The sequence below is a fragment of the Cryptomeria japonica genome, chromosome 3 (assembly GCF_030272615.1).
Source record: "Cryptomeria japonica chromosome 3, Sugi_1.0, whole genome shotgun sequence".
NCBI classification, from domain to species: Eukaryota; Viridiplantae; Streptophyta; class Pinopsida; order Cupressales; family Cupressaceae; genus Cryptomeria; species Cryptomeria japonica.
Window position 1 is genome coordinate 518,575,336 of NC_081407.1, and position 144,179 is coordinate 518,719,514.

General features: G+C 35.3%; 2 protein-coding genes across 4 annotated transcripts in view; one reads left to right on the plus strand and one right to left on the minus strand.

The window, feature by feature from the left end:
* LOC131060206 (uncharacterized) overlaps positions 1-1,602 on the plus strand; it is a 2,098-nt gene extending 496 nt beyond the window's left edge. The window contains exons 1-2 of the mRNA XM_057993360.2: positions 1-153; positions 1,239-1,602. The exon at positions 1-153 is cut by the window's left edge and continues 496 nt beyond it. Of these exons, the coding sequence (XP_057849343.1) occupies positions 1-153; positions 1,239-1,286 (201 nt within the window). The 3' untranslated portion in view covers positions 1,287-1,602. The remainder of the gene's footprint in view (positions 154-1,238) is intronic.
* Positions 1,603-30,649: 29,047 nt separating this feature from the next.
* Positions 30,650-105,816, minus strand: LOC131060207 (serine/threonine-protein phosphatase 5). Of its 3 annotated transcripts, none has more exons than XM_057993364.2 (14): positions 105,602-105,816; positions 105,228-105,345; positions 104,384-104,649; positions 103,825-103,994; positions 103,660-103,731; positions 103,099-103,249; positions 85,077-85,185; positions 84,848-84,965; positions 62,871-63,018; positions 46,351-46,599; positions 37,331-37,456; positions 37,108-37,208; positions 31,561-31,635; positions 30,650-31,299 (listed from the first exon to the last, which is right to left on the minus strand). In XM_057993364.2, the coding sequence occupies exons 3-14, from the start codon at positions 104,463-104,465 to the stop codon at positions 31,240-31,242; spliced, it is 1,461 nt and encodes a 486-aa protein (XP_057849347.1). In that variant the 5' UTR covers positions 104,466-104,649; positions 105,228-105,345; positions 105,602-105,816; the 3' UTR covers positions 30,650-31,239. The 3 variants fall into 3 exon arrangements, with proteins under 3 accessions (XP_057849347.1, XP_057849345.1, XP_057849344.1); XM_057993362.2 differs by having other exon boundaries at positions 105,228-105,355; XM_057993361.2 differs by lacking the exon at positions 105,228-105,345.
* Between the last annotated feature and the right edge of the window lie 38,363 nt (positions 105,817-144,179).

The following is a 144,179-nucleotide window of genomic DNA, read 5'->3' on the forward strand; positions in this document are numbered from 1 at the left end:
CCTCCTCCTCCTCCCCTCTGCATCATCCACCATTGGCCTCCCACTACTGAGGAATTGCTCGCAAAACCTTGCTCACTTTCTTATTCCAGTCCGAGTCCCACCCTCGGGAAAAAAGGGATCTTGATTAGAATGAAAAGGACTTCTGCATTATTTGTATGTACTCTGTTCCTCTGTTTTTTTCTTCTTTCTTGCAATTATGAAAACAAATGATATAGTTAGACCAGAAAATTACATACCCACTTTGAGTTTCAATTTTAACCGTAGACCAACAAATTCGGCCACCAGTGGAGTAGCTTTGTACCCACAATAAATTTGGAAGTAGGGAAGGCTAGTTGCAGTAATATCAATTTGAACAGCCGTCACAGTAGTCCCTGTATATGTCACAAGACATGGGTCAAAATTGTGTTATACGCCTGCCCTGCCTGTTTTGGATACAGATTATGCTGTTTGCAATTGAGGTTTGTGTGAGCTTCTTCACCTACAGAAATCAATATTCTCTCACCTGCTTAACTCCAAGTCATCAATGTGTAGGTTTTGTTCCATCAGTACCATTATATTGAGCAGGCTTATCGAGTTCGATCCTGCCCATTCTAAAATTAATTAGTAATTGGGATTCAAGGCTTGTGTGCAAATCAAATTTTCATCTATGATGCCATAGTAGCATATCTTACTGCTTATGAAATTATTATGAATGTAAATTATAGTGGTGGTGACCACCCTTCCCTGTTGCCATTGACATTAGTAATACTTAACAAGAAATGCATGACCGTAGACCTATAATTTTTACAGTTCTAGTGAGAATTGTTTTTGAATTTTATTTTATAAAGTTTTTTAACAATCTATGATCAGAAAGCTATGATCAGAAAGTAAAAGTAAGAGTAAGAGTAAGAATAAGAATATCAGAAAGCTATGATCAGAAAGTAAAAGTAAGAGTAAGAGTAAGAATAAGAAAAAGAGAATAAATTGTAGATCATGGAGTTTCATGTAAAATAGGGGGAAAAAAGTTCACACAGGGATCAAACTCCATAATCAATGAGTTTTTATTTTTGGGGGATCACTAGATCTATCAAGAAAAATAGAACTCATCATTTGATAGATCATAAAATTTGATTACCTAAATCATCCAAAATGTTAAAAAAAAAAATAATGTGACTAGAGAATCAATTCATACTAGACCATCCTTTTTAGAATTGAAGAACATTTGCAGTGATTTCTTGATTCTTTTTATGTTGTTGCAGGCAGCAATCTTGAATAGAATAAGGATATCGCTGAAGAAAGGAAGATAGGCAATGTTTGAACGAGGGGAAGCTTGGCTTACCCAGTACCCAGTCACTATCTTTTGGCCATGGTTGGCATTTGTCTTTGTTGTATTTATCTGGCATCTGGAAAGGCCATTCGCACATTAATAGAATTTTCTGGCACTCTTCAAATAGCATCCAACCGGTGGATTTCTTAATTTTTGTGCGATATCAAATGCTTAATTTGAGTAAATTTGAAGAACACGAGGTGATCATTTTAATAATAGAACTACAAGCACTGCTATACATATCTCACTAGGAGGTGCAAGCCATGAATGCAGTTCACTCTTTGTTTCTTCCTTCACCTCTGTGTTGCTTGTAAAATTCAATTAGGTAGAAGATAAATTTCATAATAAAAGTACTTTTGTTGATATCAATATTTATGAATTATAAGTGTGATATGAAATTTTAAGAATTTTTCATGACCATTCTCATAGATTGTATTAAAATCTCATGTTCAACTTTAGTTATGTGTAAAACAACATTGAAATGTTGTTGTTCAATTTCATGTACATAATAAAATAGTCAACTTTAATTATGTGTAAAACAACATTAAAATGTCATTGCTCAAATGATGCAGCTATCCCTTGTATTAGTTGGCAGCATACAAAATAATAGTAAGCCTATCAATGTGGGAGTTATCCACATTATTCCTGGGGCAACCTTTGGGTTAGAAAGGCGGACTCCTTGTAAATATATAATAGCTCTATTATATAACCCGGTAAAGCAAATAGGGAAGGGAGAGAATGCATACAAAGTTAATCTTATGAGAATACATACAAAGTTAATCTTATGTTAAGAGAAGTGATGCATTATGTGAATCATTTATCAATAAAAATACGATATAAACGCACTTAAGAAAACAAAAAATAGATAAATGTTCATTCCTATAATGCAACATAGAACTAGACTAATATTGTCATATTAAAGTTCCTAAAGATGCACAATCCTACATAACAAAGGAGGTTGGAATGTTCCTACATGTGAGGTAAGGTTGGATGGTCTAGAATCAACAATAAAAAAAAGAGAAATTCTATTAAGGTTTCTTATATACAAGGCTTAGTTATGTGTACAAATGTACAAAGATCCATCTTGAGCCTCAAGTACGTGACTCTCATTTATAGAAAACCAAGGGAATCTAAAGGACAAAAGGAAGGTAGGAATAGGCAAATTCCTAAGGATGAATGCATTAATATCCATCTGAACAAGGATATGTGCAAATCTCAAAGAAGTTAAGTAGATCTTTTGTCAAAATCCCTATATACTCTTCCCAAGTTTGGTGCCACCTAAAATTGCCAATAAAGAGGTTAATTGTTCTAGTTCTACATTAAAATGAGGTCACATGTTAAGTCATTGCAAGAAGATGGAGCTACAAGTTTAATTTGAAGTAGTTGGGTCCTTGTATCCTAAAATTAAATTATATCATGTTCACTACTTGGAGAAGAAAACATGCCATAAATTTCGGTAGAGATGTACATGAGATCACATTTGGTCAACCTTATCTCAGATTTTCCCTTGGGATAGACCTCATAGACCTATAGTATAATTGTCATTGATATGTTCATTTAGTAGGTAAGTGATCTTGTCTACCTCGGGGCTACATCTATGAAGTATATTTGTTAGCAATAGGCAAAATTCTTAGATTCAAATTTGCATCTCCTCAACCCCTAGTGACAAATCACAATAGCATGTCATATGGTGTCTTACTAAATGCTATAGCCACATATTTATTAGGCTAGGCCTCACCTTGGTAGGATGGACCAATAGCAAGGGCAAGGAGCTTCTAGGGTGGAGCTACATGTAACTCCATGTTACCTATTAGATGAAGAGATAAATGACTAGTAGAAATCTAATACACAAAAAAGAACTCATTGTCATGGGGGCCTCGTCATGATATTAATAGGTAGAGGTAGAAGACATGAATAAAAGTAGGTCACAAGTACTCATTTTCCTTAGATACAAGCATTTATATGTATATCTTTGCAGGAGGTAGAAGACATGAATATAATTCACTCTTTGTTTCTTCCTTTACTTCTGTGTTGCACATAAAATTCAACTAGGTAGAAGATATTTCATAATAAAATCATTTTTGTTGATATCAACATTTATGAATTATGAACCTAATATGATTATTAATATAAATAAATCTGATATAAAATTGATATGAATTGGAATGGATGGTCGGGTAAAGACCACTTGATTATAGGACAAGTTGAGGGAGTCCAGGATAAAATGAAAGTGGGTGTGGATTAGGATTGAGGAGAAAGGTGATATTTTATGCCTTGATCTAGGGGACTATCATCTTCAAAAATAAAATGTTTATCAAGAAAGGAACTTTGGGTGAAGGAGATAGTATGAAGGACTAACAAGATGTGGGGAAATGATGCTTGGGAAAAAAAAGTGGGGATGGTGAATCTAAAAAGAGAGAGGATGGTTCAAGTAGAAGAAAGAGGATAAAGAGGGGGAGACATGATACCTAACATCACCTCTATTTGCGCCACATTGGAGTTACTTCAGCTCTTTTTTGTACTTTTCTATGATGACCCTTCTCGCCTTTTCATTGATATAATGTGAGCATTGGAGATGAGCTATTCTATCTTGTTATTCCCCTTTTGATGAGATCTTATTTTAGGTGGTGGGTAGTAGCAAGCATTTATATGGGACCATCTAGTGCTAGGATAAATGTTTCACCTCTCATTCTTAGGGCTTCACCATTAACTTAGAGGTTGACACTTGTTAGATAATCAATATGATATATTTCTACAACTAGTAATACTTGTTTCTTCCTTTATTAGTGGTTTTGGAATCGGACCAATGTTGATTTAAAGGTCCTTCAAATGGTATGAAGACGTTTTTTATTATGAGATGACCTTGTAGCCACCTATTGCACCAAGGTCCTTTGATATTATATAACTTGGCTCTGGTGAGCCTTTCAATAGTTCATGGTCATATAACTAGACCCACTTTACATCTAGGCTATAATTGAAGGGCAAGGTTTTGGATTGGCCAGTTCAAATGTAGAATCTCCATCAAACCTATATTTTCTTTCCATCCCATAATTTTACCAATAGAGGATCCTAGTAGAAGATAGAGAAAAAAAATCATTTTAAATTATGTGGTACTATCCACTATTGATAAAAGGATTCATAAGGCACAATTACTTCCATATCCATCTCTAGTTCCTTTCCTTGGATCCCACTTGGTTCAATGTACTTGTTGAATTCATATTCTTTAGGTCTCATAGCCTCAATCTTAGATATAATTTTTATGGATAAATATTTTTCTTCAAACCTCCCAGCAATTTTTTGTGTAGGGTTTTTTAGAATAAGGTGACATTAACCTTTCAAGCCTAAGTTGTTCATATGTCTCCATGTTCCTTGGAAATTGTGCCTTAGGACATGAGAGAAAAATATTAAATATTTGTACTTTATGGCTATTTGTAATTGCATTTTCAAGAGGTGAACATGAAGAGGTGATAAAGATAAATCAAAATGGACAAAATACACTATTTCCCACATCCATATTGAGACATGAAGGGTCATGCATGAGGAGACCAAGTTAGGGAGGAGAAAAGGTGTCCATTTGGGGATATGCACAATCACTGAGAGTTATGAAACACTTGAAATGTCTAAAGTTTGTTTCTTTAGGTTTGGCACCCAAAGAGGAGTCACTTGAAGAGTTTTATTATTTTAAACCCAAAAACCTGAAGTTCTAGAACCAAAGCAAACAAAACAAGACAGCAAGGAAAAACCAAAAATCTAAGACCCCTGGGTTCTGAAGCTGGAAACTTCAAACCATGGGAACCCAAAATCCCAAAATAGAACAAAAGAAACAAGGAAAACAAAGGGAAAACAAGGGAAAACAATAGAAAGCAAGGACAAAAGGGGGACCCATGTTTTACTAAGTAAAAATGGAGGGGACGAATATGCAGGGTGTAACAAATAGCGACTCTATAGGAAAAATGACTCTAGGCATTTTAGAACTTCGGAATCCAGAGATAACTAGACCCCCAAGGCTACTATCATTCAAGACAACTTATAATAGGAAAATTTTGATCAAGCGGAAGGCAAATGAAAAGTGCAGAACTTATACTCGAGCAACTTGTAGGTGTGTGCTTTGAATAATTACCCCATCATATCGACTTTAAAGATGGACAAAAGAATTCATGTTCAGGGTATGTGAGTGAAATTAATTTTGAATTTTCTGCAATGTCATCCTGGGCATAGCTCTTCTGCCAATCAAATGTCCATAGTCCTAATAGAGTTACCTCTAGCCCCCATTAAATATTGTTCCATTGTCAACTAGGCATCAATAGCTTTGATGGAGATACTTGAAAGACCCTAGTAGACTAAGACATATAATTGAAGTTTGAATATAATGTCAAAAATTTCATTATGGAGTACACAAGAAGTGATTATGAGTTGATTGGTATATGTGCCACAATATTTTGGGTGTATGTATAGTGGGAGGATTAGATTATTACAGGTGAGGAAAGGTGGAAAATGCTCTATCCAATATGGTGCAGTTATTAGATGGGTTGTGGGTTGTATGCTATGTTTGGTTGGTCCTTGGATTTTAATATATGGATGTGTAACGTTAAAAAATTGTTACACCTAACATTTTCATGCTATGCTTTCCACCTAGTTTGGCATTTAGGATTTGCATATGAAAATATGCATGTCTCGAGACTCAATTGGAAATTTTGATAACATCATATAGTGTTTGGCCCTGTTGGCATTCTACACTCTAATGAGAATAGTTGATGTTGTCATTGATGGCAACCAACTGGCAACCAACCGGCAACAGGTTTCTACACATGCACCGGCATCACAGACATCATACACTAGCAGGCACCGACACTGGCAGGCACTTTCATCGGCATCCATATTGCACCAAAAATGAAGTATACCAGCACTCAGGCCGACATGGGATAAATTTTTGCTTATATGAATTGTATTGTAAATATAATTAATTATTTGTAAGCCGACTTGGTATATTGTAAAAGACTCATATATGTATGAGATCTTGAAGATCATTTTTCGAATATGATGAATGGAATGTAATGTAATGGATAGGAAAATAGGAATGGAATTGTAAGGAAGAAGGACATAATATTATTGTTGGACAGCGAAAGGTTTTTTGGTTATGGTACATGACTGAGCTTAAACCGGTACTGAACCAGGCATTAGAGATGCTATTTTGAGCAGTTGATTGTATTGGATTTAATTATCCATATTGTAGTTAGTGAGACTCTTTTGAGTAGTGCGCTCTAGGCAGTTGGCCTTCCTGCATGTGCAGGCCCTTATTGTAAGTAATATTTATTCATATTGGCTAGTGAGTAAATATTGTGGGTCACAAATCCCACCGAGGTTTTTCCCACACCGGGTTTCCTCGTTAAAATATTCTATGTTAAGGTGTGCATTTATGTTGTCTCTATTATTTATCTTTACTGCATTATTTCTTGTTTACCAATACACTGTTTTGGGTTGCAAAGATATAAATAAGTTTAAATATTCCACTAACCGGTTAGACACTAATTCACCCCCCCCCCCTCTCAGTGTCTTCGGGACTGTCATTGAATCTAACAATTGGTATCAGAGCCTGGTCCTCTATTTTCAAAAGTCTAACAGCTTGAGGAAGATTCTGAAACCGGTACCGATGGAGAATTTAAGAAAACAGTTGGAGGGAGCTCTTGAAGATTTTGATGCTGAAAAATTGAAGAATATCAAACTTGAAGATGATCTGAGGACTGCTAAGGAATTCATTAAAGGACTTCAGGAAAACCTGGTTATAGCACAAAACAAGAGGAAAGAACTTCATGAGAAAATGCAGAAACATGATGATGAAAAGAAACTCTTAGTGATATTGCAGATAAGTTAGGACAAGAGAACAATAATATGAGGAATGAAATGCAAGATATGGCTATGAGACTATGTAAGGATATTGAAGACAGAAAGAAGAATGAAGAAGATTTAACTAGAAGACTTAATGATGGAGGTAATGAAAATCTGAGACTTTGTCATGAAATTGATATGCTAAATACAAATCTGATTCACATGCAACATGATAAAGAAGAGCTTATGAGACAAGTTGGAAATCTTGAAAATGAGTTGATCACTACAAATGAACACAAAGACAAATTCAAGAAAAGTTCAAAAAGACTTGATGACATGTTGAAAAGACAAAAACCTGATGGAGATACAATTGGACTTGGATTTGAACATGGAGAAAGTTTTAGGACTGCAAACAATCAAGATCACAGTAAACCTGTAAGACAACCTAATGCTTATAAATTTAATGGGAAATGTTTCAATTGCAACAAATTTGGTCATAGAGAAAATCAGTGCAGATTTAGAAATAATCAGAATACAAATTTACCCATCGGTCAATGTTCCAAATGCAATAAAGTTGGTCACAATTCAGAAAATTGTAGAATGAATGTGAAATGCTATGTTTGTGGTAGATTTGGTAATTTATCTAATCAATGCAGATCACAAACCGGTCAAGGATATGGAAAAGCTATTCAGAGAAATAATGTAACTTGTTATGCATGTAACAAGATTGGGCATATTGCAAAATTTTGTAGAAGCAAGACTATACTGGCGAACAATAAAGGATCTAATGAGAAGGGAAAAGAAAAGGTAAATGAAATAAAGCAAGAATTTTCAAAACAATGGATTAACAAGGGAGATCAGAAAGTTGATGAATCTGCCTCTGCATCGGTTGAAAAGAGTAACCCTCCATTGGTAGGAGATTCTTCATCTAACTAAGGAATAATCCTTAGGGGGTATGGCAGCAAATTGAAAATAATGCATTCTACCCTCGGTTGATGGGAAGAAGATACATTTCTTCTTTACCGGCAGATGTGTTAAGATTTCACTTAACCGGTAAGCATTTAATACGGTAGTTTGAAAGCATTTTTGGCTATAAAGCACCGGAAAACCCTCATTTTCTTCCACCAAGCATTCAAGCATTCAGAGAGTGCGAAATTGAGCAAAGGCATTCTAAAGGCGAGCTGCGAAGTGTTTTTCAGGCATCCAAGGATTTCAAGCAAGAGGTATCTATCTTTCGAAATGGCATCTTCATCTTTTGTACCTGAGTTTATTGCAAACCCTACTATGGTAGAAAATGTTAAGTGCCCTAGGCCCGTGTTTAAAATCATCCCTGAAATTGCCAAGCAAGATGATTCTATCGAAGCTTTTTCAAAAATTCCAAAGGGAGTCATTTTTGCCAAAGACCCTAGAATCTACATTCACTGCAACATAGAAATTCTAGGAACCAATAATTTGGAGAACATGTACAGTGGTGTCATTACTGATGAACAAGGTTTAATTAAACCGGAGCATAAGATAGTCGAAGACTTTGGATTCATTAAGATACTGAACATACCTAAATTTCCTAAGGAGGTAGTTTGTCTTGTTCTGAGTAGAGTTCATGGAGAGTTCATGTGGCTTGACTGTGTTTTTAAAATCTCTAAGGAAGCAATCAAGGCAGTTACTAGTTTACCCTCAACCGATAGTAGGCCTGACAAAACCAAGAAGATACCTAACAAGGGAGTTATGGAGTTAATCGGAGCTACATCTGACAACAGATCTCTTAGGGTTAATGACATTACTGATGCTAATGTGAGATATGTAAGTATGGTACTTGGATATAGAGTAACTCATGCAAACAGATTGAATTTAGTTTCCAGCTTATGTATTCATAGTGCATATGAAATGGTAAAGAACAATGCTAGGATTGATATTTGTGAATGGCTTAAAGATGAATTAATAGACAACCTGAAAAAAATTAAGGGTGACAAGAAAGGGACATTTCGTTTTGGCAACCTACTTGTGTGACTGATGCTTTACTTCACCAAAGAGATACCCGACATTAGTCATAAGGACTTTGGATATGACATCCCGGTAGGCAAACAAATCAAGGAAGCTATCACTCGTATGGACAATAACAGTGACAACATTATAACAGATTACTTCAAGAACTTTCAGACTAAGATGAGAGCTAGAGAAAGGTTACCCCAGAGCATAGTAGATAAGTATGATAAGCAAATCTACTTTGTAATCAAACGTGATGAGACATGGATGGAAGCAGTTAGCCCTAGAACTATATGGGTTACTGAAATGGGTTATGAAGTTGATTTACCCATTCTTGAAAAAAATGCTATAACACTACTTGATACACCTAAGGAACCATCTGAGAAATTATTTGGTAGTGTTGAAACCATTGAGAGTGATGTCTCAATGCAGGAGACAAGAAAAAGAAGAGAAAAGTTTATCAGAGATGCATCCAAGATGGAAAAGGAAATTAAGGAAAATGTAATGAACATAAGTGGTATATCTGCCAGTGAACTAGAAGGATTCAAACCAGAAGCTCATGTTTCACCGGTTGTTGCTTCTTCGGATACAGATAGTGGGAGAGCACCAGAGTTCAAAAGAGTTGAAAGAAAGAAGAGGAAACCCTCATCGGTACCCTCTCCTTCTCCCAAAAGGACCAAAACACTAAGGAAGAAACATCAGGCAGTTAGGGAACCTAAAAAGAAGCTTACACCAAAGAAGAAACAGACTAAGACACTGGATACCCTAATACCGGAGGAACTGGTAAATGAGATAACACAGGATGGCAATATTTGCAATGTAAATAAATACTATCACTCTTACAAAGATTCAGACAAGGAAACAATAGAGGCTAGTATAATTTTGCATTTAGATATCTATAAAAAGGTTTTGATCGAAGTTGTAGAGGATCTACCAAATGACTTATACCTAAGACTAGAGTCTAAAAGAATGTCAGTGATGGAATTAGACAAAAAGCTAAAAGTTGAAGCATTATTGGCAGTGCACCCTGTAAACTCTAGAGAGGGAAATGATGAGCTAATTTTTGAAGCAAACCAATCAGTTTTTATCAGTAGACACCGGCAGGTTAGCCTAATGGTTGGTAGAGTGAAAGAGATTGTTGATGAGACTGCAGACAAATGGGATATATTTTTTGTTGAAAAGGAAAAGTTAGAGAAACTTGAGAAAGAGAAAGAAAGGATATGGTTAAAGGCCCGGGAACTCAAAATTAAACTTGGTCCAAGATTGGACAGTCTCATCACTCAGCGGGTTGAGCTATCAAAGGCAACAATTCAAGGAGAACGGACACCGAAGCAACAAAAATTATCTAACCGACATGATCCAGCAGACTGAGACCATTCTCTCCGACAGCAACAAATTCATGCAGAGCCTAAATCTAATTTTGGCAAACATTTTTCAAATTGTAACCAACCGGTTATAGGCGATGAGGTAGCATTTTTGTATTCTTTGATTCTTTTTGACATCCTTTGTCATTGATGTCAAAGGGGGAATAGTATGGAGAAAAATAAGGACTAGTATGAAGAAAATGCACAGAGGAGATCACTTGCTCAGGGGGAGCACACTTCTTTTTGGATTTCATTTTTGGATAGTAGTTTTGGATTTTTCTCACGAGTGTTGCCATCAATGCCAAAGGGGGAGATTGTTAGAATTCTACACTCTAATGAGAATAGTTGATGTTGTCATTGATGGCAACCAACTGGAAACCAACCGGCAACAAGTTTCTACACATGCACCGGCATCATAGACATCATACACCGGTAGGCACCGACATCGGCAGGCACTTTCACCAGCATCCAGATTACACCGGAAATGAAGTATATCGGCACTCAGGCAGACAAGGGATAAAGTTTTTCTTATATGAATTGTATTGTAAATATAATTAATTATTTGTAAGACAACTTGGTATATTGTAAAAGACTCATATATGTATGAGATCTTGTAGATCATTTTTGGAATATGATGAATGGAATGTAATGTAATGGGTAGGAAAATAGGAATGGAATTGTAAGGAAGAAGGACAGAATATTATTGTTGGACAGCGAAAAGTTTTTTGGTTATGGTACATGATTGAGCTTAAACCGGTACTGAACCAGACATTAGAGATGCTATTTTGAGCAGTACATTGTATTGGATTTAATTATCCATATTGTAGTCAGTGAGACTCTTTTGAGCAGTGCGCTCCAGGCAGTTGGCCTTCCTGCATGTGCAGGCCCTTATTGTAAGTAATATTTATTCATATTGGCCAGTGAGTAAATATTGTGGGTCACAAATCCCACCGAGGTTTTTCCCAAACTGGGTTTCCTCATTAAAATATTTTTGTTATGGTGTGCATTTATGTTGTCTCTATTATCTCTCTTTACTGCATTATTTCTTGTTTACCGATACACTAGTTTGGGTTGCAAAGATATAAATAAGTTCAAATATTCCACTAACCGGTTAGACACTGATTCATCCCCCCCTCTCAGTGTCTTCGGGATAGACATTGAATCTAACAGGCCATTTGAAATGTCAAATTCAGTTGGGCACTCGAACTAGGCACTAGTTCCCTCTCAATTTGGACCCTTGAATCACCAAAAGGGCCTAGAGACTAACACCTTGTGCCAATGTCTTCAAAATTTGGCCCCAATTTCAAAAGTTTTGATGTTGACTTCAATCCGTTAACATATATAAGCTTATGTTGACCTCTCCAAAAAATGTTTCTTGTGAAAAGTTGTTAGTTGCATATAAAAGCAACTCCCTCTATCATTTTCAACACCTTCTAAGAATCTCTCTCTTTCCAATCTTAAGCAATCAAGTTCAATCAAGTGAATAATTTTGAGGGTATTATCAAGCATATAGCAATCTACTATCAAGTATCATTTATTAATTATAATTCATCATTATTATCATGTTGTACTAAGCTTTTATATGACTTCATGAGAGCAAGTCAACATCACCTTACACAAAGCAAATTTTCTTGTATGATGGCTCTCAGAAATTATGTGTACACAAAGCAAATTTGAAAGCATGATGTGATTACAATGAGAAGATATTGAAGGTGTGGTTATTAAAAATGAGGATTTGATTTGCAGTTTATAGAGATTTTAGATTTTGATCAATGGCTAAAATTGTTTTTTATTTCGGAAAATGAATTAATAGGATTGATTGAGAGGATCAATTAAATGGATAGAAAATGAATTAATTGAAAATAAATAAATAAAGTATTTATTTTCATCAAAATCTACCTTTTTGAAAGTGGAAGAATGAAGAGTCAAATGGAAAAGAAAATAAAAAATAGAAGAGTTAAGTTAGAGGGAAATTAGCAAGTGGAAGAGATAAGTGGAAATGGAAAGTGGAAAGTGGAAGAGATAAGTGGAAGGAGATGGAAGAGTTAAAGGGAGAGAAATTAGAAAGTGGAAGAGTTAAGTGGGGTCATAAATAAATAAATAAAATTTATTTATTTCACCACATGGTAATCAAATAAATTAAAAATTTATTATAGTAGACGAATTTGGAGAAAGGGATTAAATAACTAAAATAATTATTTAATCATGGAAAAATGCTTAGTTTAGAATAAAAGGATTAAATAATTAAATAATTGAATAGAAGATGAATAGTTAGGATTAGGCGATTAAGATCAAGATTAATTGATTAGAAAAAGATAATGATGAAAATTAATTAAATAATGAAGATTATTTAATTAATGGTTTAGAAGAACAATAATTAAATAATGAAGAATTATTTAATTATAAGAAATTAGAAGAAGAATACTAGCACTAATTAAATATTAAAATCATTTAATCAGTTTAGACAAAAAGTTAATGAAAAGTGTCGTCGAAGACCTAGGACAATTTTTAGTGTCTACAGTAGTTTTAAATTTGGGGGACTTTTGAAAAGTAGATTCATACAAAAACCTCAATTAAGATGAACCTATTACATAGAAAATTGGCACAAAAAGAGAGAAAAAGTGATGAATAAAAGGAACATATGACATGTAATAATAAGAAGACAAATTTTCCAAATACAATGATAAAAATATTTTAAAAAGATGTTATTTTGATTTTTCAAATTCGTAATGATAAAAATGTAAAACTACTAAATACAATGATAAAAATATTTTTAAAAGGTAGTTTTTTGAGTTTTCAAACTCGTAATGATAAAAAATGTAAAACTACTAAATACAATGATAAAAGAATACAAAAAAGTGTATTTTTTATTTATGTATTTGTTTAAATGAGAAGAATCAAAACCAATCTTTATATAACTACTACTTCAATCTATTCATAATAAATAAAAAATACCAGACAAATTTGTTTTTTGTTTTTTTAAAATAATAGTCATATACTTGTTGTTTCAATATGCTCATAGTAAATAAAACATATCAACAATAAAAAAAATCTTATTTTATTTAAAAAACAAGACAAACTAGAACCAATCTCCCTACATCCTCTTGTTTTGATATGTTCCTACTAAATAAAATATATAAAAAAATTATTGTTTGGTTTAAAAAAATGAAGTGAACCAAAATCAATCTCCCTATGCCTATTGCAGCAATTGATTTACAATAGCTAAAAAATAACACGTTTTAAGACTAGATTCTTGATCTTGAGACAAGTTTTTCACAACCTTTTAAAAGGACAAGATCAAACTTATTTTCAAGAACGGGGGAACATAATGTTTTGACAAGACAAAAATATTATTTTCTAAATGATACAAGCTAAATATAATCTTCCTATAACTATAACATCAAATTTATTCATAATAAATAAAAACTAGATCTAAAAATGTAGGTTCAATTAAGATTACTAAACTTATAGATAACATTTATCTTTGTCAATCAGGCTCAACTGAAAAATTCTCAACTGGTGTTTGATATTTTTCACTACCTTTTATACCCGCGTGTAATTCATCTTAGGCAAGCAACTAGTATAAATTAATTATTGGTATGAAACTTCACATTGTTTGAATTGAAGAATATCAAAATATTCACCATTTCTACGTCATGAAGTGCAATCTAGAGCCAATGTTGTTATCCACCTTAGTGGCACTCAATGTAGGCATTGATTGCACTAACCAAGCCAAGTTGGAGGTCATGGTTTCCTTTAGTGTGGAACCAATTGTATTATCTATGCTAACTCCTACAAAGTGAATACTTATCTCAAATATGCAACCAAAGTGGGAATAAAACTGATGAATTTTGAATCCAAGAAAGAGCTTGATAAAAAAATTATGTGCAAGGTCCACTCCAAACAGTATTGTTTCTACAAATATCTACAACATCTCAATCCCAAAAAAGTGTAGATCAATCCTAAACAATCAATCTCATGTTCACATATTTATCTTCCCTCGTGATCAAGCTTGAGTAAAAATCTATGTAAATCAATGATAAAGGTAAAATTATTCATACAACATGATCATCTAATTCATTGCCTACTTTGGATGGCCTCTAAAATACTTCATTCTAGAAATTAAAGGAGGAGCATCAAATGGAGTTTATAATATCCAACTCTCTACCTCATCATTATTACAACAATAATAATAACAAGAATAATGAATGTGATAATAACAATTAACATTATAGAAGAAAAGACAAGATAGAAAACATAATAGATGAAGGGGTTGTTCATATCAGATTCCCCAAAATGTCAAATTTGATAAATGGAAATAAAACAATAAGCATTAATTAGTTAAAACATAATTATTTTAATAAATACAAACCTCCATTTAAGCATCATATAGATGTGCTCTTGATATTAAATATTTATGGGTGCTCTCATTTTGCCACCGTAACATTAGCATTCATTGTATTTTTAGATTAATAGCATGGTATTACAAATTGGAGATTGTTGATTGAAAAGGATGGGTTTGAGGATATATTTTTAGATTTTTAGATGATCACATGGAATGCTCATATTAAATCTTGAATCAAGAGTATGATGATTGATGGATGTGATGGGAAAAGGTGAAAATCATGGAGGAGTTGAGAATTAATTTAATTTTTAATTAAAACAATGATTGTTAGTCAACTAAATTTGATGAGAGAGTTAGAAGGCAACTAATTATATAGAGATTAGATGGGTGTATTTATTGTGTGCATGAAAGATTTAAGTGATTGAAAGAAGTTGATTCAATGCATAAAAGAGTTTAATGATTATAAAAAGAAGTTAAGTAATTGTATGAAGGAGTTGACTCAGTGTACAAAGGAGTTAAGTGATTGCATATAGTTAATTAGGTGCATGAAGGAGTTAACCAATTACATTAGTGAGCTAATTAGACAAATCAGTTAACTAATTTCAATTTATTAATTACTTGAATAAGGTGGATTTTGAGAATTTTATTATTTGTTTAATGGATAATGTGAGAATATTAAATGAACTTAATTTATTTTATTTAAATATTTTATGAATAATGAAATATGATTCATTTTTATTTATTTAATTAGAGGAATCCCAGCTCAATTTAATCAAATGATAAGAAATTATCAAATAAAAATAAATTATTAATGATAATAATATGATAATTATTATTTAAGAATCATGTAAATGATAAAATAGTTCTAAAAGCAAAATTTTAGTCTATTGTTGTAATAAAGGCTTGAATCCTTCTACAAAATTAACCTTTACACAATAATTGGAACTTGTGTATAAGAAAAACTTTGTGCAACCCTACATAGTAGAGAAACTTCCACAATATTGCACTTAATTGGTTTGTGATTTTAGTACAACCACTAACATTCATACACATTTGTGAAGAGAAAATATGAAGCATCATCCACAAGAAGACCAATATAGTTGAATACTAACAAAAGGAAATGAAAAGTCTCAAATAAAAAATTGGTTGACAAAGAAAATGACCTATTCAACTTATATAGCTACTTCATGTGCCTCTAAATTCCTTGATTAAATTTATTAAAGAGGTGGCAAATAGAGTAATATTGCATAAAGTTGAATCTAAGAACATATTGTTAATTGCTACAATATGTATGTGTGAAAAGTTTCGTTTGATTTCAAGACTAGTTTAGGAGCATTTTTTTCATTTGAGATCTTTATAACCTTTCGATTTGAAGACTATAATAAGAAGTAATTTTTCATTTCTATTTTTGTATTTTCTTTCATTATTTTTAAATTGATATTATTTTTATACTAGCACTATATATGCTAACAACATGTTATTGTGTTGTGCAAACCCATTTGACTATTGGCACAAGAAATTCAAGGGTTGTGTAGTCTAAGGAATCACTTCATTGGGACCCCTAACTCTGATTGTATTATAGGACTATAGTTCATATAACCCTTTCTTTATCTTCAATGTAGTCTTCTATTCATCATATTCTCTAATTATTATTTGACGTTACCCTCTCTTCAAATATATCTTTATGAAATATAATACACCACTTAAACAATCCATCAAGTCATCCATGTGTGGTAATGGTACTTGTATTTGATGCTTCTCTTGCCATAAAATCTACATAATTATGTCATTCCTTTAGTACCCTTTTTTATATATTTTAAAATTAACTTTCCATCTTATTTTACAAGTGCAAAAAATACATTTAAAATAACGTTACATTGACCCTCTTTATAGATACACACTTTTTATTAGTAAAACATAAGTTATCTTTTTATCAATTTAACAAAAAGTTATTTAGGATAAGTAAATTTTTTTAATTATTTATGTTACTTTGCCCCAGTAGGCTATGAGAGATAACATATGGCTAAAGGACTCCCAAGGACCTAAACTTGAAAATGAGACATGATAGACTACCATTCCTATAATCACCTTCCCACAAGCAATTACAAATTTGGATGCCCCAAAATCTATCTCCTTCCCAAGTGAAATCCTTTACTAGTAGATTCTTCCAACAAATTGAGTACTTTCCAATGCTCTTGTTCCTTAATCTTAACTCCCTAGTGCCAATGTTCCTTCGTGAACCAAGATCAATTTCCCCTCATCATCCAACATGAGCAGTTTAGCCAATGGAGTAATATCCTACCAAAATACCCTCTTAAGGCACAACACATGAAACAAATTATTGATTTTATTGTGCTCTCCAACTCATCTACAACTTTTCTAATCTTCTACATGTATAGCCCATAGAAATGGGGCTTAAGATTTATCTAGTTTACTCTTAAGAGAGGATTGTCTATATAGTTGCAATCTTAAGAAAACCATATCTCTAACCTTAAAATTGTGCTTTGTATGATGTTGATCTACACATTTATGCTAATTCTAAGCATGATGGAGATTTTCTTTGAGAGTTTTCAAAGTGTCTTGGTTTTGTTTAGAAATGACTAAATCAACAAAGGTTTGAGACAAATATCCATATAAAGACATGAACAATGTCATACATATAGACATGTGATGGGTTTTATATAGCAATTATCTCCCAAATAGAGCCATTTGAGCCATGTCTTTTGTTGTCCTGCTGCATAATTTCTTAGGCATCCCTCAATCTATATATTTAAAAGCTTTGTCTACCTATTAATCTGAAAAAAAAATCTAGCCAAAAAAAACTTAGGAACCTATTATCTTGATCACATCCTATACATTTAGTCAAACAATGAAGAGTAAACACTTTGTTTAAATATTAAACAACTACCTAAGGTATTTTGTACTCAAAAGATATGGCAAAGAAGTGAGTATTTAATGGAACTAACCACCACAACATAAATTCAATCCTAACATTGCGTTTTAGGAAATCTTGTGATAAAATCCATTGAAATACTCTCATTTAATAAGAATGTGTAGGGGCTAAAATAGGTTTGCTAGAAATATTTTCTCTAGTTTTGTTGAAGAGCAAGGAACTATCTGATATGTTTAAGGACGTCATCTTTAGCTCCTTTTGATGGAAAAAAAAATCCCAATCTACTTATATATCTTAAGTATTCAAGATGGCCTACCAAAGGTGTATCATGGAGTTCCCTAGAGACTTAGTCTTCTATCTTTGAATCAACAACAAGATAAATTTTATCCTTGTAGAGGATGAGTTCATTTCTTACTCTTAACCACTAAACAAAACTATTAGCAATGGCCAATTCCTAGGAAATCATAAGTCATAAACTGAAATCAGATTCCAACACCAAATATATCAATACAACTACTAATCAAAGTCTCAAAAGAAATATATTAAAGTAATACAATGCACACTGAAGAGTTACAACCACCTTGATAGTGAATGATATCAATAAATATTGATACAATAGTCTTCATGAATGAAAAATGGTATTTCAAAAAAAATTATCTTTAATTTGATTGTATGACCACTCAAGATGAATAATATTTCAACAAATAAGATAATGTAATTCCCTTTCCAATAGTACAACGGCCAGTAAGACACAAAGTTTATGCATTTGGAATAATGTGGCCCCTTTATTAAAGGGTAAGGCAACCAAAGATATTCCTTTTTGAATGCTTTCAACTTTGGACATATACACTGGCTTCCAAAATAAATATAAATCGTTCAAAATTATATTGCATCATTTTCACAAAAATAAACAACAATGTAATACGATTGCCACAAATATGGTCAAAGTAAAATTTATAGCTAGTGCAACCACTACTAACAAGGAAATGGACAACATACCAAAATGATCATAATATAATATAATTTACCACCAAACATCAAAATATATGATATTTTAGAATCATCTAAAAACTCACTAAAATTTGCAATCACCAAATCTGATCTGAAAACTAATTGTAAACTTTCCACACAATTGTGATCTTTGAATAAATCTACCACGAAAGATTGGAGAGTTTTTGTGTTCCAATCTAAATATAAGTTTTTATCCTCAAGCAAAAAGATAAACAAAACTCATCCTCAAAGAAAATAAATAATTGATTTCATACAAATCTAAGGCCTCATCTCTCCTTTTGTATCATGATATTGCTTTATTTTAAAAATGCCAAAAAAAATTTTAAATAGCATTTACTTTGACCCTCATTTTTTAGACACATTTTCAATAAATAACAAAAAAATATATAAATATGGGAATCACTTAGGGAAATAGATGACTTTACTTTACCTCATTAGCGTGGACTCCCCATGACTTAAAACTTTGGAAAAAAGACATTACATGGTACCATAACAATGTGTACTACCTAAATGAATGGAAGATGGACTACACTCCCTTAAAACTTGTTATATAAGACATTTAAAAAATATTGGACTTTATTTGCTATCATTATATTTTTTAGAATTTGTTTGAAAAATATTACACTTTTTATTTACGAACATAATATCCTTGAAGAACCTAACCCCACTCCAAACCATCAATAAATAGATTTCTATTGTAGATAAGTTTCACAAGTCTAAGAAAAGACATTTGGAAAAAAGAAAACAAATCACCTCATGGAATTTAACTCTTCAAACCATCAACCAAAATATTATTTAGAGACCAATATCTCTTGGAGATTAAAGATTCTCATTTCCTAAGACTCTCACATCATCATGATATGAAACATGTAGATAGAAAGGGCCAAAAGAGGTATGGGAAAAGAAGGTAATGTCTTTTGCATATATGATACAGTTGAATCAAATTAAAAAACTTTAATTTGAATTGTGAAGCATAGAAAAACATCTCAATCAATTACAAAAGTAAATTAGCAGCAACTTTTCAAAATTTATTCAATAAGGAGATGACAAAAAGAATGAAAGAATTTATTATCAAATTAAAATCAACATTTCACAATACAAAAATTGAAAGATATGTTGTCCCATAAACTATCTTTAACCTCTCGAACATTACAAATCTTTAATTCTATTTTATTCCTAAAAGAAATCTTGACAGTCAAATAATAAAAAAAAACAGTTATACAATATTATATAAAAGAAATAAATTCAATTTTCTAGTATTCTAGATTTTACCCCAATGTTCCATAGAGATGGGCTCCGCATAAGATGGATGGCCCTGGGCAAGAAAACAATTAGGGCAAGGAAACACTACTTAGAAGGAAGGATTTGACAGAAATGGCCACAGGTCATATGCAACTTGGGGGGATCAATGGCCATATGGGGTTTTTCGATAGACAGTGATAGGTGGGGGTCAGGTCGTCGACAACACTCTAAAATGACTCGTGATCACCAATGGAAAGGGTTATCAAATAAGCACTTCAGATTCTCTAGACCCAACTGGAATTTCTCTCCAAGAACTCACAAGTTGGACAAAACTAAACAACCTATTTTCAACATATGTGAAAATGATCGGAATGCACAATATGAAAAGGGGGGTTTTATTCCACATCATCCTGAGAAGTATTCACCCTTTTTGTAGTGTTTTTACACTAAAAAACCCTCAGAATATTGTACATTTTTAAATAACATTCCACTCAAGAAGAATGAGTCTTCACTTAATGGAGATGGTCTGTTGTCAGGAGATGCAGAAAGATTCCTTACTTACCCCAATAACATTATGTTGGGAGCTCCCTTGAAATCAAATAAAACCCATTTTGGATCTAAAGATATAGAGGCTCAATCTCTATTTTCCTAGAATAAAGGGCCCCAAAAAAATGGGTTTCAAAGAAAGTGTTTTTGATCAATCCTGAACGGCTCTCTTTTACAAATATCGGTTGAGGAGATAACAAAGGGACCTTCAGAATTAGTTTGCCAGAGGATGGCCTATTACCACAGATCTTCATCCTTTGGGACAAAGCCCTTATAGGTAAGCTCCCTAATAAATATTTTGATGCACTGATTTTGAAAGATTGGGTTGTTCACTTCTGGTTAGGATTTAATGATATTTTTTATATAGATAAAGGGAAGGGGTTTTTTATTGCTATTTTTTCTTCTAAAGATTCAAGGGATAAAGTTCACAAAAAGAAAGACTGGTTCTGTGAAGGAGAAGGTTTGTCAACAATGTTGTGGACTCCAAATTTTAACCCTGATACACCGACAGTTCACTTTGCTCCCTTCTGGGTTTCATTACCCTCTTTACCCTTAGAATATAGAGACCCTGATCTAATAGAAACATTTGCCAACCAAATGGGCATATTTATTAGGCATGACCTAATACCTTTTGAGCAAACAGGTCTCACACTAAGCATATGTCTTTTAATTGATTTTAAAAAACCCTTCCCATAACAATTGATCATTGAGTCAAAATTTGGTGTATGGCCAGAAGCTGTTGAAAAAGACTGTCCATTTATGGTTCAAAAGCATGCTAACAATCTAAGTCATTTTACCCACCCATGTGTAAGAAGGGATCATGATGAAGTGCAGATTTGCGAAGATTTTTCCTCAGATCCAACTCTTTGTAAGAGTCCTATCATTGACAATCCTCATCAAGAAATATCTATGATGATGAATACAGGGTATAATTTTTTCAATGGTTCTACTACTTTTTTTGTGTAATTCAGAATATCAATAAGTGTGAGGACCATTCTTTTGATCCTCGACGTTTTTCAATTTCCAATCTCCAAGATCACAAAAAAGAAAAAGCCTATGATTCCTCCTTTGAAAATCATGAAGGTTGTAGCACAATGATAGTTTGCAATAATCAAAAGGGTATTCCAATAGAAGACTCAAGTCAACATGGATTTATAAGGAATAAACTCTCAGTGGCAATTAGCAAATTGGTGGTATCCATTTGCCAAAAAGATCAATATGTAATTCTGCAGGTTTAGCTCCTAGGAATTAAGGATTTTTTGATGCAACAGTCTCATGTATGCTTTCAAATGATGGATTCCAATAATTTATTGGTATGTAGCAGAACTGTTGATATAATGCATAATCTATTGTTTCATAACCATCCTATTAGCATTATGGATACTTCCAAGGCAGACACTCCTAAGATTTCATATACTCCTCATGAGCATAGAAAGTTTCCAGATCATTTAGAAAGATTAGCTGAGGAATTGCTTTACTCTATCGGTTCCCAAATGTTTGATGGAATTGTAGAGCAAATTTTACATGAAGAAGATGATGTGATGCTAAATATGACAACAACCTCAACGGGTTTACAACAGGAGAGACATAATGATAAGATGATGATTGACAAGATGTCTTTCCTACCAAATGAAGAGAAAAGCTTAGATAAAAAGGATGGAATGATGTTTGAAAATCCTCTGACAGCTTTGGAAATTTTAGATAAAATAGATGGAATGTTGTTGGAAAGTTTAGATACAATTGATGGAAAGATGTTTCCACAATCTCACTCTTCAGTGCTAATGGAAGATGACCATGACAGTATCTTAGAGGAACCTAATTTGCAATCAGAATCATTATTTGATTTCTCATACTCTATAAGTTTCTCAATCACAGACTCCAAAATCAAAAAGGTTACGAGGAAAGAAGTCTAATAAAATTAAAACTAAAGAGGAAATAGAAGCAGGAATTCAGACTACTCTTGATGGAAAGTTTTCTCTCACCAAAAGACCGAGGAGGGCGTGTCACTCTCCTCGCCCACAATGAGAATTATTTCATGGAATGTTAGAGGCATTAATGCCTCCAACTAGATAAATATGGTTAAGCAACAACGTGATTCTTCAAGGGTGGATATCATTATGTTACAAGAAACAAAAACATCTCAAGACACCTTTCAGTCAACAGTCCATAAGTGGTCTAAATGGAAATCTGCACATGTGCCAGCAGTAGGAGCATCAGGAGGTCTAATAACCTTATGAAATCCAAAGACTCTAATTGCAGAGGTAATTAGTGAAGGTAACAATTGGCAAGTGCTTGGTATTCAAAGTTTTGAACTCTCCTTCAAACTGATAAATGTTTATGGGCCAACTACTACTCAAGTGAAAAAGAAGTTATGGGGTGATTTAACAGTTATAGTTCAACAATTTGCATATCAAAATGTCATATTAGGAGGGGATTTTAATGCAATTGCCTCTCTCCAAGAGAAAAAAAGGTGGAATATACCCTCCTCCAAAGACTGTTGAGGATTTTGTATTCTTTATTTCTGATAATGACTTGACAGATGTAATTTCTGAGAAGGAGCAATTCACTTGGACAAACAGAAGAAAGAACTTTTGACAGATTGCAGAAAGGCTTGATAGGTTTCTCATTTCACATCATTGGCTACTCCAGAATATGAATTTGGAGTCTGAAATTTTGCCTCTCACATGCTCAGATCATTGTGCAATATCACTGAACATTTTGATAAGTACAACCCCACCTTTGCATCGTCCTTCTTTTAAATTTGAGAGAATGTGGTTTAGACATCCACACTTCTTACTTCTTTTGTGGCAATGGTGGGTAAGTGCACCCTCTCAAATTGGCACAAAGATGTTTCAACTTGACAGAAAATTGAAACATGTAAAGAACCAAATCAAAATGTGGAATGTCCATGTGTTTGAAAACATTTTTGTTGAAAAAGAAACAGTAGCAAAACAATTAATAGCCATTCAGGATCATATTATTCTCCATGGTTTGGATCCAAGTACATATGAAAAGCAAAAACAATTGCAAGCTACATGGGAAGAGCTTAGTAAAAGAGGAGAGATTTATTGGAGGCACAAATCTAAGGAACTTTGGCTAAGAGAATGAGATGAAAATACCAAGTACTTTCATGCTTCAGCCAAAGCCAAAAGAGCAAGAATCATCAATATTCACCATCAATGATGCTATCACTGGTAATAGGATCACAAATGCTTTAAAAATTCAAGAAGGCATAAGATTTTTCAAAAATCTCTTAGCTCCTATTATTAACCTTAATCCAATTCTTAATCATGGTGAGCGAGAAGTATTGGATGTTATTCCACAACTTATTTCTCAGCAAGATAATGAGGATCTAATCAAGCCATTCACTATGGAAAAAAGTTAAGAAAGTGGTTTTTTCACTAGCATCAAATAAAGCACCACGACCGGATGGATTTACAGCATTTTTTTTTTTTAATGTTAAAAAATGTTAGGATGTAGTAAGTTTTGATTTATTGGCAGTGCTTGAAGAGTCAAGAAGAAGTACTTCAGTTTTAAAAAAATTCAATGCTACAAACATAGCTATCCTACCAAAAGTTAAAAATCCAAAAACTTTTGCAGAATTCAGGCCTATATCTTTGTGCACTACAATATATAAGATTCTTACTAAGGCTATTTATCTAAGGTTGCAACATCTAATTCCAAAAATTGTCTCTCCACAACAAGGAGGCTTGGTACCAAGAAGGGAGACTATGGAAGGGGCACTGGTTGCCATTGAGGTACTTCATTCGGTTCATACCTCTCACTTGTCAATTATTGTCAAATTAGATATGATGAAAGCCTATGATAAGGTAAAGTGGAGTTTTTTGATAGCAGTCTTACATAAGTTCAGTTTCTCTTAAAAATGGTGTAAATTAAAATGGTGTAAATGGATTAAGGCATGTATATCAGGAGCACATTTTTCAGTAATCATAGATGGGGCACCAATAGCTACCCAAGGAGATCCACTATCTCCTTTCTTGTTTATTATTATGGCTGAAACTTTTAGTAGATTAATCAGATTTAATCATGATAGGGGTGTTTGGCGAGGTATTCATATCCCAAATACATCTATATTTGTTACACACTCTCTATTTGTAGATAATGCTTTGCTCTATGGAAAATCAACTGCTCAAGAAGCCACCCAAATGAAGATAGTGCTAGAACTCTATACATCAGTGTCAGGACAGTAGATAAACCCTCAAAATTCTAAGGTATTTATTTTGAATACTAAAGTTGTTACTAAAAGAAAGATTATTAAGATTTTGGGATTTGAGCTAGAAGAGTTACCTTGTATATACTTGGGTATACCTTTATTCATGGATAATAATAAGATATCGTATTGGAAAGATGTTATTGAACGGATAAAAAATAGAATTCCAGCGTGGAAAACTAGATGGCTATCACTTTCAAGGTGCATCCTACTTATCAAAATTGTCTTGACTGTCATTCCAAACTATTATATGTATGTACTTAAATCCCCCAAATCTATGATTCTTCAAATTGAAAAAGTCATTAGGAACTTTCTTTGGAAGCGAAATTTATCAGAAGAAAGGAAGATTCGATTAGTCTCACTGAGTAACATGTCAATTAGGAAAAGAGAGGGAGGAGTAGGTTTACATGACTTGGCTAAGTGAAATAAAGCCTTTGAAGGGAAATTAGTTTGGAAAATGTATACAAAGCAGAACTCAAAATGGTGTCAAATCATGCAAGCTAAGTATTTGGACACATTTAATCCTCTTCGAGTTCTTACTATATCTAATCCTCCAGGTGGATCAGTTATGTGGAAGTTCATGATGGCTTCTAGGGATGTGGTAACCAAATACATTTCTTGGCAAGTACATAATGGGGAATCAATACAATTTTGGTTTGATTCATGGAATGGCTATACCCCATTATCCCAGATTCATCAATTGCAACCAATAATTCCACTTTTTACTCAAAAATGGGGCTCTAAATTAATAGACTATGTGAGTGCAATCAATCTATATTCAAGGAAAGTCATTTGGAAGAATCTCATGGATATTGGGATTGATGTTGATCTAATGAAGTTGCTCCAGCAAGTTTTATCTCAGAAGATAGTTTTTTTGACAAATGCATATGACAAAATCATATGGGTGATAACTCAATGATGAGCAAATAGTACCAAACCGGTACTGAGAGGGGGGGGTGAATCAGTACAGACAAAAAATACAGTCCTAAACCGGTTTGATAGCAGACACTCCAAATGACTGGCAAACAGTGACACCGGTTTGAAACAGAGTGCAATTGGTAAAGCTAAGAACATCTAAGACGAGCATTAACCGGTTACTCACTTAGCTTTCCACTCAACTCAAGACTATACTACCATTTCACCCTTATGCATAAACAAATAATCTATCATCAGATCATAATAACAGCTAGTTCAACATGTTTTATTGACAGGCATAAAACACAGAACCATCATATGCTTGACAAACAATAGCAAAGCGTCACAAGATAAAAGCATCACACATGACACACATATTTTTCACATGGAAACCCAACTGGGAAAAACCACGTTGGGGATGAATATCCACAAGCTATTTTTGAACTCTTTAGAAGTCCGCTCTGTTAGAAGCCTTGTCCTATTAGAGACATTACAATAGGTTTTGCTAGAAACTGATCCTATTAGAGATCACCCAGTTAAGGGATGGCTACAATACCCGGTTAAGGGTTAAACCCTGTTAAAGGTTACCTTGTTAGAGGATTTCAAGAATTCAATAGCTAAAGGATTCCGAACTCAGTAGCTTTGAATTACCCTGTTAAAGGATTTTCAGCAAGCCGGTTAAAGCTACCTTGTTAAGGGATTTTCCAACTGTTGAGGTGGTTAGAGATCAACAGGTATTACAATGATCTGGTAACAGCACTCAATGTCAATGCAGATCCACTTAAGCTCCTCTTCACCTTCTGCACTTACACTCTGCAGGTATCACTTCTCTCCTTTTGGTCTGGCAAGAATCACGTATCCCTTCTCTTGGATACACACACACACACAACTTTTGCCAACAACCTCAGAAAGAGACACAACATCGACCTTATAGGAAAACAGATAGGTTGGTAGCATAAACCCTAAACCCTAAACCTGTTCGGTTAAGGAATTCAAACGATTCAATCCTGAACGTTGAGCACACTGCATTAAATGCAGCAGATCTTGATCCAAACTCAAGACATTCTCTATCGTCCATTTTCACCGATTTTATGGCGATTGATAACTCATCACACGTTATCACCGTTTTACAGACTTCGCACATTCCCGAGGTAGATAGGAACAATCTCGCTCATGCAAGATCCTTCACGCACACAGGCTTACATGGCAACACGATCTATTCTTCTTTACAATGCTAACTCATCACACAATGTCACCAGTTGAGCCACACAGGCTTGAGGCACATCAACCAGAAACCCTGAAGTTGAAACTACCAACCGGTAGTCATACAATACTTCCATATGTCGGTTCCCATAACTATATGTCGGTTCATCATGAACAAGCACACCGCTTCACTTTGGCACAAATGTCAGTTCACAATGTTATACTGGTTCTCACATATGCCGGTTCACAGTGTTATACCGGTTCTCACATATGCCGGTTCACACCTCTTCAACATATTGACATCAATGACAACATACAATGTCATTATGTCCACATACCGGTTCACATAATGCCAACAATGGGCCCCATCCAAAGATGGCATTTATTCAATGAAGCATGGATACACAGCACTGCAACACTTGATAAATCAGCAACAGGTACAAAGGGCATTTTATTTTTGTTGGAACAATGCAATTATGCCCAAAGCAGGATGTTTTGCATGGTTGGCTTTGAAGAAAAAAAATTTAACCAGTGATAAATTAGTAAAGCTGCAAATCTCACAACAATTTAAATGTGTTTTATGTGATCAAGAGTATGAAACAGCTAGTCATCTTTTTATTCAGTGTCCTTTTGCTCAACAGTGTTGGAATTTTATGATGAATAAATTAGAATTGTCTATGCCCCTTCCATAATAAAATATGGGACTTGTTCCAAAGATGGCCCATCCTCTTCAAGTCCTCTCTTTTTTCTTGCATTTGGAGAATCATTCCAACAACAACTACGTGGTATATTTGGTGGGAACGTAATAAAAGAATTTTCAAGAAAGTCTCCTTTGTTGAGAAAGTGCAATACAAAAGAGAAAAATCTCTGAATTAGAAAATGTTTGTGCAAAATCATCACACTTGAAATTCAACATTCACCTCTTGGGATGGCTCTATCATCAAGAATTGGAAGTATATATGATTATATCCCAATGGTAATTTGTCTTTGGTCTCTAAGATCTCTTATAACCTGGCAACCCCCACATCAAGACTTTGTGAAGATTAACTTTGATGGCTCCTCTCGAGGTAATCCAAGAGACTCAAGAGCAGGGGCATGTATTTGGAATTATTTGGGTGAGGTACAAGCTTTTAAATCATCTACATTGCCACAAGGCACTAATAATATGGCAAAAGCTCAGGCTCTCTTATATGAACTATCGATAGCAAAGAAATTGGGTTACTCGACGATTCATGTAGAAGGTGATTTTGCATTGATTATAAATACTTGCAAAACAAGAAAACTTTTCAATTGGCATATCAATTATGTTTTAATTCAAGCTTGGGCTCTTTTAGATTCGTTTAGTTCGTACATCTTATCACACATTCTGAGAAAGCAACAGGCTAGCGGTCAGGTTAGCTAACATGGGATGCGACAAAATGGAGGTGGATTCAATTGATGGAGGTGCAGATATAGATGTTTTTCCCCACTTATAGGATATTGTGATGGATGAAAAGCATATGATTAATAGGAATAATGACTTTTCAAGATAAGTCATTCGAGGCCATTACATATGATTTCAAGTGTTAGGACGCATATCTAATGAGCATATAATTAATGTCTTGCAGATTGGGAATGATTTCAAGTTCAGCATTACAGTTAAACACGAAGTGAACAAAGGAATTTGCAGAAGGAAGAAATTCTTTGTATGTGAGGGAATTCGCACTGGAATTTTGTTTCAAAGGTTTTGAAGTGTGCATGACTCTTGATCTAACTTCTGGGTTCTCAAATCTCCTGGCTAGGACCTCCTGAAGAAGTAAATTGGTGAGACCCCTAGACAGTCTTACCAAATATCAGTTTTATCCTCTAAGTGTACCAGGCAATTGGATCGGCGAGACTCTACCCAATTTGGGAAATGCTCTTAGAAGTTATGTTCGTGATCGTATCGGTCAAACTTTGGCCAATTTGGGAAATGCTCTTAGAAATTTTATTTGTGATCGTATCGGTCAAACTTTGGTCGATGAGTAGCAAATAATCATCATCAAGGTGACTCGTGATGTCGATAGGTGTTTCACCAACAGAACGTCTCTAGCCGATAGTGTGTGGTCGAGGTGACTCTAGCCGATGATTGGCTAGAGGGTGTTATCAAGCTGAAATTGAACCTCAACAAGAATCATACTGATGGATGATCGTCGAGGTGAGTCTTACCGACGTGAAACATCATCAAAGTGACATTGGTCTTCAAGCTGACTTGGAGAATGTTGTTTCGACAGTATTAAGTCTTGTTGATGAATTAGGTTGTGTAGCTCATCAATGAAACTATTGTCGGTAAGTTGTTGTTGATTGATTGATTCAAGGCATCGGAGAGACTTTGTTCTTCGATTTAACTTTCCTCATCTTTGCCTGACAATTGTAGTCATGTCGATGGATTTGCCCAATTGATCATCGATGGGAGTCAAGTCGACGAGTTGATTGAATGTTGAACGGGTATAGACTTTGCATATCAATATGAGATCTCAGACTTACGCCGACATCGGCTTTGTAATATGTTATTTTATTTTGTTTAGATTAAATAGGTATTTCTTATCTCGAACTATAACCGGAGGTTTTCTTTTCTAGTTTTTTCCTCCCAGTATGCCCTTTGAACCAGATTTTGTAAATTTTATTATTTTTAATATATATTAGTGGCTTGCCACTTTTGCCTTTAAAAAAATATATTATAATTTAAAAAATACATCCATTTGCATTTAATAGAAATAGAAGTCGATGACATGCCTAAAGACACATTGGTATCATAATATAATACACTACCTAAATAGGTGGAAGATAAATCGCGTTTCCTTAAAACATGTTTTTTGGAATGCTTTTGAGGAATACTACACATTATAGCAATCATGATATCCTCAACGAAATCTTTAAAGTCCAAAAAAAAAAAAAAAAATCAAACGAGACTTGGGAAATATATTGTAAAAAATACATATCCATTGACAAAATAGTATTTATGCAAGCAATACATTCTAATAATCTTAATAGTCATAATTTTTTTACCTTCTGTTATGTAAAAAATTTACCTGAATGGTACAAATCAAACAATAAACACATCAAAATCTTAGGAAAAATAAAAATTAACATAAGTGATTCAGGAAGAACTAATAATAGATTATCTATGCTATTGAATACTCAGAACGGAACTGCTATTATTCAAAAAGGCGAGCTAAAATTGCAAACACCCTACTGGGGTTTGGTATTTCACATCATAAGAATAAAATTTATGCATCTTTGTAAATGAGATACTAAGTAATATGCTCATCATCCCCGCTTGATTAACATGGCAAGGCCTAAAATTCATCAATTATGATGGCGAGTGTAGTAGTTTGTCGTTCCTCATAAGAAAAAACTCTTCACTTACGAAAAAAGACACAGAAACCTTTCTTTACGCAGCACATACAAGTGCTACGATCCATCATAATGCATGTACCATGTTAACATTTCTCACGATGAAACATTCGCAGTTTATAACATCAGGTATAAGAACAGAATAGTCATTCCTTGCATTTACAGTAAAAGATAATAGTCTCAATTAGCATACACTGGCATTACCTGATGAATCCTTGATATTCCTTTTCTCTATGGTACAATCAACAAAACAAAGAAATAAAACCAGCACATTCGGATAATTAATCCACTCTGCATGGTATTACAGAATGCTACTGTGCACACGGGTAAAAACCATCTTAGAGCCTACATTCAGACTTCCTATAGAAAACCAAATATGAATCACAATTTTACAGAACAAAATTATAAATAAGTGAAAATTCCAGCACTATCAAATTTTAATTTACAAGAAGTGCACACTTTGCCTATCACGTAAATCAAGATTCTGAATAACATCATAGCAATGTTTGGCTATTAAGTACCAGGCAAAGATCATTGGAGCTTAATTCCAGATCATCAATCTGGAACACCACAGATGCTCCTTGTTTAGAGAAAATTAAATACACAAAAAATGAGCATTTCCAAAATTAATTTACAGAAAAATGCACTCTTGCCTCAAGCCCAAACATTCTGTCAGACTTGGAATTTTGGACCTGGAAAAATGACCTTATTAGATATATATAACACAAAGCAGGTCTTTTGAAGCAAATTAGTCCTTTTGACTTTCTCCAGCATAGTTCATAAATAATATGAATAAATCAGGGAACTTAAATGCACAGAAGCCAATGAGAATAAATCTTTTAAGCAACTCGGTTCATTTCATCCTCTGATTTCACTGGAACGAGCAACCATGAAGCCTCTTAACTGCAAAATTCACAACTTGGAAGGTTTGCATGTGACACAGATATTGGATATTGACAAAATAAAAAGATCAACTTCTTGGTAGGGACCTTCTCGCAATTAAGAGAACATCCTCAAAAAATTACTTGCATATGCCATGGGCTTTATATCAGGATGTGGCTGCAAATAAAAAATGGGACAGAAAATTCATTAATATATGTTAAATTATGCATATCATAGCCAGCCACATTTTTGTGCATACTGCATAAACACTAGAATTAGTGAGCAACTTCAACTATGAAAATATGTTCAACACCGCTAATAAAAGGACAGAGAACTAAATGAGATCTTGTCAATTGTAACAAGCAGCAATTCATCTATGCCTTAAAAATCAAATACTAAATATTACAATTAATAGAATGCAAGTAAGCCTTTACTTACCACAGAAGAAAAGGAGATGATTTCTGGTTTAAGTTCTGGAGCCTTGAATCTTATGAATGCACCCTTATTGCCCATCTGAAACACTCAAATGTTTACAGTTTAATGGCATAATAAATGAAGTAAGCATTGCACAAAAGAGCCATTGCCACAAACATCGAAGAAAACATGCCACAAGTTTTATTATTTGCCTATAATGTTTAAAACATACTACACGACTTGCCTCCTCATGATTATAAAAAAATCACATCAACACTTCTCTTAAGACAAATGTTCCTGCCAACAACTAAACTGCTGATACACCTTCAAATTATTCCTAGGCTAACAACAAACAAAATTGATTATGCAGTTGATGCATAATTGCTTTCAAGCTGTGATCTGCACATATTCTTGTATCCCTTTTCAATTGTTATTACAAACTTCAGTGTAGACATGGGTAAAAAGTTTCTTCTTCAATTGGGGAATGACCATTGTATCCATACCAATATCTCTATAAACCTCATTACAACAGGAGACTTCAATGCTACATCTTCTAAGTCTAAGGAAAAGAAAGTTCCTGGCATTAATGTAAAGCCTTGCATCAGCTAACTGACAGGAAGTTATCCGTTGATGTTTTAACTTTTCCCAGGGTAAATTCACATGGCGTAATCAAGGTATGGAACCACAAGGAATTGCAGTAAAGCTAGATAGGCTCTGCTTATATCCTATAAATAGGTGACCAGCAACAGGAAATTGAGAAAGATAGTCCAAACCGTTGCCACATCTTCAAATTTAAATACATGTAGCTGAAACATCCTAATTTACCAAACAATTTTGCTAAAGTAGGACTGTAAGCCCCTGTATATATGATTGTGAAAGCTCAATCATCTGTGACAAAATAATTCAAGATTGAAACAAGTAAATTTCTGGCAAAATTGCTAGCCTATCAACCAACACAAGAAAAAATGAATTTTCTGCATGAGCAAATTGGAGAATAAGGTTTCCTGTTTCACCTAACAGCAGGCCTCCCAGGAACAGCATCTAATATAGAAATTAGCTAAATTGCAAAATGAAGAAGCATGTTATTGGCATCACTGCTCTAGAGATTTAGTGATTAGACAGGGAGTGAATATCAGATCCTACTACAAACCAGTTATAAACAAATAACACAAACTCCATACAGAAATTGATAAAGTAAATGGCTGATTTGTTCAGGATGACCATGAACTTTGAATGATGCAACAGATGTTTTACACAATTGCTTCAGGAAAACCAAAGAGGTTGGGAACATCAGCAGGTCCAAATGAAAACAATGACAAGCATCCCAAAGCTGATTATGCTGGCTGAAAACAGCATTTCAATGCAGCTGACAGCAGAGGAATAAACATAAGAGACAGTATTCTTTCAAAGTGACAACACCCCATGTCCCAATGACTTCCCAGCTCAGTATTATCGGACTTATTGAAACCTCCAAATAATCGAAAATGATTTATTGAAGGTAGGACAAATTTTGCAGGAACAAGAATATGGTAAAGGGAATCAATGCAGGGAAGGCTAATCAAACTACACATAAAAATCTTTAAACAAGTCTAGCTTGGAATTACTGTTTTGATCAATAAGAAAGGACATGATAGATTATAAGTTGCATCATCAGTCTCAGTTTTACAGTGTACATCAATGGAATGGAATGTCCCGTTCTAGAATTTCATTATTTGCTTAAAATAAATATCCCATACTACAAATTTTATTTTATAATTTTGATATATATTTCAGAAATAAAATCTACAATATTATTTTGAAAATATAAAACTTATTGTTTTGAATATCTGCTATAATCCTTCTTACAATTTGCAGCTATTCCTTTGTACACGTCTTGAAATGTTTCTGCTGAAGTTAAGGATTTTTATCCGCTAACTTAATGAAGAAATTAAGGGTTTTCATCCTTAAATTTCTGATCTATGAGGAGTTTTGTCCTCAAGATTGCTGAATCTTTAATTCATATTCCATGTAGGAAACATAAAGTTATTATATCTGCTGAGTTCCCCTCCTTCCTCTTGAGAAATCTGCTTATATACCCCTTTTCTTCAAGGGTCGTAACCCTTTGGGATGACATTTGGCTTTTGGTTAATCAATATTTATTCTTTGTTTGAGCAGCAGAAATTGATGAATACAATTTTTTAATTTGGGATATCTTAGGCAGGGGCATTACAGATGGGGGAAAGCTTTGATACCACATGGCCTATGCCTAGGGGGGCATGACATTACGATATCTCGTTATACTAACTGGAGAACCTATCACTCAATGAGGGATGCAACCTGTGAATGGAGATGAGTAACAAGCACCCCCAACTCTACTACATCCATGCTACGTCATCTCCACCATCCGATAGGGTCAGATTGTACTATTGTAGCCTATATATCTCAGCTTCTAGTTTGTTGAATTTTGGACCCCTAAGATTGACAAAAATAATTCACTACTCTCAAAGTAGAGTTTTGAATTGGCATGATCAAACTTTCAGGTCAATGTGCTCCAAAGATATTCATGATCTAGGTTTTGGAGAGGAGCAGTTTGTTGTGCCATTTATATCCTAAACAAGGTTCATGTCACTGTTGTTCAAGATATGACACAACATGAGAAGTGGTTCAGAAAGAAGCCCATTATTAGATTGCTTCCACTCACCTTCTGGGGAATAAGTAGAAGCTAAGATGCTAAAAGTCATACATGCATCATTATGGTCTATGCAAGGGATTCTAAGGCCTATCATTGTAGGATTCTCAAACTAATCAGATTATTGTTTACAGGAATGTCATCTTTGACAAGGCAACTTCATTTCATTCTTATATTTAAACTGTCAATATGGATCAAGAGACACCTAGGAGTCTAGGAGCTAATCAGAGAGGCTTCTTGCTGTCCAAATTAAATTTTTGCTGAGAAGTGACTTTGTTTTCAAAGAACCATATAAATCAAGGCTTCAATCATGAAAGATTTACGCTGATTCTAGTGGTGAGCATGGCCCTACACATGAGGATGATTCTTCACAGGGGATTCGCACATTTAGAGGGGATTCTTCACTATTACCCTTAATGAAACTGAGGAAAATAGGGGGGAGATTTTTACACCATGAAATTCTTCAGGGGATTCTTCACCATTACACTATATGAAACTGAGGAAAATAAGGAGAAGACTTTTACACCATGGAGCACACAAAATGAAAAACAAAGGGCCCATCATTTTCTAAGGGTAGTTTGGGAAGATACAGAAGCCAAAGATGTGAAGATTAGAATGAGACGTAGAAGATGTTTACATTCAGATCTGTACAAACAGATGGATCATTTTCCAGTAATTCTGAAAGATACAGAAGCCACAGATGTAGCAGATTGCACACCTTGTTGGTTTATGTTGTTAATTATAGTCATTGTTAATGTGATGGTCATTTGTTATAAAGGTTGTATGCATGTTATGTTAGTGAGGGTTCCTAAACTAGCGTCTAGACCTAAGTAATGACCCTGGTTCTAAACTTAATTTACCTATTTTAATCTATTCTGAACTTTCTTAAGTTCTTGAGAATTCGATTTTGGAGGAAAAAAGACTGAGTTGTCTCTCCTTCTGTATTAAGAAGTTAATGCATGCTCCACCACAATTCTTGGAAACATTGGCATGCTAAGGGAATTTTTTATTTTCATTGTTTATCATTTTGAGTTTGGAGAGAAAGTGGCGAGGGTTTTATGGAATAACTGGAATCATGGCAAGTTATGGAAGAGGTTCATGTAGGCTTGACAACCCATGCAACAGCCTTTCCTGCAGATTTTTGGGAATGGAATACTCAGAAAGGATTCTGAAAAGCTCGAGGTATTGGTGAGGATGTTTTTGCTGAGGTTGAACATGGGAATAAGAACAGAGAGCTTGAAAAGGGATCTTGGCTCAACCTGTTCCATCAATCTATAGAGTTCTTTGACAAAATTGAAAGGTTTATTTTTGTATGATCTAACCTTGCATTTAGATTATTGGGTTTAAATATAATAATGAATGGTTGTTTTTGTTCAATATCAAGTTGGATAAATTACATGCATAGTATTATCATGGTTACCTATTATGGTGCATGGCTGGATTTGTTTTCAATGTTATGGTTTTCTATAAAAGTGCAGAAATGAAATATGATAATACTTGGATAAGAATATATCTCATTGATACATTGACCTAAATGAGGTTGACGTTTAAGTCTACTCAAGGAAAACAAGAATGTAAATTTTGTCCTTGGTAATATTTGGTTATTACATAAAAAATTAGACATAAGTCATCTAAGAAATTCGAAGACGATAAAGTGTAAGTCTATTCAAGGAAAATTGGATGAAAATTAGGATCGTCTCTATGTAAGAGAGTCTTGTTTTTTAGTATGAAAACACCCATGAAAAAAGAAGTATATTCTTTACGCAAAATTATCAAATCTAAATGGACCAATATCTCATACATTGAAGATTAATTTGTCTTCAAAATAGGAAGTATCTTAAAATACACAAGCATTACAAAATCTAAATTCAAAGCTTTACCAATGTTCGTTTGATCTGTTTATAGAAGTGATGGCTACCATTAAAGCTTACCAGTGCATTCATTTTACCATTTATTTTACTCACTAGGCATTTTGAGATCAACACAGTTCTTAATTTGCATTCACAAACAAAATGTTGATCTACATAACATTCAACAATCTAAAACCCAGATCAGATGTGAAGCCAAAATTCATTTGCAATCACTTTAAACCTGTTTCACACTTATGGAAAACAGTCTTTTCTTTTTCTTGGAGCATATGTTATACTCGGCATTGATGGGCAATACTACTTTTATTTCCTGAGAGCATATAGGATACTTGCCATTGTATTCCTTTTGCTGCAGAAGTACCTAAGACAATTGATATGCAAAATCACTCCACTGTGAGCTCAAGCATGTTGCTAAATTTGGTTGTGGAGAGCTTTTTAGGCATGTAAGCAGATTAACATATGGAAAACCAACTTCCATGCTACCATATTTAAAATCTCAACATGTGTCAAACAATTACAAGGACTGCTCAAACATTTTGCAAGCTGAATTCAAGCAGCTTATGTATACTCTCCATTCCCTTGATCATCAACCAGGAGAACAAGTAATTTGTAATTTTAAGCAATATGAAAAAAAAGGCCCCAAAAGTTCACCTTCTACATTAACCAATATAAGGCATCTTTATTTCACTATATTTACAGGCTGAACAAAAAACACTCTGGTTTGAAAATACCATGCATCTCAAGCTTGCAGCTACAGGTCTCGGCTTCTTACTAATACCACTCACAGGAATTTCTACCACACAAAATAGGTGTATGTTTTAAATGAGATTATTGCTTATAAATCAACATCAGATGTAACTCTACACGTTACTCAATATAGCATCTCACAATAACTAATTAATACTAGTCAAATTTTACAGGAAATCAAAGTTGGGCCATGTTGTTGACTACTACTATTACTAAAACCCGTAATAGTATTCAATTGTCTCACTAACATCACTCAGCTAGAAATTATCTCAGGTAGAAGCAAATCACCTGGTCACAATAATTCGGAGCTGAGAAAACAGTTATAAGTTTTCCATCGTGCTCAATTTCATAACCTTCATCTTTTACTTCGTGGGATCTGACCACCAGTTCTGTACATAACACCAGTATGTAATTAAAATAGGTTCCTAAGAAATAAATGTATCTACTATCACTGATTATCATTTATGATTCAACATCATTCAAGACCAAAAAAAAAAGGAATGAAACTTACCCAGATTATTTTCTTGAAGAAATCTCTTTGTCACATCTTCCCCAAAGGACAGGCCTACACCTCGTTTGCTGGGCCCACGCCCTTGTCGGGGTTGGGGATCACTCCAAAGTATTTCACACATCAGCCCTGTCATGATGAATAGCATAAAATTAAATAAATTTTGTACCCTGAGAACTTTCAATTAAGCAAAACCCTAAGACATCTGTAAAGCAATTGCTCAAATATGATAACAATCTCATGCAAGGCACTCAAGTGAGCCGTCTACCATTATTAGTCAATTATTAGAATTCTGAACAATAGATACTCAAAAGACATGCTAGAATAGCATTGCTGTCAAAGTGACACATCTTAAAAGGCATTTCAAATAAACAAAGAGCAACAAGTGTATGTGGAATTTCCTAGTAGGGCATTTCATTCTAGAATGAACAACAGTTGGAACCTGTATGTAGAATTTTTTTAATAAAGAAAAATATATTTGAATGAAAAAATATTTACATAGAAAGGAGCAACGCATACAAATTTGCACTCTTCTGTATTTTACAAAATGGCTGCTTTGGAAAGCAAATAGCAATTTATACAGTAGCTGATTTTCAACTAACAAGAAGTAACATACTACAAAGACAGTGCTAGTAAGATACTTGAAAACAAAGCTTGACAACACAATCAATTACATAAGAAAGATACGAGTTAGCTATTAAGCTTGAAAGGCAGGGGAGAACTAATGGTATCCTGAACTATGATATCCATTAGAATATCAAAGACAGGCTTTCTCTAGCAGAGCTTGCCAATGGTTAAACGCCATCTGAGTTGACCAGAACCAAGAGACCAATTAGTTCCTCTAGCGCAGCAGCATTGCTGAAGCTCTCACAACAAAAGAGCTGGCATCAGGTAAGGAATGGAAGTTTTCTTAGTTTTGCTTGTTCATGAAATACTTCAAAGATTTATTATCTGCTATTTTCTGATAGCATATGGAGATGATAGCCTGCAGAATGCTTTCCTCATTCTGGATAATAGCATAGAGTTTGTTGATGTTTTTAACAGTGTTTCCAAAGGACATGTTCCTGATGGTTTTCTGATATTTCCTGGCATTTCAGGGACAGGAGAACAGATACGAAACATCCCACCCTGTCCCTATATTTTCAGAAAATTTAGGGATGTGCCAGTAATGCCCCACTGTGGAGGACAGCCCATGGAAACATCCCCTAAAAGGAGACAACAAGAAATATGCTGGCATCCCCTGCCAAAACAAAATTGAACATGAAAAAAACTCTGATCTGACTGTTCAGTTGCTTATTTCTATCAGTCTACCATTTTAAATATATGTTATTCTTCTCTTTGAATGTTGCTTCTGCTGCTCTGCTGTGAAAGATGCCTCTTTAGCATTCAGAAGACTGAAACAAACGCCTTCATTCTGCTATTTGCTCCTATAACTACCTTTATTATACTGTTAACTACTGTAAAGGGCGAATAAATGTGACATAGCAGTCATTTTACCCCATATATATAGCATATTTGCTCATAATATGATCAGGTTGGCCTTCATTCTACAGCTTTTGAAATATATATCTTTCGACAAATCACAGCATTGCAACAAATTATGTATTGAACTTGTTTTTTGACTAGTAATGTGTACTGAACTTGAATTCACCAGATATAGCCCCTTGAATTCATAAGCTGCTTGAATTCGTAAGCTGCTTGAATTCAGCTTGCAAAATGTATACAATTACATATAAACCCTTCTGGTGCCAAATTTTTAGTGAAGTCAAGAAATATGTATTAAACAAGTTAAAGTATAGCCATCCCCATCTACCCTACTGTCCCAAAAAATTATGGAAAAATATTGCCATCTCCAGAAACCCATCCCATGGCCTCCCATCCCACAAACTCTGAAAACACTGGTTTTTATTCTATTTTTCTTCCTGTTTTCTTAACACATCTCCAAAAGCAGGTTATTAGAGTGAGCTCCACTAGTGTATTTTCCCTAATCCCAAACTCCACTACTGAACTCTGAGAATTAGCATAGAGAATCTATATGAAATCAATGTAGAATTTAATTGTGGTCAATTTGGAACATGTGGAATTTGATGTGTAGATTGAATTGGAAATTGAAAAAGAGTTGTACAAACCCTGGTTTCTTTTAAACCCTACCTAAAAGAATTTGAACAAATTAAAAGATTAGGCTTTGAGAATTTAACTGTTTGATTACTGAAGAATGTTACTTGATCAAAATACAAAATACAAAATTCAAATGCATTCATTTTCTAAAAATTCAATGCCATTTGTGTTCTGCATGCATATCAAACTCATATTGCTTACTCACATCTTTCTACTAGTTGTATTTCAATTATGGATTGAACAGAGACAAATAGGAACCCCACTGAAAAGACAGCAATCAGATTTTCAAAATCTTGTCTGAAAAACACCAGCATCCAAGTATCACACTAACATCTAACTGTAGAACACCATAGCGCCTGTGTGTATGGCACTAGTGTCCTGGACATGGTCTCCAACACCCCTGTTTGATGCTAATGTCCTTATAGCAGAATTAGGAACACTATTTCTTGACTTCACTAAAAATTTGGCACCAGAAGGGTTCATATATGCCCGATTTTGAAAGATTTCCTGTGGTGGTGAACTCATAATTAATAGCTATATGAAAAAAAATATAAAATACAAGGATAATCGTAGGTCAGAGAGACAATGACGAGGTTGCTCCACTTATGTTCATGCCAATTTGAGTGACCCAGGAGAATCTGCATTTTACAGTTGCATATGTAAAGCCAAACTATATAATCTTTGGTAACAAATAGCATAATAATCGACTTTCTCAATTCCTAGATTGTGGTAACTAGAAATCCCACTCTAAATCTCAGAAGTTGGACAATAGCAATAATTTACAATTGTAGTGTTGCCGTGAGTCAGAAAAGTTTGTGATAAAGGCATCAATTGTTCATTTTCAGGAGGTGAAAGGTTATGCCCTCTTTACTCCCAAAATGTCGCAGTTTTTCCATCTTTAATTTCCATGCAAGATATTTTGTAAGAGCAAGCAGCCCTTGATAAAGTTTGCAGCACAATCCAATGCAGGTTTCCAATTGGAAGAGACAATGACATGCATTTGATATTTTTCTGTATTATGGCATACCAAACAGAGATTTCAGTATTAAAACATGGCGTCAGCGGATAGTTTGAAAATGACTCAAAAGTAGGGGTGTAGCAGAGGAAGGGCGTAGCAGACGGTGTAATGAAACATGGCGTCAGCGGATAGTTTGAAAACAACTCAAAAGTAGGGGCGTAGCAGACGGGAAGATAGAGGAAGGGCATAGCAGACGGGAGGATAGAGGAAGGGCTCAGAACGCGGTGTCCTCAGATCCAGTAAGAGGGGACCCAGCTCCACCACGCAGAGACAAAGTTTTTCAGCTTTCAACGAGTTTGTTGGGCCCAGACAGAGACAGGGAAGCCAAAATCAGTCCCCTGTTTTCTTGCATTTTCTTCCAAAATGGGATAAAACAAAACCGGTACAATCGATACAACAACAATACACACAACAATATGGGGTTCGACAGTGATGAGTCAGAGGGAAACTTAGCAATGGTATGCCAGAGTGCCAGTATGAAGGGATCCCATTTTTCAGCAGGAAACAGTTTTTTATATCATCCGGGGTAAATGGTGGAGGCAGGTTTCAATAATAGCCTTCAAGCTCAGTTGATGGGCTCAATGTTAAACTTCTTTTGCCAAGAGGGCTGGAAACATTCTGCAGCCCGACCTGAAGCACCTCAACCTATGGCAAATTTTGATGGTTTAACAGGGTCCTGGGAATCTGTCATGGCAGATTTTCTCCAGAGACAGGCATGCAACACAGACGAAAGATTGATACTGGTAAATGTGAAACAATACAAAGGTATGTTAAGGCGTAAGACAGATTCGAAAACTAAAGCAAACGCAAAAGAAACGATTTGCAATGATTTTGCCAAGAGTGAACAATTTCTCTAGTAGGACTTACCAAACCAGCGTGGAGCAATCGGGGCAGAAAGAAAACGAAAATGAACGGATACAAGAACAGGCAGAAGTTAATGAGAATCCCAAATCAAATTTGTTCCATGCATAAGTATGCACTTCAAACAAAGATGACAGCATGCAAGGTATACAAGGCAAAAAAAAAAAATTAAATCCCAACATCAACACCACTATTGTGGTCTTCTGAGTTATACATGGAGGAGCTCATGAATGTAAAAAAGAGGCTCGAGACCCTAGAAGTAAGGAATTGGGAAGAGGAGAACAAGGTGTGCGAAGCAATAAAGTATACAAGCACAATAGAGAGAGAGAGAGAGAGAGAGAGAGAGAGAGAGAGAACAAAAGTCTTAAAGAGCAAATCTCAAACATGCAGATCAAAATGGAAACAGGACAGCAAGAGTTGGAAACCATAAAACATGAACTAGAACAATGGAAATCAAATAAATATAAGGGATCTGAATTGATAAAGGGAGAGGACACAACGCAAGTAAAGGAAATTCAATTAGATTTAGCTGACTTGGAAACTAAAGAGTCTTAACTTAGGGAGCAGATAGAAGAGACTAAATTGTGGTCACAAGTTGTAAACGGATCAGCAAACAAACAAAAGGGAATCATTGAGCAGCAAATCAAAATTCAAATAAGGGAAGAACAAGACAAGTGGGGCAAGGCTGCAAATATCATTATCAAGGGTCTCAAAGACTTCGGAGAAAAAGAGAGAACCGACATTCTAGCTAGGGACTTTTTTAGAGATAAGCTAGAGTGGACAAGGGTATTCAGCAAGCAAATAGGATAGGAAAGAAGATAAACGGAGGAAGAGATAGGCATATAAGAGTTATATCCTGAGAAACATAGAGGATAAGAATATGATCCTTAGAAATAAAAGGCTAATTAGAGGTTCACAATTCTACCTAGATGAAGATCTGACTTTTGCTCAACAAGAGGAACAAAGGAAGGAATGGGAAAGTGGGTGTCGTTGAAGGATGGGAAAGTGGGCATCATTGAAGGATGGGAAACCTCAAATTAGGGAGCACTTCTCGAAGAAGAAATAGGAAATAGTTACCCCACGGGACTGCTTAAGTGTAGTGTATTGTAACTGCAGAGGCTATCCATGGAGAAGAGGTCCTGGGGTGGAACCCATAGCAGAGGGGAAAGATATTATAATTTTTGTTGAAACACATGAGCATGACGGTTGCAAGGTCCCGGATTTTGAATGTTACAAGAAATTTTCAGTATAGAAGAAAGGGAATGGGCCGGGTAAAGAAAATGGTGGAGTCATAGTGCTTATTAATGAGAAGTGGTATGGAATCGTAAAAGTTGAAAAAGAGGACTCAAATAAACAATACATTTGGCTGCAAATAACAGTGAATGAGATAATTTTCAGGTTGCCTACTTGTTACTTCGCTCCTAAAAACTTTAAGTTCTACAAGAGATGGAATTTAGACAATGAAGATCCATATGCATCTTTAAAAAAAGATATCTCCATATTCACCACCTTAAGAGAAATAATGTTAATAGGTGACTTCAATGCAAGGATAGCTAATAACCAATCTCTTCAACTGAGCAGTGGTGAAAAAAGAGAAAATAATTCTCTATGGTTGGAGGAAGGTGGGCGTCAATCTTAGTAAAGAGCTTCACAAGATAATAATGGGGATATCTCACACTTTGGGGCAGAATTATTGGGGATGCGTAGTTTGTTTGGTATGGTTATTTGCAACAGAATGAGAGGCTGGCCGACATCGGGGGATATCACTGCAAAAACTATAATGGTCAGTGTGTGGTAGATCACTTGATTTGCTCTCAAAACCTTACATTAAGAGTGCTGGAGTTTGACATTGGAGATTGCCCTATAGAAGTGAAATCCAATCATATGCCTCTTTCTGTTAAGTTGGACTTTGCCCCAAGCAGCCCACATAATAAACAAGTTCTCTACACGCAAAAGTAAACAGCTGTCAAAGGCAAAGTCCTCATAAATCATGAATACAGTGACATCTTCAATGCTGTTCTTAAACAGCAATTTCATGAAATAAATAAAACTTTGGTTGATGAAAGGGTCAATAAGAAGGATGACCATGTTCATAGTAGTTTGCTGATCCCTACATTACAAAAGGCTTTGAGTGCTTGCAAAAGGACCTATAGTAGGAAGCGGGTCGCGAATACTTTCCCGACAAACCCGTGATACGATGAAGAGTGCAAGGCAGCCAAGAGATCTTAGAAGGGGAAAAATCTGAGCAAAGAAAATAAGAAGTATGCAAAATTGATTCAAGCAAAAAAAGAAGAATATGTAAATGCAAGGAGTTAATCTCTCTTGGTAAACATAACCCCAAAGATTTTTGGAAGGAACTACAACAAAGGAGAAAACAAACTAAAAACAATATTACAGATGCCCAATGGCTAGAATATGCAAAGCTTTTTTATGAGCAGATACATGAGAAGAACTTTCCTCCCATAGCGAACACATCAGTGGAGCTATTCATGGTGGATGATATCAAACAGGGAAGAAAGAGTTTAGCAAATGGTAAGGCGAGTGATATTGATGGGCTTTAAGCTGAATTTTTGATGTGGGGAGTTGAGCTTCTCGCTCCTCACATAAGGGGAATCTTCAATAGTTTCATTCGAGATGGTTTCCCGGCGGATTGGACAACTAGTGTGTTTATTCCTCTCTTTAAAAGTGGTGATACCAATAACACATCTAACTACCGCACTATTATGGTCAACCCTCTTCTAGGCAAACTTTTTCCGAGCATGGTGGAGCATAGAATCAGAAGTTGGGTATAAGGTGAAGGAAAATGGGCCAAAGGTCAAGATGTTTTCAGACCTAGATATTCCACCATTGATCATTGCATCACTCTTCTGCATTTGATAGAGAAAATATGGGACAATCAAGGGGAACAAGCATATTGCTGTTTTGTGGACTTAAAGAAAGCCTTTGACACAATGCCTAGAGACAAGTTATGGAACAGAATGAAAGAATTGGGTATCCCTAACATTTTAGAGCGGCAGTGCATAGACTATATGAGAGAGTTAGGGCTAAAATTAGAACTAGTAAAGGAATGTCCGAGTGTTTCGATAGTGAAATTGGTGTTAAGCAGGGATGCCCTCTATCCCCCACTTTGTTTGGTCTATACATTGATAAATTAGAAACACGGTTAAACAAATCGGATGGTGAAGGGGTTCAACTTGTGGTTATGTGGTGAAATTACTTTTATACGCCGATGATCTTATCCTAATCTCTAAAATAGCTCATGGTTTAAGAGATAACTTAATAGCTCTAGAACACTTTTGTCAGGAGGTAGTGATGCAGGTGAACATTACGAAAACCAAGATCATTATTTCTCTTTAAAGAGGAAGGAAAAACAATTTACCTTCCTTTTTGAAGGCAGTCCATTGGCAATTGTGAAAGAATACAAATATCTTGGGATTGACTTCCACTATAAACTTAGTTGGGAAACTTGTAGAGCGAAGAGGATACAGAGGGGATGGAAAGCATCATATCTACTCCAAATTAGGTGCAAAAAAGCTGAACTGTGGGACTGGAAAACCAAGAAAACTCTTTTTGGTTTGCTTCTCACACCGGTTGTTCTCTATGGTTGCGAAGTTTGGGGAGGCAGCATGTCAAACTGTGGATGGAGACAGTTAGAAAGAATTCAAAAACACTTAATCACAAGCAATCTCAAAATTAGAACATCAGTACCATATGAAATCCTTTTAGCGGAAGCAAGTACTTTTCCATTGGAGGCATCAGCAATAACCCGGTTGATAAGCTATCTAAATAAGGTTGAAAACATGGATAGCCAATAGTGGCCCAAGATTGCGATGGAAGAGGGTCTTAACTGTAGGAAGAAAACCTAGATGAAACAAAACAAAAAGCAATTGAACAAGTGGAACATCAAGTTGCACGAATGTCCTAATAACAACAAGAAAATAAATAAGTTTTTCATAGAAAAGTTTCAAACTGCCATGTGGACTAACTGCACTGGACGTAAAAAGGCATATTACATCAAAGGGTTTAACCCAACTTGGGACCATGGAGAGAAAGCATATTTAGGGGCAGTTATTAAAGGAAGGCAACGCTGTTAGTGGCACAATTCAGGACTGGTTTGCATCATCTCAGGTGTTAAACGGGTAGGTGGAAAAGGCCTAAAGAGGTATGGGAAGAGAGAACTTGCTTATTCTGCAGGAGGGCTGCAATTGAGATAGAATGGTTTTTTCTCATTGAGTGCACAGCGTGTGATGATATTCGTGCTCAGTATGAGATCATCTTGAAGGCCGACAACATGCATCATTTATTTGCCGAGGACAAGATCAACCAAACTGCTAGCTTTCTAGTCAAGATACATAGCAGGAGATCAGACATGGAAAGGAATATGCAGATGATTTAGGGCTGTGATTTTCTTGGTCCCATAGACTGATCAATCTCGTGGACATCAGTAAAATCAATCGTTCATTCATTCAAACAAGATCCCTAAGACATCTCTATGATGAATTCAAGAAGCCCTAAGGAAAAAACAATCACTACAACCAAGAGAGCTTTAAACAAAAATAGTAATAACTAAATCCTAGCACTAAAATGATATTTTAGTTAACAAGTAATCTAATTGAAAAAAGGATGATAGGTGAAGTTTTCAACTAAAAAACTCAAACATGATATATTAAGTATGAACCATGACAAGTCTATCCAAACTTGCATTTATTAGCACCTCTCCTAATTCTTGTCACATAATATTTAGAAGGTTCTAGTTTTGTTATTAAATTTATTTTTCTTTCAATATGCAAGTTGATATTCACGTGCATATTTAGCCCAGCCTGAAAGAAATACATATGTTCCAAACAAACAATGCATTGCCTTTAAATGCTGCATTAATTGTAAGTCAGTCCCTCAAAAAAATCTTACTAGAAGATTAAAGATGCTCAAGTCTACTTAGGTAGTTCAAATATAAAAAAAATAATTCATTTCTCAAAATTTGTTAGAGTACACTAATTCATTGATTATAAGATCAAAAGATGATTACCCTCTTCAGGTGGCTCCCTGTATCGATCAATTGCTCTGATATCAGCAAGTTTTACACCATCAACACTAAAGAGACCACCGTGGACAACAAAGATCTTGTCATTAATAACATGAGCCAAAGGCAAGCAGCAAAAAACTTCAGCAAAAACCTGTGCCATGGTGTCATTATACTTGGACTTCACTTCACCCTCAAAACCATAAATCTTGTTCATACTCTTGCTTTCATGATTTCCTCTAGAAAGATAAAGCCCTAGGAGACAAATCAAAACTTCTTAGTTCCAATTAACAAAATCAATATAAAATTTATTTGTTCAGATTGGTTGCCAAATTCATCATTCAACTTTCTTGTAAATCAGTAATAAAGTAACAAACATCTAGAGCCGACGACATAAAGAGCAGCATAATTGAAAATATGAATGTACAAAAGCAATAGATAAAATAAGAAGCATGGCAGAAAATGAATTTCATCTACACTTTAGTAAAATCCTTAATGACAAGAAAAGCAAAATTATAATTGCCATTTTGCCTAAAACAGGACCATCTGTCCAAGAGAAAAAAGAATTTATCTTATAAACAGAAGCCATTTCACTGGGTGAAAAATCAAATTAAATTATCAAACCAATTTCCCCATATTTTATACATACTAGACAATTAAATCTGATAGGCATGGAAACAGAAACTACAAACTTCATATACAGGCCACAAATTATTTACAGAAACCATCTGATAAGGTGTAGCTTAAAAAATATATGAACATTACAGTGAAATAGATAACTGCAAAGTATCATGGTGTACTAAGGAAATACTAAAAATTGTAAAAATATGTATATCACCTCTTGATATCAAATTAAAATCTGAAGGAAAAAAAATAAGGGGAGGTGAGAAGGTTGTCATTCATCATTCCCCACTAACTGAAACCAAAAGGGAACTCGACAAGGAAGTGAATCACTAAAATTCAAAAACTTAAAAGTAAATTAACATCAAAACTAATCCATCACTCAGTATTTTTAGCTGATGAAAATGAGTGGAAATATAAGAAGGAAGACGTTCAAGCAGTCATTTTATTAGGATGTTCATCCATGATGCAGAGCTTCCATTTATGGTGAAAAGGAATTTTGTAAGAGTTTCCATGGACAATGGATGAGGACATAATGTCTGGAAACTGATGCAGATTGGAGGACAATTTCCTTTAAATAGACAATGCATGCTGAAGGGGACAAAGTTCAACAAGCATATCCATACATGGTCACAATCACAAAAAATGCTGCATGGTGGAGCACAATAAAGAATTATACAAAATGAAAAAGTTACCATCCCACAAACCATAAACTGCCACAAAGAATAAATAACTGAGATAGACACAAAATCACAACTACATTTTGTTGCTTGGCTTCTTGCTCTAGCTCTCAAATTCGGCATGCCTATGTCATAACCATGCCTAGCATAACAATACTACCAACAAGAATTTTCACACTTGAAAACAGGTTCATAGAGGAATTTATCTTGCTTCCCATACACCCTCCATCTAGTCATCCTTTTCCATAGAAGCTAAAAACTGTGTCTGGTTGAGCTAAGTTCTGAAATGATAATCTATTGATTAAATGCGTTAATTACAAAGGAGACAGAAGCTCCATAAATAAGCAATGCAAAAACGATGTTTCTAAAATGAAACAATCATTAATTGAAAGCAAAAATAGAAATATCCTAAACTATCTAATTGACTAAATACATTAAATGATTTAAATGACCATTATAAGTTAAATAATCTAATAATATTCAAATACCCTCCCATGATAGTCAATTTATTAGCTAACCACCCTACACAAGACAATCTTTCAAGTCATTCGGCCATGAACACATAGAAGGCTGACTCCTCCTCGGAATGATCTACTACATGAGCCTACTTCTGAGACTCTCCTTGGTTGGACTTCTAATCAGCCAACCGCTTTCTACAGAGCCTCTAGATATGACCAAGCTTCCCACAATAGTTAGGTGAAACTCTTCTTGGAACCATCCTCAAATGTGCATTGTCCTTTCTGCTGAGTGAACTTGCCTTTGCCTTTATCCTTTGCAGTAAACGCTTGTTCCTTACTGACCATGTCACTATTGCTACCACTCTGTTGTCTCCACCTAGCTTGCTGCAATAGCTTATTGCACAACTCATCAAACTTCAAGTCAACATTGGTGGAGGTAATATTGAGCGTCTCAATAAAGTGTTCGTAGGAGTGTGGTAGATTCTTCAGTGTAATCGCTACCACATCCTCCTCTTCCATCTTGCAACCAATGGCCACCTGTTCATCATGTATATCCTTGATCTTCATAAGATGCTCCTACAGAGACATCTTCTCATCCGTCATCATTGGAAATGGTATGTTCTTCAAAAAGAACGCTTGGCTCTTATCTGACATCCCATGGAGATCTTTCAAATGGTGTCCATATCTTCATAGTTGTCTTGCCAGATGGCACCTCTAGAAGCATCTCATCAGTGACTGATAACTTGAGCAACATAACCGCTTCACCGTGACGCTCATCATACTTGTCCTAGTCTTTACCCGCCACTATGGGACAAGTATACATACCCAAAACAACTTAGTCTAAGCAGCGATACTCAAAAATAGAAATCATCCCCTGCTTCCAAGTATTGTTGTTCTTGTTGTTGAAGTGCTGATGGCCTTCCAACATGATGTTGGTCAACGACACCATCCCTCCAGTTTTCTTATGCACAAAAAAACGAGGCAAACACAAGCTTCAAAAGAGTCTGATTTTTCTGTCAAAATTTAAGCAAAAACCTTCAGCAACAGCTAGTACAAATGTCAAAAAATCTTGTAGCACAACACCTAAGGCACAAAATGAGGAGTTGTGTAGAGTAAGAAACCCCTTGATTTTTATACAAAAAATCAATCAAAAAAACAGAACTACCCAGATCTCAGAAAACTTTCTGCTGCCAACAAAACCCTAGGTGAGGCCCTGCAAAACTCACAATCTGCTGAACACGCATTAACAGAAACACCTATCACACCAAAAACTCAAAAAAAAAAACTTTGAAAAATCGAACAAAGAAAAGATGGTGCCAAAAAAAAAAAATTTAAAAATCCGCAAAAATCCATCTTTGAAAAACCCTGATGCATTCTCTAAAACCTGCAAGCAACACAACCAAAATGCTTCCCATCGCAGGGAAAAAAAAAGACCAACAAACCCTTAAAGACGCATCAAAAAAGAGAAAACGGCAGACTGCAAAATCATGTGCCAAAAGCTGAAGGTCGCTCGCTTCTTCAAAAAACAACGCACTGCAGAAAAGAAGACCTAAACCCATCGCAGTTCGGATTTGCAGGGAAGGAAGCGACGCAAAATGCACAAAAAAACGGCCACGAAACCCTCACACGGCCCCATAAAAATCTACCAAATTGCGCACGAAAAAAAATGCAGATGAACTTGTAGAGACCAGTGAAAAAAAATCCACAAGTTTAAACTAGCTTACCGGGTTCGCCCCTAGACACCCTTGGTTCGGGTCCAGTCCGGCCTTGGTTCGACCAGGGTTCGAATTTCCCAGAGGGGGTTCGACCTGGTTCGAACTTGGGTGGACCAAGATCGAACCAGGTCGAGCCCGGGCGGACCCAGGTTGAACCCGAACGACTGGGCGGCCCAAAACGCACTTTTTTATGCAAAATTTTAGTTTTTTTTAAATCGGCCATGTAAAAAGTGAAACTTATACTGTAATGTCCCTACTAGTTAGAGATCATTAACCTGCAAAACAGATGGTTAGAACACAACAAACATATGTATATATATAAATAATCTAAATTGCAATCTAACTTTAATGCTTAATTAACATAATCATAATTTTCATCTAATTAAAAAAGGATACAATGCCATACGAAAGTATGTCCTTAGGCGACCGTGAGGCTCGCCTTCTTGGAACCCCTTGGTCCCAAGCCCTCTAGGAAATTGAAGATGAGTTCGAATCCTGACTTGGGTGTAACCTCTTACACCCAAGCCATCCAAGGAAGACCCTTGTCTATTCCTTGCCTTGGGTGATGCCTCCATCATCCAAGTCCTCAGAGGAGATCGGCTAGATCCTTCCAGTCCTGTCTTGGGTGTAACCTCTTATACCCAAGACAGCCAAGGAAGACCCTTGTCTTTTCCTTGTCTTGGGTGATGCCTCCATCATCCAAGTCCTCAAAGGGAATCAACCAGATCCTTCTCTTCTTGGTTGAGTTTTAGTCAACCAAGCCATACATTTGCATATCAGTTTTCAGTTCATAATCTATCCCTTGTGTTAACATGAATTCCTAGTGTATTCTTTAACTAATGTATATCAATATGCTTTTCCATCTTTAACATATGCATTACATTTCATTAAATACCTTTGTATTCATAATCCTTCCTAATATGTAAACTTGTGTATACAACAATTAACAAGATTATAACTTTTACCTATTTTTAATGACCAGTCAATATTATACATTAATATATGTATATATATTCACTAGACTACAATTAACATCACCTATTAATGAACCTTACCCATTACCCATTACTCATTAACTAATATTAACTAATATTAATGAACCTTACAATTAACATCACCTATTAATATTAATGAGTGTTACACATTAATTAATAATAATGGCATTACATATAATATACTTATATTGTTTAATATAAGAAAGAACCTTGTTTCTTACCTTTCTTCCACAATCCGCTCTCTCTTACCTTTCCTCCGCAGTCCGCTCTCCTCCCCCCTTTCCTTTTACCCCTGCCGTTGCTTCTTAATATAACCTGTGAGGGGTTGTGCCCCTCCACGGGCCCCTTCCGCATGAAGGGGTGCGGGGGTTACCCACGCACCCCTTCATGCGGAAGTAACCCAACTATATCGGGTTTAGTCCTACCTAATAAAGATTCATATTGTTGCCTTTTAAACATGTTAAATATTAAATATAAATCATTTAAATATATTAAACATTACATATTACTTCCCTTTTTAAATATATTAAATATTATATGACATTTCATTTAAATATATTAAATATTAAAATATCTTTCCATTAAATATGTATTAATTATTTAAATATCATTTCCTTTATTATTCATAGATTACTTAGATTATTATTGTAATTATTCATTTACAATAACCTTATTTAATTAATTAATCCATATATTAATATTATTAAGTAATTAGAACCATGAACTACTGAAGGGTGTCCGAGTAGAAGGCTACGTCGTAAATCCCCTTAGAGTGCCCGATATGTCCTTAATCATGATCGTTGACTATAGTGTTCTTAAATGGTGGTCCATGCCAAGCACCACCCTTGAACCCTCTATAATAATGTCTTCCAATTACATTCGCAATTTTGTCTCTTTTAGAGACTTTCACAAAATTGAGGAATACTAGCGATGTAATGTCCGATTAAATGTTAATGTCAATTAGTCTAGATGCTATTCTTGTTTGTTGGAGAAACCATATGATTGCTCGTATGTATTCTTTTTACCCATCCTTATCATTTAAAGAATATTATTAGTTATAACTATTAATAAATGTTAATTCAATAATAATATTTAATAATAAATAAATATTAAATATCTATTCGTTGATAATTATTATATAATTAATAATAATAACTTCTTCATTTAGGGTCTCTCTCTCTTTCTCTCCATATGTATAACAACCCAGGAGGGGAAATGACATATACCCTAAAAGTGACTTCTAAAACATTATATTCACTCATTTCACCTCATTTGTGTTGCAAACAAAAGTTTTATGAGAGCAGGTTGAAGAAAGGGTGAACAAAATTTGGCTTCCAAGATCAAATAGGAGTTGAAGACTGATTTTTGAAGCTTCAACAAGTGCTGCAGCATCATTTCCATACATTTGCAAGCTCCCATTGCCTACAAGAGGTAGATTTTCTAACATTTTTTTCCAACTATTTTTGTTCCCCAAATTTTCAAACATGAAACATTAATTGTTTTTCATTATTTTGTTTTTGTTTTTGAATATGTTTATGTTATTTCTTTCCATAGGAACTAGAATGGCATCTACCTCTTCCTTCGTTGGCAATGAACAAACAATTACAAAACAAAGAAATGATCTGAATTCTCCCTTATGGAAGTATGTTGACATTTTAAACCCACTTCCAGGAGGTGGGGTATTCCATTGGAGATGCCAAAGATGTGGTTTTGAACGTAATAGTTCATATTATCGGGTAGTAGGCCATTTGTGTGGAATAAAAGGAAGAGGCATCAAAAAATGCCCTGGAAAAGATGGTAACCCTATACCAAATGAGATAGTGATGAAATATTTTAAGGAGCATGAGGAGGCAGAAGAGAGAGAAGCCCGTTGATTGACTCAAACATCTGCAAAGAAAACAAGGGGAATGCAAGCCCCATCTCATCCCGATGTTGTAGTACAAGACCACCCCTTCTTTTCTGTTGATGCATGGTAGCTTATGCAAGATAAGATCTTCCTAACCTTCCTTGTTCTGTTATTTATCTACATGCTTCATGTCTGATTTATATTGCATATGATTATCGGATTGTACAAACATTGCTTATCATTATGCTATCGGGTTAACAACCCAATAGCATATTAATGTCAATTGTTAATTGGCATTAATATGCTATCGGGGTATTAACCTGATAGCATATTAAATGCTATAAGTTATCGGGTTAAATTCACCGATACATACTTGCTATCGGGTGCATAAACATTGGCACCGCTTAATTATATCGGGCATATTTGTTATCGGGTTTAATGAATACACCGCTTCATTTGGCATTAACATTGGTTAACAAATGCACCGGTTGGATTATATACATCGTGCACTTTGAATCATCGGTGTTTATATGAACCGATTCATTAAATTGATCAGTCATTATATTATGATATTACAATATGCTATCGGGGGTTTTTGAACCGATAATCAGCATTGCGTTAATGGTATAATTGTAAAGGCACCGATCAATGGGTGCATTTTTAGGCACGACCAGTCAATACACCAATTGACCGGTTGCCTAAATGATATATATGCCAATTGAATTCGTTTGGAGAAGACATAGAAAATATTAAATGATCTCTTTCCTTCAGACCTACAGATAAAAATCAGAATTATTAGACATTGACATAATTCCTCATATCCATATATAGCATTCATAGTTCATAACTTGTTCTTTAATTAAAATTGAAATAACTTTACATTTTCCACAAATGAACCACCCTTGACACGCAAAAGAACAAAGGGGCCTTTAGAAACCGCATTTCAAAATGAGAGTAGAGACATTGCTGACCAAGATATAGAAAGGTGCATTTGTGCAAATGGGTTGGCTTTCAATGTAGTTTGCTCCCCATATTGGAAGCAAATGATAAAAAGTGTTAATGAAGCTCCAAGAGGGTATAAGGACTCAGGTTATGAGAAGGTACATGGAACATTATTGGACAAAGAGGTGAAGAGGGTTGAAGATGCATTGAAACCCATAAGGGATTCATGGGCAGAGACAAATGTAACAATTGTTTCAGATGGGTGGAAAGATGCTAAAATGGTCCCTTGATCAATGTCATAGCGGTGTCCCCTAGAGGGGCAATGTTTTTGAAAGCTGTGGAATGTGAGGGCCAAGTAAAAGATGGCCAATTTATTGCAGAAATTCTCATCTCCGCCATTGAGTCAATGGGACCCCGCTATGTTGTTCAAGTCATAACGGACAATGCAAGAAATTGTAGAGCTGTTGGTTTGTTGGTTGAGGAATGCTATGATCACATCTTTTGGACACCTTGTGCGGTCCATTCACTCAATCTTATGATACAAAGGATTGGGACTAAAATAAAATGGATCAGAGATGTGTATGCAGAGGCTGAGGACATCCAGATGTTCATCACAAACCACCACATGTCTCAAGGGATTTTTATATCCTTTTCGAATTTGGAGCTATTGAAGGTAAGGGAAATAGTAATTTAATTTTACATTTTCTGATTTTTTTAATTTCAATGTTCATAATATCATTGTGTAAGCTATATTGTGTATTCTTCTTTAAAGTTTGGCTTTATTTTTTAATCATTTTGGCATTATTTTGTGTTATAGGTTGCTGAGACCCGTTTTGCATCAAACACAATCGTCTTAAGACGACTTGTGAAAGTTAGAGTGGCACTATACAATATGGTGATCAGCAACAATTGGACTGTATGGAAGCAGAGTAGCAGTGAGAGGGCAGAAAAAATTAGGGAGAGAATATTGAATGAGAAATGGTGGGATCTTATTACATATCTCCTAAGTATCACTGAGCCCATTATGAGTATGATTCGCTATACCGACATGGATAGGCCTTGCATTGGTGAGATTTATGATGGCATTGACTCAATGCTTGAAAAAATAAAATTCACTATAAATGCAAAAGAGAATGACCCCAAGGAGCAATTCTTCAAAGAAGTGAAAGCAATTATTGTAGAAAGGTGGAATAAGATGACCACTCATTTGCATCTTCTTGCCTATGCATTGACACCAAAGTACTATAGCAATCAATTTCTTGATAAACCAGGAAGGATTCCACCATGGAGAGATCTAGAAGTATCTGATGGGTACAAGGCAGCATTTCTTAGACTATATCTTGATGATGATTTGCGAGATATTGTTACAAATGAGTTCATAGAATTCGCAAATGGGAATGGTCTAAGTGTTGAGGCACTTCGTCATAGATCCGAGAAGGATGCTCATAGCTGGTGGTACTTCCATGGTGCATGCTTCCAACACCTACAACCCCTCGCTGTAAAAGTTTTATCACAAGTAAGTTTAATTAATTAAAATTATCACAAGTTTATTTATAGTTTACTTTGTAAGTTTGTTGCTAGTAATTTTTAATTTTAATTTTATTAATGTATAACTTTAATTGTTTACTTTGTCTTCATAGGTTGCTAGTCCATCTGCTTCAGAAAGAAATTGGAGCACATACTCTTTCATCCACTCAGTAAAACACAATAGGTTGCTATCAAAAAAAGCGAAGAATTTAGTATATGTGCATTCCAACCTACGTCTTCTTTCACACAAACAACGTGACTACACACAAGGGGAAACGAAGATGTGGGATATAGAGCCAGAGCATACTGATTTGGATGCTCCCACTTCTCAGCTTCTTGCATTGACGCTTGATGACTTGGAGGGCGAGTAAACTTATAGTTCAAGTGCAAGTGGCGTTGGCTCATCTAATGTCAATGTCAATGATGATGATGAGGAGGAGGAGGAGGAGGATGATGAATTAGCTGATCCATTTGATGATTAAACTTTATATTGTTGAAAGTTGAAACAATGATACTTGAATATTTTGTCATTTTGATATTAAACTTGATGTATATGATGCTATTATGGTATGATCATGATGTTATGATTACAAGTTTATGTTTGTTATGTTGTTTATATGATGCTATGTGGCATGCTAATCTTAATTCATGCTTACAGGCTGCACAAATATTAAAATATATATATATATATATAAAAAAAAATTACATGTTTTTGTACTAACGAACCCAAACCCCTTTTCAATTTTTTGCAGTACCAGCGTACCGGTTCTTTGAACCCGAACTGGCAAGCTAGAGTTTAAACAGAAACCCTCACACAGTTGAAATAAAATAAAAACTCTTCAAAAATAAGAACCACGTTTTTTTCATTTAAAAATAATTAAAAAAAAATTCTAGGTAAGTAGGACGAATTTTTTTTTTTAAATTCATCAAAAGATCTTTTTGCTGTGATACCATGAAATGATAATCTATTGATTGAATGTGTTAATTACAAAGGAGACGGAGGCTCCTTAAATAAGCAATACAAAGACGATGTTTCTAAAATGAAACAGTCGTTAACTAAAAGCGAAAATAGAAATTTCCTAAACTATCTAACTAACTAGATACATTAAATGACTCAAATGACAATTATAAGGTAAATAATCTAATATTATTCTAATCAGTTTAGGGGGGGCACATGTTGTTACCCATAGAGGATACATTAAATGACTCAAATGATAATTATAAGAGAAAAAAAATTACCTTAGCCATCTAGTGTCCTTTTAATCAGATTAAGGGCAACCCTAGTTGAAAAGTCCATTCCCCTTGCAATCTTTCAATGCACTTGGTACACCTCTAAAATAAGGGTTATGGTGTGCCTACACAGAAGTGTGTGACCTATCATGCACAACTCATTCTAGGTTCCAACTCTTATATTAAGCTTGCTTCACATGTGCATCTTTGCAAAAAAAAATACTCATTTCCAAGATGCTTTTCTCTCCAATGCAATTATTAAACCTACAATTACTTATCAAAACATTCTGTAAGGCCCTGGTCTAGGATTTCTCAATGAAGGCTGTCTAACACATTTCAAACTTCATCACAAGAATGTGTTCCCGGTCATTTTATATCTACATGTATCGAGGCCCCATGGTATCTCAACCTCAGGTCATGAGAGATACCCATATTCGCCCTTTGTTGTCTAGAAAAGATTGTTCCATCAACCTAACAATGTTTCTAGTAAATGGCTTTCTCCACTCAAATAAATCTGATGGTCAAGGGCATCAAATCAAATTTCTCAACTATGGTATGGAATCACTTGTCCTCACCATTGCAGATTTATTTAATGAAATTGTTTCCTTAAGCTTTTTCCTTTCTGGTCACAACACAAAGTTCATCCAATTCATAAGATAGGAATTATTTTAAACCCAAATCATCTTTATGATGAAGAAAATATACTATCCTACTATGAAGAATAAAGGGACTACCATCGCATTTACCTCAAACTGCTCAAAAAGAGAAACATGAAAACCCATGCATATGTTCACTACCTTGTTCAGCTAACACACATGATGACATGATGCTAATGAATTTACCACCACAGAAGAGCCTGCACCATGTCATATCTCAACTAACTCATGCCAACTACTTGTAACTACAATAATGACATGAAGTGACGTGCACATGAATGCAAAAAGCAAATCATCCCAGCATTTCTCCCCCGTTATAAATATTAGTGGAGACTCCAAGTTTATCTGTGAATTTATGGATATGGTTCTTTGCTAATTGGTTCGGTTAAAATATCAGCTGCCTGTTCCACTGTGTTCTTTAACGGATCATCAAAAGATGCTCCTGTTGTACCAAGCCTGTGTGTATCTCTATAAGTTCAGTCATACAATGAATAACTGTATTTTTTGGCATCGTTTATGATTGTCCATCCTGTTCTTGTGAATCATGTAGTGTTGTTTTGAGCCATACTCTGCCTCTGCTACAGAAAGTGGCATTGATGGTTACTTCTTGAGCAACCACCACAGAACACATGAATTCATTCCATGATCAATACATCCTATCTGATGCATAGATAAATTAATCAGCCTTAATAAATCTGATTGACTATATTGCAGTCTACATCCAATAGCCCACTGGAACATCTAAAGATCCTATTATCTGCCATTAATTTTGACACCAAACTAATTACAGAAGTTATAACTGTTCAATTGTGGTTAGGTAGATCGTACTTCCTATAAATTGAGTGTACAAGGTGTCATGAAGGCCTTCAGAGACATCATGTCTAGATAATATAACCAGGCCTTGACAAGCATGCATCTTACAACCATTCAGATTCAATCTCTGCAACATATCAATTGCATATTTAGCTTGTGATATAAAATTGTATCACTTTTTTGGTACCTTGTGACTAAGAAAGTAATCCAGCTGTCCCAACTCTGTCATCTGAAGGCCTGCAAACTTGGCCGCCATTGGCGTAATAATAGACTATTCATGGTGCATGCCCAATCAAAAGATAGTGCCACAACCAAAAAATAGATGAACCAACATCATAATATTAAAGCTGTGATCAAATGAGCTTTCACTAAATCCCTTATCCTTGAAATAAGGTCAATCCTGGAATGCTATGCCCTTGGTGACTGCTTTAGACTCTAGAAGACCTTCTTCAACCTTTGGACGAAATCTCCCTTTATTTCAAATTCATATCTTTTTGGTTGGTCCGTATAACCTTCCTCATCCTAAACACCAATAAAGAACATTCCCTCGAAATCTATCTGATACAGCATCCACTTATATCATGTGGCAACAGGTGTGAATGTATCATGAAAGTAAATGTCATTCTTGTTGTGAATATCTATGAGCAACAAGATAATACTTATGCTTATCAATACAAGAATATGAGCAACAAGATAATACTTATGCTTATCAATACAAGAATATGATGCTTGCTGCTACCAAAGACACATATTTTCCAAGCAGCAACACCATTAAGTCCCTAGTATTGTACTCTTCTCAGAACTCATGCCTCAACTCTTATTTAGTGACAGCTTCCTCAAAACTTTGTGTCTTATCACTCCAATTATTTGTATTGTTGATGCAAAACTAAATCCACTTTGAGATCTAGTGTTCCTTCTCTAAAAGTTTGTGTCCAGCTTTACTTGTGGGTCATGATTCTTCAAAACACACTAGGAAACCTTGCTCTCAATTTCATATAATTTAGGCAAATTTGTCTCACTTGTGCTAGTTTCTTTAGCACTCACTATTGTGCCTTTAACATGTTGGCATATTCCATTTAATCAAGATAACCACTCTAACTAGAAGGATCTTATTTTTAAGATCATACATTCAATAGGGTCAAGCCTCTTCTGAATAACCTTTTAAGATTTACATCACAATTTTGTCACACTGTTATATACAAAAAAGTTGGCTAGTGTTTTGACCAAGACTGTTACAGAATCATAATATTAATACTTTTGTTTGACATCTATTCATCAAACAAACAATTTTTAATTTTATTTAACTGCCAATGCCAAAAAATCGTGACCAAGATTTAGTTGTCAACACACTACTTGACATCTTTTTAATTGTTATATTCCCTCTCTACAACTCCATTTTTTTGTTAAGTTTTGGAGATTGAATACTGCCTTCTAATCCTACTATTCCTGCAAAAGTCCTCGAACTCCTTTGATGCATATTCTACCCTATTGTCTGAACTAAGAGCTTTATTCTTGCTTACCACTCAACTTTCCTAACATAGACTTGAAGTTTGAAAAGTAATGAAATGATTTTGCTAGTTCCTAAAGGAAGCATTACCCAAGATTTTATTGAGTATCAATAATGTTTCATTTCCAAATAATATAATCTTTTTGAGCCAACAAAGATCCGTATGCACCACCTCTAGTTGTGCCTTAGCTCCAGATTTTCCTTAGGAAAAGATCTCCTATGGTGTTTCCAAATATAAAACCCTATCAAAAATCCTTTCCTTTAGTGTGTGGAAGTCCAACAACCATTTCCTTCTTTAAATCAAAGATAAGAAATAAACCTAACTCAACTACATTGAAAGTAAAGCTGTTTAACAAATGTGATAAAGCACAGGGGTTCTTTCATCTACTTGTAACTCTAGATCTTCTCTTTCGCATTCATGGTTTAGATACACCTAATGAGATATGAAATAAATTGAAACCATTGTTTGGAAAAACATATGATAAAGGGCCATTAACTAGAAAAGGACCTAATTAGTCTTAATCCAATCAACTATGACAACATTTAAAACTTCATCTCACAACCGAAAAAAATAATGCTGCCCATGGAGGATTGTCAAAGAAGAGAAAATTGATCCATGGCTAGTCATTAATGTATTTACAAAACTGCATCCTACTTATATCTTCAGCCAATCAACATCTCTATTGACTAGCTTCCTCCATTCAGATACTTGATAGATATTCTCATCTGTTTTTTAGTGTCTTGCCTGCTATAAGATCCAAGGGAGACTTTACATTTTAGTGTCCACCTTTTGTTATTCTTATAATGGTCATATACTCATTTTTCTTTTGGGAAGTGTAATGTCCACTTTTAGGATATCTTGGGATATTTGGACAACTACCTTGAATTCTCTGTTCTTGATATTAATTGAAATGTAAGATACCACTTAAAACATTATAATTGAAAGAATATAAACAATGATAATATTATTTCAAGAATAATAACTGATATCAATACCACTGCTGTCTCAGATCATACAATTAGATGTATGCTAAGTGACTTGATCTTTTAGATACATATTGCACTTGGTGCAACAATATGCTGATAAACTTTCCCTTTCACCTGTATTGATGAAGGATAGAGATTGGATAACAAAATAATGCTGTATCTGATACGATCTTAGGGATCATGTGTAATATCCCTAAGATCGTATCAGATACAGCATTGTTTGATCTTTTATATATATATAGAGAGAGAGAGAGAGATGTGTAATATCCCTTACTAAGCATATATACACAGATATGTTTCCCTGTATTAACAAACAACGAAATAAATCAGAAACAGAGATGATTTACCAAAAGGAAATTTTCGGTTAGATCCTATAAGACACCTGTACTCGTAAATCACTACATACGCAGAAGATAGTTGAAGATAGATAATTATATGTTAAAGAATTGTAAGGTTAATTCATTTTATTATTTATTTTGGAAAGCAATGTATGACCAGGTTTGCCCAACCGTCCCATTCTAAGCCCAAAAGCAGTCAACACGCCCTTTTGGCCCTGGCAGCAGATCAATCACCCACCAGGGTGGCCTACTCATTATGGCGTGGGTCTTATCCCCTTGATTATACCTTGTTTCATAATTAATTAATCTTCTTCGCCAGGGAGCCAGTGGATGGTAGTGGTGGCTTAATTCTGCCAAACCCAAGCCCAGAAGCGGTCACCTGCACTCCCGGCCTACTGATTTATTAAGACTCAGTAGGTGGCTTACTTGGGTGGACAGTATTCCCCTCTACAGATCCCTTTACCTCCCTAGAATGATATCAACTTAAGTGTACATTAATAAGTTCATTATGAATGCAGATTATTAGTCTTGTTCACTGTTATCAATATAAAGCTGTTCATTATGTTTAGTCCAAAATTATCAATATCCTGTAGTAATTCATCAGTTCATAAATTTACTTTATCCTTATTTGTTATGATTGTTATATCGGATTGCCAGAGTACGAAATCATTAGAAATTACTTGCCAGGCAATACTGCGATTTATTTCATAACATCGAATTTTAGTCATGATGTATCTTCATTGCATATTTAATAACAGTTTATTACCAGATTTATCAGTTGTGAAATCTGTTTATATCAATATCGTATTATGTCCGTTTTAGTTATTGATACAGAATATGAATCTTATTGCACTATTATAAATTAGTTTCTATATTTGCCTCGAGGTGGATGAGACATACCTGGAACGTCTCTTCCCTGTAAATGTTCAATGCTGACCATTTCCCGTAATCTTTATGCTTCTCCCCTATTCCCGTACCTCTCTATCTTAATTTATATATTTTTCTTCTACAAGTCATACCCATTGGAAAAGATACCTCTTTAGAAGAGAGGTGTCTTTTTTGTCTAATTGCTGCCTGTTAACATAGACAGTTGTCTCTTAATTGAAATTGCACCTTTTGGGGAGTAATTCTCTTAACAAAATGTATCCTTCAATCGCACCTCTTGCACTTCAATATTTATGTCTATACAATTCCCTTAATTAATCGCATCTCTTGGAAACTCCTTATTCGCACCGTTTGCAAATCTTAAGATAGCTGATATTATTAGTGTTTGCTTATTTTTACACAAATGACTTCTTAAATATTAGCAATTTGTTTCCCATACTAATCGCTGCTCCTTATGATCGCTGCATTCTATTATTAATCACTGTGCTTTGTCAAACTTGTTAGCAGATCGTTGACTTTTAACTCATATATGGTCTATGAAATTGATGCAACGGCAGACAGATCTGACATACGTCAGATCTGGTCTACCACTATGTGTTTACCCCTTAATCTAAATCATTGCTTGTTGATGTTTTATCATCTGTCTTATTAACGTCAGTGCTGCCTTATAATTACTATGTAAATAAGAATATTAATAATATGTAATATTAATGAATATGTAATGAATCTTGTTATATAATACTATAGAGGTTCATTTATAAAATCATAATTAAATTATTGATGGATAAGTATATTAGATATAAATTATTATTATTTGACAATATGGGTATATCACAGGAAGTCATCACTCTAAAACAGTGAGTTTATAGAGGGCATCTAGCATCCGGTCTCCAATTCTGGCCTTCACTGGCTCCTTGTTTCTCCAATGGCTTTTGGCTTTACAGGACACCATTATATCACTATTTGTATTTGCACTAGGATCCTATGTGACTTGAGGTTAAACTCCTCTGATTATGTTTGCAATGTTTTGAGTGTTTAACTACTTTTTTGTCTTCTTCTCTCATTAGTACTTTACTACTATAACTCTATTTTTAAGCATCCTTATCCATTTGGTATTCGTGGATATTGAATGATTTCTTTGTGGATGTTCTATAATTTCTTTCTAAGTCAGGCATGTGACACCTTCAATTAGTCAATAATGTAATCATGAATGGTTGCTCTTGAGAAAAAATAATGAGCACATCCAATAACAAAGCTTATCTGAGCATGTCTAGTGCAAATGAATCTATTTGAAACTAAATATTGGAAAAGGCTAACACCACTTACCACTTGGACACATGCATTTAAATGCAAAGAGCACAAGGATGACTTCAACTGAAAAGGATCCTCGATCAACAAAATCACCATTGAAAAGATATGGATTTTCCTCAGAAGGCAGTCCATTCAGCTCAAAGATGTTAAGAAGGTCATAGTACTGCACCATTAAACAAATAAATAGTTTATAACTACATGAAGGGAGAAACAAGCATATTACTTCACAGTACATTGCATTAATAAAACTACCGCAACGATAAATTCAAATCCAAGAATTTTACAAGAACTCTTGAATTCCTATTAACACCATTTATAGGATTGAGCTAACATATTTCTTTATTATATATATGTTATAATCTCAAAACTCAAAATGGTACTGATATACTGCACAAAGCATAAACTCAATCTCAAACACATGGTCAAAAAAAAAAAAAAAGAGACTCAAAGAATGAAAATATAACATTTGTGAAAGACAAATTATGAGTAACAAAATAGAATACAAAATATTTATAAACAAACACCCATGAAAGATATCTACGATTAATAATAATAGATTATCTATTATCACTTCTAATAATATGAGTGATAGCCACCACAGACTGAAACAGGTGGGGCTATAAGCGCCAAAGATTGGATTAGATTCTAAAACATTGAAAATGACAAATCTAATTGATGATGTAAAAAGAATCAAAATTTCCATCCCTTGAAGTAAAAAAGAAAAAATGTGGAACAACAATAAAATTAGTAATAAGAAAAGTTGAATTATTAAAAAGACTGTTCATCCTAGTTTAGATCATTTTAGAATTTCTTAGTCCTTTTTTAGTAATAAAAAAAAGTTGAATTATTAATAAAATACAAATAAATATTGCTAAAATAGGACTAAGAAATTATTTTTGACCTCATCCAAATTAATCTCGGTAGTAACTTGGTCAAACATGGCATACCAATCCTATGCATGTCCTCCAAGAGTGGTAGCAAATAAATTGATCTTTCATGCATCATCAGTGACTTTTTTGGCACACCAAGCTATTTCACAAGGCTTACAGTGACAAGTGGCATCTTCCCCAATAAAAATCTTCAGCTTTGTAAGCATGGGCTCAATCATAGCAGTAGAACTAGGAAAACCTACAGTTAACCGCAAGAACACAACACCCAATAGATGGCTTGTGCTGGTCACAACCAATACGCATGGTTCAATCAAAATAGGTCAAAACTATACTAAACCACTGAAAACTAATCAAAAGTGAAAAAACTTCAAGTTGTAAAATTTAAATGAATAAACCACGAGTTTTTCCCAAGTTTTCTAAAGATGGTAGTAGTTTTTTTCTTACAAACCCTTCAAAAGTCATTTTAAGAGTATTTCAAAGTATTTTCAATTTTAAACCTATGTAATTGAAGTCTATTAAAATAATATTATATCCAAGGTTGCACGGGTACGGGGGGGGGGGTGGTACTTGGAGACTGGTGCTCATACCGATACAACTATTTTTTCAAAATACGAGACGTGGGTACTTGGAGACACCAATTTCTTTTAAATATAGTTTAATAATTTATAGAAATTTTGAAAATATAATGACATTAAATAAAATATAATAATTTAGTAATGGCTGTTGCAACGCTTTAAGAAATCCTTGTGACCTGCATTTGTTTTGAGCATTGTTTTTTTTTCCGTTCGTACTGCATTTTGATTATTTTGTTGCCTGTGATTTGTTTGTTTTTTACATTTTAGGGTTTCCTTTTTTTTGTTTGGCTTGGAGATGGTGGGAGACGGGCGGATACGTTAGCAGGAAGTCTCCTCTCTATGGAGACGTTTCCAACCAAGTTTTTGATGCGGGATACACGTCCGAGTCTCCGGTACGAGTATGCAACTATGATTATATCTATTCTATAATGGTCATCTTAGTTGTCGACATAGTTGGCTTTTTTAGTTCGTTTAGTGTAACTACTGCTTCTTTTATTAGAAGGCATAGTTAGCTTTTTAGTTTTTAGCTTTTTAAGCGTTTTTATCTTTCTAGCTTCATGTTGAAACTTCAAAAAACATTTCGTTCTTTTTAGAACATCGTCTTGTAAACTTCTATATATACATTGTATATTCGTAAATATAATCATTCAATTATTTTTCATGATATCAGAGCATGGATTAAATTTTTTGAATAATCTATAATTCTAAAAAATTTCCAAGTGGAATTTTTTAGTGAGATTTTTTCAAAAGTTTTTTTTATTTCCATGAGAATACTTGTTTCTGATGTTAGTGCTTTTTTCGAAGGTTTGTGGGCGTTTGGAAAAAATTCGAGGGTTTGTAAACCCATGTTTGTTGCTGAAGAGTCGCAATTTTTTTTGCTCGTGTCAATTTCGGTCTTGTTGCATCCCACTTGTGCCCAAGTTGTTTATATGCTATAATTACGCCATGTTATATGTGTGCCCTAGTTGTTCTATGCTATATTTGCGAGATGTTTAATCGTGCCCTAGACGTTCCACGTTTTAAATTGAATGAACATGCCTTAGATGTTCATGTTTTAATTGAATAATGATGCCCTAGATGTTTATGCATAATTCAATGATGTTAATTGTGCTTAGAACAATGAATTGATGACTCAATTGTTCAATTGATGTTTTGATGATTAACATTATTACATTATGAAGTTTTACTTTTGTTAATGATATTTTGAAAATATCAGGATTATGACAAGATTTTTGAGCTAACTGGTTGAACTGGCCAAGTGTGTGCAGGAGTTGTCGTCCTCCAAGAAGGGAGGGAAAGTATCATCAGGTCCAGAGGTAAGGAGAGGGAAAACTCATGCCATCAGAAAACCCTAACCGTAAGTGATTCCGGTCGTCTCATGTTGACCATGTTATTTTCGTCATCCTGTCGCATCAGGTAACCCTAATTGGTTTGTTTAGAGGTTTTAGGGTTTCATGACTCTTTAAGTCATCGATTGGTTTCCAAGTTAGTTGGTTATTATTATTAATTCATCCATTATTATTATTATTCTTAATAATTAAATTAAAAATTGTAGTGGCTCATGTTTGATAACATAATATATGAATATATTATATTAATGTTCTTGCAATGTAAGGTCCTTTTGTGCAAAGCATTGGCTGATTCTATTATGGCTATTTTAAAATATAGCCAAGTATATTAAATAAAGGGGACTTTAATACTTAATTAAATTATCTTAAATCACACTCAAGCCACTAAACTTATCGTAGCACAAAGCCAAGGTATTAATTTTGTATGAATCCAATGCTTAACAAATTGTCATTGTAATATTTTATCAAGCAAATTTGAGTGAACCTCAGCATATATATTTAATTTATATTGAAAGTGAATGAATAATAATCAAAGGTAATCAATTCTTCTAGAAGCAAAGAGGAGAGCCAAGGCTTTTTGCGTGAATATTCAGTCTTCTCCAAGAAGAAACAAGCACGAGATGGGCGTGACTGTTGGGCATGAAATTCTCGTGATTGCAAGAGAAATTAGGGCAAAAAGGAAAGAGATTATCCCATATCGTGGGGTATATGGCATGTTGTTGGGGAGAGCGATAGGCATTACCGAAAAGAATTTGAGAAATGTTTTGGGGTCGATATTTTTACTATCATTTTCCCTCAGTAAGCACTGCAACTATATTGGGAGATATTTTCTTCTGGTAAAAGCTCAGATGGATCACGGAGCTAAAGAACAGTGATGGGAAACAATATCCAGTCGTTTCTCTCTCAATTAACCAGATCATGTAAATTATATAAGCCTAGTGGAGCTTTGTTCATACAATCTTTCTTTTCTTCTGAATCTGAAATAAGAAAGGATAAGTTTAAAGAAAATGCACAAGGAATATTCGAATAGCTGTGTTTTTCTTTCTTGTAGCCAAAAATAAATATATATATGTACAAAATGATAACACAGCCATGGCTGTGCATACACAGCATGGTTGTGCACACTTAGAATGGTTGAGTTTACTTCTTTCTTCTGAAATTGAAAATTTAGAAAGATATGTTAAGGAAGGGAGTTTAACTTTAGATACATATCGTTATTTTTCCCTTTACAGCACGGCTGTGTGTTGAGTGTTTTGTAGATGAAAAGAGAATATACGTACTGGTTCTCTGCTAAATTTATGTTGTTAAACCCCTCTTAAATAAAGAAATTCAGTTCATTGTGAAATAAGTGGATATGCTGTAGCTAACAGTGTTTATTAGAAATATAATAATGTATGATTATGACGAATTCTTGATAGTTAGTTATTAAAGGGGTTCGGGTCGAGCGAAACGAATTTCAGGTAAATGCAACAGGCATGTGGTTCCCAATGATCGATCAGCTCTGGGCCGCCCCAACTAACCATGTGGTGCTCTACCTCGATCGGCGTGATTTACTTTTGCCGAGCCAGCCCCTAAAACCATTTCAACAGTATAGCTATGTACTTACAGCAGAGGTGTTCTTCCACAGTATGGCAGACCTTTAGTTTTTGATGGTTGGGAAAAATAACCAACAGCAGGGTTCAGCTATAATGTATTTTTCATAATTACATCATCACACGCATATATATATATATATATATATATATATATAGGTGTGAATTATAGCCTGAAAATGGAGGTGAGTGTAGCTGTAAGGATATGCCGAATAATACCGCTCAGATTAGAGGGTTTGCATACCAATAAGACTTGTATTATGAAGAAATTACCATCTTAATTTGAGTTGTCGTAGAATTATCCAAATCTGATATGGGTGTGAGTTATAGCCTGAAAATGGGGGTGAGTGTAGCTGTAAGGATATGCCGAATAATACCGCTCAGATTAGAGGGTTTGCATACCAATAAGACTTGTATTATGAAGAAATTACCATCTTAATTTGAGTTGTCTTAGAATTATCCAAATCTGAAAAATATAACAGCAGTGAGGCTGATCATTCAATTTGAGATTTACCTTCTCTAGCACATGTTGAAAACTAAAACCTTAGTTTAGGAAGTAAAATGGGTAAGAGCAAAACAGCATAACCGTAATGCAGTTAGCATTTCAATAACAAAAGAAAATACATTCAAACATTGTAGTGACAGCAGAGACATGTCATGCATAATGATCATCCCAAAATGTAAAGCTCACATGGGCAGCTAGCAGCTCTTAGGCCATTTACCTGACCTAACCTAGGTGTTTGGTTGTAATTCCTGATAACTTATGCAATGATTATGAGAAAGATTAATCATAAACCTCTAATGAGAAATAGTGCTGATAACAAAAATCATGTAAAACTATTGTGTGACCAAGAGTCTCTATGTGAGTACAGATATGGTCAATTATAAGTTTAAGCTTACTTGTTTCTAGACCTATGCACTAGAACCTTAAGTTGCAGCCGAGAAGGGTGGAACTTGACTTCACACTTAAGTGTGATTGCGTCTATTGAAAACCTTTCGCCAAGGTGGTGCTCTTATTATGAGTGTCAGTCAGCTCTATAGTCCAGATACACACCCAAGTCAAAGGTCACACTAATTAGGGGTATGACCGACTAGGGAGCTATGTAGGATTATACACCAAGTCTCAGATGGCATTAGTTCAAATTCCCATTACCTCCCTGCGAAGGGTCGAGCCAATCTAGTTGGATATGGCACGGGGTACTCGTAAGTCCGTGGTTGGGCGGAAAAGCGCTCTGATAATACTTTCCCTCCTCATTGGTTGCTGGTAAAGTTATAAAAGTTCAAGATATTAGCATCTAGAGAAATGTGTTTTCTAAACCTCTCTTTTTGTTTAGATTGAAATGTTTAAAGTTTCATTCGTATCTGTTGTTCTTGCTTATAGCTTAGATCATTGTTTAATTCGAGTTAAGATCTAATTTCATTTCAGTTACTTGATTGTTCAAAAAAAAAGTGTTCTTTCCTTTTTGTTTAAAAGTTGCAATGTTGTAGTTAATTTTTCTTAATTTCATTTCGGCATGTTACAGGTCTATGGTGTAAAGGTGGATTTTTTTCGGTCTTTTCCGCGAATTTCGTGGGTATTCTGTTTTTTTAGGGGCGACGTTAAAGGGTTTGTTTTCTGTGTGGGTGCAAGTCACGAGTTTTTCAAATACTATAAATAGTAAGCCTATCAGTTCGAGTTTTATATTACGGGTTTTGTAAACCACGTCGACTTCTTGTGTCTACCTCAGTCTTCTTCACACGCGTGCAACATTTTCCAATGTTTTTCGTCTCCATTCTTTCCAAGTTGAATGCGTTTGTCTGGGCCGTTGTTCGAGGCATCTGATTTTCTATTGTTTTCCAACATATTTTTTATCCTTCTGCCTGCGTTTTCTTGCATGTCGGCTTTGCACTTTTCATGCTAGTTCTACGTGCCAGTTTATGTGAAAATCAGAGAGATTCACTGGTAAAAATACTGAAGTATCTATTAACTTAGAAAAGATTACAATTTATAGAAATACAAAACACTGTAGATATTAATGGAATTACCTACTTCTAACTACCTACAACTATAGACATTTAATATGCCAACTAACTAAACTAATCACATTATTGACCATTAACAGTATAAAGAAATATTATTCTAACACCCTCCCTTAATGGTCAAGCTATCAAAAACACCAAGTTGCCCCCTGAATTTTACAAATTTATCTGAGCTGTGAGACTTGGTGAGAATATCCACTGTCGGAACATACTGCAACTGAACTGATCCGTCTTCTACCAACTTGCGGATGTAGTGATAGTGAAGCTCGACGTGCTTGGTACGTTCATGGAAGACTGGATTTTTGGCTAGTTTGAGCACCCCTTGATTATCAGTATAAGGGAGAAGGACATGCTTGCGGCATCTGCATGTCAGAAAGCATCCTTCAGAGCCAAACTGCCTCACATGCGGCCTTGACTGTTCCCCAGTATTCGGCTTCGGTCGAGGAAAGAGCCAAGGCCTATTGCTTCTTGCTGCTCCAAGTGATGGCACCTGTACCCAGAAGTAGATTTGTTGTCATCCACTGATCCTGCCCAATCTGAGTCAGTATAACCAATTAGCTTTGGGTCGTTGCACCTGCTATATAGAATGCCATGGTCTGAAGTGCCTTTCACATATTGCGACACTCGCTTCGCTGCAATTTAATGATCAGCTTTGGGGCTGTCATGAAGCGAGAGATGTAGCTGACAGCAAAACAGATATCAAGTCTAATGGCAGTGAGATAGATGAGGTTGCCTACTAGTTGTCTGAATTTGGTTTCATCTATTGCAGGTGAATCAGACTTAGTTGATAACTTCAGCCCTTTCTCCATAGGTGTGGAAGCAGGTTTACAATCCTGCATTCAAATCTTGTCAAGCAAACTGCAAGCATACTTGGATTGTGAAATAAAGATACTGTCATCAATCTGCCACACTTCGACACCTAAGCAATAATGGAGAAGCCCCAAATCTGTCATGTCAAAAGATTGGCACAAGTCATGTTTGATGGTTGTAATCAAATGTGTTGAATTGCCAGTAATGATCAAGTCATCCACGTAGACAACAAGAAAAAGGATATCATCACCGGAGAGTTTGACATACAGATTAGTGTTAGAGGGACTGCGCTGAAAACCATGTTCAACCAAATACTAATCAATCTTGAAGTACCAAGCCCAAGGGGCTTGCTTCAGACCATAGAGGGCTTTTACCAATCTCCAAACCTAATGTTCCTTACCCGAAACCTTAAAGCTAGGAGGTTGAGTCATATAAACTTCTTCTTGCAACTCACTGTTGAGGAATGCACTCTTAACATCCATCTGGTGAAGTTTCCATCCAAACTAAGTTGCAATGGCAAGAAGAAGACGAATTGTGCTCATCTTGGTAGTAGGAGTAAACGTCTCCTTGTAGTCAATGCCCTCCCGCTATGTAAATCCCCAAGCAACCAATCTGGCCTTGTACTTATCCAAAGTACCATCTGAATGATACTTGACTTTGTAAACTCATTTACAGCTGATAGGTTTCTTCCCAGGAGGTAGATCAAAAAGAATCCAAGTGTTATTCTTCAGAAGACTATGGTATTTTGTCTCGATAGACTTGTCCCACTCAGGAATGCCTTTAGCCTCGGAATATGTCTCGGGCTCATGGATGCTGTGGATGTTGGCCATAAGTGCAAAGTTGATTGTATTTTGTTGCTTTCTCTTTCGGTGAACTGATCTATCCTCAAGAAGCTCATCATCACGAAGATCTCCTATTTTCTTGGCCCACCATTTAGGCCTGAGGGTAGAAGTACCAACATCTGGCATTGGAGGAACAACATCCATTGGAGTTTCCGGAAACAAAGTCATCTAGATGTGAATCCTGTGAAAAAACAAGTGGTGATGGATCAGTAGATTCCTCATCTTCAAAGTCAAAATGCTCTGAAGCCCTCCCATCATGGGAACCAAGAGGAAGACGAACACCAACATCAGAAGTTTGCACAGACTGAGTCGCAAGACTAGGAGTAGTAGGAGGCATAAATGGACCAGTAGTCTCATCAAACACAACATCACGGCTAAAAATGAGACGATCCGTCTCCACATCAATCAACCTGTAGGCCTTGTTGTTGTCGCTATAACTAACAAACATAAGTGTTTGGCTCTTTCAATCTAGCTTAGCACGCTTGGCATCTGGAATCCATACATGAGCAGTAGAACCGAAGACTTTCAAATGGCCCACTTTAGGCTTGCGTTCTGACCAAGCTTCTTTAGGAGTCATCTTCTTAACGGCATGTGTAGGTGACCGATTTAGGAGGTAGACTGCAGTGTAAACTGCTTCAGCCCAGTATTTCGTAAGAACATTTCTATGCTCTATCATAGAACGAGCCATTTCAGTAATGGTGCGATTCCTACGTTCAACAACACCATTCTACTGAGGGGTGTATGGTGTGGTGAGTTGGCACTTAATGCCATGTGTAGCACAAAATGTACAGAAGTCATTGGAACAAAACTCCCCCCCATTATCTAACCTTAAAGTGACAATCTGAGAACTGGACTCTTTCTCAACTAAGGCCATAAACTGCTGAGACGTACTGAACACATCTGATTTATTTTTTAGAAAATACACCCACATTTTATGACTGAAATCATCAACAAATAACAAGAAGTACCTGCAACCAATAATAGGTGTATTCATTGGCCCACATACATCAAGGTGAACCAACTGAAGGACCTTGGAGGCTCGCCAAGAATCACCATCCAAGAACGGTGTCCGATGCTACTTCCCAGCTTGACAAGCTCCACAAACTCCATGATTTTGAGGTTGGATCTCAGGTAGACGAGCAACCGAACCCTCCCGAGACAGTTGAGATAAATAGTGCACGTTTAAGTGCCCATAACATTGATGCCAAAGTGTTCTGATGGATGTACTCTTAGCAACCAGAACGTGCTCCTAAGAATTGTCGGAATCAACAAGTCTATACAAACCATGATCCTCAAGTCCCATAGCGATTGTAGTACGTGTCTCCCTATCAACAATGTTGCAGATGGACGAACTGAAGATAACATCTAATTGAGGAGAATGCCTCATAATCTGGCTTACGGAGAAGATATTATGTTCTAGAGTGAATCTAGCTATTATGTAGACATCAATAAAAATTAAATTTCTACCTCCTGAGTGAATCTGGACAGTGCCCTTACTAGCAACTGTGTACTCTTCTCCTCCTCCGAAGATTACTGAATCCAAGAATGGTTCAAATTTCATGAACCAATCCCGATGATGAGTAAAATGCCGCAAAGCCCCTGAATCAATATACCAAGCAGAAGAGTGTACTGGATCTGTTGTTCTTTTGGCCATAAAAGCATAGAAAGTAGATTCTTTCTGCTCAGAGTGTTCGACGACATTTGCCTTTGGTTGAGAGCCTCCATGCTTCTTTTGTTCAGAAGCCAATCGAATTCGACACTCAACCTTCATGTAATCAAACTTATGACAATAATTGCACTGAACGTTCTTCTTCTTCTTCTTGTCCTGAGAAGAACCAGAGCCTTTCGGCTAAGTAGATTGAGCCTTCCCTTTGTTCTTAGTAGAAGAACCAGAGCCTTCCCTCTGAAAAGATTGAGCCTTCCCTTTGTTCTTAGCAGAAGATTTGGCAAAGAACGCTTGCTCGGTGGAGGTGGAAGTGGTATTGCTTCCAAACTGCTAGCGCCACCGATCTTGATGTAAAAGCTTGTTACAAAGATCGGGAAACTTCAAATCAACATCAGTGGAAGTGATATCGAGCGTTTCAATGAAATGCTCATAATATTTTGGCAAACTCTTCGAAGTGATGACGACCATGTCCTCTTCCTCCATTGTGTAACCAATCGCCTCAAGTTGATCACGGATGTCCTTGATCTTTGTCAGGTGATCCTGCAGAGGTGTCCTCTCGTCCATCATAATCAAAAAGAGCATGTTCTTCAAAAAGAATGCTCTGCTCTTGTTAGAGGTTTCATGGAGACTCTTCAGATGATCCCTTATCTCCTTCGCAGTTTTGTCGGACGGTACCTGAGGTAGCTACTTGTCTATGACAGAGAGTTTGATGAGCATGACGGCTTCCGGGTTGCGTTCATCCCATTTAACCTGATCTTTTCCGACAGTGGTTGGACGTTGAGACGTGCACAAAACAACTACATCAAGACATTGGTACTCCAAAATTGTCAACATACGCTGCTTCCAGGTGTTGTAGTTGTGGTCGTTGAATTTATGGCTGCTTTCAAGCATTATATTTGTCAGAGATGCCATCACATACCCCAAGGTCGAATTGGAAGGCACAAATTTCAATGCATGAAAACCAGCAAATGAAAACATAGGGTTTTTAAAAATTTTGCAAGTCGGATTCAAAGGCAAAAATTGAAACCCTAGCATGGTTTTCGAGGCAAAAAAATTTTGGAAGACCCAAAAAAACCTGAAAGCAACCCAATTGAAGTTTCGAAAAACCCACCAAGAATTTGTAATTGAAATAAAAGTTCGACTTTATCAGAGGGTTCAAAACCCTAGTTGAATTCGCAGAAACCCTAGGCGCAGAAAAAGTATTGAGGGTTCATGAAAAAACCCTAGGAGGTTGGGTAGGAACTGAGAAAAATCACATAAAACCCTCGCCGCCAAAAAAAGATCGCAGGTCGCGGAAAAAATAACGAACATATATGTCATCATGTAAAAACAGGAAATCGCACCAAAAACCCTTAGGAAAAATCACGGAGGTCACAAAAACAGGTGACCACAAATTCACACAGACCGTCACGGGAAGAAAAATCCGCCGAAAAATGCATACGGAGGTTGCAAAAAGAAGTCCGACGCAAAAACCCATCGGAAAAAAAACATGGACTAGTGCCGGCAGCCGAGCAGAAGAAAACATAGCGCGCGAATAAACCTTGACGTGGGTCGGATCTAAAAAACCGTCATAAAAAACAGAGGTCGCGCGGAAAAACAGATGTGGGTAGGAATAGGAATCCACACACAGATGGCAAACAGGGGTGTGAAGCAGAAAAACACGAAAAAAAATCGCGTTTTTGACACCCAATCGAACACAGGCCAAAGGTTTGACAAAAAACCCTAGATGGGTTTTGGAAGAATAAATTGAAATAATTTCGAAATTAGTGAAAAAAAAATTTGTGCTCTGATACTATGTGAAAATTGGAGAGATTCACTGTTAAAAATACTTAAGTATCTATTGACTTAAAAAAGATTACAATTTATATGAATACAAAACACAGTAGATATTAATGGAATTACCTACTTCAAACTACCTACAATTGTAGACATCTAATATGCCAACTAACTAAACTAATCACATTATTGACCATTAACAGTATAAAGAAATATTATTCTAATAGTTTATGGTCTTTCCTCTTTCCGCACCGTGTTTTTTTTGGGAGGCAATATTTTCTTTTTCCACGATTTTCCACATTATTTCTACAATTTTTGTTCTTACCCACAGCTAGGGTTTGGAAAAATTATTTCTGCTCGTGGGTCCTTTATTTGTGGTTTTTATTATAATTGTTTTTGCCACAAAAAAATAGTGATAGGCTTTATTAATTTTTTCCACAAAAATTATTTTTCTAGGTTTTCTGGTTTTTTTGCCATAAAAAATCATGGGAGGGTTTTCATAATTTTTTCCTCAAAAATTATTTCTAGATTTTCATGTTTTTTTCCTCAAAAACTGTTTGTGGGTTTTCATGATTTTTTCCTCAAAAAATTTTTGTTGGGTTTTCACGATTTTTTCCTCAAAAATTGTTCATAGGGTTAATAATAATTCACAAAGTCAATGTGAGATTTTGGTTATCTGGGTTTTACCATTTTTCCACAAAAAACGATGATTTGTAACCTCAGATTTCAAGGTTTGATGGTTTTTCCACAAAAAACGTGGTTTTGTTGCAATTTGTTTTTGGTTGCACCTAGCATTGCTAGGGCAAACATCTGCAACCATGGTATCTTGCAGTCTATTTTGGGTTGCACCTGGAGTTGCTAGGGCGAACATCTACAATTGTGGTATCTTACAATCTGTTTTGGAATCGGTGGAGCGAACAGTGCTCAGTACTCTTCTGCGAAAGTTTTTGTGGTTTTTGTCAAAATCGTGTCTATTGCTCTTTGGACGGTTTGTCAATTTTTCCTCAAAATTGTGGTGTTAGGCTTAGTAATTCATGTGTGACAGTTCTATAATTCACGTGCGAGGATTACATCAAGTTGGACAGCTTCTGGTACTCTTGGTCATTAACATTTTGCAGATCCTAGGAGGGTCTTCGTAGCAATAGAGTGTTCTTTGCATTGCATTTGCGATCAAAAGACATGCAGTGTCTTCTGTAGGGTATTGAGTACGATGACCATAAGGGAGGGTATTTAAATAATATTATATCTATTCAATAATGGTAATCTTAATAGTCGACTTAGTTAGCTTTTTTAATTCATTCAGTGTAACTACTACTTTTATTAGAAGGCATAGTTAGCTTTTTAGTTTTTAGCTTTTTAGCTTTTTTAAGCATTTTAGCTTTTCAGCTTCGTGTTGAAAGCTTCAGTTTAATGGTTCGTTCTTTTTAGAACACCCTCTTGTAAACCTCTATATATACGTTGTATATTCCTAAAAATAATCATTCAATTATTTTTCGATGTCATAGTCATGTAAATACAATGCTATTGTGGGCTGAACTACTACTTTAAGAGCCACACTATATCTCTAGGTACTCGTATATGCTGATGTAATTGCACAACATAATGATGACTATGCATTGTAGAACAACCTGCAAATTTCTTAACTCAAAGTAAACCTTGTCAAACTTTGGATTACTAAATGCTCATGCTAAATCAACTACTACTTTTATTTTGTCACCTTCTTCCTCTTTAGACCTATTCCTTGCAAATGAAAGCATTTTCTATGGCTGAGCCCATGGTTGACCTAAAGCATTTTACAGAAACTAAATCCAGATTGAATGGTGATGTTGGAGCCATGGACAGCTCATCCCCATCCAATTGTGAAAAAACTTGGTGACCAAGATCAGGTTGCAAGCAGTGTTCATAATCATGTATTGCAGTATATTTTCCTAGCAATACTCTTTGCAGATCCTCAAACCTAAACTCCAATGCATCTATAGTTAGGCACAATTTGTGACGTGAATGTGAACAACAACATTCGAGTGCGAACAAACTAGCTTGTGAAATAATTTTGTTTGAGTCACATTTGATCTAGGTTTATTTAGATGGAGGGGAGTTGTAAAGAAACTGCTTCAAAATTGATTCTATCCCAAAGGCTAAGTTGTCGAGTTTACATATGAATTCGGACATTATGGAACACTGTTGAGCCAACTTTCAATTTGATGTCATGATGTTGAACCACCATATGCTGAAATCCAAGTGAAGTTCTTCGATTCATATTGCCAATGATCTTTTAGCTGGATGGGCTGATGATTTGGTAGTTTGGAAGCGTTATATTACCTGACATTTCCTTCAAATCCTTGTACCAAGCCAACTTGTCATTCTTGATCCAGAATATATTAGCTGTTGTAGATGTATGACATGTAATGTCCCCTTTGCTAAATACCCTAGTTTTTTTGCCCAAATCACAGGTATAATATTAAATTTCTGTATGCCTGAATCCTAAGTCACAGAGTTCGCCGAACTTCTGGCTTGGAGTTCGAAATTCGGCGAACCCATAAACGCTGCCAAAAAATCGTAAAAATACGCCTAAAGTTCGTCCCGATTTTCGAAACATTTTTTTGTGGGCGCTTTTTAGGGTTTACGTCTTTTTTTTTTAATAAATATTATCGCGCCGCACGGAATAGGGTTTTTGTTTGTTTTTCCGCTCGCGTTGTGCCTGTGCGTCGCGTGTTCGTGCCTGTGCGTGCCGTGTTCGTGCCTGTTGTTGGCGCCTGTGTGTTTGCAGTTCGCACCCTGCGTGTGTTCGCGCCGTGATCTCCACTCGGGCGCCTGTGTGTTCGGGCTGCGTGATCTCCATTCGGGCTGCGTGATCTCCATTCGGGCTACGGGCTGCGGGATCTCCATTCGGGCCTGCATGTTCAGGTATGCCATTGTTTCTTCCCACCTTTTTTTTTATATTTTATAATAATTTATTAGATATTATTAATATTTTATATTTATATAGATTATTATTTATTTATATTTAAATGTTTTTATATTTTATATTTATATAAAGAAATTAAGATGTTTTATATTTATATTAAGATATTTTATATTTATATTAAGATTTTATATTTATATTTAAATGTTTTTATATTTTATATTTCTTAGATATTAAGATATTCTCCAATCTTTTATATAAATGTTTTTATATTTTTATGTTTTATTAGATATTAAGATAAATTTTATATTTTATAATAATATTTGTATTTTAGATAAATTTTATGTTTTCTAATTTATATTTTAAATAGATGTTTTTATATTTTATATGTTTTATATTTTATGTTTTATGTTTTACATAAAAAGATAAAACATGTTTTAGAAGATATATTCAGATTTTATAATAAAAATTGATATATTTTTGTTTTATGCTTATTGAAATATAATTTAATATTACTTTTCCTTTTTAGAGTCAAAAGTAAAAATTTCATATATTTAGTTTTGATGTTTTTTAAATAGAATGTAAATAATTTAAATACTAAATATTGTTTTTCTTTTGAAACATTACAGATTGTAACAAAATGCCTCCTAAAAAATCAGATTCTCTAGTATGGAAATATGTGACACGTGATGGTAATGAGCTCTTTTGTAAGGAATGTAAGAAACCTTTCAAAGGAAGTTTAACAAGGGCAAGAGACCACTTACTTGGAATCAGTGGGGGTAAAGGAGGAGGTGTTAGTGCATGTCCAAAAATGACTGCACAAATGAAAGCTGGTTTAGAAAGAGAACAGTCCTCTTCGATTGTAGGAATGCTCAAGACGACACAAAAAAAACAAAGAATTCAAGAGGATGTGTCCAGGTTCACATCTATCTCTTCCTCTTCCAGTTTACCCAATGCCTCTTCCAGTTTACCTAAGGCCACAGGTGCATCAGGAGAAAGTGGAACACTGAAAAGCTTTTGGAAACCAGTAGAGAAACAACAAGTGGATGATGCATTGGCTGATTTGTTTTATACAAGTGCCATTCCATTCAACGTGGCAAGAAATCCTCATTTCCGTAATGCAATTCAGAAAGTTGCAGAGTTTGGCAAAGGGTACACACCTCCAACTTCAGAGGCTTTCAGAACAACTCTTTTAGAGAGGTCAAAAGATAGAGTGACAGAAAAGTTAGCTGAGGTCAAAGCTTCTTGGAAAGTAACAGGTTGCACCATATTGAGTGATGGATGGTCAGATATATGTCAAAGGCCATTGATTAATGTTTTAGTAGCTTGCCTTGAAGGTGTTGTCTTCTTGAAAGTGATTGACACCATGAACCAGAAGAAAACTTCAGAATATATTTTTCAGATACTAGATGAAGCCATTGTTGAAGTAGGGGTGGAAAATGTGGTTCAGGTGGTTACTGATAGTGCAGCGAATTGTGTGGGTGCTGGGAAGCTGATTGTAGAGAAGTACCCACAGATATATTGGAGCCCATGTGCAGCCCATTGTCTAGATTTGCTACTTCATGACTTGGCAAAATTCCCATGGATACATGAAGCAATCCATAGAGGAAGAGCAGTGGCAAATTTCATTAGAAACCACTGTCTCACATTGAGTCTATACAGGCAACATACATCTAGGGAGTTGTTGAGGCCTTGTGACACAAGGTTTGCTTCATTTTATATCACTTTGAAAAGAGTGATTGAAGAGAAAGCAGCTTTGAGATTGGTTGTTTGTTCCAATGAGTGGGAAAGTTCAGCACTTTCTAAAAGTGCTAAGGGGAAGAACATAGAGCAAATCATTTTGAGCAGCAACTTTTGGGAGAGTGGAGCAAAAGTTTTGAATATATGTGGACCAATTGTTGATGTTCTTCGTATGGTGGATGGTGACACTCCTTGCCTTGGCATGCTTTATGAAAGCATGGACCGTTGTAAGGAATCTATTCAGCGAGCACTAAATAATGTAGAAGCAGAGTACATGGAGATTTGGGAGACAGTTGATTCCAGATGGAAGATGATGCACACACCTTTGCATGCAGTAGCATGCTATTTGGAGCCTAAGTTATTTCATATTGATAGACAAGCTGATCCTGAAATCATGCCAGGGTTTTATGAAGCCATTAGTAGGTTTGAACAAGATAGAACAATTGCAGGTCTAATTAGAGACCAAAGTTGGAAATACAAGAGAGCAGAAGGGTTGTTTGGAATAGAAGCAGCCCGAGATGATATGACACGAGATGAGGTCATTGGCTATAGATGGTGGATGAGCTATGGAGCACAAAATCCTGAACTACAACGCTTTGCCATTCGAATATTGAGTCAGGGAGCCAGTTCATCAGCTTGTGAGAGGAACTGGAGTTGCTTTGACCACATCCATTCCAAAAAAAGGAACAAGTTGCTGTCCAGAAAGTTGGGAGATCTTGTCTACATTCGGAGCAATTTAAAATTGTTCATGAATAGATCAGCAAATGACTCCACATCTTCTTCACAACAACAAATTTCAGAAGGCATGGTAACTGGAGTTGCAGATGAGCCTGAGGATGACTTTGTGGATGATGAATTGGGCAGTGATACTGATGATGATGATGCTACAGCAGCAACTCAGCCATGTGCTCTTGACGACCTGGAGCTTTTTTGAAGCTCTATAGTCTTGAATTTTGATTATACCTTTTTGACTAAAAACATCTTCGCAGTCTTGATGACTTGTAGGCTTGTAGCTTTTTTGAAGTTCTAAAGTCTCGACGTTTGATTGTATCTTTTTGATTAAAAAAAACTTGACAATCATGATATCACATGTTTCCTATGGTTTATAACTTTATATTAAGAATTTTGCATCTTTCTATAATGATTTTGAATCTATTCTGCAATCTTAACTTTGAGTATATTGATAATTTGTTGGATATATTACTAATTTAAAAAAAAAATTATATAAGGCGAATTTGATGCCGATTTTTTTTTCCGAACTTTTTGCCCTTGCCGAACTTCATCCGAACTCCATAGCTGCCGAACTCGAACTCGAACTCGAACCTTGTGACTTAGCCTGAATCTATTATCAATATCAGATCTGATTCTCTTCAATCCAATAATCAGAGATAGACCTTAATCCAATTCAGACACTTATTCAACTTCCTAATTTCAGGCGGGTAATATTATGTTAGATTCTGTTCTTGATTTCTTTAATTTCTGCTATCTTCTTTTTCCATTTCTATTCCCAATTGATATCCCCTTTCTTGCTCCCATCTCAACTCTTATTTATATCATATCATACTCTATGAAGACAGGTGACTGATTAAAAGATGTATCCCTTCAAATTAAGAAGGCTGTTCATTTACCCTTTTAATGCACCCTTTCTTAATGGGTTGGCCCATAGAATAAATTAAACATAATTTAATTTAATTATATCTGATAAAGAGGGTGCCAAACTTGAGGTTGGTTAGCATGAATAAATTGTTATTATTTTATTTTCTTTGCATCTAAGTAGCCCCTGCTGTGTCCATTCGCTGGTAATTAAATGATTCTAACCTAGATCGGACTCCTCATTAATTTATGGCGCCTAGGCTTAATATTTAAAGGTGTCTAAAAAAAGCTAGGGTCTGTTGTATTCATTTGCAGAGACGTGACAGTCCACCCTTCCCAAACTTGCTTGTTCTCAAACAATGTAGGTTTCTAAGAACTGAATAAATCAACCCTTGGCGACTGGTATTTCTTCATTAATTTGGTTGACCCAATTCTTGCAGCATGCTATGGATATCCAATTGTGTTAAAGCATGGGTGATCTTAACATATATTAAGACGAGGATTAGATGCATGGCACATACCTATTACCTTAAATAAATTCAAATCTTTTTGGATTACTCTTGATATTCTCATATTCTAGATCAACCCGAGGCAATAATCATAGAGATTCATGGAATAGACATGCTGGGAACACATCAGACATGAACTAAATACAGAGTATACACATAAAAACGCATAGCATACATGTGAAAACACAAAGCATACACATCAATTATGTAGACATAGTGAACAGGCAGATTACAATATACATTATGACTAGCTAATCAACCTATAAACAATCATAGCTTAGTTTGGTAGGAACTTGAAAGGGTGCTAGTAAACTGCCCAACCCAACTAGGCCCAAGAGTGCATCACATCCAATTGTGGCCATTCGCCTCGCATCCCAAAAGTGGTAGGCATGTCCAACTACGACCAGTTCCATCTCTTGGGGTAATAAATTCATCACTTGGTCCACAAGAGGCAAGAATGTCCAACTATAACTAGTTCCATCCCTTGGGGTAATCAATTCAACACTTGGCCCACAAGAGGCAGGAACATCCAACTATGACTAGTTCCATCCCTTGGGGTAATCAATTCATCATTTGGCGCACAAGAGACAAGAACATCCAGCAATGACAGGTTCCATCCTTTGGGGTAATCAATTCATCACTTGGCCCACAAGAGGCAGGAACATCCGACTATGACCAATTCCATACCTTGGGGTAATCAATTCATCACTTGGCCCACAAGAGGCAGGAATGTCCAACTATGACCAGTTCCATTCCTTGGGGTAATCAATTCATCACTTAGTCCACAAGAGGCAGGGACATCCAACTATGACCAATTCCATACCTTGGGGTAATCAATTCATCACTTGGCCCACAAGAAACAGGAACGTCCAACTATGACCAATTCCATTCCTTTCGGTAATCAATTCATCACTTGGCCCACAAGAGGCAGGAACATCCAACTATGAACAATTCCACCCCTTGGGGTAATCAATTCATCACTTGACCCACAAGAGGCGAAACATCCAACTATGACTAGTTCCTTCCCTTGGGGTAATCTAACTTGCTTCTTATCTCAGTCATAGGACTGCCACTTCTCATTACCCTTCCATGTAGGGTTAATTCTCAAAACCAACCAATTTACCACTTTAAGGTCTTAAATTTGTTTCTTCAATTATCAATGTATGGGTACCATTTGAGGCCATATTTTATAGGCAACAGTGTTTTTGTATTTTAGACCACCTTCAAAGATTCCTTTATCCAGAACATTATGTAAGAAAATAAAGATTTCATTATATACTTGTACCTTTTACGTCTGACTATCAAAATCAAGTTCCCTTCATGCCACTTCCAAAAAAATTAACACATTGTATTTGCCATTTAGTTTTTTCAACTTTTTACCAAAAATATTGTGAACAAATAAATGAAGTCTTACATTCCTAAGACATTGTGCTTGTTTTTCTCTTTTTCCCAAAATTTAGTATGACACAAATATCCTAGAAATACTTTTATTCAAATTAGAAAATTTGGCAAAACATATTAGGAACTAGCCAATATTTCTAAACTTCTCTAAAATAGTTCCTTAAAAGTTTCCTAGAAAGGGATCTAAATTTTGATAGTGGGTCATGCTGGGTACACCCATGGTATTTCCCGGGCACTTAGGTTCCTTGTGGGTCCTATACAAATGGACCCACAGGGAACTCGAGTGCCTAGGCAGTACCATGGGTCTACCCAAGATCAAACTAGAACTGTACCAATACCAAGACCATACCGTTACGTGTATGCAGGCTAAAACTGCAATACTCAATAACATAGCTTATCATCATTGTAGTTACATGTGTAGCGAGCTCTTATTTTCCTAGAGTTATTGATTGCTTACAAAAGCACAAAGATAAAGAATTCCACTTTCATATTTTGAGAGAGGCCATACTAGAGGTTGTGGCCTCAATTGTTGTACAACTAGTCATCGATTTTGTACATATATATAAATTAGTTGACATTATGGTGGATAGGGCTTACAAACACCTTTTTTAGACTCTATGTTGTGTTCATGAATTGAACAATGCATTTAAAGACATAGGAAAGACATATTAAATGAAAAATGTGGAGGCAAAAGCTAGAGATGCATAGATGTTACTTTGCAACCACCACATCTTGCTCTTTTCAAAACTTTTTCAAGCAAGGAATTACCCTAAATTGTGGGGACCACATATGCTAATAATTTCATTTTGCAAGAAAGAATGATTGAGGTGCAAAAGCCTCTCTAGTTAATAATGATTAATTCACATTGGGGTAGACGGGTAGAAGCAAACACAACTAAAGAAGAGTGTGAAGCAAAAGAAACTTGATGATGTTCAATGGTCCAATTTAAGATATAAAAATTATTAATGTTTATAACTTGTAAATTATTTTCTTTTTTTTTTTATTTAATATTTTAAATTTTGATAATTTTAACATTCACTCTTGACCATTTGAGTCATATGCTTTTTTGAAAATTTTGTTTGTGTGTGCGTTTGTTCCATCATCTCACTTATGCTAGTAATTAGATATGTTGATGGTAGGCTCTCCTAGTCTTTGAGAGATTTACTTAGCAGCTTTCTATTTTCAGTTTGTCAGATAGTTTAGTATCTTTCTGTTTTTTGTCTTTAGCTAACAATCGTTTCTTTTTAGAAACATCATCTTGTATTTTTCTATTTAAGGAAGCATCTATCTTCATTTGACCATCATTCAAGTTATCCTTTTTGCATCCAATTTTCAAATTTGAGCAGTTTGTTCGATCTAGGGCATCCAAGGACGAAAACCCTTGTTTTGTTCAAGGTTTGACAATTGGAATACCCTCTTTCATTCCACAGTTGGAATCAAAGACAAAAACACAAAACCCTTGACTCCAAACTTGGGTGATCACAATTCATTAAATTAAAGAGGATTCAAAGACTTTTTAAGTTTGCTACAGTGATGCTATGATGTTTTCAGCAAGTAAATGTCATCTTTGGTTGTCAAAGAATAATTGAGGATTACTAGGTGGATTTCCAGAATTTTGGTGAATTTTCCAAGCATGAAATAGGACAAATCTTAATTATTTCCATCATTACAGCTAAGTACCCTCATTGGAAGGAGGAAATAAGTCATACAGGGCAAAATTCAGTTAACCCAGCTGCTGCTTTTGTTCTTCTTCAGCCATTACTGACCGGAAAATAGACATCTAAATGAGGAGCCACCTTGTAAGAGGGAGAATTCAGGAATCAACTGCAAATTATAGGTGTTTCCAAGGCCGATCAGGCCTTAATCAGCACATGTTTAAGAGCTACCAGCCAGCAGTACGATACTAGCAGGCTGCCATACCACTCTAGGGTTTGTTTTTGTGATTGGAGATAAAGATCAGAAGTAAAATCAGCATTTCCAGTCATTACTGCCATCTTAGGAGCAGCCGTATAGCAGGATAACCCTCAGTACATTCTGTATAGCCTTGCTTGTGAGTGTAAAAATTATAAAAAAATCATTTCTGGCTTGTAAATCTCTGATCAGCTTTTGACAAATTAAAGTAAAAAAATTCTCTTGAAGGCTTTCAATTAGATTGTCATCTTCCTAAGGTTTTCAATTTTGCAAATTCTGATTTTATCAGCAAATAGGGTTTGAATTTTATAATCAGAATTATCACTGGCTGTTCATTTCAATTATTTAATTTAAAAATCAGAACTTAGAATATAATTTTTCATAAATCCAATTGGGGATATTACAAGAAAATACTACCTGGCCATGAATGTCACCACAAACTGTAAACTTCTTTCCATTTAAAACAGTGATATCAACAAGTGAGGGCAACGCTCGTAACAAATCCCTGGCTTGCAATACAATTTGGAAAGCATACCTAGAATACAAATATTTACTTCAGAAACAAATCTGTCATTGTGTAACAGCTGTAGACATTTGTCAGGGAAACAAATTGCAAAAACACATCTCATTTGCGTGATTACATTACCTTTTGTGTAAACTCTTCTGGTTCTTGAAATCCTCCATCATTTTCTTTATAAATTCCAATGTTATAATTTCCCCTTCGATTCTAGCACCATTGTATTGCAGCTCAACCTCTACAAACACAATATTGAAGCAATATTCAGTTAAATACGTGTATAAGCATTACACCACCCTATTCAGTTCAATACGTGTATCAGCATAATTAGAATCAATATGCTAAAAATTGGTTTTATTATTTGCCAAAATCTCGACTAACTTGGGGTAAGTGCAGTCCCTACGAATGGTATAATTGAAGCAGGAAGCGAAAACTACAACCATAAGTGAAACTCTTGGAATCTGACTCAACTTTTAATTTTAGAGAGGTGTACTTTAAACAAATATTTTATCTAGCATGTAACTGACAATCAACAAACAAAGACCGACAGATTATCAATGCTTAATATAATAATTAATAATATCTTAACAACACATTGGAAAGAGATTTGATTTTATAAACTCATCCTAACTTGCACATTATTAAATGAAAAAGATAACATAGAGAATGCTTGAGAGCATCAAAAATGACAATGGCTAACCTTTTTTTTTAAATTCTTTTTACTTTTTAGTTATCTTAAGCGAGCACTTGTAAACCATTCTCTATCTCCATCTGTATTATTAATAGAATAAAATGCCAGCAGAATTTATTTTTCTGTTGCTTGCCTACTATATTGAACCCAAGTTGCTCATGTTTGATTCTACGCTTCTATGCTGACTATGCTTCAGCTGTACCACATACTCACCTTCTATATTGGGCAATTTACAAAATGAAGGCAATCACAATAAGGTAAATATTTTTTGAATTCCAAGTTTATTGTTTGTAATCATAGAGAAAAGGTTAATCTTCCTTCACTGACTTCCAGGTGTACAAAGACAATACATCCAACCCTTTTTGTAAGGTAGTGAAAGGAGCAAATGCCCAGCATGTTAGTTTTTCAGAATACCCATTAAGCTTCTGAGTTGCTTCCTTGAATCCACTTAATTCTACAATGGATGCATGAAAGTTGTGGACCGATGCCTCTGAATTTGACATACTGCTACAATGGATTATAAAGACACAGTACATCCAACACATTTTATAAGCCAGTAAAAGGAGAATGTTGTTTGTTCAGAAAATCCCTTCAGCTTCTGAGTTGCTTCCTTAAAGCCACCTACATTCTAAAAATGGATGTATGCAAATCTTCAACACCAATTGCCTAAACGGTGACCATTTGCAAACACACCCAAATAATCCACATCTTTGACTGTGTCACAAGCTTATGTATTACTAGTTTGAAATTTGAGAGGTACTTTATATCTTTCAACTTAAAGTGGCTTGTCAGACCACCAACAATTGAAAATAGTGCTTTGGACATTGGTTCCATACTGTAAAGTTTTGGAAATTTCTTCATTTATAGATGAGGTCCATAAATCACTTGAACATCCACATTTAGAGCACCTACCTCTAGCCTCTACCATTTAGATTGAATAAGCCTTATGGACTACTGTAGTTACACAATTCACCTAGCAATCATTTTGATAATAACTTGTATATTCAAAATCATGATAGAATACTTGATACAAGATACTGAAGCATTTATATTACTTATACTGTGCATCATAATTCAATGGCCACGAGTCAAATAAAATATCAGTTTTATAAGGGATTCAGATCTGCGCTGAGGTCAATGCCTGTGAATAGCTGTGCATAGGTAGACTTCTAAATGATTTAGCATTACACCAAAAAAGTGACTGACATTTTCCTAATTATAGGATTTGAATGCATTTGGCAACAGTAACTTCAACATCAAGTTTAACAATATGTATATATATATATTGAACAACATCAAGTTTAACAATTATCAAACCATTAAGATGTGGATGGCTTTGTTGTGTTTCTGGAATTAGTGATAACAAAAAATTCAATAGTATTCAGTTTTCTTGCACAAGTACCATTATGGCAGCAATGTAAACTTTCACAGATGACTTTCATTTTTGTTCCTACTTGTTTCCAGAAAATTATTGCTAGTGGATCAGAACTCATGATATCTGAAATCCTGTAGTCTAATATAAATCCCACTAAATAGTTTTGGTCATGAATCTCCACATATAAACATTGTTACCTGGAGATGTGGATGTACGGGGTGAGAAACACCATCAAAATCAGGATATGTGACTAAACAAGTAAGGGTCTAGCTATATTATATATAAATGTATCCAACAAATATTACAGGTACCAAGATGGAGATGTGGTCCTCATTTGTACAATGAGTTTCTTGGTATCTATGCATATAATGTCTTTCTTGAACCCGTTGTCACCTATTGTTTATTGCTGCTGTCATTTGAATTTGAAAGGAATCAATTGCTTATGGTAGCCCCTATGCTCATTTCTACTAGTACATCTTTTGAAAGAGAGGTAGAAGTCCAAAATAATTTTCAAGCAATGCAAAACTTGAACTTTCTTTTTAAAATGAGATGGCTTGGGCAATTTGAGGGTAGGGTCTTAACATTAACCACATTGTAAATGCATAAATGAGACAAATAAATAAGGCATTAGGTATTCATTTTCCCATCTACAAGATAGTATAGGAGTAATAATGCAATATCCCATATTATTGACCTCTTTGATTTATCATTTTTTACTCATCCTATTATAATTTGGATGTGAGGAATTTATCTGTTGGATGACTGCTTATTTAGGTTATAGATATTTTGTGGATCCAAAGATAAATTCTATTTTAGTATATATTGAGTTTATGTATGTCAGATGTGCAATGAAATATTTAATTGGATTATTTATTATTTTATTATACACATTTTATCGTGTGAAACAGGAGCTAATGATAGTATGTTATCGGTTGATGATACTAAAACATTGTGTGAGGGAGGTTACAAACAGGCTTGGATTATGTAATGGCAAACGCTTAGTCCCAGTTCATGAAATAGTATCCCTAAATCTTTAAATTAATTAAATTACGATACGTCTTTGAATATTCCATATAGTAAAAGTTGAATAACAGAAAATGTTGGATTTATATAAATAAGAAAATAAAATAATGAGCAGATAAATAAATAAAGACAATTCTCAATATAGAAAAATAATAGAATATTAATAAATATATATAAATTATAAAGAACATAAAAGCAGTTCTTTTTTAGAAAACATGAAATAAAAGATGAGAGCAACTTATTTGTAGAAAATAAAAAATTATTAATTATTCAATAATTAAAATTACCTAGATCTTTAGTGATTGATATTTTTTGGAAGATTGGATAAAAGGTTTTATTTTATTTATTAAATTACTAGAAAATATAGAGGAGAAGAGTTAAAGCAAAATAAGAACTATTATTAGATACTCTCAAGAGGCAGCAAAGTAGAGAATTTGCATGACAATTGGATTCGACCAAGGATAAGAAGAATGTTAGAGAGAGAAGCAATCATGAGGGAGACAATTCCAGTTCATCACAGCAGATTTCAACTTATCTCAGATTATTATCACCAAACCTCTATTCGATGATATTTCTGCCAATCATTGTCTTATACATGTTGCTCAAGCATAATAGAGAATGTTTAAGTATATGTTCATATAAAATCATAAGCTGTGCTTGATTGTCTGAAACCCACCTTGTAGGAAGGGCCTGAGGTGTAAGCAAAAGGGGTTTAAAGGGGCTAAGTAAGTAGACCGTCCTACAGTTGACCATAATGGCTCCTTGTACTAGAGGGCACTTATGTAGAAAAGGCAAGGAACCCACTTACAACCTCCACCCAACTCCACAAGATGGCAGCTGTCTTTAGGGAGATGAGACATTGATGGGGAAACCAAGTACAAGCCACTAAGTGCACAAGAGGGCTGTGCTAGACTTCCACTCTTGGGCTTAGTGTAGAAATGGCTTAAGGCAACCCATTGATAGTATATGATGTGATCTTGTCTAACCGTAATGATTGAATATATGTGAGTGTGTGTGTGTTGTTGTTGTAGCGTTGTAAATTGTAACCGGTCCAATTTACACCTCATGTTTGTGCTCCTACTTTAGCGTGTCCCATCTCCATCCCCTCTCTAGGTCCACTTTGGCCTCATTTTCCAACCCTAATGTCATGAACACCATTAAGTGGGCCCCATCTTGGAGGTCTCTCCCCCATTTCCCTTTGTGTTGATCTTGTTTGCTGGAGGATCAGAGCATGGAGCAACTTGTTCTAGACCAAGGCACCCCAGAACGCCCTAGTCCCCCTTAATCAGGCCCTAATTTGAAATGGGGCAGTCCCTTTATCTCCTCAATGGCATTTGATCCCCATGGCTACACTTGATCGTTGGAGGTCGACCTAATCGGTAATTTACCTAGGGAACCCTATATAAAGACATCCTATCAATTCATTTTAGACCTAAATCTCCATCCAATAGATACCTAAAGTATTCGTGCATCCGTGAAGCATTCATCATCAAGCATTTTTAGAGATTCAAAGTTGTATTCCATCCTTCAAGCATTGTGGAGCAAAGTTGCGTCAATCTTCATGCATGCATGTATGTGCGATTAGGTTTTTCATGTTCATGTGTTTGTCAAGCCATTACATTCAACATTTGTAATTACATTGCATCATCAATCCTTCTATCAAAAAATGCAAATCTGAGGTATATCTCCTTAGCATTTATTTCAATATTTGCATTATTTCATTCAAAAATTAATTCCTAAACCGGGGTTTGACCCAAGGCAAACCTCTATCCACAACCCTATTTCCTTTCTTTCTATGTATGAGGAATGGGCTCAAGAGTTATACTCGAGAATTCCAATAGAGTCAACAGCTACAAACAAGTTCAGCTTTTGATGAAAAAAAATCAAAGGACCAGAGCGAATCTATACTACCCGATCCCGAAAAATGAGGCCAAACTTCTAGGAACAAATTCTAAATATCTGATTTTTCCCAGATCTCAATTTGTAAATTTGTGGGATATCTGTCACAACCTGTTTTCGGCAGTTTAATTCAATCATTCCTTGTTTTACCCTAATTTCACAATTATCATCCAATCTTCAACTAGAAAGAGGGGGCAAAACCCTACCTGGTGAATCTAATCAGAATTTCAACCCTTTCTGTGTAACAGTATGTTTTTGACAGTTTAATTCAATCATTCCTTGTTTTACCCTGATTTCCCAATTATCATACAATCTTCAACTAGAAAGAGGGGGCAAAACCCTAACCAGTGAATCTAATCAGAATTTCAACCCTTTCCATACTTGGATTCTAGCTAGATCTATTAGGTTCACCCCTCTTTCAATGTGGTGGTCCCCAAGGAAAGATTAGTGGTCTTACTATCTTAATCAGTCAAACCCTAGTTTTTCCACCACTACACAGTTGCTCATGTCATGATTGTAGGATTCAAATCTAGGATCACAATATTTAAAGACGTATTTACTTGGTAAGATGTAACCCTAACCCTAATTTGTTGCAATTGTGATTCTAGGACAAATTCTAGAGTGAATTTGGAAGGGGACATTACATGCAACAATTGCTTACGATTTGGATAAGGTGGTCAAAAAAAAATTATCATCTTTGATCTTGGTGGTGGCAAATTCGATGTCAGTATCTTGAAAATTGATTATGGAGTTTTTGAGGTTTTGGCTACAAATGGTGATACCCATTTTGGAGGTGAGGACTTCAACTAGAGAATCATGGAGTATTACATTAATTGATCAAGAAAAACCATGCAAACAACATTAGTACGGATAACAAAGCTTTGGGAAAACTTAGTAGGAAGAGTGAGCGTGCCAAAAGAGCATTGAGTAACCATCATCAGCTCTGAGTGGAGATTGATCCTCTCTTTGATGGTATAGACTCCTAAGAGCCTTAGAAAAAGGCCCATTTTGAGGAATTAAACAATGACCTCTTCAGGAAAACAATGGGTCTTGTTAAAAAGGCCTTGGATGATGCTGGTCTAGACAAGAGTCAGATTCATGAAATTGTTGTTGGTGGTAGTACTCACATTCCCAAAGTCCAACAACTTCTTTGCAACTTTCTTTGATGGCGAAGAGCCCAACAAGGGTGTCAATCTCGATGAGGCTATTGCCTTTGGAGTTGCTTTTCCAGGAAGATTTCTTAGTGGAGAAGGTGGGAGGAAACTAAGGAGATCCTTTTCTTGGAGGTGCCTCTCTTAACTCATGGTATTGATAGTGTTGGAGTACTGATGACAAAACTTATTCCAAGAAACACTGCTATTCCCTACTAAAAAGTCTCAAGTCTTAACAACCTTTCCAGATCAACAAACAACTGTATCAATACAGGTCTTTGAAGGTGAATGCACTTTGAGAAAGGATAGTAGAGAACTTGGACAAAGGGGAGTTCATCAAATTGAACTTACTTTTGAGGTGGACGCCAATGGTATTCTGAATGTAAATGTAGCAGATAAATGCACTAGAAAATCTAAGGAGATCACCATCACAAATGACAAAGGAAGACTCAACCAAGAGAAAATTGAGGATACGTTTTGAGATCCACTGTTGAAGGAAATACTTTCCCAACACCTTCAAAGGTTCAAAACAGTTGCAAGGATATAGGAAACGTGCCCTCTATTCATGCAATAAGCACTTTAATAGAACTAACAACCAATAAGAGCACTTGTAATAGTTTTGACCAAAGTTTTAATACTCAAACTCGCCACGGATATTTCAAACATAGAACCATACCTTCATATGGAGGTTTAACTTCAAACAGCAGGGTCCCACACCTGAAGTCATCCCAATGCTATCTCTGAACTATTGAACTAGGTTCAACAAGGGTGCAGGTTCATGTGATAACATGTACTTTAATGTTAAAATGGTAATTAGAACTTTCATAATTCAAATTTGCAGGTTATAGAAATCTATAGTGAATTCTTGTGAAGAAAAACAACCTACAATTGTAGACTGATGAAATTGTAAAGCTAGTGAACTGGATTCATGAATGAACATCGAAAACTAGATTTTTGAGAGTTGTTGAGATGATTTTGAATCAATAAAGAACCGATGTCGATGATTAAACTCAAAAAATCAAATATGCAAATCCACCCTAGTGCTGGAAGCAATCTAGGACGGAAAAGTCCTCTTGCAAATTAAAGTTTTAATAATAGACATAGTAATAAGACAAATTGGATAATGGGTCACTAAATTTATAAAGGAATTGAATTCTTGAGCGTTTAGATCCAACTGACTAGTGGATGTATATTTCTAAGTGCTCAACAGGTCATTTTATTTGGTGTCATGTTCAAATTCTAGGTTTACCAAAGTCTAGTGGAAACTCCAGTAAAGGGATCTAGAAAGTTAGATATAAAATATTTTACCAATATATGTAATGTCCCCTAATTAGTTACACTTTAATTTAACTTAGTTTTGGCCAAATCTATAAATAGGTAATTGGTTTTTATGGCCGTACCTTTGTATACAGTTTTCCTGCAACAAAATTAGAGAGCATATATGAAATAATACTTAAACTGAAATATGAAAATGATATCAAATCTGCTATATTAAAGACTGTTAGAATTATAATTGTTGGATTTTATCAGATTATTATATTTCCTAGATGAGATCAGATTATTATATAAAATCAGTTTGTAAGTCAGTTAGTAATCAATTCCTTCAGTCCATTAGTTGGATAGGGTGTCCAAGAAACCATCCCTCCTAGGCCCAAGGGCAGAATACCATATCCCCCTTGGGTCCAAGTGGCAGGTGTTAGGCATCCATCATGGAGAGGCGTACCCAGCGAGGTGTTCTATCACCGTTCCCCCTCATCACAACCACCTCCTCTCTTAAGCCCAAGAACAGATGCTTCAGCCCTCTTGGCTCCATGTGGCAGGGGTTACGCATCCAGCATGGATTGGCGTACTTAATAGAAGATCCCTCATATGCAATGAATCATTTATTATTTTTATTCAATTCATCTCATGATGATAATCAAATCATACTTACCATATTACGATATATTACGTTAGTGCCTTGTGTTAGATTTACCATGAACGTTTTCTGAGTATTACCTTTTGTATCAGTATTGTTTATTGCCAGTGTTCTATTAATCAATTTATTATTTCTCATATTATTATATGAATTGATTGGTTTATGCAAACTGGATTTGATTATGTCATATATATCCCTGAATTTATGTGCAGATATATCTATGTTATGTCTGAAAGTATTATAACCTTAATGCTGTTTAATTAATTAATATCATATTGATGTCATTCATTTGATTCAGATCACACACAATACAAATAGATTTTAAAAAATTGGTGATGGTTATATTTTACTATTAACTCAGAAATCGGTCTTGTGCATACCTGTCACTGCTGTTCCTATTTGTCCCTGCTGGCAGCCTTAAGAATTCCCTGAGTGTAATCGCTGTATATCTCTCTAACCTTCCTGGCCGATTCTCTTTTTAATTCCGGTGTGTTCTCCTTCTTCCCCTTTCCACAATCTCTCTAACCTACCTGCCATCGTGGTGGAAAGCCACGATGGTTTGGTAGCACTTCTTCTATAAAGAGTCACTACCTTCCTTCCTGGAGGGACCCTCCATGAATCGGTGTGGAGGTTATGTCAGCCAACCCACTGCTTTAAAGATTATTGGGCATCGATCAGCATTGTTAGGATATAAAATATAATGTATGTTATATTTTGTTATTACACCATTTTAATATAGTATATGTTGTTTAATATAAGAACACCATTCTATGTATAAAATGTAAATTAATGTTCATTGTAAATGTAAATTAAATTGATAACAATTATTATTTTAATTAAATGTAATATGATAATTTTAACATGATTTTTACATATTATATGGGAAAATATATTAATTATTTCTGCTATAAATGTGGGGACATGACAGGATACCAATACATTTTGCAGGTCTCGATTGTAACCATCAAGTTCACTAACAAATTTTCAGGTCAAGACCACAATTTGTATGTCTCAACCATCAAAAATTGTTCAGGGACACAATTTAAAGGTCTCTAATGCAGCTTTTGCAAAATTGTCTGAAAATGCTTGTTTTGAGGTCCTACGTGACTGACTTTTACTTTTACCATTACCTCTATCATAAAGCAGCAAGTACTTCCCATAGTGGAACCTTCCAAAAAAGTCTGTGGGGACAAAGTTGAGATTTTTATTTGTTTTTGGGTAACTGATGTTTTGGGATTTTAGGTATGTGTGTGAACCTAGGGGGAATGATCAACCCCTAAGCTACAAACACACTTCAGTGTCATCTGAGATGTTCAGTAGATCTAGGAATTCATGTTCCCAAGATGACTAACCAAGATTACTATATGCACACAGTTTCACATGAAGACTCAGTGGGTAGAGTTGGAGGACACATAGGCATGTTTATGCATCTATCATGCATCTATTACTCTTTCCCAAGAATGAAGTTCTGAAACTCATTATGGAATATTCCAATGATGGTCCCCTATTTGTAGTGGTAGCAGCCCTTTGCAAAGTGATAAATTGAGGTTACTGTAATATACTGTAATACATGAGGTATTCTTTTGAAAAACAAAGTATCACTCTATGTTAACCCAAGTTTCCGAGACGAGGGGATGGGGAAATGGGTTTCCGGGATGTTTTTTTTTTTCCATGGAACAGGGGACGGCAGGGGACGGCTATATATATGAAATTTAATCTGAAATGGTATCTTTTCTTCTCCTTGCCTGCCTGTGTGAATTCCTCCCTGCTGCCGTGAACTCCTCCCTGCCTGCCGTCGCATGCCCAGCACTGTTTTTAATTTTTTGTTCAATGTTTTTTTGGCCTTTAGTTTTGCCGTATGCATTTTAACTTTGGGAGAATTATGATATCGACATATATTATATCGATATCATGTATTATTAAAGTAACTTTAAGATATCGACGGGAGGAAGAAACTTATTAACTATATCGCTATCAGTCATCAGACTATATCGATATTAAATTATTAATATTATGATTATCGTTTGTGATTTGTAAATTATAAAATTATTATAATAATTATTATTTATTAATAATTATTAATAAATAATAAATATTATAATAATTTATAAGTGATTTTATTTTTAAAAGAAAATTTACTTTTTATCAGGGATCCGAATATTTTTTTTTAAATTAATTCCTCAAAACTGAATAATAATATTTTTTTGAATTTTTATTAAAAAAAAAAAAAAAAAAATTTAATGCCTTATAGCCGGAAACGGCTACCCGTCCCCGGGATGGCTAGGGGACGGCTTGGGCATCCCTTGCCGTCCCAGGGACGATCAACGGTCTCCGGGAAAAAAGTTGACCGTCCTCGAGTTTCCAGGACGGTTTCCGAAAATTTTCGGGGATCGGGGATGGCTTGGAAACGTTTCCAGGCAACACTGGTATCACTTGATTATCATGTGTGGTTAGCCATTAAGGAGTATCATGTTGGAGTGATCCACTATGACTACCAATACACAAAGCAGTATCTTTAGTGGTATTGCCTAGTTGTATGTGTGTCCAATGACAATTTATCAAAAATGAATTTAAGTTTACCAAGTGAATTATGTTAAGCAGATTGTGTCCAATGGAATTGGAATAGGAGTATGGTATTTTGATCCAAGTCACTCTAAGATTGTGTTGAGTGAATTAATTGGGCTTGATGTTTTGATTCAAGTCATTCATGTATCTCATTATGTTTGATGTGAAGTCATGTATTGTTATATGTGGTGTCTTGTATTGTTCTATGCTGTCTTGTGTTGCTATATTGCTTTGGTTTTAATTTCTTGTGAGATTTTAATTGTATGCTTTATAACCAAATAAAAGGACTACACAATTAGTCAAGACCAATGAATGGGAAGACATAATAAATATTACATATTGTTACATGGAGTATGGACTATTTATTTGACCACTTCAAGATAAATTGATGGTTGGCATAGATTGAGTTTCCAACAATAGTGGGCTCATATTCCCCCCCACCCACAGCAAGAGTCTAGGACAAGTGGAAGGCTACTGTGAAACTGTTACTGGATATCCAATAAAGTATACATTGCAAGTATTTGACATGTCAATATTATCATACTTATACTATAACATGACATTGATATTTTTGTAGATACATGGATTGTTATAGCATTAGTTAAAAATTCAAGACTCAGCAAAACTTGACAGAGAAAAATTGAATCAGACTCAACAACTCATCAAAATTCCACAAAAAAAAATTGAAAATTAAAATACAAATAAATTTAAAACATGAAATTTCCACAGTCCGTATTAATTGTTGCAGTGATTTCTGGATTTGACCACGTGAATCTTTTTATTAAGAATGTTTCGGATCAAACACCATGATCCATCATCAGGATAAGATAGCAAGAGAAGAGAGAATTGAATTTACAAAAGTTATCAATTTTTAATCTCTACAAAAAGTGCATCAAACTAAATTTACAGAAGCTATAATAATTTTTTTCTTCATTCAACAAATGCATTCGATGTTACATAATAAATCTTACATATTGTTACAAGGAGTATGGACTATTTATTTGACCTCTTCAAGATAAATTGATGTTTGGAATGGATTGAGTTTCCAACAATAGTGGGTTCATATTCCCCCCCACCCACAGCAGGAGTCTAGGACAAGTGGAAGGCTATTGTGAAACTGTTAATGGATATGCAGTATAGCATACATTGTATGTATTTGACATGTCAATATTATTGTACTTATACTATAACATATCATTGATATTTTTGGAGATACGTGGATTGTTATAGTATTAGTTAAAAATTCAAGACTTAGCAAAACTTGACAGAGCAAAATTGAATCAGACTCAACAGCTCATCAAAATTCCACAAAAAAAATTGAAAATTAAAATACAAATAAATTTAAAACATGAAATTTCCACAGCCCGTATTAATTGTTGCAGTGATTTCTGGATTTGACCATGTAAATCTTTTTATTACCAATGTTTCGGATCAAACACCATGATCCATAATCAGGGTAAGATAGCAAGAAGAGAGAATCGAATTTACAAAAGTTATAAATTTTTAATCTCTACAAAAAGTGCATCAAACTAAATTTACAGAAGCTATAATGATTTTTTTCTTCATTCAATAAATGAGTTCGATATGGATCATAGAGTTATATGATTATGAATTGCACGTCCATATTATTTCTTACACTTTCATTTGTGGAAAACACGGGCCCAAAACAAATTTTGATTTTTGCTTTTAAAACCTGAGTAGGGGCTTAGAGTAGTCCTCAACAGGGTCTAGGGCAACAACCCTAGTGCAATCCAAAGTTTTATGTAATTAACCCACTGATAAGCTAGGAAAAAAAACTCACCCCAAAGTTAACTAGCAAGTTACTTGGGAGCATATTTTTCTCATGAGTTGGCAAGCTCTGCAATTTTTTAACTAAGGTTATAACCATGTTGTAGTCTGACTATTAATATGTATGATTATGGTAATTTGTAATATACTTGTATTGAAACAAACTGTAATGTGTTTGTACTTTGTTATACTTGAGATTGCACTTGCTATAAGTATGAAAAAAAAATGGGCTCCGCTGTTGCACATACCTAATAGCTTTGATGCAAATAACATGCTGCTACTTCTTGAATCTCTAAGTGTTGATGTCCACATCCAAGGACAAGATCATGCATCATGGGCATCAATCTACATCCCAGCATGTTGAAAGGTTCTGCAAAGAAATATTCCAACCTTTGCTGACACAAATCGAGGTTGTTCTTCACCCATTCAAGATAAGGATAAGGATATTGCAAGCTACCTTTATAAATGATTCAATAAATAAGTTGCCCCTTAATCTAGTAACTCTATGCAATTATGTTTCCTTAATAATGGAATAATATTCTGTAGCCACCAAAACAAAATATGATCAGAAGTGTAGTGATTAGACACTATGCTGATCACATTCCACTTCCCTTGTTATCTGTGCTTTAATATATTCATGCAAGCCTTCATACAATTTAGTGGGTACTTGTCATTAGAATGCCTACAAGTATTGTGATTATGACAACATTTGCGAGGTACACTATCCTTGGGCTTGCTATGAAGTTAGAAATAAAATAAATTCTCTATTATGGAAGAAGATGTAAAGTTGGAGAAGAAAGAGAAAAATGGAACTTTTATTTTATGGATGCTTGTGGTTATGATTTGGAAATTGGAAACACTTAATATAGCATGGCATCAAAATTCAATGCCACCAGAATGTCCGGTCAAATACAGTGACTTCTCATTGACAAGTGCCCTGACGATTTTGGATCATGAATAATCAGAGGCTTTTAAAACATAATAATGTTCCTATTCATTGGAAAGTTATCTGCAAGACAGCCAAGTAATTGACTAAAAGATCATATATGACCTACATTTTTTGCATCGTTCCAAAGGCAATTGTAGACAAAAGTCAACCTTAAACCTTGAGATATGCTCAGATACACAAGATATTGACCACATTTATGATCATTGTACAATAAACTCCATCCTAAAGGTCCACTCCAAAGCTTGGTTGAATATTTTAAATCATACTTGAAACAAAGAGCAAAACAAATAAGGATATTATCTCAAATGAAATCCATCCACACTGGCATGAAATCAGACTGCTACCTGAAACCTCATAAAGCATGACCAACGTGGATTCACATAGACACCTTGATCCATGATAAACATTGCATAGAATTATGTATAATGTCTTGACTTTTGTGGTTCTTATAATCCAATAGTTGTTGTGTATGTGTTTGTAGTTAGCACAGTGCTGTAATGATAGGTTACCATTATATTATAACCTATTTTTATGTTATATGCTTGGGTTAGTAAGTGAAGTTAATTGCTTTAATATGTAATAAAGTGGTTTGGGTAGTTGGTGTTTAGGTTGGTTATTAACAGGAATGAGAAGCTTTATAAAAGCCATTGTAATCAAATACAATCTATCCAGGCATGCGTTAGTAAAATTACTTGGCCTGTGTCTATTTCTTTAAACTTGCGTGCTCTCTGATCCTACGAGTGGCATCGGAGCCAGGCTATGCAGATGCATAAAACATTTATTAATTATTTGTTTAATAGCCTTAGTATTTTATTAATAGATGAGGTGTGCAACAAAAATTGTTCAGCCGGTAAGAATTGGGAGAGCTGTTCAGCATTATTTGCTGAAGAAATCATATATTTAGTTGAGCGAGAAGGCATGTCACATTAAACAATCAATCTTATAAAGGGAGCAATGATGGCAGACAAAGCAAACATTCAAAGAATTCAAATTTGAGGAGCTGATCTGGCCTTGCACCCAGCAATCACAACCTGAACATGTTGATTGAGACTGCAGTCATTTTGTCTCATTATTATTTTGGATTTGAGCACTATTAACTGATACAAAGCAGCCTCAGTGTGTTTGCCAAAAAAGCAAGACAACACAGAAATTGTGGGACTGAAAGTGCAATGCTTAAAACAGAAATCACTATTTTTTGGAGCAAAAAGTGTCTACACAATCTGAACACAGTCCAATGGAATTAATGCCTCCTTAGAATTTCTGAGGGCAGCCAAGAAATTGTTGGCTTGAGTACAGAATCTACTGAGCTGTTGAAGCAGCATTCAAAATTCTCTTCTGGAAAAGTGGCTCCAAATCCTCAGGGAGAAGTCATCATGGAAATTTTGCAAGCTTTATTTTTTTAACTGTTCTATATTTTTGAAGGCTTATCGATCGTTTAGGGAGAAGCGACCATGGAAATTTTCCAAGCTTCTGTTTTTAATGTGGATGGATTAATTTTCATGCATGGTGCCTGTGAGACGGTAAAAATCAGCACGTAGATTGAAATAGGTTATGAGTTCAAAACAGGTTCAGAACATACTATAATACACCTTACATCAGTTTTGTGTTCTCTTACTTCATCTTTGTGTCCACCATCTGGACATATCACCAGTCAATATGGGATATTTTGGGCATTCTAAATCCAATGGAAAGGTTTTTATTTTATTTTGTGATAACCCTATAGAGTTTCTTGAAGATATTTATTGTAAACGGTAATATAGGAAACTCTTTGCACTAGGTGCAATAAGGTTTTTATTCATGAATTTTAATTGAATCTTAAACTACTAAAATAGAAACTTCAATCATGTTACCTATCATTTGTGCTATCAAAGATATCAAAATTTTTAATGATGTATCTAGTAGATAGAATCGGGGGAGCACAAAGAGGAGGTTTGAGAACCCCACCAAATGGATAGAAGATCATTCCCATCTTGGGTTAGCTATTTACTCGGAGTTTAGGTAAAAACTACTTGAGTATCATTTTTTGGAGTAGATCCTAAGTTTCTCTATGTTGCAGTTTCTTTTTTAATTTGGTGTTTGGTGTTGTTGCAGTTTTGGCTTTTGGATGCAATATGGTGCTCAAAATTTGTAAATGGTGTTCCTATATTTGGTTAACAGTTTTTCAGGCATTGATGTGGAACAGGATTATGGCTAGTGGTACAATCATATTATATTTGGTGGGTCTTCATGATCAGTCTACAAGTGTTGTTCTCTTAACCATGTGTTATCTTAAGTTGTGATAAGTGTAATCCATGCAGAATATTGACCATCGTAGCTGGGCAATGACATATCCAGCTCACACTATGGCAAGGTCAAAGGCACACTAAATGAGTACTTCAGTATGATCATGTCAACAGAGCACATGATGTATAGGATTGACAAAGGTTTCTCATGACAAATTATGGAGCATAGGGTTAAGCATCAGCAGGATGCATGAAGGTGTTGACCCAGATTGATCACTATCAGTAGATGAAGGACCAAGTTACTGTTGGCAATATGAAGGAATTGATTATGTGTTGCATTGATGTTTTGTCATTGGTGTCAACACTAGCTGTTATGATTGGTTACCAGCAGACAGATTTTGGTTACCGGTACAAGAACTAGTGTTACCAGCATAAGGGACTATCAGTTGGATACTACCGACATGTTTGGATCAATGGAATATGTTTGGTTTGATGTTTTTGGAGTATGTTTTGGTCAGTTGGTATTGACTTGATGATCGGATGCTATCATACACTCTAGTAAGCCTATACCGGTAAGGGTTTAAGGTTTTACCGGCAGAGCTTTTACTGAGAATCTTTGACAGGATGCATAAGTGGTGTTGGTGCGGCTTCTAGATGGAATTCAGGATGCAGAAGATAATCTTTGGACGTGCTTCGACTGATTGGAGACATCGCTTTGGTGTGGTGAATCTATTTGGGTCCAGGTTATGGACCGGTATCATGTTATGTGTTCTCTACACGTTACTGGGATGATTTATGGATTGGTTAATGTTGTTTTGGTCTAAAGCCAACATGGTATATCATTGTAATGTGGATGTATGTAATGATCTTATTGTAATATCTTTTAGGTGGCCGACCTAATTGGTTTAGGCCTTAGGGTTTGTATAAATTGATGTAAGATCTCATTGTAGATTGTGGTGGTAATGGTCATGGAATGAAATATCATATGCGAAGGAGATTTGGTCGATCATAGGTGATCGAATTGGGTTTATGTAAGAGGTCAAAGGCCTCCGGTATTGAGCTTAACCGGGACTGTCATCAGGCATGGTAGATGCTATCATTGGCAGTTCATTCTTCTGGATTGTTGTCCAATTATATTGAGGTGGTTATAACCTCTTTGTAGTCAGTGAGACTCCTTTGTAATGAGCAGTACGCTTTAGGCAGTGTGCCTCCCTGGATGTCAAGGCCCCTTATTGTATCACATACTTTTTGCAGAAGTATCATCTGACTGTGGGTAGGCTTCCCACCATGGGTTTTCCCTTTACCGGGTTTTCCACGTACAAATCATGGTGTTATGTGGTATGGTTGCATTGTGTCGATTCTCCGTTTCATTCTTAAGTTTTATTGCTTACCGATATCTGTTTCTGCTATTCCAATATTTAATGTTTATGTGCTCCGATTAAAGGTTATAAAGTGGTTTCATAAATATAATCTGTTGACAACTGATTCACGCCCCGCCCCCTCAGTTGTCCATCGGTTATCCTAACAGTTACAGATGTCAAAGTTGGGTGGTTGACCAGATTCACAGACGATCCTGATCACCCAGATTTACCCTTTTGGATGAAGGGGGCTTGTTGGCTTTTGTGGTCCTTATGATCCAAAAGTCCTTATTCAAGTTGATCATTCATCGGTACACAAGCCTATAATAGCCATTGTAATCTATCCACGCATGTTTTAAATAAAACAATCTAGCTTGTGTTATTTCTGTTAATTCGTGTACTTTTTGATCCTACATAATGTGAGAATTAAAACAAGTCATAGGATAATCTCATAAAGCTATTTTTACTTGATATTAAGTTTGGAAAACCTAGCCAGCTATAGAGGAAAATATAAATTCTAGTTATTAACTACATTATTAAAAACAAGGTTGCTTTGTTGTAAGACAAATTCATGCAATAAGAAGTAAAAAATATTATGGTTTGAACTTGACTAAATGTTGTCAAAGCAATTAAAAAGCTGCAAAGCAAATAATTAGACACTTCAAGTTCCTTGAGTGCATCTATTACATGATTGCTTAAAAATGTTAACCCTACAACATAGTTGAATTAAAAAATTTAGAAGAGAATGTCATGTTCATGTCAATAACAAGGGCATTCCTAAGCCAAATGACATGATTTATTTGCACATACATCAATATTTAGGGAATAATACAATATTTATTAAAAAAATAAAATCCTAAATTGTCACTAGAGATGCCATGCAAGTGAAAGAATAAAGCATGCTAAATGTTCCATCTAAAACTTGTTACGAGCATCGTGTACATTGCCATAAGAATTAAATAAAATGAAGACCATTAAACATAGAACTAAGAAAGCAGGGAAATGTGTACATTTAAAAAATTGGCAAAAAAATTAACCTAGCCAGGCATCTGCAACTAGTATCTCTCCTTAAAAAACACACTTTGTCAAAGGAAAACCATGAATCAACAAACTAATTAAGAAATACAAAAAGAAACTAAGGAGCTCAGCCATATCCAGGCACAAATGTGATATCACCTGCAGATTGCAAGCAAGGTCAGAGATAAAATTCACCTATTGAATGGAAATCAATAGAATCGGAGACCAAATGCTTGTCAAAATCATCCACAGAGATGGCCTCTTCAAACCTAAGCTTTTGGACAGCTTTCTCACATTCTTTAAGCTTCTTGGTAGCATCAGGGTCATTCGGACAAATTCTTTTAACCTGGATCACATATGTAAATATCTTCATGATCTGAAGGAGTGCTTTAAGGGATACATAACAAATCAATACACAACCATGCATCTGATCAAACTAAAGAGTCAAAAGTGCAAAGAACTAACCATACATACAAACATTCACTTTGTATATATGCATATATAGATCTATTAATAACTAAAAACACAACAATACCCTTGCATAGTTAGAAATAAAATAGTCATGCTTCCTACATGTGAAATACAGGCTAAAACCTTCAAAGCCAGAAAAATCATGGATGACAAATTATGCAACTGTCTAATAAAAAAATCAGGATACATTGAATGGATGTCATTAGAAAGCGTCAGACAAATAATCACCTACGAAACAGTAAGATTCTACTTTTTTCTAAACAAAGTATGGAAAATAGAAGATACCTGCTGGAAGTCTTTCAGAGCTTCTTTGACTTTACCCATTGCAAGATATGCAGCACCTCTTCGGTAGTACCCCTGTGATATTTATCAACTTATCAACATTAAAACATTCGAAGATCTCACACATATAGAGAAGCAAAACTAAAACTAGACCCTATCAACACAGACCTTGGAATATTTAAGATCAATTTCAATAGCTTTTGTGGCATCTGCAATAGCACTTCCATACTCCTCCAGCTTTGTGTGTGCAAATGCACGATTTGCCAAATATACTGCATTCTGACTGTTCAATTCTATAGCTTGAGTATAGAGCTCTATGGCTTGTGAAAACTTGTGAGCTGTATAAGACAAATACGTTGGAATATTTAACACCACAGCAAATTCAAGTGCCAAAATCTGGTGAGAAATGAATTTAAATGCACAAGTAAATTCAAGATAGGCTGTAGAGTTGGTGTAAACACATATAAGATAATTAGTTTATTGGTTTGATGTAATGACTTAAAATGTGTTAACCTAAATTACATAAAAAGTTATTGCATCGCAACTCGACGACCCTAGAAAATACTGCTCATATTCGCTGAAACTTGAATCAATATACGAAATTAAGCGGAAAATATTAATGATGTGTCTGCAACTTTAGTGCATCAATAAGAATAAAAAATTAAAAATAATTACAACATGTGGCATCTTTGTAGTAGGAAGATACAGAAAATAAAAAAGTCCTCACCTTGAAAAGCTGCATTAGCAAGGGCCTTTATTTCCTCTGCTCTCTCAAAATCTGATCTACCAGAAGTATGCATGTTGAACATTTCTTTAAGAATTCTGTCTCAAAATGTGAGGTTCCTGGCTGCTAAAGATCAAAATCCATAAGCCACTCTTCTACCATTACCAAAGTTATCAATGCCAATCCTAGCTATCAGCTCGGGTGAAGCCAAGCCTTCTTCAATGATCAAGTCCTTCTACCGTTTCCTTGAGATGACTTCTTCAAAATTCCTGCCGCCACAGACCAAAATTTTCACATGCTGTGCCAATAACATCACACATTTCTAACTGCATTGCTATTGCATACAAAATAGTTTCAATTAACCTTTCTTTCACTATTGTAAACCACAATTTATATTGAAATTTGTACTGTAGTTTTCTTTCCCCCACAAATATATTAGCAAGATACCCACAAGCTAGAAATGTCAGAACTGCCTAATCCTATAAATCTTGGATTCGTGACTCGAAATATTCTTGTACTCAGCAAGGCCTTCCTACAGAACACACTAATGTATAAATGTCATCTATTTTATATATGCAACTGCATCCGTCCCCCAAGGTGAAGGCCGTTCGAGACAGGGCCATAAATCCTACTTCAGAGGCTCCATGTGTTATGATCTTGGGAGGTTTTAAAGTAATCGTGCTCTCAATGTCAACTTAAATGTTTCTACTGTCTGCTCTTGCTTGTATGTTCGCGAGTGAAAAACAAAGCAACATTTCTCGACCTAAAATGATGCAGTAATTATGGCAAGCTTGAAACTATGCCATTTCTTTCAGACCCGATAACAGTTATCAAATTTCATACCCACCATGTTTGGTATATAAAATGACCGTCTTGGGTGAACTAAATAACTTTGAAATCATACAGGCGCCAAAGCAATTCCCTCGAAAAAGAAACAACTTTTCTTCTCGTGACTTCGTACCTTCCTGCTTTTACCTAAAGATTAGATTTTGAAAGACAATTTCAAACAATAATTATTGATATAAAATGCGAACCCTAATTAAGAGGATTTTAAAAAATAAAAAAAATAAAAAGCGTCCAGTTGAAAAGAATGCGTGGGGAGAAGAGAACGACATGAACGACGTTGAGGGTGCATTTGAAAAGGTATAATAAAGAGACATAGCAGGACGCAGCGTTCATTGAGGTTCAGTAATTTAACGGCGAAGGGAACACACCCTGTACCTTGTATATATTTATGTATATCTGTATCTGTAGCTTTCAATTGACAATGCCAAAAGACACGGCGCTTTCTGCACTGCACTGCCTCTCTCCACTCTACACTGTTCAATGTATTCCCCGCAAACAAAGACGATTTCCTTCGTGCACCCGCCAGTCGTTCATCCCTGCCAAATAACTCTCGTGTTACGGAAAGAACACCTTACATAAATATCCGGAAGCAAATAATTAAACAATAATAATAAAACCTTGAGATTTGGAATTTGAACATTCAATACAACAATTAAATGAATTAAATGTATAAGAAAATTAGGTTTTGAGGTTTGGTACTACTAGAATTTGAAAGTCAATTAGAATACGTTTTAATTTAGATTTGAGATGTCGTATCGAATTTGGTGCCTCCCAAATGAATTTAGGGTGTGAAATTCAACGTTTGTAAATCTAATTTAATTTTAATATGTTAATCAGTGTTTTTCTTCTTATTTTATTTTTTTAGAGAGATGATTTGGAAATTTGTTAGACAAGGGTTTACTGTTCTTTTCTAAAGTTTTTAAGTGGATCAATTTCAATGCTTTATACAAATATTGAAGATGGTAGATAATTATGTATATGTCTAAGATAATGATGTAAGTAAATAATGAAATGAAATAAAATGAAAGTTTTTATTGAAGTCTATGAGATCAGTGAGTCTATGGGACTCAATATTTGGGACTAAAACAGTCCAAAATATACAAAATTGTTGGCAATATGTTGGATTTGGTTAAGTGTTGTCATTGATGTCAACACTGTATCCTAGTTGGACACTATCCTAGTTGGATCTATCCCCATTAGTCTTGGTGATCATTTTGGTTTTGGCTGTGATTCTGATCCGGTATGATCAAATCTCTGGAATCAGTTTTGGATGCTTATTCTGATGGTTACATGCTTGCTATATTCTGGTGGTTTCATGATTTGGTTATCACTTTTGGTATTTTCGATTACCAATTGGTGTATGCCTTTACCGATTAGCTTTTGGCTTCATCAACTTCTGTCGTTCCTAGTTAGCTTTACCGATATGTTGTTTTGGTGACTCGGTCAGTGGATTTTGGGTCCAGCTTATAGAATTGGTTTATTTCATGTTGTTGGTGCTTCTTGATCATATCCCGAGCATTTGTTGACTTTGCATTGGATGGTGTGCTATTATGGTGGTCCTATTTGGATCTGGTTAAACTTTCATTGAGGGTTTCTACCGGCAAGTAAAGCGTGTTGAATTTTGGTCTTAGCGAAATCCCTAGCGGATATAATTGTTTGGTTACTTGATTTAGGTCCATGTTATGTAATGTAAATCATAATATTGGTCTGGTGGTATCATGTGATGTAATTTTTGTAATTATGGGTTTAGAGTTTAGCCGACCTTGTCAATAAGGTTGATGATCTGTATTTATAGGTGACTTATTCGTGTAATTTGGGATGCGATGGTTATGGTTGGTTAAGTCTGCATTATCAAAGAAAGAATTAAGTGTGAATAAAGTAATATCATTCAAGTGAAGGTTGGAAAGGTTTTGTATTGCGGAGCAGACATTAGTGCTTAACCAGAACTATATCAGGCATTAGTAAATGCTACTTTCACAGTTCATTGTTTTTCGGATTGCAGTCCGATGTTTTTGTAAGTCAGTGAGACTTCCATTTGTGATGAATAGTGCGTTCTAGGATGTTGGCCTTTCTGCATGTGCAGACCCCTTTGTAATTATTCACAATACTACTGCAAAGTATTCATCTGATTATGGGTAGGGTTTCCCACCGTGGTTTTTCGCTTTTCAGGTTTTCCACATCAAAATATTGGTTTCATGTGTGTTGTGCTTTCATGTTATATTCTTCATTGGGTTGTGCTCCAGTTTAAGGTTTATAATTGAATTAACTGATGTTATTGTTAGTAAACTGATTCACCCCCCCCCCTTAGTTTACTATCGGTATCAGTGCATTCCAACAATTGGTATCAGAGCAAGGTCTTCTCTGCAGAAGCTTAACCGCTTGAGGAGATCCGATGGTAATTGCATCTAATTCTACATTCAATCCTTACCGGAAGGAGAGTCCCAGATTTGATGGTACAAATTACAAGATATGGAAGGAGCGAATAAAAATTCATCTCAGATGTCTTGAAGTTAAAGTTTGAGAGATAGTGGAGAAAGGGTATATACCTCATGATCCTAATTCTAGAACACTGGCACCTGCTGATGAATAGAAGAGAGCTGAAAATGATGTGAGAGCAAAAGAAGCATTGTTAAGCACCCTATCTGATGAAAAGTTATTGAATGTCATAGAGTTGGAGAATGCTAAGCTGATCTAGACAAATCTTGAAACTCTTTATGAAGGTGACCAGGCTGTGAAGATTGCTAAACTTGAAGGTTTCCGGGTAAGGTATGAAACTTTGAAGATGGAAGAAGATGAGAAGATAAATTCTTTCATGGATACAGTCAATGAGATTGTCATGGGTATCAAATATTGTGGCAAATCTGTCAGTGAAGATGAGATAGTGTCAAAAGTTCTAAGAGTTCTAACTCCGACTTACGAGATGAAGGCTACTGCTATCAATGAACTCCAGACAATGTCAAGTACCCCTGTGACCAGAGATACACTACTTGGAAAATTGATTGCTTTTGAACTTGAAGAACTTGGAGATCAGAGTGCTGCTAAAACTCAGACTGCATTTAAAGCATTTGCATCTGGTAAATAGAAGATAGATTGGAAAGAGATGTATGCTAAGGATATGGAGGAAATTGAGAAAGAAGAGAAAGAGCTTGAAGAGCTGGAAGCCTTGATTGCTAGAAGAATTCTCAAAGGACCAGCAGGAAGTAAGTATGAAGGAAAAGTCCCTTTTAAATATTTTGCATGCAATAAGATTGGTCGTTTTGCATCTAGATGTCCTGAAAGAGCTGCTAGGAATCATGAAAGATTTGTGAGGAATTATAAGCCTAATCTTGAATATCATAGCAGACCTAGATTCAAAAGGAATAAGGATAAATCATGTTATTATGCTAGTGATGATGATGGTATTTTTTATGACGATGATGATCAACCTGTGAGTGGATCCGGTAATGGTGCTTCATCCGGCAAAGATTGGGTCTTTATTGCTATCAAGGATGATTCTCTAGAATCTTTCATTGAAGCAACACATACTGAGGAAAAGGCCTTGGCTACTAAAATTGAAGAAAAGGATGAATGGATTATAGACAGTGGATGCTTGCATCACATGATTGGTGACAGAAGAAAGCTCTTATCATTGCAAGAATTTGATGGTGGATTGGTCAGATTTGGAGACAACAAGGCATGTAGGATCAAAGGCAAAGGAACGATATCATTGGATGGTAAGACTAATACTGATAATATTTATTATGTTGAAGGCTTAAAGAATAATCTTTTAAGTGTAGGTCAGATGGTGGATAGAGGATTTCAGTTGCAATTCAAGGATGGAAAATGTAAGATCATTAATAAATTTGGATTGGAGATTGCTTTCAAAACTCAGACCAATGGTAATATCTTTCATTTGAACTATGGTGAGAAGACCTGCTTGATTGCTCATATTGATGAAAGTTGGTTATGGCATAAGAGGATGTGTCATGTAAATTTTGATTGCATAGTAAAGATCAATTCAATACCGGTTGTCAGAGATTTGCTCAAGATTGTTAAACCTCGTAATCCAGTATGTAGAGAATGTCAAATAGGTAAGCAAGTTAGAACTTCTTTCAGAAGTGTACATGATAAATCTACTGAAATCTTGATCTTATTCATACTGATTTGTGTGGACCAGCAAGGACTAAAAGCTTTCAAGGTGATAGATATTTTATGTTACTTATTGATGACTATTATAGAATGATGTGGGTAGCATTTTTGAAAGAGAAATCTAAAGCTTTTGAAAAATTCAAAAATTTTAAAGTTGTGGTTGAGACTGAGACAGGACTAAAGATAAAGTGCTTAAGATCAGATCATGGCGGTGAGTTTACATCCGGTGAGTTCAACAACTTTTGTGAAAGGAATGGTATTAGGAGACAACTTTCTGCACTTAGGACCCCATAGTAGAATGGATCAATGGAAAGAAAGAACAAAACAATTTTGGATGCTGCAAGGACTATGATGACTAAATTACTTGATATTTATTGGAGAGAGGTTGTCAATATCATTGCATAAACTTTCAACAGAGTACACATTAAAGGCGATACCGATAAGACTCCTTATGAATTATGGTTTGGTCATACTCCTACTGTCAGATATTTCAAAAAAATTGGAAGCAAATGTTACATTAGAAGAGATGATGCATTAAGAAAGTTTGATCCTAGAAGTGATGAAGGAATATTTTTGGGTTATTCTACTAAGAGCAAAGCATATAGATGTTATAACAAAAGACTAAATAGGATATTGGAAAGCATAAATGTCAAGGTGGATGAGCGTGGCAGTAATAATATCAAATCATATGATTATGGACCGGAAGATGAATTTATCAGACCTGAACTGACAATGCAAGAATCAGTTCAAAACGGTGAACCAGTGACACTGGTAGCATCAGAGAATTCAACAGTGACAGTGGACCAGTAGAATGAGTTAGCAAATCAAGAAAATTCAAAGACTCCTAGGTATGTAAAGCTAAATCATTCTGAAGATCATATCTTTGGGGATTATTGCAAGGTGTGGGCCCTTGGTTTCCTTGTGTTGTGCACCGCAGTGCTTGAATTTATGGCATGGTATGCATTCTTTCTTGGGAATAAGTTAGTTTCATGGCTTAGTGAGAAACAATCATGCACTTCATTGTCTTTAGCTGAAGTAGAATATGTTGCAGCTGCTACCAACTGTACTCACATTTTATGGATGAAACAGATGTTAAAGGATATAAGGGTAAGTTATGATGAGCCTATTGTTATTCACTATGATAAAACTACTGCTATTGATATGTCAAAGAATCCGATATTTCATTCCAAATAAAAACACATTTCTATAAGGTATAATTTCTTGAAGGAAAAGGTTGAAGCAAAGGAAGTCAGATTGGTTTATGTACCTACTAAGGAACAGATTGCAGATATTCTAATGAAACCATTTCCTAAAGACACTTTTGAATATCTCAGAGATCAGTTGGGGGTTACCAACCCTCCAGAAGAGACTCAGAGATGCAGAGATGCATCAATCCAATGAGCTTATCAGACATACTTTTCTGATCCGGGTTGATGAAGATGGTGCTACTACTCAGGGGGAGTAGTCAGTTGTTTGGTTTTGTACTCTTGGTTTAGTATTCGTCCTTTGTAATTGATGTCAAAGGGGGAGAAGGTATTCATATGAAAACTGCTAGATCTTTTGATGGTGTTTTAGATATTGTTGGCAATCCTTGGCACTTGGATGTTTGTTACATTCAGTGTTTCCATCAATGCCAAAGGGGGATATTGTTGGCAATATGTTGGATCTGGTTAAGTGTTGTCATTAATGTCAACATTGTATCTCAGTTGGATCTATCATGGTTATTCTTGGTGATCATTTTGGTTTTGACTATGATTCTGATTCGGTATGATCAGATCTCTGGAATCGGTTTTGGATGCTTGTTATGATGGTTACATGCTTGTTATATTCTGGTGGTTTCATGATTTTGTCATCGATTTTGGTATTTTCGGTTACCGAATGGTTTATGCCTTTACCGGCTATCTTTTGGCTTCACCGGCTTCTGGCATTCCCGGTTAGCTTTACCGATATGTTGTTTTGGTGACTTGGTCAATGGATTTTGGGTCTAGTTTATGGAATCGATTTCTTTCATGTTGTTGGTGCTTCTTGATCATATCCTGAGCATTTGGTGACTTTGCATTGGATGGTGTGCTATTATGGTGGTCCTATTCGGATCTAGTTAAACTTTCACTGAGGGTTTCTATTGGCAAGTGAAGCGTGTTGGATTTTGGTCTTAGCGGAATCCCTGGCAAATATAATTGTTTGGTTACTTGATCTAAGTCCATGCTATGTAATGTAAATCATAATATTGGTCTGGTGGGATCATTTGATGTAATTTTTGTAATTATGACTTTATGGGGTTAGGGTTTAGTCGACCTTGTCAATAAGGTCGATGGTTATGGTTGGTTAAGTTTGCATTATCAGAGAAAGAATTGAGTGTGAATAAAGTCATATCATTCAGGTGAAGGTTGGAAAGGTTTTGTATTATAGAGCAGGCATCAGTGCTTAACCGGAACTGTATCAGGGATTAGTACATGCTACTTTCACAGTTCATTATTTTTCAGATTGTAGTCAGATGTTTTTGTAAGTCAGTGAGACTTCCCTTTGTGATGAACAGTGCGCTCTAGGTCGTTGGCCTTTCTGCATGTGCATACCCCTTTGTAATTATTCACAATACTATTGCAGAGTATTCATCTGATTGTGAGTAGGGTTTCCCACCGTGGTTTTTCCCTTTCCGGGTTTTCCACGTCAAAATATTGATGTTATGTGTGTTGTGCTTTCATGTTATATTCTTCATTGGGTTGTTCTCTATTTTAAGGTTTATAATTGAATTAATTGTTATTATTGTTACCAAATTGATTCACCACCCCCCCCCCTCTCAGTTTATTGCCGATATCATTGCATTCCAACATAAACAACCAACAACCTTATTAATAATTAGGATTTTTTATGATGCTCTCATGTAAATGCTCTTAGATGTAGATCTTAGATGATATGCAAATGAATTAAGGCATATTGTTAAATATACCACACCATGTAAAATAATTTTACTTTTAACAACTTATAAGAGAAGAAAATGTGAACCTAATTTGAGAAATTTGAATTTAAAAGTTCAAAATTCATAGCCAAACATGTAGAATTGTCCTTGGTAAATTTCACACCCACAAATATAAACCATAATGATAAGTAGTGTATTTAATAGGCCATGTGCAATGTGTATGTCAAAGAGGGGCAATGTCAAATGGGGAAAAATTTTAGTTCATTTTTGCATAGATTTGTGTAGTACATGAGCGCAATCAGTAGGCCATTTAGTGAATGTCATTGTTGGTGCTATAAGGGTATCGATGAAGAAGTGATTGCTTCAAATCAATTATGCATCCAGAGAGAGAGAGAGAGAGAGAGAGAGAGAGAGAGAGAGTAATAAATATGGAGAGATAGAGATAGAGAGGCAAAGAGATAAGGATGTAGAGGTCTAGAGAGAGAGATGTATGGATATAGAGGGGGAGAGAGGAAGATAGAGGTGGAGATGAAGATAAAGATAAATAGGTAGAGGTAGATGTAGAGATAAAGAGTGGGATAAAGAGGATGATATATAGAGAGAGAAGTAGAGATGTAAAAATTGAGATGGAGAGAGGAATAAAAAAAACAGGGGGAGAGAAAGAGGGAGAGATAGAGATATATAGGAAGAGGAAGAGAAAGATGGACATATATATGGGAATATAAAGAGAGATGGATAGAGAAATATATAGATAAGAGGGATAGTGAGCGAGAAAGGGAGGAAGAGACGAGAGAGAGCAAGAGAGAGAGGGGGGGAAGAGATAGAGAGATGGGTGTTAGGGTTAGGGTTCAATTTCGTTAAAGGTTTGGGTTCAATTTGGTATAGAGTTTGGATTTAATTTGTTATAGGATCAAGGTTAAATTCAATTTAGGATTCAATTTGATTAAAAGTCCACATTAAATCTGTGTTAGGGTTTAATATGATTTAATCAACTAGGGTTTATTTTGGTCTAGTATTAAGGTAAGGTTGAATTTTATTTATTACCAGTCTAAATATTAAAAAGTATTTTTAACATAATTTAAATTCATTGTTATTATTATTATTAATTTATAATATTTTTAAATTCTATTACCGCGTTAATATTATAATTTTTTTATATATTTAATTATTTAATAACTTTTTTATTAAATAATGATATAATATATAGTGAATTATATTTACAATTGTATTTGATATATACAAACATAATAAATATTTATTTAACATATTTAAAATATAGAAACATCTTTTTTTTTTATTGGTAAATATTGATATTATAGTCACATAAATATGTCCATTTAATTAAATGAATATTTACTATTTATTTGATTAATAAACCACCAATCACCAATTAATTAAATTAAAATTTAATTAATTCATCCTCAAATCTTTCTCCTATTAATTAAATAAATTATTCAATTTATTTAAATTAATTCATTAAACCAAATTCATAATCAATTAAATAAATAAATCATATTTATTTAATTAAACCACTTTCTTATTTTAAATAAATAAATATTTATTTATTTAAATCACTAAACAACCCCCTCACTTGCATTCTCCTACAAATGCAAGTTGCAACCACAATTGAAATAAATTAATTTTATTTTAATTTAAATCCTATTTTTCCCTCACCCACCAAACCCACTTGCAATCCTAAATCCCCTTCTAGACTCTTCTAACCACTTTCTAAGTTCTTCTTATCATTCCTAATTAGCCTAATCCCATTTCCTAAATATTGTCACATTCCTAAGCAACTTGGAGTCGCTTCTCAGAGCCCTCAAAGTCTTTGAAAAACATTTAATGCTTTATGTGTTGAACAAGCTAACCCCTAAAGTATTCCAAATCACTAATGGCTCTTACATGACCATTAATGGATCTTACATAACCATTTATGGTTAACTCAACTCACCCACATAGTTAGAGGCTTTCCCTCTAACTCAACCTCCATTTGACTCATGGGTCTCTTCAAGCATTTATTGCTTTGACCATGGTTATCCTCACTAACGCTTGCACAAGATTTTATCCATTGGATAAAGACATTATTTATTGGATAATGGATTTATTCTTTCAACTCAACATTAACCTTACCTCCCAAGTTAATCCTCAAGTCATGTCAAGCATTTAATTCTTACTCCCTCCCCTCTCAACCCATCTCTTGTTGACATTTGTCATCCTGGGATTGGGTTGAAATCCCTCACATAGATCATAAACCCATCAATCCTGACCCTTGTTGAGATTACTCAATCTCAACCTTTCATTGCTCCATTTTACCTATAAATAGAACTCATTTCTTCATAATCCAGATCCTGAAATCTTGTATGCATCTAATTTATAGTGAAATTTAGAGAGCATTTAACATAATCATCTATATTTGTCATTTTGGGCTAAAATTAATATTAGATAATTAGATAATATATCATTTTAGCTTGTTCACATTTGCATTCTCATAATCATCCATTTTACAATCTTGAACCTCCATAAGACATCCTGAATAGTGCAAAAAGCTATTGAGAGCTACACTCATCTGAGAACTTGGAGAGAGGTACAAGGGAGGAGAAGCTACAAGCATGGTGGAGGGCATTTTGAGATGTCTTATTGCATTTCTTAGATTTGTTAAGCTTTATATTTTATGTGTTGTGTCTCTCTTGATATGCTTGCTTAGGAAAGTGTTTGATTTGTGATTTCTAACACTAACACTTGTTTGTTGTTTGTTTGTTTGTGTTTGTCTTGACAATATCCTAACCATTCTTTTTTGCAGAGCATCATTTGGTGAACCCGACGTGAATCGAACACACAACCTTCTGATTCAAATTTGATAAACTACTAACATTTTTTTTTATTGAAAGTGACACACAGGTCACGCTTTAGCGCTATTGAACTCGCTTTAGCACCTTCGAAAGTTGGTGTTTTAGCGCTTTCATCCTTTAATTAGCGCTCTTGTCTTTGTTATAGCGCTATTGTACTTTAAATAGCACTATTGTAAATTTTTAGCGCTTTTGGACTCTGTATCTGTCAGTTTTAATTCTGTAAAATTTTACTATAATGTCGAGTTGTGCTTTTGTTCTAAAGTTGCGCTTTTATTTTAAAGTTGTGTTTTTGTCCCATAGTTATTGCGCTTTTGTTCTAAAGTGGTGCTTTTGTCCCATAGTTGTTGCGTTTTTGTTCTAAAGTTGCGCTTTTGTGCTCACAGAGTAGCGCTTTTGTTTCAGAGAGCTCAAAATTATAACCGAAAATTTGAATTTAGGCTTGTGGAAGCCCAGATAAGATTTAAGATTTTTCTAACTTCTTTATTTGCAGGTTTTTAATGATTTCTTGCAGGGTGGAGGATTTTAATTTAGGATTTTTGATTTTGTTTTTAACTTCTTTTCTAAAAATTGGTTTAAACGAATTCATATTTCCTCTTTTTCGGTAAAAAGAACCTCACATTTTAGTTTTTGGTGTTTTAAAACAAATCAAAACTTGTCTTTTTGGGCTTAAAAAATACTTCATTTTGCAAAGTTAAAAAGAACCACAAACTCAAATCAAACTTTGCTTTCTTTTGCAAGTTAGGGACAAACTTTTCATTTTGAGTTTAAAACAAACAAACAACTTTAATTTCTTGCAAGGATAAAATTCAAAATCAACATTTTCATTTGTGCAAGTTTAAAAAGAACAAACAATTTGTTTCTTTGAGTTACAAATCGATTTCCCTTAAAGCAAAAACGTGCTTCAATTCAGTTGACCAAGATTTCAATTTCTTAGTTTAAACAACATTTTGCCTTGAAAGTTAAAAAGAACACCATGTTTGTTGGAGCAACATCTCCAAATAACATTTAAATCACATTGCAATGAAAATCAGTTAAAAAGAACAAGTGTTTTCAATGATCGGCACTCTTGTGCAAAGTTTGTAGAGTGGTCCTACTTCTAACACACACTATCCTCTCCCTTGGCTTTCGTGGTCCTAGGTGCAAGAGAAAAGTGTTAGTAACACTCAAAATTTTATCTTTTTAAGAGAGGCCTGCCAAGAGACACATCACTCTTGGGAATGACCTCGCGCAGTAAATCTTTTGAGTCGCTATAGAAATCAGGTGAGAGCGAAAGTTGTAGCCTTGGGTATAGTTGTTCATATAGTGTAACTTGCTGAAAGGACATATGGGCCCCACCACAAGTTACAAGGCTCTTAAGTGAATCATTGTAGAATGAACTTATGTCCAAAAACATCGAACATTACTAGACACCTTTTTATGTAGAAGCCCACCTGTTGATTGAGGATATTTGTGAAAAGTTCAGTGCAAGAGCATAGATGGTTTTTCTCCCAAGATACTCACCATACATATTTCCTTGAGTAGAAACATGGCTTTTTGAAAAGCTACTTGTACCTTGATAAAAGTGGCGACTCCCCCATCATAGGGATCATCTATCTGTTATACTCGCACAAGACTTATTATATCACATCCTTACCTGCCACAATAGGATTCATAAGGTATGTAGTATCAAAGTCGAAGAAATATCAAGATGTGGGCTGAAATTATCGCAACTAGCCATTGACCTTAGGGATAAAGTGTGTTTGAAGTGTCTTCATTCTATCTCAGACCAGTACAAATTTGAGTCGACTTCAGGGTTTGGAAACATCTAAAATATAATTTGTAAAAAAGGGGTAAAAAATTTCAAAGATTGGGTTGATTTAGACCCATACCTATTTGTGCCTTTCGAGGCAACGTTATTGTGCTTGCTTTGTTTTCTTGTCAAGGAAATTCTAAACAAATCAAACCAAGTACTTCATCCAATAATTTTTTACATCAACATTGACCAAACATCAAACAAAAGTGAAATAAAGTATCAATTTGTATGACCATCACTCACATTTTGAGAAACGAGAGTCTTCATCAAAAGATCACATTGAAAAAGAGATCTTTGAGTTCAAAAGCTCTTATCAAAAGAAGGAAGTTTTTCTATATCAATACACATTTTTTTCTCTCACACAAAGCCTTCTTGCATCATATGCCCTTGTATCTTCAAGGCAAAACCAACGAATTTGACAAAGAGCCTTTAAAAAAATAGAGCTTTTACTCAACATAGAGCCTTAAGTTGTCATAAAAACAAAGGGGGCAAGATCAACCCTTCTTCTTTCCTCTCATCTGCATTACCTATAACGAAGCACTAGGGGAACCACGAACCCCTAAAAGAGAGGAAGAAGTAGACACTCCCTTCATCACATAAAGTTTCCATTGAGGTATACATCCTACCCATTTCCACTTTCACATTCAACACATCACAAACCACCTAAATCTCAAAACACAAAAAGGTCTTGTCCTTAGTTCTTTTTGATATTGCTCAAATAAATAAAAAATCACTTTTTAAAGTGTCTCTCATCTAGGATCAATCATCCTAAGAGTCATTTTTATGCAGGTTAAAACTAGTCTATGAGTGCATCATCTGATTGCTAGGTAGCTTGGTTTGTAACACGTCTCAAAACCTGCCTATACCTTATCACATCACAATTGTTAAAAACACAAGGGCAATCCACAAAGAATTTTTGTTGACATCCAACCTTCATGGTTAGAGATTTTTCATTCAAACAAACATTTCATAAACCTTGTCTTCCATCAAACACATCATCATCACCTCATAAATCATTTTCACAAAACATCAAAAAAATGGCTCACACAAGATCAATGAGAAGCCGACAACCAGAAATTGAAGAGGAGGAAGCAAACCTCAATGATTATCATGAGGCCTTTGAAGGAGGCACAAATGATGAAGGACCCTAATCATCAAGGGAATCCTCTTCAATGGTTCATTCATACATTCCTTATCTTTCTATACATTGGGGAAACCAAATACATCTTTCTTCTAATCCAAAAAGCTCCAAAAAAATCAAAATATCCAAAAAATTAAAATTAAAAAATCGACAAAATCAAATAAAAATTGAAAATCAAAGCATGAACGCATGACTCATCCATCAATTGAAAAGGAAGACTCTCAAAATCTACAATCAAACAAATCACATGTCTTGTTAATCAATTCATCACTCGAAATCTACCAACATCAACATGTCTTATTCAAGGATAGGTACACTCGAAACTAGATAGATCGGTCTTATACGAGGTACTCACTCTTTGAAACCAGACATTCCCATCAATCATCGAGTCTTGATAATCAATCCATCTATCAACATCAACATCAACACATCTTATACAAGGATAGGTACACTTAAAACCAGATAGATCGGTCTTATACGGGGTACTCGCTCTTTGAAACTAGACCTTTTTATCAATCATCGAACAAAACAAAACAATGACATAGATCAGTATGACTGCTACATTTTGTTCTAGTTAGCCTTATCTTTATCAATATGACATTCAATAAAACATCTCATATCATACATCTCATTTTCAATAAACATCTCATCATCATCATCTAGTCACATTCATCTTGCATCCATCACATGCATATATGTCACATCATCATGGAATCTTTCTTCACTTTCATATCTTCATCATTCTTCCAACTCTTGTCTATCATGTCTTATACAGGCTATATCATTTCTAAAACCAAACGCTTTGATCATCTTAGTCTTATATAGGATATATCGTTCCTGAAACCAGACGCTTTGATCATCTTTGTCTTATACAGGAGGTGTCATTCCCGAAACCAGACTCAATCCCAATCTTATCAATTCTATCTGACCTTTTCATCTGATCCATTATATCATGTCTTATAGAGGATGCATCTTTCTTGAAACCAGACGCTTTGATCATCTTAGTCTTATACAGGATATATCATTCCTGAAATCAAACGCTTTGATCATCTTTATCTTATACAGGAGGTGTCATTCCTGAAATCAGACTCAATCCCAAGCTTATCAATTCTACCCGACCTTTTCATCCAATCCATTATATCATGTCTTATACAGGATGTATATTTCTTGAAACCAGACGCTTTGATCATCTTTGTCTTATACAGGATATATCATTCCTAAAACCAGATGCTTTGATAATCTTTATCTTATACAAAAGGTGTCATTCTTGAAACCAGACTTGATCCCAATCTTATCAAATATATCCATCCTTTTCCTATGATCCATTACATTCACAACACCAATAACAACACCAGCATCATCCACAATCCCATCAATAGCGTCAGTAGCACCCACTACACCAATGAAAATGCCTGCACCACCCACAATCCCATCAACAGTACCCATAATACCCATTGCACCAATAATACTACCCACAACACCGATAACACTACCTGCAGCACCCATCATCCCACCAATCAAACCAACAACCCCATCAACAACAACAAATACATCAATAACACCATTAGCAGTATCGATACCCCCAACAACATCAACAGAATTGGTGACACCATCAGTAACATCAGTAGCGCCCGCAATACACACCAATAGTACATCAGCTGATTACAATTGCAGTATTCAACTCAAAGGATATCCCGATTTGGTATAGTAATCGGATACTGGAAAGTGACTCAGAGACCGACTCACATGAGTGGGAATTTGATTTTGTACATCTATATACTTCAGATGAGGAAGACACATCACCACTTCCACCTCGCAAAGAAATTCCTATTTACAAAGAAGCACATATTAAAACCTCTTGGGTTTCTGAATTGGAAACACCTTCCACAGACCCTACGTCACATCCTGCACCTGATTCTGACAGAGAGAGTACCATCAATGACCTTCATCACCATGTCTTAACCCTCACTGACACATCCCATGAACTAAACCTGATCGACGAGGTAATGCCCATTATCCATCTTGAACTCATCGAATGGAACCAACCAAATCCCCCATGCCTTGATCAATTCCAAAACGATGAGGCGATCATTGACTTTGTTTGTTGCCCTAAAAACGCATTTTATAAGCGGTTGGGATGCTTAAGGCATTGTAAGGTTGATGTACTATTTTTGCTGGATAATAAGAAAGATTGGATGGCTGTGTATGGTGGACATAACCCATTCTGGGTGAACCACATTAAATCTTTGTGTTATCTGTGTCTTGTTTTATTTCTTTATCTTTTTGTATTTAAATCTGCATATAATTGTTAGTTCATATTTGCTTCGGATCTGCTTGAAACCCTAACAAGCTGGATTCACCATCGAACTTAATAGTGCAACATACTTCGGGGCGGATGCCAAACCTTTTAGCTGCAAAAATATCACAATAAAACATGGATCTTCCAGTGAAAACCACACTGTGGCACTGTTTGATCCCAAAAAAGTAAAAAGAAAGAGCATATCCAACGGCGAAAACCTCTCTGAGGCGCTTGAGGATGAAAGGTTTGACATTCTCCCTTATAGTACAAATCAAGAATGATCAACGATCCTTATTGAGGAAACAAAGGAATTCAACGTGGGGACCCCTAAGACTCCTCACCAAATACATATGGCATCTCTTTTAACTCTAGAGGAACAACCTAAGTTTGTAGAATTTTTCCAGAAGCGTTAGATCAACTTTGCATGGTCCTATGCCGACATGCCTGGTCTCGATCCTGATTTGGTCATGCATCACCTCACCGTGGTCGAAGGAGCTAAATCTGTCAAACTGAAGCTTCACAAAATGCACCCTCAGAATGTTGTACTAGTCAAAACAGAACTTAAGAAACTCGTAGATGTTGGTTTTATTAGACCAATTGATTACGCAAAGTGGATCCCCAATATAGTACCTGTCGACAAACCAAATGGGGGCATTTGTATCTGTATAGATTTCAGAGATCTAAACAAAGCATGTGCTAAGGATGACTCCCCCCTGCCAAACATTGACATGATCGTGGACCTAACAACAAGACATGCCATGTTTTCTCTTATGGATGGTTTTTCAGGGTACAACCAGATAAAGATCGCACTAGAGGATCAACATAAGACTGCCTTCACATGTCCATGGGAAACATACTGTTGGAATGTAATGCCTTTTGGTCTAAAGAATGCAGGGGCGACCTATCAAAGAGCTATGACCACCATCTTTCATGATATGATGCATACCATAATGAAGGATTATGTCAATGACTTATTGGCAAAATCATTAACAAGAGAAGGTCATCTTGCAATATTAGATAAAATCTTTGACAGACTAGAACAATGTCATGTTCGACTCAACCCAAAGAAATGTGTCTTTGGAGTAACCTCAGGGAAGCTTCTAGGATACATTGTCTCAAGCAAAGGCATTGAGGTCGACTCGGCAAAGGTCAAAGCAATCATGGACATGCCACCTCCAAGGAACATCAGTCAGCTAAGGAAATTACAAGGGCGGCTACAATCCATCTGAAGATTCATTGCACAACTAGCAGATAAGTGTCATCCCTTTACACACTTGTTGCACAAAAACATCCACTTTCAATGGGATTCCAGATGCCAACAAGCATTCCAGATGCTTAAGGACTATCTCATGAATACACCATTGTTGATCCCACTAGATCCAAGTAGACCTCTATTGTTCTACATCATTAGGAGTATTGTTGGCTCAACACAATGCAAAAGGGAAAGAGTGTGTTGTATACTATATCTCTCGCACACTAATCGGCTATGAACTCAATTACACACCTATTGAGCGAGCTTGCCTAGCAATAATCTTGGTAGCCACTAAACTAAGGCACTGCCTGTTAACACATAAAGTACAACTCATTGCTAAGATTGATCCACTAAAGTACCTACTCAGCAAAGTAGCATTGACAGGCTGCTTGGCCAAATGGGTGATGATTCTAAGTGAATTTGACATCGAGTATAGGGTCAACTTATTGTCGATCAGTTGGTCGATGCACCCCTCACAGGTGATCATCCTCTTGTTTCCAATTTTCCAGATGAAGAGATATTCATGATCACATCAACGCAACCATGAAAGCTCTACTTTGATGGTTCATATACTAGGCATGGCTCGGGGGAAGGCATTTTGTTTATCACACCTCAAGGTGACAACATCCCAAAGTCTTACAGGCTAACTTTTCCATGTACAAACAACATAGAAAAATATGAGGCCCTGATCACCATACTCAGACTAGCCATACAATGGAAATTGAAAGAGCTACAAATATATGGTGACTCCCAACTAGTCATCCGACAAGTCACAGACGAATATCAGACCAAGGACGATAAAATCATGTCGTACAAGCACATGGTGGATAGTTTAAAAGCATCATTTACGACTATCACCTTTGAGCAGATACCTAGAGATCAGAGTCGAGCTGCTGACGCCATGGCTACAATTGCATCTCTCCTAGATCTTCCACCAAATTCAACATGCTACGAGTTCCTGGTAGAACAAATTTGGATTCCCACTTATGATATCCCTGATTCCGAGATGATATGTCACCTTGTCGATTATGAATCCCCATGGTACGATGAGTTCCACACCTATCTTTGCGATCACACACTTCCTCCTAACCAATCAAATAACCAACACAAAACCTTCATTTCTCAAACCGCTCGATACACCATCATTGTTGAAACCCTATACCGACATAGTCTTGATGGTACTCTCCTTCGATGTTTGGAACAGGATGAGACAACAAAGGCCTTGGAAGAGGTACATAAGGGAATTTGTGGGACTCACTCAAGCGGTCCTTCCTTATTAAAGAAGATCATGCGCGCTGGATACTATTGGTCGTCCATGGAAAAAGACTCCTACTATTTTGTCAGAAAATGCAAGAAATGTCAAGTTCATGGAGACTTGATACATGCACCGACACAGGAATTGCAACCAATCACAACACCATGGCCCTTTTTTCAGTGGGGACTTGACCTTGTGGGTAAAATCCATCCATCTTCATCCAACGACCACAAATTCATTATTACCACCACCGAATACTTCACAAAGTGGATTGAAGTTGTTCCACTTACCCAAGTCACTGGCAAGCAGATCGCCTCATTCATACTTAATTACATCATCTGTCGGTATAGTGTACCCATGTCCATCATCACAGATAACGGGCTTCCTTTCAAAAAATAGGATGTCCGTGAGCTTTGTGAGAAGTTTCACATCCAATACCACTTTTCAACTCCCTATTACCCACAAGGAAATGGTCAGGCCAAAGTATCAAACAAGAACATATTGAGAATCCTCAAAAAGACAGTCAATGATGTCGACCGTGATTGGCACACTCAATTAAATCCAACACTATGGCCGTATCGAACTAGCATTCGAACCCCTATAGGCGCAACTCCCTACTCACTGGTCTATGGCGCAGAAGCCATCCTTCCTATTGAGGTTGAGATACCATCTCTACGGGTTTCCTTGCATAATCTAATAGATGATGAAGCATATCGAGTCTCTCGTCTTCAAGACTTGGAACTACGAAAGGCGACAAGTTGCATACAACCACCTCAAAGTCTATCAGCAACGCATGAGCAGAAACTATAATCATCGAGTTAGACCTCGTACATTTGAGGTAGGTGATCTTGTTCTTAGAGAGAATCCTCATAACCAACCACACAGAGAACATCAGGGAAAGTTTGAATCAAACTGGCTGGGTCCATATGTTATCATTGTTGTATTTGGGTCGGGGGCATATCAGTTGGCTACTTCAGAAGGGGAACCACTAGTAGATCCGATCAACAACATGCACCTCAAACGGTTTCATACATAATTTGTATAGGGAATCAGGCTCCAATACATATAAAAAAAACACCAAACACATTCAAATAAATAGCCTGAAGAAAATACAAAAAAATCAAAATAGTAAAGAAAAATCATGCATCCAAACGGTGAACAAACACTCCTGTGGCACCTTGGGTAAGTACGATGGTGAAAACCTAGCAAAAAGGCACCACTCGTAAAGGCTATGGCTCCATTATTTTTTAGACTTGTGGCGATTGCATTCATTGCATCCACTCATCCATCATTCAAACCATGGCTTGTTATTGATCTGCAATCAAGGTTAGTACTTCATGCATCCTGCATCTTGCTTTTCATAGTCATGTCTAAACTGGGGGCAATGCTCTTAACCTATTGATGGAAGTGAATTCTATATTATTTATGATTCATTGAGTTTTTCATTAAAAAATACTCACAAAATACCAAAAACATTCAAAATTGTCTCACAAAATTCAAAAACAACTCACAAAATAAAAAAACATCATAAAACATCAAAAATCAATCAAAAACATGGCAACGCATAAAAAATCCTTTGTACATATGCATCGCCACAAACATCAAACAAACATTTTGAGCTACTCAAATGATGATCACCTATCAAATCAACCAAACAATCAACACAGGTACACACAACTGTCTTAACAAAGATGCATCCTTCCTTACCAAAACAAAGACAAAGATAACATTTTCTTTGACAAGAAAATTATGTTTAAGCTATCGAGTACTTGGTCATTTTGATAAGTTATTTATTCATTTATATCAGTTTCCTACACTACTCCAGGATATCCACAAGTGATTAGAGTAGCCGGGATGGTTCCTAAGTATCATTTGTTATTGTCTACGAATTATTCCAATGAATTTCTGGGGCATGTACTAATGGTGTCTACGTGGGAAGTTCACTAAGCTATGTGATCATATGCAAAAATCTAGTCATGGATCACTATAGCTTGTTGAGTACAATGTATACCTCAACCATCTGCACATGAACCAAAATAGAGGGTCCATCATGTTTTCTCTATACTGCTTGCTTACAGGTACAATGCTCCAAAATTGGTTCCTACTGCCTCGTCCAAGATTGATACTACCATGCTCAATGATGAAAAATAAAAGAACTATGGATCGTCATTTCATCTCATCTATTTATATTGCATTCTATTGCATATCACCCATCCATTTGATCATTCATTATTCATATTTATGGTTTTGTATGCAAGTGTGAACAAGTTAAAATATGAGAAGTTATTTAATATGAATTGGTTTTGGATATAATCATGACAAAGTTCTCTGATACATCATCAGTGCATCATACATTTTCTCACCAACTTGCATTCATCTATCATGAACGCATGACATTATCATTACATTTAGTTGCATTTAAATGCATCTAGTTCATTATCTTTTACTTGCATGTAGGTTCATTACATCCATTTTAGATATTCATTTAAGTACGTCTAATATCATTTAGTCACATTCATTATCATTTAATTACATCATCACCCTTACATTATCATTTCATCATTGCAAAATAAAGGCATTTAGATTCATTTGTATAAATTTCCAATCATTTCATTTACTTTCATTATTATCCGTTAACGTACATTCATTTAGTCATCTAGGTATAGTTATATGTCTTTTAAATCATTCAAAATCATTCATCATCATTTAAGTTTGTTTACGATGCATTCATTTAGTTGCATTCATTTGCATTTATCTATCTATTAGTAAAAAACATTCATCTATCCATCCAGTATATTCTTATACTTATTCATTTCATTCTCATCTTAAAAAGTTTCATCTAGATTCATTAAGATGCATTCATTATCCTTTTACTTGCATTAAAGTGCCGTTATTCATTATCTCTTAGCTGCATTTATTTGCATTATCATTTCACTTAGTCATGTTTTAAGTCATTTAGAATCATAACATAAACATTTGTCTCAACATTTGTTTATTCATTTTCACAAGTACATTCATTTAAAGATCATCACATAAACATTTGAATCACCATTTGTTTATTCATTTTGCATTCATTTTTTACCATCTACGAACATTTACATAAACCATTTGATTCATTACATTTTAATATCAACAACACAAGCTGCATATCCTCATTTCATCCACATAAACACAAGTACTATATATCTCATAGTCAACATCATTCATTCATCATTATGCATACATTACCATCATGGCATTACATACACAAAGCATTACAACAACGCATCATACATGTATTAACCTGCATACACATGTCAGCAACTGATCCATAAAACATGCATATATAAATCATCTCATCAACATAAACATCTAGCAAGTAAGAACATCCATCTAAGCATAAATCATAAATCATCATCCTACATAAATCCATGCATATCATCAACATGCATATCATCACAAAATATGGGATCTCCTCATATATTACATCATATATCATCTCGCAAAAACATACATGTATCAGAGTACAGTGATGTCAAAAATATCGGCTACCAAGAGCCATCCAAGTCACGATCCAAAATGACAAAGTAATAAAATACACAAATCTCTCTAAAATGACACCCTGGCCAGATGTTGCACCCCCATCACCACCTGCTCCACCATTACCCCCTACACCACCCACACTATCTTGCCATGGAGGACCCATAACACCACCATTGCTCTGCATCCTCTGAGATAGCTCTGGTCCAGCTTGACGCATCTATGAATAGCTCAGTGCCCGCTGACTGGTTGGCACCGCCTGCTCATATAAACCCCACCAAAAATATATCTCCGCCTGAGCCCGCCGCATCTCCATCAACACCTCCCCAATGGGACCTTGTGCTCCTGCCACAAATCATCCTCTATCTTGCAACTCCCTCGATCTCTCCACCGCATCATCTCTCTCTCGCAGCACTACAGTCAACTCTAACTCTTGTGCAAACAGCTGAACATCTCTAGCTGCAATCTTTGCCTCACACTCCTCCACCCTTGCCTCGACTGCTGTAAGTCAAGTCTGCATATATACTAGCATATGCTCCTGCACATCTCCCATCCCCATTGGATACTCTCCTCCACCCATAGGATCCTCTCCTCCACCTGTAGCTCCCTCTCCCATATCCATAGGTGCCTCTCCCTCCCCGCTCTCCCTGCCACCTAATCTAACTCCTCCCTAAATCAAAGGACCCTGTGACAGTAGCAACTGCTTCCCACCTCTCCCTCTCCGCTGTAACCGTCCTCCTCCACCACCTCCACCTCCAAATCCACCACCTCCACCCTCTCCACCACCACCTCCTCCTCCTCCTCCTCCAAAACCTCCACCACCATCTCCACCACCACCTCCTCCTCCATCACCTCTACCTCCTCCTCCTACTCATCTGCCTCCTCTCCTCCGTCACTATCTCCTATCATCCTCAAATGATGGTACTAGCTCAGCTGGATCTGAAATGCGTGGAATCGGATGTGTAGTACAATACTGCGTGTACTCCTCTGTCACTCCTGCATCCACAATCCCCAGCCTCATATGCCATGGTCTCGCTTGTAAAGTCCAGAACTCGGCTAAGGCCTGATCATACGGTAACACTGGCCCCCACTGGAATCTCTCTCATACCACCCGTGCATACTCCCCTGATCCACTCAGCACTCCCTGCCTCCACCCGAACTGCCTCATCACTTTGTCGGGTACCTGTCTCTCCACATTATAGGATGTCCTACCAATCAAATATTATGTCATAAATACATAAGGCAAAGCCTTTGCATCGTCCTCCCAAGGCTCACACTCAATGTATGGCCTCCATATCATTGCATCCAAATCATATACTACCCACTGCCACCACTCCAACTTCCCCAGGTGGGGCTGACTCATCATACCTCCGTACATGTACACATAGGGCTGGTCTGCCACCCTAAATCTCAAGCACACCGGTCGTGTCACTAGAAGGTGCTCCCATGCCCAGATATGTAACAAAGTAATGCCAACTCCCAGCGAGCTCGTATCCCAGTATACCACCTCATGAAGATCCCTGTATAGGTGTGATAGCACACATGACCCCCATGCATAGCGAGTCCCATCTGTCATCATGCGCTCAAGCACCTGGCCCCAACCCACAGCTAGTCCATGCGATTGTCGATCGGGCCACAATAAACCCCCGATAATGCCTAATAAAACAATTAGTAATGGCTCATACAACATCGCTATCTCCTCCCACACGATCGAGCCATCATGAATATCGACATCCTCATCAAATATCTGTTGTACTGCTGTTGTACCCAATCCTTGGTCATACATAACTAGATCCCCTCATATAGGAATGTGCAGAATCCTCCACACATCCTCCAGTGTGATGGTCATCTCTCCCATCGATAAACAAAATGTGCAAGTCTCACTGTGGCACTGCTCCGCTAATGTAGTCACTAGTTCGCAATTCGTCCAAATCACGGGCATGTACATCATGTCATATAGTCTAGTAGCTGCAACGCAATCAATCTCCACCTCATTTAGCCGATCTCGCAGCTGTTGTGTAGCTGGATGCCGCTCCCGCATCTGAAGCACGGGAAGATCCTCCTACACACACATCAACATCCTCATCAATTGTTTTGTTTCAAACTTTCTTAAGTTTAAACCTAGACTATCAACAGATACTTTGATCAAGTATCTTCGGGTCTCAACAGGTAAGCGATCATGGCAAACCTAGACTACAACAAACATTTCTCATAATAACCTAGTCTCAATGGGGCTTCTATGATTCACCACACACAACCTATAACGCAAATGCTATCAATTGATCAACCAATCAAACACAATCAACATAGACAATTGCTTCAATTGTCTAAGTCTCAACGAGTATTTTGCTTCATATACCTTGACTTCATCGGACAATTACATCAATTGTCTAAGTCACCAACAGGTCACTTTGATTCACTTACTTAGACTTTAGCCTGTCCAAGCGAACAACTGACATCAATTGTCACGCTTTGACTCGACCAGGGCAATTAAACCGATTGCACCAGATTGTCCAACCAATTTTGATCAATTGTACAATATCAATCAAAAGCACACACTCCCTTTGCACCATATCTCCTGCATGACCTAAGGGTACTCACTGGCTCGCTGTTTCTTTGTATTAACTCTGATTTCTTCCATTCTTTCATCGTTATTGCTAATTTATTCTATTCTACCTCCCCTCCACTTCTCGTTCTTTTTCGAGAGATCGCTCGATTTTTCAAAAAAAAATTGGCCCATCTCTCGAGGGGGCATACCACCCATTAAATTAACATTTATGGGGCATATTTCTTCACATTTATTTTTCTTTCTTTGAAACGACACGATAAACCGCACCGTCTCAAAGAGGGGCAAATGTAGTCACATAAATCTATCCATTAATTAAATGAATATTTACTATTTGTTTGATTAATAAACCACCAGTCACCAATTAGTTAAATTAACATTTAATTAATTCATCCTCAAATCCTTCTCTTGTTAATTAAATTAATTATTCAATTTATTTAAATTAATTCATTAAACCAAATTCACAATCAATTAAATAAATAAATCATATTTATTTAATTTAACCACTTTCTTCTTTTAAATAAATAAATAAATATTTATTTAAATCACTAAACAAACCCCCCCACTTGCATTCTCCTACAAATGCAAGTTGCAACCACAATTGAAATAAATTAATTTTATTTTAATTTAAATCCTATTTTTCCCTCACCCACCAAACCCACTTGCAATCCTAAATCCCCTTCTAGACTCTTCTAACCACTTTCTAAGTTCTTCTAATCATTCCTAATTAGCCCAATCCCATTTCCTAAATATTGTCACATTCCTAGGCAACTTGGAGTCACTTCTCAAAGCCCTCAAAGTCTTTGAAAAACATTTAATGCTTTATGTGTTCAACAAGCTAACCCCTAAAGTCTTCCAAACCACTAATGGCTCTTACATGACCACTAATGGCTCTTACATAACCATTTATGGTTAACTCAACTCACCCACATAGTTAGAGACTTTCCCTCTAACTCAACTTCCATTTGACTCATGGGTCTCTTCAAGCATTTATTGATTTGATCATGGTTATCCTCACTAACTCTTGCACGAGAGTTTATCCATTGGATAAAGCCATTATTTATTGGATAATGGCTTTATTCTTTCAACTCAACATTAACCTTACCTCCCAAGTTAACCCTCAAGTCATGTCAAGCATTTAATGCTTATTCCCTCCCCTCTCAACCCATCTCTTGTTGACATTTGTCATCCTGGGATTGGATTGAAAGCCCTCACATAGATCATAAACCCATCAATCCTGACCCTTGTTGAGATTACTCAATCTCAACCCTCCATTGCTCCATTTTACTCATAAATAGAACTCATTTCTTCATAATCCAGATCCTGAAATCTTGTATGCATCTAATTTATAGTGAAATTTAGAGAGCATTTAGCATAATCATCTATATTTGTCAATTTGGGCTAAAATTAATATTAGATAATTAGATAATATATCATTTTAGCTTGTTCACATTTGCATTCTCATAATCATCCATTTTACAATCTTGAACCTCCATAAGACATCCTGAATAGTGCAAAAAGCTACTGAGAGCTACACTCATTTGAGATCTTGGAGAGGAGAGGAACAAGGGAGGAGAAGCTACAAGCATGGTGGAGGGCATTTTGAGACGCCTTATTGCATTTCTTAGATTTATTAAGCTTTCTATTTTATATGTTGTGTCTCTCTTGATATGCTTGCTTAGGATAGTGTTTGATTTGTGATTTCTAACACTAACACTTGTTTGTTGCTTGTTTGTTTGTGTTTGTCTTGACAATATCCTAACCATTCCTTTTTGTAGAGCATCAGATATTATATTTCATTTCCAAAAAAATATACATTATTCATGTCTTATGTAAAACATCCCCACCTTCAGTAAATACGAAAACCACCATGTCTTTTACCATATAACAACTTCTAATGTTGTCCATTAGTAATACTTAAAATAGAAAGATAAACTATAAATAGTCTGAACTATTGCTATGGCTAAGAAAAACTAAACAAACTAAGCAAACTAAGAAACTAGCTTCTTACGGCTTAACCAAAAATCCTCTTTCTTGGGGTCATTTTTCTTCCTTGTCTTCCTCACTTCATATGGAGCCAGCAATCTCTCCATCTACTCCTTGCTCCGCAAATAATCTTTTATGTAGTCCCAACCCACCTGTGCTTCCTCCCACCACATCTCTCGGTCCATGTTCACACCCCAAATCATGAAAGGCCTCAAGGGTGGTGTGAATTCCACCAAGTGTATCAATTCCCCATTGATGGACACGAAACCTTCCCTTGGCCGCGCCATAATCATGACTGTCTCCATCTTGAACTTTCACTCCTCTCTGACGCACTCCCTCATGACCTACATTACATCCTCCTTTGTTCCCAATTCAAGCCCCCAAGCAAATAAAATCAAGACCAAATCCACATTGGTTCAATACCTAAACTCAGATTCCATGTAAGATTTTCCCAACAAGACTACCATCATTTGGAAGAATTTCAAGTTTTCAATCTTGAATATGTTTATCATTTTATCCTCTGAAATCTTACTCATAAATGCTAACTATTATTTAGTTCTGACAACGGAAAAATTTTCTTCTGTTGTCACCAAAAACACTCACCTCCTTCATCCAAAGTCAAAGCTCTTGCAAATTCACCTTCAACCTTTATGTGCCCTACAATCACCTTAACTTCTTTGGGCAGAGATCTTATAGAGAATCCCTTCTTCACCATTAAATCCTCTCACAGTTTCAAAAGATCTTCATACACTCTCATGAGATTTTCCATTGATTGCCAAGGTATGCATGCTCCCACCTTACCTTGGTATTAATATTGCATATGTCACCTCTGGTCCAAGTATTATGCATTTTCCACATGGTAAATGGAAGGAGAAAATGACAACATACTCTTTGTACATTCATTAATAACCCTGCTTGATGTGACATTCCTTCCAACCTACCAATTATGATGAGAATGACATCAATATAACCCATTCACCTGCCAACTCACCGATGACATCATCCTCCATCAAATTGTCTAAATCTCATTTCTCCCTAGCGCCATCCCACCATCTCACGTTCTTGCCATTAAATTTGCATTCTTGGTTTGATAAATAATCCACTTTTGCATTCACTTCTCTCCGAACATGCGTGATTTTAAAGTCTTAAAAATTATTAAGTTTTTGCACTATAAAGCAAAAAAAATAAATTATTTTCTAACATTGGCCTCCACCTTTGGCAATGACATTCGTCACTATTCTCGAGTCTCCTTCCATATGTAACTTTGTTACTAACAATTTATTTTCCAGGGAAATGACAAGGATTGTCACTTGTGCCTTCGCTTCATTATTGGTGTCATCCATCAATCTTTGTGCTCCCCTTGCCAACACAATCCCTTTGTCATTTCTTGTTATGCATCCAACACTCGAAACACCTGGGTTACCATTCGATGCACCATCAAAATTTATTTTGATCCATCCCACCTTTGTTTTTTCCCAGGTTTCATTACCCTTGGTGCACTGAGAAGGATTAATCCTATCGAGTCCACTGACGACCCAAAATATAGAAACATCTTGATTCTCATTAATTATTTATATAATATTAATTAATTAAATTAATTAAATTATAGAAACATCATCAAATTGTGAATTAAAATACAAAGACAACAAATAGATATATATTTATAAATATGGAAAGATACTATTAAAATATTCTTGATTTATTTTAAGTAATTAAAATATAAAAATATCATGGAATTGAGGATTAAATATAAAGGTGACTGTAGACACCTAAAATTGTCCCGTCTAATTAAATAAATATCTTTATTTATTTAATTATTTAAGCCTAATTTTTCTATTAATTAAATAAATCTTTATTTATTTAATTAATTCATTTATCCTCTTCTAGCCTTATTTCTCATTTAAATAAATACATTTATTTATTTAAATAATCATTTTCCTAAATTAAATAAATATTTTATTTATTTAATTAATCCCACTTCCTCTATTAATTAAATAAATATTTATTTATTTAATTAATTCATTAACCTTTTCTACCCATGACACATGTCATTCATCTCTTAATTCATACACTACCTACCCTTTTATTATTTTCTTATTTTCTCTACCTACCCTTTAATCATAGCCAACCATTTATCTTTTACACCTCTCAATCTTATCCCTCCATTTCTTATAGTGTCTTCTATATAAGGAGATGCTCCCTTCATTATCAACCCCTGGACATATACATTCTAATCAAGCATCCTAGCATTAGATCTTTCATATGCAATCCTACTTACAACCATATTTCCATTCTTTGTTGAGCTCTTGTGCACACATAAAATCTGAGAGCAAATATATCAAGCAAGATCAATGGAGATAGGAAGAATGGAGATCCAAACCCTATTGGACATGTGATGGTATAATCTTTGCGATTTCATTTGACTTGCATTGTCTTAGGTATTCTTCATATGTTATGGTGGATCTTTGTTGTTGTTAGGCTAGGGTTTTGTGGTTGAATTCATTTAGTCTTTCAATATTATTATTGTTGTATCCATTTTCACCGTATACAGTGACAAATAGATATTTAAAGAGAATAGTTTTGTTACTATATTGAATTTCATAAATATGGAAATATATTTTTTATAAAATCTTAATTTATTTGAATTTTGCTAGATTCCCTTATACAGAAAAAAGTTTGACACAAAAAATACTAAAATAATATATGGTCCTCACATTTTCAATCATCTTGCACACTCCTCTAAGATCAATTATAACCATTGATCTCTAAAGTTAGGCATAATTATGCCATAGGGAACACAGTCGACATAATGATTGATGCTTAGATAGACAAACTCCTTAAATCAAGCTTTTCTTCACCATGATAATAACAACCACACAAAATTGATGCGATCTCCAAAGGTAGTAAATTATTTTCATATTGTAAACATCCATTCAAACACCCAATGCTAGCACAATCCAAACTAGTCAACTAGTCAACCTTGAATTTTTGAGAGCTTGATATATTCTTTGGAGGGGATATTAATCACCTAACCATATAAAACAAGGTTCTAATAATTTTTCCCCCAATTTTATATAAATAGCCCATCCATTCTCTCATTTTTACAGAGTAAAAAATATACGTTTACATTGGTTGTCAAGAAATTCTATGTACATCAACAGTGCAACTAAGAAAAAATATCTCTAAAACTTACGAGATTCAATTTTATCCTAAATTCAGTAAAACATTCATATCAAGCCTAGGTAATCTACCCAACTCATTTCTTCTTAAGTAGGCCCTCATTTTCCATGTTTCCAAATGTTTCTTACAATTCTATGACAATTTTCTATGAAAATAGATGCATTTTACTAGTAATTGTAGCTATCAATTATCCATCCATCCCACCTCCCTTGCATAACTACATTCATCCATTTTCATCTCATTTAGGTTGATTTTTCACCCTAAATAGTATCCTCTAAGCTAGATTGCATCCCTTCTAAACTACTAAGCTTAGAATCTAAAGTTTTCATTCCAAAACCTCACTTAACTATATTTATTCAAAAATGATATTCTATCACATCATCCCGTTCAATCCATCCTCGATCACCAAAACCCCATTTGGTCATATAATTGTGTTTCCAACTATCACTTAATGAGTCTAGACCCCTTCTCCTATCCTTTTGACGACCCTAATCAAATCCATAAATATTCATTAAATTATTTTTTAATGTCATTTATATACCCCATACCAGCCCATTAACAATCCCCAAAACCATTTTTTGTAAAAATATATGTTGATAACCAAACCTTCTCTCCAACTCCTACTTGTTTATATAGTTCCCAAGAACCCTAAGAGTAGACCTTGAAGTTTAAATGGCCTATATTTTCTTCATACAATTTAGTTATAAAAATTAGTTATCATGTTTTATTTAATCTATCTTTGTTATGAATCCATGTTTAAATACCCCTAAGGAGCTAGTTGAGGTGTATTCCCCTAACCCATTTTTATAAGGTTTACCATTGGAGAAGCACAAAAGTAGATTATTTATGAATAGCCTTGTAACATTTCACTAATGTGACCATATTTTATTCTCTATATTAGTGAGTCCTTTCTAAAATCACAAATGCACTCTATCTAAACTATTGTTAGTCATTAGTTATCACTAGTAGGCAAGGTCTACTACTTGACCATCCAAGATCACCATGACCACTCAATTAGTAACCCAAAAATTCAATGCCTTCCAATTGATTTCTTAGTTCTCATAATAGGTCCAAATCAACTCCAAATATCACCAAACTTGAGCTAGATCGCCTTTAGACCATCCAAAAGTCATCCATCATTGGAAAACATCATTTTTTAAGGTACGAATGGGTTATTTATTAATTTAATTTTAAATTTAGTATTCATCTTTTACACCCATTTCCAAGTCTAATATGTACATACAAATACAAAATGGTCAACACAAAATTCTCATAGAATCTACAACTAGCCTTGCCAATCTTAATTCTAGACCATTTCAAAATTAGTTGAAATCATTTTGACCCCATAGGTTTGTGTTCCCCTAAATCTAATTTTAATCATTTAGTATTGGTAAACTACATTTTGACATGTTTTGATAGGTAATAATATATCATTAAATAGTTTATGCCAAAGCCAAAAAGTTATAAATTCTCATATTGTGGCAAAGTAAGGTTTCCCGATATGTTGTTCTAAAGCAGTAGGGTTTCCCAATTGGTTACACAGTCACAAAAAGTTAGATTAAATTTCACTAGTTAAAACATAATAAAATTTCAGTCACTTTTTAGAACTAGTATTATTCATTTTAAGTGCATCTAAACCCCCTAATTTGTTATTTTTCATAGCATGGATCAACTTTTGAGTCCTGATTGCACACACATTACATAGCTTCATTACCATTTGATCCCACCTACCTTGTCCTAGCTCTTTTGAGTGTTTATTAATTTTTTATTGGAGTTTGGTTTATTACATATGCATTAGGATTCAATTGTTTACACTTGCATTAGTGTTTCCTCAATATAATTCTAATTCATATTATCATAGTTACACATTTACACCTAATTACTATATCCTCACACATTTAAATATTTATAATCATTTAAGAGGTCATACATTCCAATGTAAAATAATGTGATATCCTTCAATTGATTCGAGCCTATATGATTATACAATGCTTTTTTATAAGTTTATGACAAAAATTATAGCTAACAAAATTTAAAAAACAAATTAAGGCCATCTCATAATCAAATGAGCACAAAGGTTTTATACCAAGCAAACGTTTATATGACAACTTAGTGATTGTTTATGATGTGTTGCATAGTAGAAGTGATGAAACTAATAAAATAGCATGGTAAATATTGACATGACAAATACCTTAAATAGAGTTGATGTTCATCTTTTAGCTTGGATCCTACAAGACACTAGTTTTCCTCTAACCTTTTTAAAGTCGATATTTGGTTCCATCATGTTTTCTCTTATTGTTGATTGGTCTTATACTAGGTCCTTTTAGGCCTTTATATGTTTCCATTAATATTTCCCCTCATCCCCACATCTGTATATCATTTTTAACTAAGGCTTTATTTAGATCCCTTTTAAATAGAACAAGGCGAAAAACAAAATTAGAAACTTTCGTAAATAGGGAATTGTAAACCTTGTACGAGAAATAATTATTTAATCATGTAGAATAAATATTTGTTTGTGGTGCATCTTATGGAGATGTGTTTGGCCACAATAAATATGTATTTGGGTCCACTTGTAAAGTTAGAGGTGGCATTGGTTAGATATTTTATGTATCAATTTTACATGAGAAAAATATTTAATATTTAGAAAAATGTGTTTGAGATAATGATTTTATGCACTCATGGTTTTGAGGTACATGGTTTTACCTTATGTCTGATAATGGTGTACTCTATTGATTATGGAGCCTAATCTTGTTGGTTTTTGTTTTGGAGATCCTAAAGCTAAATTTAGATATATATTTAAGTTGTAAAATGTTATTTTTACATGCTAAATTTTGATCGCTCATCATTAGGCCACATATCTGATAGTAGAGGTTATGTTTTCTTTTCTTTCCCTATAAGGTAATCCTCTTTTATAGGGCATTTTATTACAATTATATATTTATTTATATGTGAATATTGTGATAAGAGATAAGATGATGTCATAATAGATGTGTTGTAAGTTGTATCCCTTCATTTTCCTAGATTAAAAAAATAAAGGATTGATTGTTTCTCTATGCACGTAGCTCATATTGGGTGAACCACATGTATCTATGTTTGTGATTTGTGTTATATTTGGTTGAACACTACTAGAAGTTGAGAATGGGGGGGGAGGGGGTGAATCAACATTCACAAAAACTTGATCATATTAAGTTATTTGAACAATAACATTCATCCAATACTTATGCATGAAAGGAAACAACTCAATCATCAAAACACTCTCACAAGAACACTAAGATTTTTATATGGAAAACCCAACTGGGAAAAAAACCACGGTGAGAATCAAACTCACAATATATAATAACTGTTTACAATGAACAAGGCTTCTTGCCAAAGAACTCACTGCTCCAGACTTGTAGACTGAGGCGCACAACCTTAGGAAAGATACAAAAGAGGACTTTCTCAACTAAAGATCACTTTTTTAGGGAAAGGTACAAAATTCTCCTCAAAATAATAATAATAGATTGAACTATATACAAAATAACATATGTTAGAATGCAGATAATAATTCATAATGTATACTCATTGGTCTACTTTGTACATCTCTAAAACTTTGCACTACCTTCATAACCCTAGATCTTCGCATCCATCAATCACACATCTCTCTCTCTATATTTTTCTAACACAACCAATCTGCTTAATATATATCAATCGGATAAAAATAAATCTCACTAGGTTGGTCAAAAGAATATGTAACATATACATAGCATCAACCCAAAAATACATCATCTAGAAGGTAAAAATAACATGTGAGGGTTTACACCAAGTCAGTACACCTTCCAATCAACATCAAAAACCTTTACGCACAACAACTCGGACCAATAAGCATAAACCGATACAAAACATGATCCATTGAAATCACATTGTCATATCTCGAACCTAAAAATAAAGAAAGTGGTTCACCCTAAAAGAACCACAACATCTTAGAAACTGATTTTTAAGATTATCATGATGAGAATAGAAAATAAATCCTTTGCATACTTCTGAGAGCAACATTAGAATAACAACTTTGTCAACAAACAACTATCCAGGAAAACTGGAAATCTGAAGAAGAACCACCTGAATAGTTTTGCAATAGTCAACATGATCATCTGAGACATATCTGATATGAACACTCATTCTGAACCACAATAAGTTTCACCAAAGAAAACACCAAAGATAACAAAATCACTCCCAGATCAAGTAAGGAACACCAGACTTCTAGAAACCCATTAAATCATCACCTCATATCATCTAATTGACACAACGTGAATCTACAATCAATTCTATAGCATAGTATCATAGAAACAAACATCTAGACCATCAACCATATACACCATACATCAACTGAACATATGCATATTTGGATCACCAACAACAACATTGATGGCAAAACATATTTCCTTTATTTCTCCCTCTAGCAATATTTCCCCCCCTTTGACAACAATGACAAGGGTAACTCCTTAAGCCAAAAACCATACAGAGCAAAACTACAATCCCCCTTAACAAAAATCTCCAAAAAGAAAATGAAAACAAGAATACATGTCAAACAAATCCAAGCCAAATATCCTTGTATTATTTCTTCAATCCAACAAAAGAAGAGTTTCATGCATGAATAGTAGCAAATAGAATTTTGCCATGACACAATCAATATGTATAAATTCACTGCAACATCAAAAACATTGATATTAACTACACTCTGCTCAACCCTTTCTGCGTTAGCCAATAATCTGATAAAAGTGGACAACAATAATTCCATGGCATCCTTGAGTCCACAAAATAGCTTCACATATTCTTCTCTCTGCTTTTATCGCACAAACAACTAAGAATGGAGATCTCGAGCCTTGGACCTCATTGCACCATTAGCATCTTTGTAAATATTTAAGGACTGGACTAACTCTATAAGCCGAGACTTAGTGGAGTCTATTTCATCTTTGAATTGCTTTGTAGTTGAAGGCCATCTTAAGCAATACCTATACAATTGTGATGCATTATCCATCATTTTCTTGAAGTTAACCAAAATCAATTTAAGATAATGATGTGCCTTTAGGCACCTCTTTGCCATTTTCTATGTCACATTTCCTTCTATGCAAGATTCACTATCATCACTAGTAATTGTAGCCATTCGCTCAATTAACAATTCTATTAGCACTTCCAAGACAACTTCAACAACATTTATAGGAACAAGATTGTTCTAGAGCAAATATGTTACACACACATGTTCGATGATGTCTTCATCATAAGACAGAATAGTGAGATATATTTCACCAACACTCTTTAATTAAGCCATCAGACCTCCCAAGCATTTCAATTACTTTGTCTTCATCAAACAAGTCTTCCTCAGAAGAAGCAGGGGAATAAATCACCATCTTCCTTGCTATATCACTTATATGCATGCTGACCTTCTCTGAATCACTTTCAACAATAACAGCTTCCACAAACTCCTTTGATATATGTTTAGCTTTAGACATCTTAGAAGAGGAAGCATACGCTTCTCCAAATGATTTCCTTGCTTTCTTGCCTTTTGACACAATCTCAATCTTATTGGGTCTCTTTCCAACACTTTTATCTATAATCTTATCATATGTTCCAAATATTTCTTCATTTACATCTTTTGGCATCTTATGAATTATTTTCACAATTCTCTTGCATTGTAAATACCTCCATATTATTAATATTATAAATTAAATAATTTACACACACTTAATCACTCATTAATACAAATTGCTCAATAAACATTGAATAGATAAAAGAAGTTACAATTCAACATAATGTTTAAATACACGTGTCAAAAGATTAGTGAAACATAAGAAAAATATTTTTAATTACAAGAGACCAAAAGGTCAATTACATTGAATATATATATGACAAAGCTGATAATCATCCTAATAGGAGCTCCCAACATCTATCTCCCATGAGCACACCATGGGCAAGAACACTGCCAAAGAACTTTACCACCCAACTGCGAAGCATTTACGCTTCCCTGAAGTTATTCATAACATGAAGAACCACCGACCTTGCACGAGGACACCTAACAACTCAAAACTGGCAGAGGATGGAATATAGTGCAACTTAATGTATCTACAATCTAAGATGATATTGTAACGACACTAAGATATGGAAGAGAGTGAAAATATAATGATTCAATTAGCAAGCATATACTAAGAGATCAACAAGTTTTGGCCAAAGATCTTTTAGGGCTGACTATCGATACATGAATTGAAGCAAATACTAAAATCGCTCTCGAAACTCACCGTTCTCTTTTGTTCCATATTTGGCACCCATCCATACTCACAAATAACACACATTGAAAACACAACCATGCACTTAAAAGGTTCACACAAACATACATGAGCATAGGAAAGCTACAAGAATGCTTAAGTGCATACAATAGCATTCAAGAGAACACAAGTACATACAAGAGCATACAAAGAATAGAAGATCTCACATAAGCTTACATGAGCATATATGCATGCATGAGTATACAAGAACAATCATGAGCATTTCAAAACCTACAAGTGCATACAAATGCATGATTCCATACATATCCACATGACCACTTAATAAGACTTGAACATAATGTCATTCTCAATTATTCTAAGATAACTATATAATTAAGAGATAATGAGTCCATACCAAGTATAATGATATACAAAAATAAACGTCACTAGACGGAAGCTTCCAAAATTTAACTCTAATTGATGCCCACATGTCTACAAATAAAAAGATAAGATGAGATAGCTAGTATTAATTGCACAAGAAGATCTTATGAGGTAGGTAAGGAAATAATAAGATTTTTAATGATAAAGATTCTAACATTTCCTAGTTCAATATGACCTAGTCTAGAGGATATTCTATTCTATCCATTATGGAATGTGATTATTCCTTTTTCTTTATTCATGGCACCCCTACTCTTGTGGGTTCTAAAACATTGTCATCTTTGACTAGGTATATTAATCTAAATATACCAATACCTATATAATCATCTACTAAGATGGCTCATCTCCTCAATAAGGTTAACGATCTCTAATTCTTATGTACAAATGCATGGGTTACCCTCTACTTCCCCGTGAGTGAGATTCATAATAATGTCTAAAATCTCACTACAAGTGATCCAAATCTACTAGGTCAATGATAACTAAATTGTCCAACTATCATTGTATACCATTATCTTATTAGGAACATGATATGGGATAATTCATTTTGGATCTATAAGTTGTAAAGAAAGGATACCTTTGACAAATAAAACTAAAGAATCTATCCATTATTGGGTATGCTAAAGGTATATAAATGTCTATACACATCAATTTACTAATATCTATTACTTTATAAGGTTATTGTAGACACCCATTTCAGTCCACTTAATTAAATAGATATTTTATATTTATTTGATTGTTTAATCATCATTCTGACAATCGATTAAATAAATAAAACATATTTTTTAATTTAATTCATCTTATCCTAAAATCTCCCCTCTCGCATTTAAATGAATTAACATTTATTAAAATCCCATCCCTCACATTTAAATAATTAAATATTTATTTAAATTCCTAAATCCCTCACCCACTTGCACTTTATAGAAAATGCAAGTTGCTAGTTAAACCTCCTAATCATTTCTAAATCCTCCATAATTAGTCTAATCAACCTTTAATGCTTTGCACATTCCTAAACCAAATGTTAACTCAAAACCCATCAACACAAGCCGTTAATGGCTTCCTTGAAAGTCTTTAAATCTTTAATGGCTTCCTTCAAAATCTTCAAGTCTGTAATGGTTTCTTTCTAGAGTCTTCTTAAGCCTTCAATGGCTTCCTTCAAAGTCTTCAAGTCTTTAATGGCTTCCTTCTAGAGTCTTCTTAAGCCTTTAATGGCTTCCTTCAAAGTCCTCTTAAGCCTTTAATGACTTCTTTCAAGTCTTCAAGAATTTAATGCTTTGTCCCCCTCTCCTCTCAAGCCTTCCCTTGTTGACACTTGTCAACATGTGATTGGCTTGAAGGAGAGCACATGGATTGATGATCCACACTTCCTCAGGCAATCCTAAGCCTTCCTCAATCAACTCAATCTCAACCCTTCATTTTCCCATTTTGGCTATAAATAGATCTCATTCCTTCATTGTTGAAGGAAGAGTTATCCATGCATTGTTATTTTGCTTAGATTTTGAATGATTTGTATGATGTTTTAGCTCTTCCACTAGTTGGAGTTGCTAGTTTACATTAACACTTCATTTGCATCCTCATCCACACTTGACATAATCAACCATCTCCCATCCTCCATTTGACATCCTTTGTGCTAGTGATCAAGTCGAGGGCATACTTCACATAGCAACATGATCTTGGAGAGGAGGAGGAAAAGGAAGAGCCAAAGCATAGGAGCATCATGAGGGAGTAGTATTCATGTTTGTTTATTTATTTACTAACTAACCCCTTGTGCCAATCTTCTTTGATAATGCTTTGAATGGATTTGTCTTCATGTTTTTTCTTATGGTTGAAAGCTCGTTACTAACATGATTTCCTATTGGTTTATGCTAACCTCCATTTTCACAACATTTCAGTTATAATTATGATTTTATGTTCCATCTCGTAGAAGAGCATATTCAATAGGTATTCTATCGACAATTTTCATTAGAGAAATTATCTTATTTCAAATGGTCATTCCAGATAGCAATTAAGTTTTTTGACAAAAAACAAATCAATTGTGCAAAGCATCAACATTATGTTCCCATCATCAATCTTAAAACCTTCAAATATTTAATTGAAAAATCCATCCTTACTCTCGATTTATGTTTGAAAAGAAGAGGAAAAGATGTCCCTCAATCTGGATTTGTTCTCAACTCTTCCCAACGATGGGGGCATGTTATTTAATGTACTGGGAGACAAGTCCTCAACTTCTTCATGCCAAGTATGTCAACTTCTTCATGCCAAGTATGTTTATAAGTATGCTACATGATATTCAATACCTTCATAATCCCAACGATGGGGGCATGTTATTTAATGTACTGGGAGACAAGTCCTCAACTTCTTCATGCCAAGTATGTCAACTTCTTCATGCCAAGTATGTCAACTTCTTCATGCCAAGTATGTTTATAAGTATGCTACATGATATTCAATACCTTCATAATTATATCTCAATAGTGTGTCTTGGGTTAGTGATGAGGATCATTACTATAGATTTTAAGAAAAACTTTAATACCTACAGCTTGCAGATTTGCAAATTTCACCCTCAACTTTTGAAGTTTAAGACTAATTCTATGGCTTCACAAGTTTTGGAAAGAGACGAACCAAAGTCAGTCTCCCTACAATTGTTGCTTCTATCTTTGCACTATAATTGAACAACAGATCTATAATTATAAGGGTTTTAGAGTTTCTAGACTTTTGAGCTCGAGACAAGAGTTTTTAACAACCTTTCAATGAAATAAATATTGTTTGAGAGCTAAGAATTTGCTTTCAGGCATGAGTATGAGGAGTGAATAAGTGCCTGTAAATTGTTTTCAGAAATGTGGACCATTTTCATCATTCAAGCATGAAAACGATCTTGTTGAGGTTACCGGTGATGTTAAATGATATAATCTAATAAATAGACTTGCACTACCATAATGTGCACGGCTTGAGATACCCAGTAATAAGAATAAAGGGACATCTATCTTGGCATATTAGAATGCAGATTTAAATCAAATGTCATTGTTGAAATTCGATATGAATGCAAAATGTGAAATAGTTTGACGAAAAATGCCTCAAAGAGATGTCATCTCATGGAATGCTCTATAGAACGAATTGTTTGAAAAGGCTTTAGAAACTTTCCAAAAAAATTGAGATCAAGTGATAGCTATGCATCAATTACATGATCTGCAAAAAATGGATTTTTACAAGGCTTTCAATGTTTCCAACCAAACAATAGGCAAATATAAAGCCAAAATCTATGCCACTGTCTGGCCTAGATGTAAATCTACAGAAAATGATCTTGTGGCTAAGGTTCTCAATACTTCCAAACAAAAAATAGTTGGCAAATTTTCTAAGGGACGACACATTCTAATCAAATTCATATTTCTTGAAAAGAGGCG

Coding starts and splice junctions, on each gene's coding strand:
- LOC131060207 (XM_057993361.2), bottom strand. CDS start 104,465: ATGTTCAACATGCATACTTCTGGTAGATCAGATTTTGAGAGAGCAGAG. Junction 37,457..46,350: donor CAGGGAGCCACCTGAAGAGG/GTAATCATCTTT, acceptor TCATCATGACAG/GGCTGATGTGTGAAATACTT. Junction 37,209..37,330: donor TCTTCAAGAAAATAATCTGG/GTAAGTTTCATT, acceptor TGTTATGTACAG/AACTGGTGGTCAGATCCCAC.